General features: G+C 45.3%; 1 protein-coding gene across 2 annotated transcripts; it reads right to left on the minus strand.

The window, feature by feature from the left end:
* Nucleotides 1-8,348: 8,348 nt before the first annotated feature.
* Nucleotides 8,349-90,632, minus strand: LOC137433742 (myosin-7). Of its 2 annotated transcripts, XM_068126016.2 has the most exons (44): nt 90,506-90,632; nt 90,259-90,388; nt 90,036-90,139; nt 87,964-88,107; nt 83,154-83,310; nt 81,567-81,594; nt 71,266-71,359; nt 71,089-71,106; nt 70,890-70,982; nt 63,145-63,208; nt 62,918-63,016; nt 57,868-57,971; nt 56,245-56,383; nt 53,286-53,404; nt 52,954-53,103; nt 48,549-48,719; nt 48,238-48,417; nt 47,762-47,894; nt 43,751-43,818; nt 43,518-43,605; nt 43,272-43,389; nt 42,297-42,420; nt 42,052-42,188; nt 36,217-36,472; nt 35,867-36,109; nt 33,317-33,493; nt 30,989-31,134; nt 30,616-30,706; nt 30,130-30,519; nt 29,791-29,917; nt 28,680-28,798; nt 28,343-28,539; nt 27,862-28,211; nt 27,645-27,769; nt 27,432-27,547; nt 27,161-27,353; nt 26,693-26,896; nt 25,890-26,015; nt 23,322-23,492; nt 22,957-23,061; nt 22,649-22,744; nt 19,571-19,705; nt 19,370-19,453; nt 8,349-8,620 (listed from the first exon to the last, which is right to left on the minus strand). In XM_068126016.2, exons 2-44 carry the CDS (start codon nt 90,347-90,349, stop codon nt 8,606-8,608), a joined length of 5,889 nt encoding a protein of 1,962 aa, XP_067982117.2. In that variant the 5' UTR covers nt 90,350-90,388; nt 90,506-90,632; the 3' UTR covers nt 8,349-8,605. The 2 variants fall into 2 exon arrangements, with proteins under 2 accessions (XP_067982117.2, XP_067982118.2); XM_068126017.2 differs by lacking the exon at nt 19,370-19,453.
* Between the last annotated feature and the right edge of the window lie 23,303 nt (nt 90,633-113,935).

Raw genomic sequence — 113,935 nt, forward strand, 5'->3', positions numbered from 1 at the left:
CTATGCGATATGGGGGCACAGGTGAGCGTTATCCCTGCCTCTACGTCCGACAAGCACACTGCGGGCTGGGGCCCCGCGTTGCTTGCCGCGAACGGAACACCCATACGCACATTCGGGAAGTGCTGCCTCTCCCTGCGGTTCGGAAGGCAACGCTTCGAGTGGACGTTCGTAACCGCTAGTGTCCCCATGGCACTACTCGGTGCGGACTTCCTCTGTGCACACGGGTTGTTGGTCTATGTGAAGAACAGACGTCTCGTCCAGGCTGAAACGTTCAGCTCGCTTGCTTGTGCGCTGAGCAGCTCGATGAGCGGCTCACTGAGCGGCTCACCGAGCAGCTCGCCAAGCGGCTTGTTGAGCGGTTCGGTCCCGGCGAGGTTAGTTTGTACGCTACCGGCAGCGGACGACTTCACCCGCCTCCTCGCCAGCTTCCTGGCCCTTACGAGGCCCACCTCGGCGGGGGCTGTCAAGCACGGGGTGGAACATCACATCCCCACCGCCGGGCCACCGGTCTACGCCCGGGCATGCCGCCTCGAGCCGACGAAGCTCGTGGTTGCTAAAGCGGATTTCGCTACGCTGGAGCGGCTCGGCATCGTGCGGCGCTCCGAGAGTGCTTGGGTGTCGCCGCTCCACATCGTGCCCAAGCCCGGCGGGGGATGGCGACCGTGCGGGGACTACCGGCGCCTCAACGATGCCACCACCCCCGAACGCTACCCCGTCCCCCACATCCAGGACTTCTCCACCCGGTTGGCGGGCATGTCCTTCTTTTCGAAGGTGGACCTCATACGCGGCTACCATCAGGTCCCCGTCACGCCGTTCGGACTGTTCGAATTTCTTCGGATGCCCTTCGGTTTGAAGAATGTGGCTGAGGCGTTCCAGCGACTCAGGGACAGCGTCTTGCGCGACTTGGATTTTGTGTACGTATACCTGGACGACATCCTCGTGGCCAGTGCATCCCGCGAAGAGCACCTTCACCATCTCCGCACGCTCTTCGAACATCTGGGCCAGCATGGCCTCATCGTGAACCCCGCCAAGTGCCGGTTCGGCGTCGCCGACATCGATTTTTTGGGGCACCGCGTCACCAGGCACGGGGCCGTCCCCCTACCGGCCAAGGTGGACGCGGTGAAGGGGTTTCCGCGCCCCCGCACGATCAAGGGGCTCCAGGAGTTCCTGGGCATGGTAAACTTTTACCATCGGTTCCTGCCCCACATCGCCCAGCTCCTGCGCCCCTTGCACGAGGCCCTCCGGGGGAAGCCGGGCAAAGGTGACGTTACCTGGACCGAGCAGATGGACGCGGCGTTCGCAGGTGCAAAGCTCGCCTTGGCTAACGCCACCATGCTCGCGCACCCGGCGCCCGATGCACCGATCGCCCTCACCACCGACGCCTCGGATTACGTGGTGGGCGCGGTGCACGAGCAATGGGTGCGTGGTGCTTGGCAACCGCTGGCGTTCTTCAGCCGGCAGCTTCGCCCGCCCGAACGCCGCTATAGTACCTTCGACCGCGAGTTGCTCGGGCTTCACCTGGCGGTCAGGCACTTCCGCCATCTGCTCGAGGGCCGTGCGTTCACGGCCTTCGTCGACCACAAGCCACTGGTCTTCACGATGGGCAAGGTCGCCGAGCCGTGGTCGGCCCGGCAGCAGCGTCACCTCTCGGGCGTGTCCGAGTACACGACGGACATCCGGCATGTCGCGGGGAAGGACAACCCGGTGGCGGATTGCCTTTCCCGGTCCGTCGCCCACGCAGTCCACCTAGGCATCGACTATGCCCGGATGGCGGCGGACCAGGCCGCCGACCCCGGCGTCCAGGCCTTGCGGACCGCCGTCACGGGCCTCCGCGTCACCGAGGTGCCGTTCGACGGCGCGGCCCTCTTGTGCGACGTCTCCCTCGGGCGGCCTCACCCCATCGTGCCCGCGGGCTGGCAGCGCCAGGTGTTTGACGCCATCCACGGCCTGTCCCACCCGGGCACGAAGGCCTCCCAGAGGTTGGTCGCCGACAAGTTTGTCTGGCATGGCCTCCGGAAGGCCGTCCGTGGCTGGACCAGGACGTGCCTCGCGTGCCAGCGCGCGAAGGTGCACCGGCACACCCAGGCCCCATTGGCCCCGTTCACGGTGCCGGAACGAAGGTTCGACCACGTACACGTCGACCTGGTGGGACCTCTGCCCCCCTCGCGGGGTTTCACCCATGTCCTGACAATGGTGGACCGCACCACCCGGTGGCCGGAGGCCGTGCCTTTGGCGGCGACGACGGCGGCGGACGTCGCACAGGCGTTCATCGCCACCTGGGTCGCCCGTTTCGGCGCCCCCTCGGACATATCGTCCGACCGCGGCCCCCAGTTCACCTCGGAGCTCTGGGGGGCGGTCGCGTGGGAGCTCGGGGTCCAGCTGCACCGAACCACGGCCTACCACCCCCAGGCCAACGGCCTGTGCGAGCGGTTCTACCGCTCATTGAAGGCCGCACTCCGGGCCACCCTCCGCGACGGCGGCTGGGTCGACAGGCTCCCCTGGGTCCTGCTGGGCCTCCGGACGGCGCCCAAGGACGACCTGCGCGCATCCGCGGCGGAGTTGGTCTTCGGACAAGCGCTGCGGGTGCCGGGCGAGTTCCTCCCCGACCCCACGGCACCATGGTCCGCGGCGCAGGAGCGCTCCGCGCTGCAGGAGACAGCCCGGAGGTTCGCCCCGGTGCCGACGGCGCACCACGGGCACCCGCCTATGCACATCGCCCCGGAGCTTCGCACCGCGGAGTACGTCTTCGTCCGGCACGACGCCCAACGGACACCACTGCGGCCCCCGTACGACGGGCCTTTCCGCGTGCTGGAGCCCGGGATGAAACACTTCACCTTGGACATCGGCGGTACTCCCGACCGCGTCTCGGTGGATCGCCTCAAACCGGCCCACCTCGACGTGGACCACCCACCGCCGGTGGCTCGGCCCCCGCGTCGGGGCCGCCCCCCTGCGGGCGGACCCCCGGCACTGCCCAGGCCCGCCGCCCCCCGGTCCTGCACCCATCCCGGGTGCAGCCGGAAGCATCCCAGCTGGCATCCCTGCACCCCGGACGCCGCCGGTCGCCAGAGGGCGCTTCGGCCGGGTCATCCGTTTGCCCCGCAAACTGGCCCTCCAGGTGCGCGGGAATTCTGGGGGGGCTCGTATGGCGGACACGAAAGCTCACTGGCGTGAGGGCATCATTCCAAGCACCAAGTGGGCGGCGGCCACGTCCGAGGGGTAGGCGTGGCCGCAGGATATACACCGGGCGCGCAGCCTGGAGCGCGCCAGTGCTGCAGTTGAGCTCGTTTAATAAAGACTCTTAAACTCACCGCGTTGTCCGCTTCCTTCTTGTTGTACAAGCAAGCGCGCGTAGCACCGCGCTTCAGTGTACAGTAAAACTTTTAGGGTGCAGTAACAATTATTAAGAACCGGCACGTACATTAACCAGGCCTCATTGGTTTCCCACCAAAACACTCGTACTGTTCCAACCGTGAAACAGACTAAAGGATTAATGGACAAAAGCAAACAATCCTGCAGAGGAAAATGAAAATAACTCCAGCCGATGTTCCAGGTTTTCAGAGATATTAAACACAAACGTCGCACCGACGTGGAATGGCGGCACGTTATCCAAAACACAATTTCTTTTTCGAAAGAGCACTTTTTTGTATAGCTGCTCGAGGCTCGTATAAGAGCCAACAAATATACCAAGTCGAGGCTCGTGTAAGAGCTAACACATATAACATATAATAAGGGGAGTGGGAGACAAGAGGGGGAGAGAGAGGGAAGCACAACAACAGTCGGGAACGGACATCGGGAGATCTGTGGAAGGGAGAAGGCAGGACTCAGTCGGCTCATGGCCGGAGCGTGAAGGACTCGAACCAGTCAAGGTAAAGGTACCGAAACCATAATGGCTTTGATGGGTCCAGACAGGAAAAGGGAGAGCATCATTAACGATGCAGAAGGGGAGAAGTCCTTGGTGTCCTTGTGTTTTATACTTCTCCCACCCCCACCCCCCCCCCCCCCTTCCCACGCCTCCTCCCCCCAAGCCCTCTCCCTCCCACACATCTCCCTGCTCTGAAATGTTGTGTTTGTGTGCTTCCCCTTCTCTCCCCATCTTGTCTTCTGCTCCCTCTTCTTATATATTTTGTTTGTCTGGTTGATTTGTTTGTGAAATAAGTGTTAGGTCTTTCACGAGCCTCGATTCAGTGTACAAAAAAAAAAGAAAAAAAAGTGGCAGCCATTGGCAGAACAAGGCCGAACATAATTGAACGTGTCAGGTGAACAGAAAACCAAGAGTATCTTTAAAGTGGAGAATAGAAATCGATTTTGTTTTGTCCATTTTGGGCACATACCGGCAACAGTCGTTAATACCCAAACGTTCATGCACTGCAAGTGTGTTCATACTGTACACCACCAATCAAGTTGTTGTATCATGGTAAAGTATTTGTAGGTACAACTTTTCAGGTCCTGGAGAGAGGTTACAATTCTACCCAATTGAAACAAATTGACTTCTTAGTGTCTTTCCCTGGTTATTGTCTCCTTCAATTTGATAGGCCTGAACCAGGTCCCAGGGGCAGAGTTACACTTTATATCAATAACTCAATTTCTCACTGTCCTTGTACTGCTTTTACACCTCAACCCCCATGAGTACCTCTGACTGTGACTTCCCCTCCGCTCCCACCTCTTGTTTCTCTGTGTGTGGTACCGTCCTCCTAACAGTGACGACTACATCTCTCCATCTCTCCATCTCTCCATCTCTCCATCTCTCCATCTCTCTCTCTCTCTCTCTCTCTCCTCTCTCTCTCTCTCTCTCTCTCTCTCTCTCTCTCTCTCTCTCTCTCTCTCTCTCTCTCTCTCTCTCTCTCTCTCTCTCTCTCTCTCGACGAATTTTTACAACTCATCCCAACTCTCTCTTCCTCATATGTGGTGATTTCAATTGTCACCATGTAAATTGGCTGGGTGTTGGTTCCTCTCTCAGCAGCCATGGCACTTCAGCAATGGACTTCTGTGATTCCATGGAAATGACTCAATCTGTGAATTTTCCAACCTGGATTTCCCTCAAAGGCAAATCCTCCCTTTTGGACTTGGTGATGACCAACTTTCCCGCAAATGTCCCCTGCTCTTCCTTTACTCCAATTGGTTCATCTGATGACGTGCTTGTAAAAGTCAACATCTCTGGTTGTGAAACCAACGTCCACTTCTCTCCAGGTCTTCAAGACAGTTGCTCACCACCATCTCAGATTGTCCCCAATCCAAAACCATGATCCTTTCTCTCCTCATTACCCTTCAAACGCACCCCCCAAACCCTTCTCCTTCCAAATTTCCCGTTTTCCCTCCCGAGAGTTTCCTTCTGTATCCATCTTGTCCACCCCATTTCTCTCCACACCCATTGCTTGTCCGCCTCCCCCTGTGTTGGCCTTCCGCTTTGGTGACTATGTAAACAAACATAGGGGCAATATCCCTGGTGCCCACCTGGTAGAATAAACAGTACACTGTGCTGACTAAAGATATTTTAAACCAATTTCAATGGTTTCTGGAAGACAGGGCAGCATGTAGAATCATACTAACATAATCATAATACTTTAAACAAACAAACAAAAAAATACCTATTTTGGGGGCAACCCTCTTCCACTCCCCCCCCCCCGCCCCCCCGCCGCCCCAGCCCCATATACCTCCGCAGACCCAAACTTTTCTAATGCCTTGAACAAACATTGTTACATCACAGGTGATGAAGGTTGTGGTAAAGTCTCATCCAAATTACGTGTGTAGTTTCTAAGAAGAAAGCAAATACCTATTTTGGGGGGGTCAACCTCCGCTCCCCCAACCGCACATACCTCCGCAGACCACAATTTTTCTAATGCCTTGAACAAACATTGGTACATCACAGGTGATGAAGGTTGTGGTGAAGTTTCATCGAAAGTGTGTTTTAGTTTGAGGGAAGAAAGCAAATACCTATTTTGGGGGGTCAAACTTGGACCCACTTTGACCCCCAGTAAACCCCCTTAGACATCGCTTTTTTAAAATGTGGTCAACTCTGTGGTCGTAGTCAACGTGTGGCCCTGAATGGGTTTCTCTCATCTCCCCTTCCTGTTCAGGCTGGAGTTCCCCAAGGCAGTGTTCTGGGCCCTGTGCTTTTTCTGGTCTTCATCAATGATCTCTCTGACTCTCTTGAAAATCCTCTCTATCTCTTTGCTGACGACTCTACTCTCTGTCGCTCCATTCCTCATCCCTCAGATCGGCAGTCTGCAGCCTCCTCACTCTCTGCAGACCTGGACAAAATCACAGACTGGGCAAACAAGTGGAACATGTCTTTCAATCCTGACAAATCTCACACTCTTACGATGTCTCTCCGAAAAGACCGACTGGACAACCCTCCCATCTACTTTCTGAATAATCCTCTCCAAGACGTTCTGTCACTCAAGCTTTTGGGTCTCACTATCTGCCATGATCTTCCCTGGGAAAACTACATTTCAAATCTGGCCTCCAAAGCCAGTCGCCGACTGGGCATCCTCCGTCGTGCGAAGTCCTTCCTTGGCACACCTGAGCTCCTCACCACGTACAAGGCTTTCATCCGCAGCTCAATGGAATACTGCTCTCCCCTCTGGGCTGGTGCTCCTGCCTCACACCTAGCTCGTCTTCACGCTGTTGAAACCAAAGCGTTCAGAATCATTGGAATCTCCTGCGATGAAGCTACCTCCGAGGGCCTTTCACTTACTCACCGCAGGCAGGTTGGTGGTCTTTCCGTCTTCTACCGACTCCTCTCTGGCCTTGCCCCCCCCAGCTCTCTCTGGGCTCTGTCCCCCAAATATTCCTACAGGTCACACAAGATCTGCCTGCAACCCTCTAATGGTTAAACTGCCAAAATCAAGACTCTCTGCTCACCTTCACTCCTTCATTCCTCTTTTCTCCTGCCTCTGAAACAAACTCCCTCACTCTCTTCAATCCCACTCCACCCTCCAGGTCTTTAAAACAGCTGTTCACCACCATCTCTTATCTTCCCCCATCCAAAACCTTGATCTTTTCTACCCCCGCTAATTTCACCCCAAATCCTCTTTTTTGAAATACCAACTTATTTCCTGTAAGTCCTTGGTGTCCTTGTGTTTTATACTTCTCCCACCTCCCCCCACCCCCATTCCCACGCCGCCTCCCCCCAATCCCCCTCCCTCCCACACATTCCCGATGTCCCTGCTCTCAAATGTTGTGTTTATGTGCTTCCCCTTCTCTCCCCATCTTGTCTACCGCTCCCTCTTTTTATATATTTTGTTTGTCTGTTTGATTTGTTTGTGTGATAAATGTTAGCTCTTTCACGAGCCTCGATTATGTATACAAAAAAAGGAAAAAAATGCCTTGAACAAACTTCGGTACATCACGGGTGATGAAGGTTGTGGTGAAGTTTCATCGAAATATTGTGTGTAGTTTCAGAGGAAAAAGCAAATTCCTATTTTTGGGGGTCAAACCTGGATCCACTTTGACCCCAATAAACCCCCTCAAACCTCGACTTTTTTTTTAATGCCATGAACAAACTTTAGTCGCAACACAACAAATATAATTTGTGCCAAATTTGGTTGCAATCCCGTCAGCGGTTTTGGAGAAGAAGTTGCAAGTGTTTACGGACGGACGGACGGACGGACGGACTGACGGACGGACAGACTGACGGACGACACGCCATCGCATACGCTCCCCTGAAGTTCGCTCCAGGTGAGCTAAAATGCACTCTGTAAACCTGTCCTAGAGATTGCTTGTTTTACTACTTTGTGCATGTAGGCCAGCTACTTAGTAGGCCTACAGTATACACAATGCAAAAATGTCCGCACCCACCCTTTCCCACAAGTATGTCATACTAGCTGAAGCCCGTGGTAAAATTACCATGATGTAAAAAAAAAAAAAAGGAGGAAGAAGAAGAAGCCCTTTATTCATGTTCTGGTTGGTTGAGAGAACTCAAAAATGGGAGCTTATATATTTCTCCACCATGAAGAATAAAATCCCAGAAGCGGTTGAGGCAGCAGTCTGTTGCCTATACACCACCCGGGTTAAATTTGATGTTTGTTTGATTTTTTTTCCAATTTTCCCATAGGTTTGGATTAATTTGAAACAAATTTTACTTTTACCATATGAAGTACTCTTTTTTTCACCGTGTGAGTATTTTCGTGTTTCAGGGTTGGACAGACAGACAGACAGACAGCATTCTATATATTGTTTTTCTAAAATCTTCTCTTCCCCCAGTTCCTCTCGTCTCCCAGCCTTCCATCCTATCATATTACCTCTCCTTGATTTTTCTTCTTCCTCCGTTGCATTTTGTTACCTCCATGTCCCCGTATATAAATGTTGTCAATGTTTTACATCTAGGATCCGATGAAGTAGCCGTACAATTGACCTGTTGCAGTTTTATTTTTATGATATAACATGCATAAAATTACTAATTACATTGCAACCGAATTATCCGGCTTGCTTGAAATGCTTCTCCCAAAATGGCATTTCAGGATGTGATGGTACGGACATCTTGAGGATGTGATGGTACGGACATCTTGAGGATGTGATGGTACGGACATCTTGAGGATGTGATGGTACGGACATCTTGAGGATGTGATGGTACGGACATCTTGAGGATTTTAGATTATCAGCGCGTTCACTCTTCCAATTTCTGCAACAAAGAAGTGTATTCAGTACATTTTTGTGAACCAGTCAGACAAGTACAAGGGAATGTAATCATTTCTGTGAAAATAAAGAATTATTGTACAGTACAGTACAGTATTTTATTACTATGGGCAGGCAGACATCTTTCCACCTGAAAATCTTGCCAAGAGTTTGGGTCTTGGTTCAGGACGTCCACCTGGTTGAGCACGTATTGAGCCGTTCTTTACCATTTAAAAAATGCTTAATATTGTTCTCAAGAAAGCCGAAGAACATTTCTACTCTTTTATTCCTCGCTTCTCCCATCTGTGGGATCGTCTTCCAGAGGCCGTTCTATCCCACTCTTCCTTTTAGGGCTTCAAGGAAGCAGGGGCACCGCTACCTCATGTCACAACCCATGATCTTCATTACCCCCATTTACACTTCCTAACTCAAGCTTGCTAGTTCCGGTGCTTGCTTCCCTCGCTCACAACTGCTTATTGAGAAACTTGTTACTTTTATACACAAAAAGCTCATTCACACCTGGATGCGATTTTCCACTTTTTGGCAAATATTCAGGGGACGGTTCTCATTGTCCCTGACATTTCCCAGCGATGCAAAATGGACCTACCAGGACTGTTTCTAGTGACTCCAGGAACACTGGGTTAGGTACTTCCTCAAAAGGGACCGACCAGGACTGTTTGTAGTGACTCCAGGAATACTGGGTTAGGTGCTTCCTCAAAAGGGACCTACCAGGACTGTTTCTAGCGACTCCAGGAATACTGGGTTAGGTACTTCCTCAAAAGGGACCTACCAGGACTGTTTCTAGTGACTCCAGGAATACTGGGTTAGGTACTTCCTCAAAAGGGACCACCCAGGACTGTTTCTAGTGACTCCAGGAATACTGGGTTAGGTACTTCCTCAAAAGGGACCTACCAGGACTGTTTCTAGTGACTCCAGGAATACTGGGTTAGGTACTTCCTCAAAAGGGACCGACCAGGACTGTTTGTAGTGACTCCAGGAATACTGGGTTAGGTGCTTCCTCAAAAGGGACCTACCAGGACTGTTTCTAGCGACTCCAGGAATACTGGGTTAGGTACTTCCTCAAAAGGGACCTACCAGGACTGTTTCTAGTGACTCCAGGAATACTGGGTTAGGTACTTCCTCAAAAGGGACCGACCAGGACTGTTTGTAGTGACTCCAGGAATACTGGGTTAGGTGCTTCCTCAAAAGGGACCTACCAGGACTGTTTCTAGCGACTCCAGGAATACTGGGTTAGGTACTTCCTCAAAAGGGACCTACCAGGACTGTTTGTAGTGACTCCAGGAATACTGGGTTAGGTACTTCCTCAAAAGGGACCACCCAGGACTGTTTCTAGTGACTCCAGGAATACTGGGTTAGGTACTTCCTCAAAAGGGACCGACCAGGACTGTTTGTAGTGACTCCAGGAATACTGGGTTAGGTGCTTCCTTAAAAGGGACCTACCAGGACTGTTTCTAGTGACTCCAGGAATACTGGGTTAGGTGCTTCCTCAAAAGGGACCTACTAGGACTGTTTCTAGTGACTCCAGGAATACTGGGTTAGGTGCTTCCTTAAAAGGGACCTACCAGGACTGTTTCTAGTGACTCCAGGAATACTGGGTTAGGTGCTTCCTCAAAAGGGACCTACCAGGACTGTTTCTAGTGACTCCAGGAATACTGGGTTAGGTGCTTCCTCAAAAGGGACCTACCAGGACTGTTTCTAGTGACTCCAGGAATACTGGGTTAGGTGCTTCCTCAAAAGGGACCTACCAGGACTGTTTGTAGTGACTCCAGGAATACTGGGTTAGGTACTTCCTCAAAAGGGACCTACCAGGACTGTTTGTTGTGACTCCAGGAATACTGGGTTAGGTACTTCCTCAAAAGGGACCTACCAGGACTGTTTCTAGTGACTCCAGGAATACTGGGTTAGGTACTTCCTCAAAAGGGACCACCCAGGACTGTTTCTAGTGACTCCAGGAATACTGGGTTAGGTACTTCCTCAAAAGGGACCACCCAGGACTGTTTCTAGTGACTCCAGGAATACTGGGTTAGGTGCTTCCTCAAAAGGGACCGACCAGGACTGTTTGTAGTGACTCCAGGAATACTGGGTTAGGTGCTTCCTTAAAAGGGACCTACCAGGACTGTTTCTAGTGACTCCAGGAATACTGGGTTAGGTGCTTCCTCAAAAGGGACCTACTAGGACTGTTTCTAGTGACTCCAGGAATACTGGGTTAGGTGCTTCCTTAAAAGGGACCTACCAGGACTGTTTCTAGTGACTCCAGGAATACTGGGTTAGGTGCTTCCTCAAAAGGGACCTACCAGGACTGTTTCTAGTGACTCCAGAAATACTGGGTTAGGTGCTTCCTCAAAAGGGACCTACCAGGACTGTTTCTAGTGACTCCAGGAATACTGGGTTAGGTACTTCCTCAAAAGGGACCTACCAGGACTGTTTGTAGTGACTCCAGGAATACTGGGTTAGGTACTTCCTCAAAAGGGACCACCCAGGACTGTTTCTAGTGACTCCAGGAATACTGGGTTAGGTACTTCCTCAAAAGGGACCTACCAGGACTGTTTCTAGTGACTCCAGGAATACTGGGTTAGGTGCTTCCTCAAAAGGGACCTACCAGGACTGTTTCTAGTGACTCCAGGAATATTGGGTTAGGTGCTTCCTTAAAAGGGACCTACTAGGACTGTTTCTAGTGACTCCAGGAATACTGGATTAGGTGCTTCCTTAAAAGGGACCTACCAGGACTGTTTCTAGTGACTCCAGGAATACTGGGTTAGGTGCTTCCTCAAAAGGGACCTACCAGGACTGTTTCTAGTGACTCCAGGAATATTGGGTTAGGTGCTTCCTCAAAAGGGACCTACCAGGACTGTTTCTAGTGACTCCAGGAATACTGGGTTAGGTGCTTCCTCAAAAGGGACCTACCAGGACTGTTTCTATTGACTCCAGGAATACTGGGTTAGGTGCTTCCTCAAAAGGGACCACCCAGGACTGTTTCTAGTGACTCCAGGAATACTGGGTTAGGTACTTCCTCAAAAAGGCTAATTTTCAGCAAGACATACGTCTAATTATTCAGAAAAGCAAAATATTTATCAATAATTTAGGCCTGGAGCTTTATTGCCACAATGCATAAATGGGATTGCGTAAGGACATCTTTTCTTCTACATAGTTCCATGTGACCTCATGTCGCCATAAGCACACCTCACTATGACACGGTGTCGGTGGCATGCTGGGTGTCTCGAGTTCATTTGGGATGGCACGTTTGGTATTCCCATTTGAACCAAAAGGTCGTGATGACTGTGACTTCGGACTCGAACTCCACATTTGTCCAAATTGTCTACTACAGTCCTTGAAATTCCTAATAACCTCGTCCTACCTGTATTAATTATACTCGTGTGTCCAAATGCCTCCTTGAGACTTCAATCACGCAAAGCTCACCTGGTGGCGCTATTCGGTTCATACAAGTTTGACACGGTCTTTCTAGGAAGAGGAGGTTAAACGCATAAGTTCATATTCGCAAAACATTCTATTTTGCAAGCAGCAAGCCCTGCCAGGTATAAGCATTTTGGGGTCAGAAAGTCATATTAAACCCCGAGATCTGCAACCTATTTGTGAATAGTGTTAACAGGCTGCCCCTTAGGGGATGACATCATGTTGATTGGTTACCAAGCAGGATGTGTCTTCTTTGCTTGGTTAACTTTACTTGATTTTTATAAAGTCCAGAATCTGGGGTACAACCCACTCTTGCAATATTTCTCGCAACGGCGGATCCATAAAAACTGCCCTTACACTTTGCTCCTCAAATGAGCCGTTTACGTTGACTTCTGATGTGCCTCAATGATACAAAACACCTCTGCCTCCATCGACTCGGTTCCACATGAGCCGGAAGGACTGTATTTCCATACCTGCCGCTGAACATTGCATCCCTGCCCCCGTTCTCTATCCTAACAAGTCCCACATTTAACAGACATCATGCTTGACACTATCATTTGATCTTCATATCGCTTGACAGTCAACTTCGATTCCTAGACTGCAAATGGACCCTGGTGTTCGTAGACTGCAGATTCCTAGACTGCAAATGGACCCTGGAGTTCGTAGACTGCAGATGGGCCCTGGTGTTTCTAGACTGCAGATGGACCCTGGAGTTCGTAGACTGCAGATGGGCCCTGGTGTTTCTAGACTGCAGATGGACCCTGGAGTTCGTAGACTGCAGATGGGCCCTGGTGTTTCTAGACTGCAGATGGGCCCTGGAGTTCGTAGACTGCAGATTCCTAGACTGCAAATGGACCCTGGAGTTCGTAGACTGCAGATGGGCCCTGGAGTTCGTAGACTGCAGATTCCTAGACTGCAGATGGGCCATGGAGTTCGTAGACTGCAGATGGGCCCTGGAGTTCCTAAACTGCAGATTCATAGACTGCAAATGGGCGCTGGAGTTCGTAGACTGCAGATTCCTAGACTGCAGATGGGCCATGGAGTTCGTAGACTGCACATTCCTAGACTGCAAATGGACCCTGGAGTTCGTAGACTGCAGATTCCTAGACTGCAGAATCCTAGACTGCAGATTCCTAGACTGCAGATTCCAAGACTGCATATTCCTAGACTGCAGATTCCTAGACTGCAGATTCCTAGACTGCAGATTCCTAGACTGCAGATTCCTACACTGCAGATTCCTACACTGCAGATTCCTACACTGCAGATTCCTACACTGCAGATTCCAAGACTGCAGATTCCTAGACTGCAGATTCCTAGACTGCAGATTCCTAGACTGCAGATTCCTAGACTGCAGATTCCTAGACTGCAGATTCCTAGACTGCAGATTCCTAGACTGCAGATTCCTAGACTGCATATTCCAAGACTGCATATTCCTAGACTGCAGATTCCTAGACTGCAGATTCCTAGACTGCAGATTCCAAGACTGCAGATTCCTAGACTGCATATTCCTAGACTGCAGATTCCTAGACTGCAGATTCCTAGACTGCAGATTCCAAGACTGCATATTCCTAGACTGCAGATTCCTAGACTGCAGATTCCTAGACTGCAGATTCCAAGACTGCATATTCCTAGACTGCAGATTCCTAGACTGCAGATTCCTAGACTGCAGATTCCTAGACTGCAGATTCCTAGACTGCAGATTCCTAGACTGCAGATTCCTAGACTGCAGATTCCAAGACTGCAGATTCCTAGACTGCAGATTCCTAGACTGCAGATTCCAAGACTGCAGATTCCTAGACTGCAGATTCCTAGACTGCAGATTCCTAGACTGCAGATTCCTAGACTGCAGATTCCTAGACTGCAGATTCCAAGACTGCAGATTCCTAGACTGCAGATTCCTAGACTGCAGATTCCTAGACTGCAGATTCCTAGACTGCAGATTCCAAGACTGCAGATTCCTAGACTGCGGATTCCTAGACTGCGGATTCCAAGACTGCGGATTCATAGACTGCGGATTCCTAGACTGCAGATTCCTAGACTGCAGATTCCAAGACTGCAGATTCCTAGACTGCAGATTCCTAGACTGCAGATTCCTAGACTGCAGATTCCTAGACTGCAGATTCCTAGACTGCAGATTCCTAGACTGCAGATTCCTAGACTGCAGATTCCTAGACTGCAGATTCCTAGACTGCAGATTCCTAGACTGCAGATTCCTAGACTGCAGATTCCTAGACTGCAGATTCCTAGACTGCAGATTCCTAGACTGCAGATTCCAAGACTGCAGATTCCTAGACTGCAGATTCCTAGACTGCGGATTCCAAGACTGCGGATTCATAGACTGCAGATTCCTAGACTGCAGATTCCTAGACTGCAGATTCCAAGACTGCAGATTCCTAGACTGCAGATTCCTAGACTGTAGATTCCTAGACTGCAGATTCCTAGACTGCAGATTCCTAGACTGCAGATTCCTAGACTGCGGATTCCAAGACTGCGGATTCATAGACTGTGGATTCCTAGACCAGATTCCTAGACTGCAGATTCCAAGACTGCATATTCTTAGACTGCAGATTCCTAGACTGCAGATTCCTAGACTGCAGATTCCTAGACTGCAGATTCCTAGACTGCAGATTCCTAGACTGCAGATTCCTAGACTGCAGATTCCAAGACTGCAGATTCCAAGACTGCAGATTCCTAGACTGCAGATTTCTAGACTGCAGATTCCTAAACTGCAGATTCCTAGACTGCAGATTCCTGGACTACAGTCAACATCGAAATGATCGCTGCCCATCCTATTGAAACCCGATTCGACAAACCAGCTTCACTTCCGTCCTCTCTTACATTTACTGATGCTCAGTTACCATGTAGAATATGTCAAATATCATACGATTCATAAAAAGGATCCATATCTGATTGCCTGATGATTCTTCAATCTACAATCTCTGAACTAATTAGATCAGTAATTACATAGGATTTAATACATCACTTCTTCACCAACTTCCTTATCAGTACTTATCCATTATATTTTTATGCTCGCCAATCCAAGAATGGATGCACACACTTCTGACTCACGTTTTCATCACCCTCACATTGGCTCACGTTTTCATCACCCTCACATTGGCTCACGTTTTCATCACCCTCACATTGGCTCACGTTTTCATCACCCTCACATTGGCTCACGTTTTCATCACCCTCACATTGGCTCACGTTTTCATCACCCTCACATTGGCTCACGTTTTCATCACCCTCACATTGGCTCACGTTTTCATCACCCTCGCATTAGCTCACGTTTTCATCACCCTCACATTGGCTCATGTTTTCATCACCCTCACATTGGCTCACGTTTTCATCATCCTAGCATTGGCTCACGTTTTCATCATCCTAGCATTGGCTCACGTTTTCATTATCCTCGCATTAGCCCACGTTATCACCTTAGCATTGGCTCACGTTTTCATCACCCTAGCATTGGCTCACGTTTTCATCATCCTAGCATTAGCTCACGGTTTCATCATCCTTGCATTAGCTCACGTTATCACCCTCGCATTGGCTCACGTTTGCATCATCCCAGCATTAGCTCACGTTTTCTTCACCCTCACATTGGCTCAAGTTTTCATCACCCAAGCATTGGCTCACATTTTCATCACCCGAGCATTGGCTCACGTTTTTATCACCCTAGCATTGGCTCACGTTTTCATCATCCTTGCCTTGGCTCACGTTTTCATCACCCTTGCCTTGGCTCACGTTTTCATCACCCAAGCATTGGCTCACGTTTTCATCATCCTAGCATTAGCTCACGGTTTCATCATCCTAGCATTAGCTCACGGTTTCATCATCCCAGCATTGACTCACGTTTTCATCATCCTCGCATTAGCTCACGTTTTCATCATACTAGCATTAGCTCACGTTTTCTTCACCCTCACATTGCCTCACGTTTTCATCACCCAAGCATTGGCTCACGTTTTCATCACCCTAGCATTGGCTCACGTTTTTATCACCCTAGCATTGGCTCACGTTTTCATTATCCTTGCCTTGGCTCACGTTTTGATCACCCTTGCCTTGGCTCACGTTTTCATCATCAATGCATTAGCTCACATTTTCATCCCCCTAGCATTGGCTCACGTTTTCATCATCCTATCATTCGTTCACGTTTTCATCACCCTGACATCGGCTCACGTTTTCATCACCCAAGCATTGGCTCACGTTTTCATAATCCTTGCATTGGCTCACGTTTTCATAATCCTTGCCTTGGCTCACGTTTTCATCACCCAAGCATTGGCTCACGTTTTCATAATCCTTGCATTGGCTCACGTTTTCATAATCCTTGCCTTGGCTCACGTTTTCATCACCCTGGCATTGGCTCACGTTTTGATCACCGTAACGTCACCAAATTGTGGAGTTGCTCATAAGCAAGAAGCCTATTGATTTTGAGGTTAAAAGGCCAACATGGATGGGCCAAAGGTGAACAACTAAGGTCAAATTTCTAAAATCCCCCATTTTCATCCGATTGACTTAAAATTTGAAGAGGATTAACATATCACGTCGCTGAATTCAATGACCAATTATTTTTGAGGTCCACATTGGCCAAAATGTCAACAAATGCCAAAGATCAACGACTTAAGTGAAATTTCTAAAATCTTCAATTTTCATCCGATTGACTTGAAATTTTAACAGGATTTGCAAATCAGGTCAATGAATTCAATGACCAATTATTTTTAAAGTCAAATTTGTTTTAGGGATTTGGCAAGTATCCTGCTCTGCATGACGTCTTTCATGTTTGTTTGTATCTCAGTAACGATAAATCTCAAAACGTTGTGGCTGGATCCGGACAAAACTTGGTCGACAGGTTGGGTGTGTCACATGGATGAGTTGATAAAATTTTGGTGAAGATCCGGAATTGGATCCAATGTTTTTTTTTTAAAGTGATTTTTCACAAATTGAGAGATAGGGACAAAAACGGTATGTAACATGAAATTTCAAAATGATATACAGTTGGACCCCGCTATTCGCAGTTTTGCTATTTGCGGGTTCTGCTATTCGCGGGTTCTGCGTATTCACAGGTGTTAAAATGCGACGTGTTTCTCTATTCGCGGAAGTGTCCCGCTAATTTGTGGGTGTTTTTTGTATTTGTGGCCGTGTTCCACTAAATCACGAAGGGGTTTTTTTCCTATTCGCGGCCCTGTTCTGTGAAATCGCGAGTTTTTTTTTCCTATTTGCGGCTGTGTTCCGTGAATTCACAGGTGTTTTTCTATTTGTGGCCGTGTTCCGCGAAATCGCGGTTTTCTTTTTCCTAATCGCGGCTGTGTCCCCCGAATTCACAGGTGTTTTTCTATTTGTGGCCGTGTTCCACGAAATCGCGGTTTTCTTTTTCCTATTCACGGCTGTGTTTCGTGAATTCACAGGTGTTTTTCTATTTGTGGCCGTGTTCCGCGAAATTGCGGGGTTTTTGTCCTATTCGCGTCCGTGTTCCGCAAAATCTCGGTTTTGCTTTCCTATTCGCGGCTGTGTTCCTCAATATTCGCGGGTTTTTTTCTATTTGTGGCCGTGTTCCGTGAAATGCGGTTTTCTTTTTCCTATTCGCGGCTGTGTTACGCGAAATCGCCGTTTTTTTCCTATTCGCGGCTGTGTTACGCGAAATCGCCGTTTTTTTCCTATTCGCGGCTGTGTTCCGCGAATTCGCTGTTTTTCAGGGGCGCAATTTTTTTTTCATGAGTCGACAGCTTGATATACAGTATATATAAAACCCATCTTTCAGCAGTCATGCATAAAGCAGCTGGACATACGCAAAAAAAATCTACGAACCGCGAGCATGACCTGCTCCTGCGTTTGCTGCCGTGTGTTTCACGTTTTCACGGCTTTCGTGGGATATCCCGTCATTCACACTGTGAACAGCTTCACGTGTCCACCGTTCACAGGTAAACATTGCTTCACGGGATATCCCACCAGCTGCATAACACGTCATTCCTGCGAGTTATTGTACAGAATGAAAACACTCCACAGTATCTATAAGTGCAATTAGCTGTCTCCCTTTTCCCCATTTAAACAATGGCACGGCATTCATTCGCGGATTTTCATAGACATTCGTGGATTATTGCCGACATTCACGGGTTTTGTCTCGCCGTTTCCGGGAGGTTCATTGACCTTCGCCGATTATCGTCGACATTCTCGGGATTTGCGTCACCATTCGCGTATTTTGCCTCGCCGTTTGCGGTTTGGTCCTCTCTATTCGTGGCTTTTCGTGACTCGGGAACCTATCCCCCCTTTTTCCATTGAAGCAATGCCCCATATTCGCGGTTTTGCTATTCGCGGATTTTCCAGGAACAGTATCCCCCATGAATATTGGAGTCTGACTGTATAACATGTTCTACTGAGTGCAATTGTAGTTACTAGCGTGACTCGGCGTGCTCCGCGTGCCTCACCATGTGTCGTTTCGGAGGGATAGGCATCTTTGACCATTTCAGTGTCTTTTGGGTCTTCAGGGTCTTTTGGGTCTTCATGGCCATTTGGGTCTTCAGGGCCATTTGGGTCTTCAGGGCCATTTGGGTCTTCAGGGTCTTTTGGATCCTCTGGGCCTTTGAGGGTATTTTGGGTCTTTGGGGTATTTTGGGTCTTTGGGGTGGTTTGGGTCTTCAGGGTCTTTGGGGTCTTCAGTGTCTTTTGGGTCTTTGGGGTCTTTTGGGTTGTTTTGGGTGTTTTGGGTCTTCGGGGTATTTTGGGTCTTCAGGGTGTTTTGGGTCTTTAAGGGTATTTTGGGTCTTCAGGGGTCTTGATGGTCTTATGGGTCTTGGGGGACTTAAAGGGTCGTCAAAGGTCTGAGGGGTCTCAGCAGTCTACACGTAATTAAGGGTTCACGGACTGTGTTTTGGGTGTTAATTTTTTTTTTTTTTGAAGAAGACTATTTGGTCGCATATAAACAAACATAACCTTATACGTTTGCTCTATTATAATAAGATAACTTGTCATAGTGGACACACAGTGTGTTATCCACCCCTCCCCCCAGGTAAACGATATATTATATCGTTTTCCATTGCACACACACCTCAACTTCCCCGCTCCTCTCCCCCCACCACATCAAATCTTTCCCACAATTATTTTGACAAATGACAGCGAGACATGGGTTGATGATTGTAGCCATTTGAGTGCAGGCATAATGAGGTTTTATATTTTGGTTAGAGATTTTGAAAACCATAATGAGCAATGTTCAAATGAGAAAGTGAAAAATGTTTTCATATCCTCGGCCCTTCAACCAGATTTCTTTTACACCGAAACTACCCGATTGGCAGTAATTGTACCGGTACACCTCACCAACGCCATGGCGGTGACAACTTACAAAGCTGGAATGCTCTGCGCTTCTTGTCGACTTGGCTTGATAGTGACTTTCTTGTGCCGAATGGGTGATTTGGTATGAAGAGGCCTAAGGTTGATAGGAAAAGGTGTTTCGTTTTTCCCCCCCCACCCTTACAATTTTCCCAAACACAAAATGCATCTTTCAAGATGCAAACAAAATGAGGCAAAGCTGAGACTTCGTCACCTTCATTCCAAATTCTTTGGACTTGCTGCGCAGTTTGTTGACTTGTGATTCAGCCATGTCCGCCCTCTCGCTCGCGTCGTCCAGCTCGTGCTGCAGCTTCCGGTACTTGGTCAGGTTCATGTTCGCTTGTTCCTCCTGCGAGGCAAAACCACGCAATTCATCTCGAGAATGCTTATCTGAGCCCAATTTCATTTTGAACAGAGGTAAGGTTGTGCTGCCGTTGCAGTGCCCCCATAGGCCTGCTGTTGGCATAACGGTTTACATGGCTGCCTTAAGAATTTAGGGTCTTGAGTTCGAACCCCTGTCGTGCCACTGAATTAACATCAGGTGGGTTGACACAACTTGTCACCCTACCAAGGTCGGCGAAGTGAGTACAAGTTTACTGGTGACAGGGGCACTGCATCAGCGGCACAGATGCTTTCAGAAAATGATGCAATCAGCAGCCATAGGATACATACGAAACAACAACAACAATAACAAAGTGCCCCCCCCCCCCCCCCCTCCGGGCAGGATTTAGGAATTCGGTCTGCGACGTACCAGAACATGATGGCCTAATTTTTGGGAAAGTACTGAGGAGTCGTTAATGTCCGTTATACGTCAGCTGCCGAGTAAGGTGTCCCCTGAAAAAATGGCGTCCGCTAGCAAATGGGTCAGCTGGCGAGTAAGGTACCTTCTGAAAAAATGGCGTCCGCTAGCAAATGGGTCAGCTAGTGAGCAAGGTACCTTCTGAAAAAATGGTGTCCCCTAGCAAATGGGTCAGCTGGCGAGTAAGGTACCTTCTGAAAAAATGGCGTCCGCTAGCAAATGGGTCAGCTGGCGAGTAAGGTACCTTCTGAAAAAATGGCGTCCGCTAGCAAATGGGTCAGCTGGCGAGTAAGGTACCTTCTGAAAAAATGGCGTCCGCTAGCAAATGGGTCAGCTGGCGAGTAAGGTACCTTCTGAAAAAATGGCGTCCGCTAGCAAATGGGTCAGCTCACGAGTAAGGTACCTTCTGAAAAAATGGTGTCCCCTAGCAAATGGGTCAGCTGGCGAGTAAGGTACCTTCTGAAAAAATGGCCTCCGCTAGCAAATGGGTCAGCTGGCGAGTAAGGTAACTTAACTTCTGAAAAAATGGCGTCCGCTAGCAAATGGGTCAGCTGGCGAGTAAGGTAACTTAACTTCTGAAAAAATGGCGTCCGCTAGCAAATGGGTCAGCTGGCGAGTAAGGTACCTTCTGAAAAAATGGCGTCCGCTAGCAAATGGGTCAGCTGGCGAGTAAGGTACCTTCTGAAAAAATGGCGTCCGCTAGCAAATGGGTCAGCTGGCGAGTAAGGTTCCTTATGAAAAAATGGCGTCTGCCAGCAAATGGGTCAGCTGGCGAGTAAGGTTCCTTCTGAAAAAATGGCGTCCGCTAGCAAATGGGTCAGCTGGCGAGTAAGGTTTCTCCTGGAAAAATGGCATCCGCTAGCAAATGGGTCAGCTGGCGAGTAAGGTTCCTTCTGAAAAAATGGCGTCCGCTAGCAAATGGGTCAGCTGGCGAGTAAGGTAACTTCTGAAAAAATGGCGTCCGCTAGCAAATGGGTCAGCTGCCGAGTAAGGTGTCCCCTGAAAAAATGGCGTCCGCTAGCAAATGTGTCAGCTGGCGAGTAAGGTTTCTCCTGGAAAAATGGCATCCGCTAGCAAATGGGTCAGCTGGTGAGCAAGGTACCTTCTGAAAAAATGGCGTCCACTAGCAAATGGGTCAGCTGGCGAGTAAGGTTTCTCCTGGAAAAATGGCATCCGCTAGCAAATGGGTCAGCTGGCGAGTAAGGTTTCTCCTGGAAAAATGGCATCCGCTAGCAGATGGGTCAGCTGGCGAGTAAGGTTCCTTCTGAAAAAATGGCGTCCGCTAGCAAATGGGTCAGCTGGCGAGTAAGGTAACTTCTGAAAAAATGGCGTCCGCTAGCAAATGGGTCAGCTGGCGAGTAAGGTTTCTCCTGGAAAAATGGCATCCGCTAGCAAATGGGTCAGCTGGCGAGTAAGGTTCCTTCTGAAAAAATGGCGTCCGCTAGCAAATGGGTCAGCTGGCGAGTAAGGTAACTTCTGAAAAAATGGCGTCCGCTAGCAAATGGGTCAGCTGGCGAGTAAGGTTTCTCCTGGAAAAATGGCATCCGCTAGCAAATGGGTCAGCTGGCGAGTAAGGTTTCTCCTGGAAAAATGGCATCCGCTAGCAAATGGGTCAGCTAGTGAGCAAGGTTCCTTCTGAAAAAATGGCGTCCGATAGCAAATGGGTCAGCTGGCAAGTAAGGTTCCTTCTGAAAAAATGGCGTCCGCTAGCAAATGGGTCAGCTGGCGAGTAAGGTAACTTCTGAAAAAATGGCGTCCGCTAGCAAATGGGTCAGCTGGCGAGTAAGGTTTCTCCTGGAAAAATGGCATCCGCTAGCAAATGGGTCAGCTGGCGAGTAAGGTTTCTCCTGGAAAAATGGCATCCGCTAGCAAATGGGTCAGCTGGCGAGTAAGGTTTCTCCTGGAAAAATGGCATCCGCTAGCAAATGGGTCAGCTAGTGAGCAAGGTTCCTTCTGAAAAAATGGCGTCCGCTAGCAAATGGGTCAGCTGGCGAGTAAGGTTTCTCCTGGAAAAATGGCATCCGCTAGCAAATGGGTCAGCTAGTGAGCAAGGTTCCTTCTGAAAAAATGGCGTCCGCTAGCAAATGGGTCAGCTAGTGAGCAAGGTTCCTTCTGAAAAAATGGCGTCCGCTAGCAAATGGGTCAGCTGGCGAGTAAGGTTTCTCCTGGAAAAATGGCGCACTCATCGATGCAGTGCACAGCCGATGATACACCGGTCTGGCAGTTTAAGGTTTGATCAAAGGTTGTATTCAGACAAAGCTGAAACGTATGTGTGCACTTGATCTGCAGCATTTCATCTGCAGAACTTGATCTGCAGCACTTGATCTGCAGCACTTGATCTGCAGCATCCTCTGATGCAATGTCTTACATAACATCTACGAATGATGCAACAAGACCTGAAGCGCTGACGGCTTCGGAAGTTCTGCGTTTTCAATCCCAAGTGCTCCTATTAAAGTCGCTATTATTTAATTTCATTCTGTTTGCCCCACTTACAGCTTCCTCTGCTTGCCGCTTGTAACTCTTCACTTTCAGCTGCAGCTTGTCGATCAGTTCCTGCATCCGGGTCAGGTTCTTGCGATCCTCCTCGGCCTGTGAAAAACAGAAAAAACCACCGGCAGGTCAATACGAAAGCATTTTTGTTTTAGAATTTCCGGTCTGTATTCGTCACAAGCAACGGGCTTCCGTGCCCAGCGTTCAGAGATGTCCCTGGGCGTCGGAAGACCCGGGATCTTTCCGAGTGTCCACGGAAGGTGGTTGGTGAGTTAGTCAGGCTCGTTATCTCTGATCATCGTTGGATATACCTGGTAAGTTATCTCCTTGATGTGGCGTTCACACTTGCGAGCTCCTTTCTGGGATTCCGCACTTCGCCTCTGTTCATTCTCCAGCTCGGATTCGAGTTCACGGACCTTGGATGTTTGGAGAGAGTGTTATCGGAAAATATTTTATATAGGATAGTTTTATACACATTTATTCTCAACCGCCAATCCACAGTTCAATACGATAGCATAATCCAATAAAATGTGAGATTTTTATACAGAAAGGTCCAATCAAAAAGAATACATGTGGCAAAGAATGTCCACCGTAAGGTCCACAGAGATACCTGCGCAAGGATTATCGGAAAATGAAAGACAAACGAGTCATTGAAAGCGCTTTTTGTTACACTCACCTTGGCTTCCAGTTTTTGAATTTGTTTCTTTCCACCTTTCAGAGCGATCTGCTCTGCCTCGTCCAAGCGCATCTGCAGGTCCTTCAGGGTCTGTTCCATGTTCTTCTTCATCCTCTCCAGGTGTGAACTTGTGTCCTGTTCCTTCTTCAGCTCCTCCGCCATCATCGCCGCCTAAAAACAATCAGTTTAGAAAGTTACATATTTAAAACCATTGCGAGGGAGGCAACCGAATTTTTCGTCCTTCTACTCGACGAGGTGTATTAACGTCATCATGTACAACATTCTCTTGCTAGGTTTTGCCTGGTTTTGAGCGCTTTAGCTCAGTTCGTATACGCGCGGCCTGTTTGTTTCTGTTTCTCATCAACCAGTTTCTTGCCTTGCTTCTGAGGTCGACTTTATCATCTGAAACTGTCAAGCAAGTCTGGTGTTGACATCAACTTGTGTGTAAATCCACGAGTCCATGATACCAGCGTATACATGTCCACTTACATTCACAGCTACCTTGTAAGTCCCATGAATTCCGATTTTCGGACTTCCCCCACAAAATTATCTCCTGTCAATGCAACATGTGGACCTGAGGTGGTGTACTTAACATCACTGAGACCCACAGGTTTTGGTTCTGGGATTGCTGGAATATCGTACCTTGAGGGTAAGAGAGACATGCTGCACTGACCTATAGGGACTTGTTCTCCTTTTCTTCCCTTTATAATGGATGAGGTCCAAGGGTACCAAGCTCCTGCCCCACCTTGACCACGAGACTCCTTCACTCCCCTCAGTCCTCAGCCAACTGTCTCCACCCTCCAACCACCTCCACCATATTGATATCCCACTTCACATAATCCTCCCATCTCAACCACCTACCTTGTTCCTCCTACCTTGCTCCCTCAACCTATCCGCTCTCTTTACCGTTCTCTCTTCCCCCATCCGCATCAAGTGTCCAGCCCATCTCAACCGCTAATCCACTACCTTGATTAAAGAGGTCTTCATTTCGCTTGATGTGTAAATCTCCGAGGTCCGACATTGAGAAGCCTTACGAAGCCATTGCGAAGGAACGAACAGGGCATTGTTAAGGAATGAGCACCTCACCCATACAAGGTAACCCTTATCGTCGTTATCTCAAACAGCCTCTTACTGCCTGGCCTCTCATGCCGAGCCTGTTTCAACAAATGGTAGAGGTGTGAAAGGTGAGGTTCTGGCGCCTTACAACCAGACTACTCCGGAGATGTGGGCCTCAATAGCCATGATGAAGGCCACCCACATACGAGAAGGAAAACTTGAATTAAAACAACGGTGATGGATTGGTCTTGCCAGCTGATCCAGGGTTGTAGGAGCACACCACCCAACCGGAACCTTCAATGGCGTCGCCATTTTCAGTTGCCTCGGGGTGAAGTGCCAGTCATTGTCTGTGCTTTGGGGAGGTCAATTGTGTGATTATGGACCCTAACCTTCCAAGTGCACTTGGTCCATGACATCTGTGTTGCTTTGACATGTTAGTATATTTATCTATTGACATGCAAAATAGCAAAAATATTGACTTAAGTTATAAAGGACCAGTACGGTAGCATGGAGGTGTGCGCATGCGCCTCTGATCTGTCTGGCATTGGTGAGACTCTCCACCCAGGTATAAAGTGCCACCTTGGTGTGTCGCAAGCATGGCGAGACGTCAATGTGTGAGACATCCGTTGGATGGACAATAAGTTAACATGGTAAATAAGTTGAACATCGAACCGGCCGATTGATGAAAGCCTCAAGCCAAAAACTCTGCCTCAGGCGACCCCACAAGGAAGTGGGACAATTGAGGCCATTTAGGAAGTAGCACTAGTATAGTTATTTAAGTTATAAAACCTAAAGCCTCCCATTAACTAACTAATCCAAAACTTACCAAAGTTAGATTGGTGGTTCATTCACTTAACATATGCATTCACCAGTTTACATTAGGAGTAACAACATCCCTATCCTGTTTAACACAGCATGTTGTTTGATAGGGTATCATGACCCATACTAATATAACTATCTTATGAAAGATACGTCATGGGGCACGCCCATGTGATTATAAATGGCCAATGGGACAGCTGGACGTGCTCCATGATGCAGCACCTTCAGCTCGCACTGCACCGGAAGGGCAGTTTTAATTGAAGTCGCCTTGATTGGAATTGACCTCAGGCCCACATGCAGCCCACAAACATGCCACCTAATGAGTTATTGATTCTTCCCGTGCGTTGTGTTCATCCCAATGTTGTGGAAGCGTATCCTTAGGAAGTACACCATATTGTACTCCGCTTTGATTCTGGGAGGTTGGTGGTTTGAAGCACGGCTGAGTCGTACCATAGACTTTTAAAATAGTGCGCGCTGCTTCCTTGCTTAATGTTTAGCATTTAAACATGACAGAGCACACACAAACAACCATAGGTTGACAACCACTGCACAAGCTTGATGGGGCTAATGGCATCCTGCACTGGAGTTCCTTGTAAGGAAACCTGGATTTATTTATTTATTTATTTATTTATTTGTTTGTTTGTTTGTTTATTTGTTTATTTATTTATAGTGCATGCAGTGTGATCCACTCACATCCGTTATGGCTTTGTGTGCTTTCTCCTCAGCGTTCCTGCATTCCTCGATGGATTCTTCCATCTCGCTCTGCATGTGGGTGATGTCTGTCTCCAGTTTTTTCTTCTGATTTATGAGGCTGGTGTTCTGGGAACAAAGTCAACAGGGATGTAAAGGGAGGTGGTGAACGTTGTGCCAACATTGTGCGATCTCAAGTCGTGGGAACAAAGTCAACAGGGATGTAAAGGAAGGTGGTGAACGTTGTGCCAACATTGTGCGATCTCAAGTCGTGGGAACAAAGTCAACAGGGATGTAAAGGAAGGTGGTGAACGTTGTGCCAACATTGTGCGATCTCAAGTCGTGGGAACAAAGTCAACAGGGATGTAAAGGAAGGTGGTGAACGTTGTGCCAACATTGTGCGATCTCAAGTCGTGGGAACAAAGTCAACAGGGATGTAAAGGAAGGTGGTGAACGTTGTGCCAACATTGTGTGATCTCAAGTCGTGGGAACAAAGTCAACAGGGATGTAAAGGAAGGTGGTGAACGTAACAAACATTGTGCGATCGCAAGTCGTCGGACTGATCGACGTTTCACAACATCGATCTCCTCGGGTTTTTCCCAACAAGTTTCCAGCTAAGGGAATTTTACATCGATCTCCTCGGGTTTTTCCCGACAAGTTTCCAGCTAAGGGAATTTTACATCGATCTCCTCGGGTTTTTCCCGACAAGTTTCCAGCTAAGGGAATTTTACACAGCAGTATCAAAGATTTTCTTCTTTTCAGATTTCTTCCACGTGTGAAAAGCAAAGGTGCTGCTTTATACGTACCTGCGAGTGCAAGAGGCTAACCCTTTCGGTTGCCTCGATGAGCTCCTGCTCGGCGAGTTTGCGGCTTTTCTCGGACTGCTCGAGGCCTACACGAAGCTCTTCCAGCTCGGAGAGCAAGAGGTTGTTTCGACGCTCTGCCACAGCTGCTTGCTCTCTGAGGTCGCTGTTTTGATGCGTCACATCGTCCAACTGCAGTTGTATGTCCTGTAAAAGATAAAATGGGAGACGAGGAATGAAAAGAGCTTATAAAGGCCGTCCTGGGCAACTTGAGGTTGTTGTCATTTCCCGGCATATCATCATTGTTTTTGTTCGTGTGTTTGTTTGTAATCCAGTCAAACATGAGACAAGGAAAAATGTCACTGAGGTCGTATCGGATAACGAACAGGAATATGATACAAAGGATCCTATGAAGGATCATCTAGAAATAGACCAACGAGGGTAAGAAGGTTGCTGGTGTGATGACCGTACCTTGATCTGTGTCTGCAAGGTCCGAACGAGCTTTTGTGATTCCGCAGCCTGCCTATTTGCATGGCTCAGTTGAATCTCCATCTCATTCAGATCTCCTTCCATCTTCTTCTTCAAACGGACGGCTTCATTCCGACTCCTGGCTTCGGCATCGAGCGTCGCCTGCATCGATTCCATTGCTCTCTGGTGGGTCCTCCTGTTTGAGTGCAACAGAATCACCTGGTTTATCAAGACTCAGACACTCATCAAAAAAGACTGAGTTTAAGCAACCCACCTGAGGTTTTCGATTTCTTCATCTTTTTCAGTCAACTTCCTGTCGATGTCACCTTTGATCTGCGTCAGCTCCAGTTGAACTCGCAGCGTCTTGCTCTCTTCATGTTCAAGTGCTCCCTGCGAGGAAGTTGGTATTTAGATTCCTCAATGGCTTCCGTAAGTTTTGTAACAGCCCCTAAAAGTGTTTCATCAAACCTTTGAATGCCATACGCACCTCCGCCTCATCCAGCGCAGCTTGCATCTCCAACTTTTCGTGCTCTAGGGTCTTTTTCATCTTCTCAATTTCATGGATGTTTTTCCCCATTTCAGCGATTTGTTCCGTAAGATCAGATATTTCATCTGCAAACATAAAGTAAGTTCTCAGATTGGCATTCATCACCTGTTATAATATTGTTGTTGTTGCTAGTTTTTAATGATTGATGAATTCTAACCTTGCAGGTTTTTGTTTTCTCGCTTCATGGTTTCCAAGTTATCCAGAGATTCTTCATACGCGTTCTTCAGTTTGAACAGTTCGGTGCTTAGGCTTCGGGATTCTTTCTGCGAGGCTTCTAACTCGACCTGTGTCTCCTCATATTTAAGCCTCCACTCTGAGAGGATTTTGTCAAAGTTTCTCTGCTTCTTATCAAGGGCAGCTGCAGCCGCATTGGATCTCTCCAAATCAATTGCCAGATCTTCCATCTCATTCTGCAGTCGGTGCTTCGTTTTCTCAAGGGATGAACACTTAGCGTTTGCAGCTTCAACTGCTTCCTCTGCCTCTTGTAGATGAGCTGTGAGCTTCTTCCTGTAAAGGAGTATTTGTTTTTGTATAATTTGGGTGTATTTGATGATGTATTTATAAGATATCTTGCTTCAAGTAATGCAGTAAGACTTGGGAAAGGAGTGAGAGTCAGAAAGGGGGGATGTTTGTCTTACTTGGCTTCTTCCAATTCTTCAGTGCGCTGAATGGCGTCCGTCTCGTACTTGCTCCTCCAGTGAGCGACCTCCGCATTGGCTTTGGACAAGGTTCTTTGTAACTCGGACTTGGCTTCAAGCTCTTCCTCAAACTGTTCTCGCAGCAGGTCACAGTCATGTCGAGCTGCCTGGAGGGCATGAGCCAGCGCATTCTTGGCCTGCAGGTGATGGTGGTGGGCATTACAGAGAAAGAAAAGGTAAGAAGGGTGAGGGAGACCAATGAAGACTTGGCTGATTGTAAATGGCCGCCCTGAAGGCCTGACAACGTTTTTCCTAACAAGCGCATGCTCCATGGTACCTTAGTCTCTTCTTCAAGCTGTCGTTTCAGATCCTCCACTTGTTGTGTGAAGGAAGTTTTCCCTCGACTTAGCTGCGTAATAAGAGAATCCCTTTCCTCAAGCCTTCTGGAAAACTCGCCTCAAGGGTGCAAGAAACAAGGTAATGTTTGGGGCTATAAGAAGGAAATGTAAAATACTGCACAATGATAATTGTATGTATAGTAATTAGTAACAAACAAATTTCAGTTGAAAGTGTACCCTAAGTAAGAGAGATAACATTTTGTACCTTTAATAGTAACTAGCCGAAACCCGTGGAACATCCACGGAAGGGAGGATGTGGTGTATGGATAGAGTGTACCATTATGGATGGCCTAGGGGATTTGCTTGTCCGAGTAAGAGTTAGGAAGAAAGATGAGAATGAAGAGTGCGTATATGAACAACGTATTTATTGCAATCTACTTAAATGACAACGCTACGATATACTTTTGAAAAATGAATGGATTCGTAATAGGAATCGGCATAGCACCACTCTGGGATTGTCCACTCAGTGGACGGCTTGCTGTCGCCTTCGCCTGTCCAATCAGCGGACGGCTTGCTTCGCCTTCACCCAGCAGACGCCAATACGATGGTGTCGTAAGATGGCGTTGTATCGGCAGTTAATCGGATGCTTTTGGGCCCCAACGTCGGCTAATTCAGATTTTTCGAGTATGGCTGTACATGATAAACAAAGAGCGCGGTTCGTAGATCGTAAATCCATTAGTGCCGTGGGCATCGGGTCACTGGGTGCGGCGTAAAAGGGATAACAAAGTCGAGTCCTTACGCTATTATTATATAGATTTATCACCATGTGAATCATGCTGGACATTTTCTACCCTTCAAGTGCACTTCCTGCCAAGTTATAACGTCCTGCGAAATCAGCTCCAGTCGAACCTCGGGCCTAGACTGGCAAACTTCCCCCTTGTCCGACCCCAACGGTGAGATTATTCGGGGCCATTAAAGGGATAGTAGTAGTTTAGCCAGATTACCTACCCTGCTTATTTACCCTTACCTTAAGCTAAGTGATAATCCGAGTCAATTGGTAGTTGGTTTATATTATGCCATCGTCAATAAGTGAAAAAAGAAAGGCCTTACCATTCTCTGCAGCTAGCTTGGATTTCTGAGTTGTTAAGTCGGTTAACTGCCGAGTCATTTCATCTACTTTCAACTTTGCTTCATTGAGTTGGTCTTCAAACCCTCGGCAGAGCTTTTCTGTGCCTGCCTGTGTGAATAAACATCATGTTTAGAAATAAACAAGATACAACTTCTTGTATGATAGAAAAAGGGGCAGATGTTTGAAAGTATGTGGATTAGGGAACACATGGGTAAAAAGGAAGAATAATAAGGAGAATAAGTTGATAATAAAGCAACTTCTTGGTGACAATATTGGATTCCTTTATCAAAATTACTTCCTTACAAAGAATCACTATTTACCTTGGACCTTGTTATCTGCTCCATGTTTGATGAAAGATCATCAAGTTCCATCTTGTACTCGCTTTTCTCCTTCTCAAGCTTTTGCTTGACACGCTGCAGGTTGTCCAGCTGTTCTGCAAGCTCCGCCGCGGCGTCCGCGTGCTTCTTGCGAAGCGTGGCAGTCGTCGCCTCGTGGTGCAGCGTGGCCTCCTCCAGGTCTCTTCGCATTTTTATGAACTCGGCCTCACGTTTCTTGTTCATTTCAATCTGGGCTGCGGTCGCTCCACCGGCCTCCTCGAGCCGCTCGCTCAACTCTTCCAGCTCCCGTGTCACGTCTCCTCGCTGCTTCTCAACTTTCGCTCTGGCGGCTCGTTCGGCCTCCAGCTCTTCCTCCAGTTCCTCAATCCGAGCCTAGAGAGAAAGCCTGATGCTGAGCATTTTTCGCTGGACATAATTCAATAATTCCTTAACTTTAAAAGACAAAGAGCAATTTGTTTTTATTTTTACCTGTAATTCTTTAATTTTCTTATGCAGTTGTACCACGAGGACCTGTTCATCTTCTAATTTAGAATTGAGCTGCGACGTATCAAACTCTTTCCTGTGATGACATGGAAGAAACATGCAATATGATGGATGATTGTAATCCCTGAACACCTACTGAGATCATGATATTATCCCATGGACATACACTTGGCTTGGGACATTGTCCCATACACAGTATCTGGCAAATAATTCCTGTTTTCACGCACTAGGACGACCATTGTGTGCATTTGGAACAGATTCTAGTCTGTGGACATCAATCCCATCGAGACAAATGAATGTACAGCAATGTGCCCATATTGCAGCACGTTTCGTCGTTATCTGGATCTATAAACTTTACTTTTTCAGTTTTTCTTCTATTTGTTGTTTGTCATTTTCCAAATCCATGATGGATTCTTGTGCAAGCTTGAGATCGGCTTCTAATTTACGCTTGGCACGTTCCAAGTCCATTCGAATTTTCTTCTCTTGCTCCAAAGAGCCTTCAATCTGCAGGGACACCAAAATTTTCATTACAACAAGAAATATGCCATTTTCGAGCTCAAAATGGAAAATTTCACAAGCACACCGATAGACAATTTCATCTGTTCTTATCACGGTCCTGCATCGTCAACTTGCTTACATTATTGCTTTTTCTTACATTGTCTACTTGCTTACAATATTGCCTTTTTTACATCATCAACTTGCTTACAATATTGCCTTTCTTACATCGTCTACTTGCTTACAATATTGCTTTTCTTACATCATCTACTTGCTTACAATATTGCCTTTCTTACATTGTCAACTTTCTTACAACATTGCCTTTCTTACATCGTCGGCTTGCTTACAGTATTGCTTTTCTTACATCGTCGACTTGCCTGCAATATTGCTTTTTTTACATCGTCAACTTGCTTACAATATTGCTTTTTCTTCATTGTCAACTTTCTTACAATATTGCTTTTCTTACATCATCTACTTGCGTACAATATTGCCTTTCTTACATTGTCAACTTGCTTACAATATTGCCTTTCTTACATCGTCGGCTTGCTTACAGTATTGCTTTTCTTACATCGTCGACTTGCCTGCAATATTTCCTTTCTTAAATCGTCGGCTTGCTTACAGTATTGCTTTTCTTACATCGTCGACTTGCCTGCAATATTGCTTTTTTTACATCGTCAACTTGCTTACAATATTGCTTTTTTTACATCGTCAACTTGCTTACAATATTGCTTTTTCTTACATTGTCAACTTTCTTACAATATTGCTTTTCTTACATCTACTTGCTTACAATATTGCCTTTCTTACATTGTCAACTTGCTTACAATATTGCCTTTCTTACATCGTCGGCTTGCTTACAGTATTGCTTTTCTTACATCGTCGACTTGCCTGCAATATTGCTTTTTTTACATCGTCAAATTGCTTACAATATTGCTTTTTCTTACATTGTCAACTTTCTTACAATATTGCTTTTCTTACATCATCTACTTGCGTACAATATTGCCTTTCTTACATTGTCAACTTGCTTACAATATTGCCTTTCTTACATTGTCGGCTTGCTTACAGTATTACTTTTCTTACATCGTCGACTTGCTTACAGTATTGCTTTTCTTACATCGTCGACTTGCCTGCAATATTGCTTTTTTTTTTTTTACATCGGAAACTTGCTTACAGTATTGCTTTTCTTACATCGTTGACTTGCCTGCAATATTGCTTTTTTTTACATCGGAAACTTGCTTACAGTATTGCTTTTCTTACGTCGTCGACTTGCCTGCAATATTGCTTTTTTTACATCATCAACTTGCTTACAATATTGCTTTTCTTACATTGTCAACTTTCTTACAATATTGCTTTTCTTACATCATCTACTTGCTTACAATATTGCCTTTCTTACATTGTCAACTTTCTTACAACATTGCCTTTCTTACATCGTCAGCTTGCTTACAGTATTGCTTTTCTTACATCGTCGACTTGCCGGCAATATTGCGTTTTTTACATCATCAACTTGCTTACAATATTGCTTTTCTTAAATTGTCAACTTGCTTAGAATGTGGGCTTTTTTTTTACATAGTCAACTTGCTTACAACATTGCTTTTTTTTTTTTACATCGTCAACTTGCTTACAAGATTGCTTTTTTTTTCTTTTTTTTTAACGTCAATTTGCTTACAATATTGCTTTTTTACATCGTCAACTTGCTTACAATATTGCTTTTCTTACATTGTCAACTTGCTTACAATATTGCATTTATTACATTGTCAACTTGCTTACAATATTGCCTTTCTTACATTGTCGAATTGCCTGCAATATTGCTTTTTTTTACATCATCAATTTGCTTACAATATTGCTTTTCTTAAATTGTCAACTTGCTTACAATGTTGGGGTTTTTTTTTTACATCGTCAACTTGCTTACAATATTGTTTTTTCCCGTCAACTTGCTTACAATACTGCTTTTTTCTTACGTCAACTTGCTTACAATATTGCTTTTTAAAACATTGTCAACTTGCTTACAATATTGCTTTTTTTACATTGTCAACTTGCTTACAATATTGCTTTTCTTACATCGTCAACTTGCTTACAAGATTGCTTTTCTTACATCGTATACCTGCTTACAATATTGCTTTTCTTACATCACCTACTTGCTTACAATATTGCTTTTCTTACATCGTCTACTTGCTTACAATATTGCTTTTCTTACATCGTCAACTTGCTGTTCGAGCTTGGCTTTAGCTTTCGTTAACGAGTTCACTTTGTCCTCCTCGGACTGCAGGTCATCCAGAGTTTGCTGATGTGCTTCCTGCAAAGCTTTCTTCTCTTTGAGAAGCTTGGCAATGGTCTCGTCCATGTTGGCCATCTCCTCAGTCAGATTCTTCACCTGTGATTGGAGGAGTGTAACACTGAAATTAAATAACAGCAACCTATTATGTGTGGAGAGAACTGCAAAGGAATTCCAATCTTTTTGTTCCTTACTTGATACTCCGTGTCGAAAAGGAAGTTAGAAAATTCGAAAAGGCCATTTGGCCCATCATACCTGTGCTCCCATTCTTGAATGAGCAATCGCAAATGGGGTAAGTCAGGCTCACAAGATGTGTAAATATGTGATAAAGCTAGTATCCCACTCTTTATTAGGCTCCCAAAATCTATGCTTGCTGCCCATCACTCTTTTACTCTTCTTTTGTCTCATTTCTGGAACCTCCTTCCCGAGGCTCTTCAATCCCACACTCTAACCTCCAAGGCTTCAAGTTGGCGTTGCATGACCATCTTATGTTATCCCCCATCCTTGCTCGTGATGTTGTCTACCCCCCATTAACCCTACCTAACACTACCCTCATACATGCAGGTTTCCTCCCTTTTTCTCCTCTTTCCCTTGCTTGTTACATCCAACTACTTCCTAAATCTTTACGTATCCGGTTGCTCCTTGTTTCTCCCATCCATGTACAGTATACCATACTTTATTCTATTCTTCTATTTCACTTACTAACACCAGCCTCCTCTGAAGGTCTCACTAACACTCAACAGTTCCATGCTCCATGCATCCAACATGTAAGGAACTTGTGCTCTTCTTCTCCTTATTATTCTTCCTTTTTACTCATGTGTTCCATAATCCACATACTTTCAAACATCTGCCCCTTTTTCTCTCATACAATCCTTTGCTGTGTCTTCTTTTCCTTTCACTTGATCCAATCGCAAAGCCACATCACCCCTCCTGACTCACGCATAGACCTCGCCATCACCCATCACCCCTCCTGACTCACACATAGTCCTTGCCATCACCCCCCGTGATGCACACATAGTGCTCACCATCACCAGTCACTCCTCCTGACTCACACATAGTCCTTACCATCACCCCTCCTGACTCACACATAGTCCTTGCCATCACCCCTCCTGACTCACACATAGTCCTTGCCATCACCCGTCACCCCTCCTGACTCACATGTAGTCCTTGCCATCACCTGTCACCTCTCCTGACTCACACATAATCCTCGCCATCACCCCTCCAGATTCACACATAGTCCTTGCCATCACCCGTCACTCCTCCCGACTCACACATAGTCCTCGCCATCACCCCTCCTCTCTCACATGTAGTCCTCGCCATCACCCCTCCTGACTCACACATAGTCCTTGCCATCACCCATCACCCCTCCTGACTCACACAGAGTCCTTGCCATCACCCCTCCTGATGCGTACATAGTCCTTGCAATCACCCCCCCTGATGCACACATAGTCCTCGCCATCACCAGTCACCCCTCCTGACTCACACATAGTCCTTGCCATAACCGCTCCTGACTCACACATAGTCCGTGTCATCACCCGTCACCCCTCCTGACTCACACATAGTCCTTGCCATCACCCGTCATCCCTCCTGACTCACACATAGTCCTCGCCATCACCCCTCCTCTCTCACATGTAGTCCTCGCCATCACCCCTCCTGACTCACACATAGTCCTTGCCATCACCCCTCCTGACGCACACATAGTCCTCACCAACACCAGTCACCCCTCCTGACTCACACATAGTCCTTGCCATCACCCCTCCTGACTCACACATAGTCCTCACCATCACCCCTCCTCTCTCACATGTAGTCCTCGCCATCACCCCTCCTGACTCGCACATAGTCCTCGCCATCACCCATCACCCCTCCTGACTCACACATAGTCCTCGCCATCACCCCTCCTGACTCACACATAGTCCTCGCCATCACCCCTCCTGACTCACACATAGTCCTCGCCATCACCCATCACCCCTCCTGACTCACACACAGTCCTTGCCATCACTCCTCCAGACTCACACATAGTCCCTGCCATCACCTGTCACCCCTCCTGACTCACACATTGTCCTCACCATCACCCGTCACCCCTCCTGACTCACACATAGTCCTCGCCATCACCCCTCCTGACTCACATGTAGTCCTCGTCATCACCCGTCAGCTCTTCTAACTCACACGAAGTCCTCGCCAACTGCATATATTTTGTTGGAGCAAAGGAGGATGAAGGATTAATGATGATTGGATAAAGGACTAACACCTGATCACATCAGTGAGCTTACTTCAATCAACGTTATATTGGTTCCATCCATTGTTCCTTCTCAGATGGGCCACTTCCTCCATTTTGAAAAGTTGCAAATGATCACTCCTATCCATAAGAAAGGTTCCCAAAGTAATCCCCTAAACTAAAGGCCTGCACCAGCCTTCTCCAAATCATAAGCCATCTTTTGTAGATGTCCAAGGAATATCCACCAATAATCTCACCTTGTTCTCTGTGGCATGCTTTTCCTTTTCTACTTTGGCCAAAGTGATTTCCAGATCATCAATGTCCTTCTTTAACTCTGAGCATTCATCCTCAAGCTTTCGTTTCTTTGACATGAGATCAGAGTTCATTTCCTCTTCATCCTCCAAGCGCTCAGTGAACTCCTTGACTTGGGCCTCAAGATGCAGCTTGGCTTTAATCAACAGGTCACATCTCTCTTCTGTATCAGCTATTGTGTCTTGTTCCTGGACGAAAACAGAAAGTGGACATGAAAGACAATGAATGAGTGAAAAGTTCAATGTTGTGGTGTGAATGAGACAGGACATGCTTGAGACAGCTCAGGAAAACTTACAGCCTGAAGTTGCATCTGTAGATCATTCTTTTCTTGAATTAATGTTACTTGCTTTTCTTCCAATTCCTTCCGTGTTTTTTCCGACTTTGCGTACAACACTTTTAGTTTTTCAAACTCTTCCTTCATGTTCTGCATCTCCTTCTCACTCTCCGCACTCTTTAGCAGGGGTTTAATCTTGAAATAGAGCTTCATCCATGACCAGTTTTTAACTCCCATGAATGCTCTGATGTTCCATTGAATCACCAACAAAGCATCCCTGCAAGAAGAGCATCACTGGAATGTTATAGTGTTATGTGTACACACGAGGAGTCAAATAGATCACTATTACATATTGTACAAGTGCATACAAGGGCAATTATAACGCTTAATAACCAATAATTGGGTGAGAATTTAATTAGAAACTTCTAATCAGATCTGAGGTTGTTCATAATTGCAGTTCTGGAAGAGTTTGTGTCAATTCGAGGAAATGGGGCTTAGAAATTTGAACGATGGATGACAACAGATGTATAATGGAAAAGCTGAGCGATCACAACATTCCTTTACAATTACAACATACAAGCAAGGAGGAATGAGGCTTCATGATCAAGAAAGAATCACGTTAGAGAAAAGGAAGTTGATCAGTAAGGTGGGCAGTAAGATGTTCCCACTCTCGTGTGTAACCTCCGTGAGTGGAGTCATCAGAAAAGAGATAGAGAGGATTTTCCAGAGAGTCGGAGAGATCATTGATGAAGACCAGAAAAAGCACAGGGCCCAGAACACTGCCTTGGGGAACTCCAGCCAGAACAGGCAGGGGAGATGAGAGAATTACATTCAGGGCCACACGTTGACTACGACCAGAGAGGAAGTCCGCAAGCCAAGCGTGGAGATTTCCATGGATACCATAGGAGGAGAGTTTGGTGTGCAGAGCGGGATGCCAGACCGTATCAAAGGCACGTGATATGTCAAGGGAGACAGCTCTGATTTCCTGTTTGGCATTGAGGACCTCCATCCATTGTTGAGAAAGCAGAAGGAGCATGTCCAGAGTCGAGTGACCTGGTCTGAAACCAAATTGATGATCGGAGATCAAGCCATTGGAGAAGAGGAATGATTTGATGTCAGAAGCGATGATTTATTCCATGACCTTGCTGCTTATTGGGAGCAGGCTGATTGGTCTGAAGTTGCAAGGATCTGTTTTTGCACATTTTTTGTGTAAAGCGGTAATGTTTGCTGATTTCCAAGCAGATGGCAGATGACCTTGAGCAAAAGAGAGGGTGAATAGAACAGAGAGAGGGTGAGATATAGCGGCAGAGCAGGATTTTCGGACCCGTGGGCTGATGCCGTCTGGTCCAGTTGCAGAATCAGAGTCGAGGTTTGACAGAAACTTTTCCACCTTGTCAGGAGAGAAGGACACAGAGTCCAGGAGCAGCTGGGTATGACTGGGTACGGTGGGTACAGAGAGGGATGGGTTCGGGACACAATATTTTGAGGCAAACACAAACATGAGGCAATCGGCTTTTTCACGTGCAGTGTCAGCTGTGTAGCCGTTTGAGGCAAGGGAGGGAATGGAAGGGGAACAAACACCAGAAACAGATTTGACCAGACACCACCAGGATTTGGAGGAGGGAGACAGGTTTGAGAGTTCAGTCTTGAGAGTAGAGATATATTGTTTCCTGGCTCTCCTGGGGGTGGACATACACTTGTTCCGAGCTTTGTAAAAAGAACTGAGATTGCCTTCAGTTGGATTAGCCTTCCAAGAGGGGAAGGCAAGTTGCTTCATGGCAACTGCCTCACCACAAGCTTCAGTGTACCATGGACCGGAGGAAGGGTATGACAGCTGACGACGAGATGGGATAAATCTGTGCATGAGAGAGAGCGGTTTACTTTGGAAGAATTCCCAGGAAGAGTTGATGTCAGAGGCAGTAGAGATGGGACACCAGTCCAGATGATTGATGGCTGCTTGAAGACCGTGCCAGTCGGCCTGAGTGAAATGCCAGACTCGTCGACGCTGAGGAGGCTCTCTGAGAATGGCCAGAGAGATGTCCACTTTAACAAGCAAATTATCAGAAGAACCGATTGGAGCAGAAGAAGAGCAGCAGACATTTCCAGGGAAGTTCATCATCACCAAGTCGAGAAGGGAAGATACTCCGTTGACTGAAATCCGGGTCGAGGAATTGACAGATTGTGTCAGTCCTAGTGAGTCGCAGAAGTCCTTTGCTGAGATGCCATTGTTGGTGTGAGAGGTACCCACACCCAGCCAGCTGGCACGATGACAGTTGAAGTCACCACATATGAGGAAGAGAGAGTTGGGATGAGTGGATAGAAGTTGATCCATGTTGTCAGACAGCGAGATGTAAATGGAGTCATCACTGTTTGGTGGACGGTACAACACACATATGAACAAAAGGTGGGAGCGGAGAGGAAGCCGTAGCCAGAGGTACTCCTGAGGGTGTGGTGGAGAGAGGGCAGTGCAAGGAGAGTGCGGAAGAGAGTTTTTGATAAAGATAGCCACCCCACCACCAGGACGAGGCTCAGGTCTATCATACCGGAGGAGGGAGTAACCAGAAAGAGATATTAAGGAATCAGAGACATCTTGAAGGAGGAAAGTTTCTGTTAAGCTGATTACGTCTGATTTGTCTGATGCAACCTGAATGGAGAGATCAATCAGGTTTGAGCGAAGGTCCTGGATGTTTGAAGTCCATACCGTTAAGGAAGAGGGAGGTGGAGCATCGGCTGCTCTGCTGAAAAAAATTCTGCTGCATTGAAGGTTCCCAAGAGCACAGTGGCCTCCATAGTTCTTAAATGGAAGAAGTTTGGAACAACGAGGACTCTTCCTAGAGCTGGCCGCCCGGCCAAACTGAGCAATCGAGGGAGAAGGGCCTTGGTAAGAGAGGTGACCAAGAACCCGATGGTCACTCTGGCTGAGCTCCAGAGATCCTGTGTGGAGATGGGAGAAACTTCCAGAAGGGCAACCATCACTGCAACAGTGCAACACTCCACCGGTCTGGGCTTTATGGCAGAGTGGCCAGACGGAAGCCTCTCCTCAGTGAAAGACACATGAAAGCCCACAGAATCTTGTTTCTCACAGTCTGAGAGTCCTTTAGGTACTTTTTTGCAAACTCCAAGCGGGTCTCGACACAATCCTGTCTCTGAGCTCTGCAGGCAGTTCCTTCGACCTCATGGCTTGGTTTTTGCTCTGATATGAATTGTCAGCTGTGAGACCTTATATAGACAGGTGTGTGCCTTTCCAAATCATGTCCAATCAATTGAATTTACCACAGGTGGACTCCAATCAAGGTGTAGGAACATCTCAAAGATGATCAAGAGAAATGGGAGGCACCTGAGCTAAATTTCAAGTGTCACAGCAAAGGGTATGAATACTTATGTAAATGTGATATTTCAGTTTTTTCTTTTTAATAAATTTACAAAACTTTCTAAAATCCTGTTTTCTCTTTGTCATTATGGGGTATTGAGTGTAGATTGATGAGGGAAAAATGAATTTAAACGATTTCAGCATAAGGCTGCAACATAACAAAATGTGAAAAAAGTGAAGGGGTCTGAATACTTTCTGAATGCACTGTATGTGATGGAGAGAAGAGGAAGTGGGGAGGAGGCAGCTTTGAGGAGGAGGGGGGAGGGGGAGAATTGGAGAAAGATAGTAGGGGGGGGGGAGATTAGAAGGGGAGGGTGGGGGGGGGGAGTTTTGAAGGGAGGGGTAAGGAGGGACTTTTTAAGGGGAGGGGCGAGTGGGGAGATTTAGAGGGGAGGGGCGAGGGGGGAGTTTAGGAGGGGAGGTGTGACGGGGGAGTTTAGAAAGTGGATGATTAATGACAAATGAACATTTATTACAAACTGGGTTTATTGTGATGTTCAAGACAGAGATCCGTTTGAAAACGATAGAGGAGGGGTGGAATGAAGGTGAGTTTAGAGAATGTAGAAAGGAATGACTATAAGAGATTGCTTTTTTTTTTTTTTTAATGGAATGATTTGATGAGGAAATAGAAAAAAGCCTTTTAAATCGGAAGAAAAACAGCATGTTGTAATAAACCACTGAATAAAACACTGCAGGGGAAAGTTTAAACATATTTAAACAAAACCGTGAAAAACAATCTGGGAAAAGTCCCTGAAGTGAGGGCGTGGATCAGAGAAAGGAGAAAAGGTTAAATGAGGTGGAGGAAACTAGAATTGGAAAGATGAGTTTCGGCTGGAGATGGAAGGAAGAGGTGGGAGAAAAGGAGATAAAGGGGGCGGGGCGAGACAACAAGCATGTGTCCGCGAGGAGAGAAGGAAATAATATAAAACGTTAGACAAAGGGTGGATGTTCGGGGAAGTTAGGGGGAGAAGAGAAAATCTAAGAAATAAGCAATACAGCGAAGGAAAGAACTTAAATTCACAAAACACCGATGGGGGGAGGGAAGCCTCAAGTTACCAGGCCGCACATGCAGTGCGAACAGAAAACGATTAATTATACACAAGTTTGCACGAATTACAAACCAACACTAACTGGAAACACACAGTAACACATACACAATAAAATAATGAGTGGAAATTTGACAAAGACGTGAATGGGAAAATACGAAAACTTTGATGCCGTGCAGAGGTCGAAGTCGCTTCCTCGCTCGAGGGACCGGAAGCAGAAGTCAAAATATATGTAAGTATAATATATATAAGCGGAAGTGGAAGTATATATAAAATATATATAAGTGCAAGTATATATATATATATATATATATATATATATATATATATATATATATATATATATATATATATATATATATATATATATATATATATATATATATATATATATATATATATATATATATATATATATATATATACATATATATATATATATCATATATATATATATATATATATATATATACATATATATATATATATACATATATATATATATATATATATATATATATATATATATATATATATATATATATATATATATATATATATATATATATATATATATATATATATATATATCAAGTTAACAATATCCATCATATGAACGAACCCTTCTGAAAGAAAATGTTAGGAAAATGTTATTATGACAACACCTTGAAGACGTTTAAAATTTTGGTTTACAAGATCTATCGGCTTCCAGAAGAGTGAGTAGACAGCGTAAAACTGGAAGGAATGGCAGTTCCCCCACCCCCTCTTCCCCTGCCCTCTCCCTCCCACAGATCTCCCAATGTCCCTGTTCTCTACCGTTGTGCCTGTGTGCTTCCCTCTCTCTCCCCATCTTGTCTCCCGCTCCCTTTATTACATGTTTTATGTGTCCGTTTATGTTTTTTGTGATTAATGTTAGCTCTTACAGGAGCCTCGATCTTGTATACAAAAAAAATTAAAATAAAAGTAGGGCCACATTGGACATAAGCGAGGGAATGAAGTAATGGGATAAGAGGAGAGGACAGGAGGGAGGAAAAAGCAGCCTGCAATTAGAGAGTGTTGTTAGGAGCGGTTAATGGGGGTATAAAGCATGGGTAGGGATAGGGAATGACATGAGTTGGTGATCCATTGTCTGCTTGAGGTTCTAGAGGGAAGATTGGACCATATTAGGAAGGTGGTTCCACAGACAGGTGAAAAGAGGAACAAAAGAGTTGAGGTGAGCATTAATCCAGAATTTTGTGATTTCAACTCGGTAGGGGTTACTGAAAAAGCACGTGCATCGTTCCCAAACTAACTGGGAGAGGGTTGGAGGGCCGATAGAGAAGAAGATGGTAGGAAATTCGAGGACAACCAACATATGGAGACATTTGTAGCCATTTATATCACAATAATTACTACATGATAGATAGGATAAATTGAAATAGCTTTAATGTTATTTCTTACTTCCTCTCAATGATCTTCTGAAATTCCACCCTCATCAGCTTTCCCCGGGCCTGGGACTGAATCAAGGTAAGGATCTTTGACAAGCGCATATCTCTCATCTCCTCTAGGTGCCCCAACAAACCAGCCTTGAAGAACACCTGTGTGTGATAACAACACCAAGGTGGCATTAAGATTTCCAGGTGAACAACAGAAATCATTATTTTCATCACAGAGATGTTATCCTCCAAGAACAACAATAAAAAGACCTTGGTATGTCCAAACTTGTACTGAGAGTGATCGACATCCAGGGAGCCGAGAAGTTTCTCTGAGGCCTTCCTGCTGTCCACAAACTTGTCCTCGGGAATGGCTCCTGGGTTCAAGATGCGGTATCTGTACAAAATGCAATTCCCAAAAAGGCCTCAAATACCAGGCAACTCACGATCAATCGCTACACACGTATTGATCGAACATTATTGCGCGATGACCAATGGAGTGCGTGTTGAGTTCGGTACTTTAGGCCTTACACTGAGATATTTTGGGGTAGACCTCACATTTTTCAGCACATTTGGGTTGTTCTTCTCAGAACATTTCCCCAACCATTGAAGCCATTGTTGTACAATCGCACCACGTTTACTTGTCTACAGTTAGAAATCCAGTTAGGCCGGCTGTTTCCAGTGGTTCCCTACAATTTTTATTTCATCTTTCCTCCTGAAAAGAATGAATCATGTTTTGTTTTTTGTGAAACTAAAATGAACATTTCTTTCAACTCCTTAAGGCACATTTTGCTTTCTCCAAGATGTCCCATTCCCCCATTGTATCCGCCACTGAAAGTGGACGGAGGTTATGTTTCACCCCTGTCTGCTTGTGTCTTGGTTTGTCTGCCTGTGAAGAGGATATCTCAAAAAGTTACAGACAGATCCGGACGAAACTTGGTGGACGAGTTGGATTGATGCCAAGAACAAGGCAATTACATTTTGGTTCAGGTCGGGATGCAGATCCGGCCTTATCAGTGGGATTCAAAAGCTAAATTGTTCAGCTCATGCTCTCTACCGAGTATGGATCTAGTTTTGTGATGTTATTAGTTTACGGTTTCTTGGTGTTTTCCGCTTTTCATGTTGGTGTTTTCCGTTCTAAGTCTGGTCAGTTCAAACAGTTACTGCGCCTTTCCATTTAGTTCCGTTCCATTCTGCTCTAGCTCTTCCTCAATTATGTATACAAAAAAGAAGCAAGTTATCTCAAACCTCTGTTTGAAATCCGCGTAGAATATACGGTTGGGGAAACCTTTTCTGCAGATGCGGATTCCCTCCAGGACGCCATTGCAACGGAGCTGGTGTAGAACGAGAAAAGCATCCATGGCACCTGTTGCAATTCGCAGAAGAGGTGTTTTGGAGTGAAATGACGTTCGATGAGATCGCATCCTCAACTGATGAGCTGCTGCTAAATGTGGTCGGTGTTGCACAATTGAGTGTTTTTGTTTTGTGACTGACCTGGGGTTTTGGTTTCATTCGGAATGATGCAGCGAACGAAGTGAGGAGAAGTCGATCTCAAGGTTGACATCAGCTTGTTCAGGTTTTCCTGCGGTAGGTGTAAAGTGCAGGATGATTGGCAAAAGGAAGAGTTAGAATGCGTGTACGAGCCAGCTCAGAAGTTTCGGTGATTTCGGAATATGAGTTTCAGGAATGTTCTGTGCTTTGTAAAAGTGTTCGGAGTCTTCATTTACCCTGTGCATTGAAGATACCGTCTGGAAGGAAGCACCCTTCTTTTTCCTCTTCTCTCCGGCTTTTGGTTCTGCACAAATAGGAGCCATTAGGAATTGTACAACTTCTTTCAAATCAAAGTCATTTGTAGCCTTGATAGCTCTGAGAAATTGATATAAAGAGGCTGGTAATGCAGTAAATATAAGAACTTGTGAGAGTATTATCAAAGGAAATGTGGCAATTTCTGTTTCGCTACAAGAGTGAGGCTCGTGGAAGAGCGAGGACACCATTACGGATCGCCGAGAGGAAGCTCTTGCATAGACAGTCAACCCTCGTTAATCCGACCCCGTTTAATCCGGAAATCTCGCTATCCGACCAAAACATCCAGGAACAGATTTCCGCCATTCATTTTATCCCTCGAATCCGCAAAATCGTTTATCCGACATTGGGTGCTGGGAACAAAGTAGTGCGGATTAACGGGGGGTTGACTGTATATATATATATATATATATATATATATCTATATATATATCTATCTATATATATAAAACACAGTTTGTGTGTGTGTGTGTGTGTGTGTGTGTGTGTGTGTAATGTTACCGATAGACTCCTAAACGGAGAGGCTTACGTGCTTGATATTTGGCATAGACATGGCCATTGAGCGTGGGACGAACATGGCCGAACTCAAAATATTTGACGATCCATATTTTTTATTCATATTTACCTCAGCGCATTTCAGCGCACGGAATCAACGGAATCAGAGCAGGTGGGCGCTGATTCGCTCAGAGCGATCACGTGATGACGCTATGACGCTATGACGCTATGACGCTATGAACGATATGACGCTATGACGCTATGAAAAAAAATATCGCTCGCTTTGCCAAGGGGCTCGCTCCCCCCCCCCCCCGTTCCCCTCCCCTCCCCCTCCCCTCCCCCGCCCGGCAATGCCGGGTACTTCTGCTAGTATATATATACTGTATATATATATTCCATGATTCTATGAGAGCGAGGTAAGGATTTTCTTCTTAGTAGAAGTTGCTTCATTAAAATGTATTGCAATGTATTCCTTGTATCATGTCGATTAATGTTATGCTTATGGTGTTATGTTTTAGATGCACCAGGTCGATTGCATTAAAGCCTCCCTTCTTCCTTGAGAGGTTTTCTGGCTCCGTTTTTACAACAGTTGGGATTACAGATAGAGATGCATTGTGGGAGTTCTCTTGGTTATGGTAATGGTCTGGTACACAGCAGATTGCTTTAGGCATGTTTTCAAAGAGTAACTGTAAACCAAGATGGTGGATCAACCCCCTCACCCCTAGAATTTCTTGTTATAAACATTTCGTTACATCATTGAAGAATCAATGGCATCCATTCATCCACGTAAGATGGTGGATCTGCAGCAAAGTAAGGATGAAGTGTCCTCTCCATTTGATTTTGGCTTTGTACTGGTGTGTGTCTGTATGTACGTATGTACGTAGGTATGTAGGTATGTAGGTATGTATGTATGTATGTATGTATGTAGGTATGTATGTACGTATGTGTGTATGTACGTGTGTATGTATGTACGTGTGTATGTATGTGCGTATGTATGTATGTATGTATGTTGTATGTGTGTATGTATGTATGTGTGCATGTATGTGCGTATGTATGTATGTATGTATGTTGTATGTGTGTATGTATGTATGTATGTATGTATGACTGTATGTATGTATGTATGGTATGTACATATGTATGTATGTATGTATGTATGTTGTATGTATGTATGTATGTACATATTTATGTGTGCATGTGTGTATGTATGTTGTATGTGTGTATGTATGTATGTATGTATGTACGTGTGTATGTATGTGCGTATGTATGTATGTATGTATGTATGTTGTATGTGTGTATGTATGTATGTATGTTGTATGTGTGTATGTATGTATGTATGTATGTACATATTTATGTGTGCATGTGTGTATGTATGTTGTATGTGTGTATGTATGTATGTATGTATGTACGTGTGTATGTATGTGCGTATGTATGTATGTATGTTGTATGTGTGTATGTATGTATGTACGTGTGTATGTATGTGCGTATGTATGTATGTATGTATGTTGTATGTGTGTATGTATGTATGTATGTTGTATGTGTGTATGTATGTATGTATGTATGTATGTACATATTTATGTGTGCATGTGTGTATGTATGTTGTATGTGTGTATGTATGTATGTATGTATGTACGTGTGTATGTATGTGCGTATGTATGTATGTATGTTGTATGTGTGGATGTATGTATGTATGTATGTATGTGTGGATGTATGTATGTATGTATGTATGTGTGCATATATGTATGTACATATGTATGTGTGCATGTATGTATGTATGTTGTATGTGTGTATGTATGTACGTGTGTCTGTATGTGCGTATGTATGTATGTATGTATGTACGTGTGTCTGTATGTGCATATGTATGTTGTATGTGTGTATGTATGTATGTATGTATGCATGTATGTATGTGTGCATGTATGTATGTATGTATGTATGTACGTGTGTCTGTATGTGTGTATGTATGTATGTATGTACGTGTGTCTATGTATGTATGTATGTTGTATGTGTGTATGTATGTATGCATGTATGTATGTGTGCATGTATGTATGTATGTATGTACGTGTGTCTGTATGTGTGTATGTATGTATGTATGTATGTACGTGTGTCTGTATGTATGTCTGTATGTATGTATGTTGTATGTGTGTATGTATGTATGTATGTATGTATGTGTGCATGTATGTATGTGTGTCTGTATGTGCGTATGTATGTATGTATGTGTGTTGTATGTATGTTGTATGTATGTATGTATGTATGTGTGCATGTATGTATGGACATGTGCATGTATGAGTGCATGTGTGTATTGGCTGCATAGTCTGGGCGTGTTTTGGGGGCTCACTTTTGCCCAATATCTGAGCCCCCCTCTCGACCCTGTAGGCTCAATCTATAGGAAAGATGGATGTCCCTACATCTGGAGCCTTTCTGGGTGTAGGAGCTGCCGGAAGGTGCTTGTTTAAAGGGATCACCATCTGACTAATAGAGCTCCACTCCACCATAACTTTTCTGTCGGGGTTTGGCTCCCTTAGCCTAGGACTCACCAGAGCCTGACTCCCTTAGCCTCAGATGACTCACCAGAGCCTGACTCCCTTAGCCTCAGATGACTCACCAGAGCCTGACTCCCTTAGCCTCAGATGACTCACCAGAGCCTGACTCCCTTAGCCTTGGACTCACCAGAGCCTGACTCTCTTAGCCTTGGACTCACCAGAGCCTGACTCCCTTAGCCTCAGATGACTCACCATAGCCTGACTCCCTTAGCCTCAGATGACTCACCAGAGCCTGACTCACAAGGCAGTGAGTGCTATTTAACCCATAGCTGGGACCTGGATGATGCGACGCCAGGACATATCCATACGCTGGTGGGCCTGCACGTCACATCTCTGGGGGCCGAGGCTCCTCCGAGGTCCCCTGTAGATTAGTCTAGGTCTGCAAGGTGCCTTGTTACCGTTTGCCACCACGAGGAGGCACTACAGGAGTCTTGGTGATACAGAGGCTGCGTGTACTGGCAGGAGAGACTTATGCACTGGGCCCTCTCTTCGCTGTATGCTATCCAGCGGCAATGGATCGAGACCATTGCGCTAGACGCATGTCATCACCCTGTGGCAAACCACCATTGAGGAATAGGTCCATTATTTCAGGTATTTCAGATCTTTCCTTGAGTAATATGATATTTACGAACAAATGCCTAACCTTCTAATTCTCTTTGAGATTATGGATGAACAAAGAGAGGTCTAAACATCATAATCCAGTAGAATAAAACTGCAATAATAACCGGGGTCATTTTCCTATTTTTGCGACAACCGTAGAATGCGAGCTCCATGAGGATGTACAAATTCACAACGTAGAAAAAAGGGAGTAGACAAATAGGAAATGCATGAGCACAAAGAACTTGATGCTGCAGCTACCAGAGTATTAAAAAAGCCACTTCCTGCATCGTTGGCATCACTCACCCATGTCCGCACTAATATACGATTCAAAGATAGCACCCAAGATTTTTACGGAGGCCTTCTGGAAGAGACCCACGACCGTCTCGTTCAGAGGGTCTTTATTCTTCGTGAGCCAGCCGCCAATGTTGTAGGGCACCTGCTCGAGGAGGTACAGGAATTTAAAAAACACGCACAACCATGTTAGACCAGGTATGTTTCCCAACACAACCGAACACAACACCTTAAGCGTTGGGTGCGGTTATTGTGCATAGTCTGTGTTGCACCACCTTCCGTCAAGGTGTGTATTATTTTGTCAGAGGTGAATTTAGACATTTTTAAAGGGGGCACGGGATGGAAAAAGGTACCACAACGCTCCTCTGTCCCTCATGCCTGATTACCGATAATATTTGGAGGGTTTGGTGGAATGTCTGCTACTCCATAATAGAAAATCTTCCCTTTTATGGTGTCATGGCTCATAATGTTATGAAGGAATAGCTTACGGCTCCCGCGTAGTGCAAAAGCTCGAAGTGTGCCTCGTATTTCTTCTTCTTGTCAATCTTTGGTTTCTGGAAGTTTTGAGACTTCCCAAGGTGGTTATCATACAGTTTGGTTTTGAAGCTCATGTCTGAGGCCTTTGGAAACATACATTCCTCCTCCAAGATGGACATTATGCCCATTGGCTGAAAAACAAGACAAAGGTGGTTTGGGTTATCTAGACATTTACCTGTATTGTTTAAATAAAGTATATAACCTCCAAAGACATCTGCAACAAGCACCTAAAATGACACTGTCGTGGTAACAAATTGCTCACCTTCTCAATGAGGTCGATGCAGGCCTGCAAGTCCAGGCCAAAGTCAATGAACACCCAATCGATTCCCTCCTTCTTGTACTCTTCTTGCTCCAGCACAAACATGTGATGGTTGAAAAACTGTTGCAGTTTCTCGTTGGTGAAGTTGATGCAGAGCTGTTCAAAGCTGTTGTACTGAGGAAGAGAATTTCAGGATAGTTCCCCAAAATGGAAAACACAAGGCAAAGGCATTTTGGAAGGTTTGTGGCAACGCTCGACAATGACTCTTCAACTGGACCGGACAACATCGGCTCACGTGTGTTAAAAACCTGCGCTGCTGCTCTTGCACTCGCTCTCTCTGCCCTTTTCACCCTGCCATTTCCCGAGGTCATCTTCCATTTGCTTGGAAATCAGACAACTTCACAGCATTAGATAAAAGGTGCACAACTGAATCCCTCAACTACAGACCAATTAGCTTATTTCAATCATTAGCAAGGTCATGAAATCCATCATGCAGATTATAGGAAGTCATTCATTTTCTCCAACAACCAAATCTCAGATCATCAATTCGGATTCAGACATGTTCACTCCACCTTGGATGTGCTTCTTCTACTCTTCCAACAATGTATGGAGACCCTCGATGTCAGACATGGGATCAGGGTCATCTTTCTGGACATACAGTGTCTTCAGAAGGTGGGGGGGGGGGGGGGGGGGGCGACGACAACAATGTCAACACCCCTTAACTTTTTCACATTTTGTTAGGTTACAGCCTGAATTTGAAATTGATTAAATTGAGGTTTTTTGTCACTGATCTACGCATAACAGCCCATAATGTCAGTGGATTTTTTGTTTTTAGAATTTTTTTACACACAAATTTTACACAAGTATTCAACCCCCTGAGGTAATACTCCGTAGAAGCGCCTTTGGCAGCAATTGCAGCTCCGAGCCTTCTTGGGTTTTTCTGTATGAGCTTTGCACATCTTGATTTGGGGAGTTTCTCCCATTCTTCCTTGCAGATTTGCTCAAGCTCTGTCAAGTTGGACGTGGAGCTTCCGTGAACAGTAATCTTCAAGTCTTTCCACAGATTCTCCATGGGATTCAAGTCTGGGCTTTGGCTGGGCCTCTCAAGGACTTTCACTTTCTTGGTCTGAAGCCATTCCAGTGTTGCTTTGACTGTATGCTTGGGGTCATTGTCCTGCTTGAACGTAAATAAATCTTTGCCACAGTCTCAGGTCTTTTGTACTCTGAAGCAGGTTCTCTTCAAGGATTTGCCTGTATTTGGCTCAATTCATTGTTCCCTCTATTCTTACAAGTCTCCCAGTCCTTGCTGCTGAAAAGCATTCCCATAGAATGATGCTGCCACCACCATGCTTCATGGAAGGGATGGTGTTAGACTGGCGATAAGCTATGCTTGGTTTCCTCCAGACACCGCTTTGCTTTCTGGCCAATTAGTTCAATCTTCGTCTCTTCAGACCACATAATATTTCCCTCATGCTCTCAGAGTCTTTCACATGACTTTTGCAAACTCCAGGTGTGCCATCATGTGCCTTTTACTGAGGAGTGGCTTCCGTTTGACCACTCTCCCATAAATCAAAGATTTGTGAAATGCTGCAGAGACTGTTGTCCTTCTGCAACAAGTTCTCCGATCTCAGCCAAGGAACTTTGTAGTTCTGTCAGAGTGGTGTTTGGGTTTTTGGTCACCTCCCTGAACAAGGTCCTTCTTTCCCAGTTACTCAGTTCGATCGGATGGCCAGCTCTACAAGGAGTCTGTGTAGTTCCATATCCTTTCCATTTCCTAATTATGGAGCTCACTGTGCTCTTGGGAACTTTCAACATTCTTGAAATTTTTTTATACCCTTCCCCAAATCTATACCTCACAATTATATCTTCGAGTTTTAGGAACAGTTCCTTGGACTTCATGGAAGAGTTTCTGCTCTGACATGAACTGTCAACTGTGGGACCTTGTATAGAAAGGTGCGTTTCTTTCTAAATTATGTCCAATCAAATAAATTGGCCACAGGTGGACTCCAATCAAGTTGTAGACACATCTCAAGGATGATCAAATGAAATTGGATGCACCTGAGCTCAATTTGGAGTGTCATAGCAAAGGGGTTGAACACTTATTGACTTCAGCTTTTTCTTTTAAAGTAATTTGTAAAACTGTCTTTAAAAACACACTTTGACATTATGGAGTATTATGTGTAGATCAGTGTTAAAAAATTCAATTTAAACAATTTGAAATTCAGGCTACAGCAACAAAATGTGAAAAAAATCAAGGGGTGTGAATTCTTTCTGAACGCACTGTACCTCGAGCTTTTGATACAGTTTGGCATCCACGCCTTGCTCTCCAAACTGTCTGCCTGTGTAATCCAAGGCCAACTCCACTCTTGGATTACTGACTTCCTCTACTCTCGCAGCCAACATGTGGCTCTCAAGGAACCCTTTCTTCTCCTCTCCCTGTCAAGGCTGGAGTGCCCTAAGGCAGGGTTCTCGGCCCCATCTTATTCCTAATATTAATCAATGAGCTCTCTGACTCTCTGGAAAATGCCCTTTATCACTTTGCTGATGACTCCACTCTCTGCTGTGTCACCCCTCATCATTCCGACAGACAGGCAGCCGCCTCTTCCCTCTCCTCAGATCTTCACAAAATCACAAACCTGTAAAACATCTACTCAAACTCAAAGAGCTTCAGTCACTCAAACTCCCGGGTCTCACGCTCAGCCATGATCTTTTTTGGGAAAACCACATTTCCAAGCTGGCCTCCAAAGCCAGTCGCTGACTGGGCATCCTCGGTCGTGCAAAGTCCTTTCTTGGCACACCTGAGCTCCTCACCACATACAAGGCTTTCATCCGCAGCTCAATGGAATACTGCTCTCCGCTCGGGGCTGGTGCTCCTGCCTCACACCTAGCTCGGCTTCACCCTGTCGAAACCAAAGCTTTCAGAATCATTGGAATCTCCCGCGATGAAGTTAACTCCGAAGGCCTTTCACTTACTCACCGCAGGTAGGTTGGTGGTCTTTCTGTCTTCTACCGACTCCTCTCCGGCCTTGCTCCCCCAACTCTGTCTGTGCTATGTCCCCCAAATATTCCTACAGGATGCACAAGATGTGCCAGCAACCCTCTTCTGGTGAAATTGCCAAAATCAAGACTCTCTGCTCACCTTCACTCTTTCATTCGTCTTTTCTCCCGCCTCTGGAACAAACTCCCTCACTCTCTTCTATCCCACTCCTCCCTGCAGGTCTTTAAAACAGCTGTTCACCACCATCTCTTATCTTCCCCCATCCAAAACCTTGATCTTTTCTACCCCCACTAATTCACCCCAGATCCACTTTTTTGAAATACCATCTTCTTTCCTGGAAGTCCTAGCAGTGTCCTTGTGTTTTTTTTTACCTCTCCCACCCCCTCCCCACTTCCCATGCCTCCTCCCCCCAAGCCCTCTCCCTCTCACAGATCTCCCCTTGTCCCTGTTCTCTACTGTTGTACTTGTGTGCTTCCCTCTCTCTCCCCATCTTGTCTCCCGCTCCCTGTATTACATGTTTTATGTGTCCAGTTGTTTTTTTGTGATTAATGTTCGCTCTTACACGAGCCTCGATCTTGTATCCAAAAAAAGAAAGAAAAAGAAGCCACACGCTGACTGGGCAAAGTCCTTTCTTGGCACACCTCAGGTCTGATCCACCTACAAGGCTTTCATCCACAGCTTGATGGAGTACTGTTCCCCTCTCCGTCTGGTGCCCCTGCCTCACATCTTGCTCAACCCGACGCCTTGAAAACCAAGACCTTCAAGATCATTGAAATCTCTCGCGATGAAGCTGAGTCTATGGGCCAATCGCTTTGCCATAGCCCACAGGTCACTGGTCTCCCTGTCTTCTTCCAACTAATTTCTGGTCTTGCACTCTCTGCCCTCTCCATGTTCCCCCCACCCCACACCAGGTGTTTGCGGGGTGCACGCGGCCCACCAGCAACCCTCTGCTAGTGAAACTGTCTAAATCAAGAACCACTGCTCACCTCCACTCATTTATTCCTCTCTTTTCCCACCTGTGGAACCACCTGCCACACTCTCTTCAATCTCATTCTTCCCTCCAGGTCTTCAAGACAGCTGATTACCACCATCTCATTCTCAGGTCATCCCCCAACTGAAGCCATGATGTTTTCTACACATGTTAAACCATCCCACCCCTCCAAAAATGTTGCTTATGCATCAAATCCATCTTGTCCAACCCTTACGTAGTCTCTCCTAACCCCCATCGTTAACTGCATCCCTTGTTTGTCGGTCTACCTTTCCCTCTGCCCTGCTATTGGCATTTCCCCTTTCTCCTGCCGTTCCCTTTGTTATGTTGTATCCTGATCTGTCGTCGCTCTTCCACGTGTCTATTAAAAAGAAAAAGAAAAAACAGGAATATCGAACTGCAGAGGAAGCAAACGCACTCACATCGAAAATCTCAAACCCAGCGATGTCCAAGACGCCGATGAAGAACTGTCTGGGCAGTTTGGTGTCCAACGTCTTGTTGATGCGAACGACGAGCCACTTGAACATACGATCGTACACCGCCTTCCCCAAAGCACCCACGGAATCGGTGACCTGCAACACAAACTGCAGTTATACCTTTGCAAAGATCTCTGATGATGTTGCATAACATGTGCTGCACCTCGGATGAGGTATTTTTGCAGGAGCAACATCGACATTGCTTAATGTCAAACAAAATACTGGACTGAGATCACGGATCGTCCAATTAAAACCAAAATGGACATTCGGAGATGTACCTGTTGAACAGTCTGCCCCTTCGTGACGTATTCGTTTCCAACTTTTACCCTGGGATGAAGGAGCCCCTTAACAAGGTCAGAAGAGTTCACGCCCATCAGGTATGCCACTTTGTCAGCGTCTGTGGCACACGGACACATGAACATCAAATGGAAATGTGGTTGCTCTGTGAAATAGTTTGTCAGAAACAAAAGTTGCACAAAACGTGGGGCTATTAGTGAACAAGTTAAATTAATTGTACATGCAGAGGGAATGTACTGTACGCGCACTGATGTGTGGCGAGGACGTGATGAGGGTTACTACCTGCAATGATTAAAGGTACACTGGATGATTCGGTTCACTTGTTTTCAATGAGGACCTCCACCTTAAATATTCCACATGCACAAATTTGTCTTGTTGACCATTCCACGAGGTGAGACCATGTGCTCCACGAGGTGAGACCATGTGCTCCACGAGGTGAGACCATGTGCTCCACCAGGTGAGACCATGTGCTCCACCAGGTGAGACCATGTGCTCCACGAGGTGAGACCATGTGCTCCACGAGGTGAGACAATGTGCTCCACGAGGTGAGACCATGTGCTCCACGAGGTGAGACCATGTGCTCCACGAGGTGAGACCATGTGCTCCACGAGTGATGTTCCCGTTACTAATATATTCATTTCATATAAATAAAAGGCATTTTAACTACTTGTAACTCTTGTAAATATGATGGGCAGTGATGAGTGAGTGATTGTAAATATGATGGGTAGTGATGAGTGAGTGATTGTAAATATGATGGGTAGTGATGAGTGAGTGATTGTGAATATGATGGGTAGTGATGAGTGAGTGATTGTAAATATGATGGGCAGTGATGAGTGAGTGATTGTAAATATGATGGGTAGTGATGAGTGAGTGATTGTAAATATGATGGGTAGTGATGAGTGAGTGATTGTGAATATGATGGGTAGTGATGAGTGAGTGATTGTAAATATGATGGGCAGTGATGAGTGAGTGATTGTAAATATGATGGGTAGTGATGAGTGAGTGATTGTAAATATGATGGGTAGTGATGAGTGAGTGATTGTAAATATGATGGGTAGTGATGAGTGAGTGATTGTAAATATGATGGGTAGTGATGAGTGAGTGATTGTAAATATGATGGGTAGTGATGAGTGAGTGATTGTAAATATGATGGGTAGTGATGAGTGAGTGATTGTAAATATGATGGGTAGTGATGAGTGAGTGATTGTAAATATCATGGGTAGTGATGAGTGAGTGATTGTGAATATGATGGGTAGTGATGAGTGAGTGATTGTGAATATGATGGGTAGTGATGAGTGTGATTGTGAATATGATGGGTAGTGATGAGTGAGTGATTGTAAATATGATGGGTAGTGATGAGTGTGATTGTGAATATGATGGGTAGTGATGAGTGAGTGATTGTGAATATGATGGGTAGTGATGAGTGAGTGATTGTGAATATGATGGGTAGTGATGAGTGAGTGATTGTAAATATGATGGGTAGTGATGAGTGAGTGATTGTAAATATGATGGGTAGTGATGAGTGTGTGATTGTGAATATGATGGGTAGTGATGAGTGAGTGATTGTAAATATGATGGGTAGTGATGAGTGAGTGATTGTAAATATGATGGGTAGTGATGAGAGTGATTGTAAATATGATGGGTAGTGATGAGTGTGTGATTGTAAATATGATGGGTAGTGATGAGTGAGTGATTGTAAATATGATCGGTCGTGATGAGTGAGTGATTGTAAATATGATGGGTAGTGATGAGTGAGTGATTGTGAATATGATGGGTAGTGATGAGTGTGTGATTGTGAATATGATGGGTAGTGATGAGTGAGTGATTGTAAATATGATGGGTAGGGTAGTGATGAGTGTGTGATTGTGAATATGATGGGTAGTGATGAGTGAGTGATTGTGAATATGATGGGTAGTGATGAGTGTGATTGTGAATATGATGGGTAGTGATGAGTGAGTGATTGTGAATATGATGGGTAGTGATGAGTGAGTGATTGTGAATATGATGGGTAGTGATGAGTGTGTGATTGTGAATATGATGGGTAGTGATGAGTGTGTGATTGTGAATATGATGGGTAGTGATGAGTGAGTGATTGTGAATATGATGGGTAGTGATGAGTGTGTGATTGTGAATATGATGGGTAGTGATGAGTGAGTGATTGTAAATATGATGGGTAGGGTAGTGATGAGTGTGTGATTGTGAATATGATGGGTAGTGATGAGTGAGTGATTGTGAATATGATGGGTAGTGATGAGTGTGTGATTGTGAATATGATGGGTAGTGATGAGTGAGTGATTGTGAATATGATGGGTAGTGATGAGTGTGTGATTGTGAATATGATGGGTAGTGATGAGTGAGTGATTGTAAATATGATGGGTAGTGATGAGTGAGTGATTGTGAATATGATGGGTAGGGTAGTGATGAGTGTGTGATTGTGAATATGATGGGTAGGGTAGTGATGAGTGTGTGATTGTGAATATGATGGGTAGGGTAGTGATGAGTGTGTGATTGTGAATATGATGGGTAGTGATGAGTGAGTGATTGTGAATATGATGGGTAGTGATGAGTGTGTGATTGTGAATATGATGGGTAGTGATGAGTGAGTGATTGTGAATATGATGGGTAGTGATGAGTGTGTGATTGTGAATATGATGGGTAGTGATGAGTGTGTGATTGTGAATATGATGGGTAGTGATGAGTGAGTGATTGTGAATATGATGGGTAGTGATGAGTGTGTGATTGTGAATATGATGGGTAGTGATGAGTGTGTGATTGTGAATATGATGGGTAGTGATGAGTGAGTGATTGTGAATATGATGGGTAGTGATGAGTGTGTGATTGTGAATATGATGGGTAGTGATGAGCGAGTGATTGTAACTATAATGGGTAGTGATGAGTGAGTGATTGTAAATATTATAAAACACAGCTGGTTTGACTCACTCTCGGTGCCATCGGCCTCGGCTTGCTCCTCTCTGGGCCTCTGCTTGAACTTCATGTTCCCAAAGTGCATGATGGCTCCGGTGAGCTTGTACGTTCCATACTTCTCTTCCGGTAAGAAGCCAAGCACGTCCATGGCTTGCTGGGAATGGGAAAATGAAATGAGTTATTGCAGATGTTATAAGAGAATGCAATGGAAGTACTGTAATCGTTTTTACGGTGTCGGCCATAGGGCGATACCATCTGGAACAGCGTTTGTCTGTCCGTCCTTTCCCCCAGCATTTTGCATTTAAAATTCGTTTGCTCTGCAACCATTGGTCCGATTGACACGAAATATTTCTCCACAGCAGCGCCTCCTCCTGTATAAATGTGACGTCGTAGGTCACGTGGTACGGGCGCCATCTTGGAAAAACCGAAAAACTTTGCACCTCGAGCCTATATCTCCGAAAAAAATGAAAGTTGGATCTTTGTAATGTACTCTCATGGGGAATAACATATGTTAATGATGATGTTATAGGTGCCTTCGTTATGATGTCTTAAATCGACAAGTAAAAGCTTCATCCGATCAGTACGACATTTATTGAGTGTGATCTCAGGATAAATTTGTTGACGTCATCGGTCACGTGTTTCGGCAGCCATATTTTACGGCGGTAGCCCGTAGAGTGATGCCGTCTGGAACAGCGTTTGTCTATTCGTCCGGTGTATGTATGTATGTATGTATGTATTATGTACGTATGTATGTATGTATGTATGTATGTATGTATGCATGTATGTATTATGTATGTATGTATGTATGTATGTATGCATGTATGCATGTATGTATGTATGTATGCATGTATGTATGTATGTATGCATGTATGTATGTATGCATGTATGTATGCATGCATGTATGTATGTATGCATGTATGTATGTATGCATGTATGTATGTATGCATGTATGTATGTATGCATGTATGTATGTATGTATGTATGCATGTATGTATGTATGTATGTATGTATGCATGTATGTATGTATGCATGTATGTATGCATGCATGTATGTATGCATGCATGTATGCAGGTATGTATGTATGCATGTATGTATGTATGTATGTATGCATGTATGTATGTATGTATGCATGTATGTATGTATGTATGTATGCATGTATGTATGTATGCATGTATGTATGCATGTATGCATGTATGTATGTGTGCATGTATGTATGCATGTATGTATGTATGCATATATGTATGTATGCATGTATGTATGTATGTATGCATGTATGTATGCATGCATGCATGCATGCATGCATGTATGTATGTATGTATGTATGCATGTATGCATGTATGCATGTATGTATGTATGTATGTATGTCTGCATGTATGTATGCATGTATGTATGCATGTATGTATGTATGCATGTATGTATGTCCTTCACAAAAGTACACCAATCAGAGCTGGGGATCTAGTCACATGACAGGGGGACAGCTGATCCTCCACTCAGAGCTTATCCAAGGCCGGCTACGCCATTGTTAGACTATCTGTCTTGTTTTTAAAAGATAGAACATAATGAGTGGCAAAGTAACTTTTACTGTGCAAAGTATTTTAAAAGCAATTGCTGCCAAGCTCTTGTGACAACACTACTGACATCTGTTGCCAGGAGTTCTTCTCCATCATCCAGGTTGTCCACTGTGACTGCTCCTTGGGAGCAGAATTGGAAATCGTAGGGGTTGGTCGACACCAGCAGCATGTCTGTTCGAAAGAAGGCAAAAATATTTGTATAATGAGCACCATTTTTACATTTGGACTTTTGATACCGGGCCTGGCATCATCGATCATTTACACTAATATTTGAAAATGTGTTTATTCTGTCGGTAACCAACACCAGCTTTACTGCACATGTTGAAAATCAAGATGGTAGCAAGGAAAATAACAAAGATGGTGGAGCAGAGGATAACTATGAAACGTCTGGTCAATTTGAAATTTATAGATTATTGGTGATGGTGCATTTTATATCATTGACATCTGTATTAAGGAGATCCTTTGGGGAGCAGGGGTGTGGAATCGAGTGCAGGTGATTTGGGCAGGAATTTGTAATTTGGTCAGGATGCTGGTGATAACTCGCGTACTCTCCGCTAAAGACATCGTGGGATATTTCACATCCACCAGCTAATCCTCCTGTTTCTCACGGTCGCTATTCCAAAGATACTTTTCAGCATTTCTGTCCATTATGCGAAGCTAATGCTACAGGTGATGAATTCCACGATCTACAGGTGATGAATCCTGAATTCCAGTTCAGGATTCAATGAAACTCCTAAGAAGTGTATGAAACGTCATTATTGGGGAAATCCCTCGGTGTATAAAATGAATGAGCTATTAAATGTTGGTAAAGATGTTCAGCTTGTTATTATGGTGAAGTTTGTTGGGAGCACATTATCCTGGTTCTAATGATTTGTTAATTTCTTTGCTGTCATGGAGGAATTTCGTATGCTGAGTTTTGCTTTAAAATAAATGATATCTGATCATCTGTATCCAGACGTCACTCGATTTGTAGACGTTTGTATTCTCATGGTCTCTTCACCCTCAGACCCTGAAAGGGGTCGAAGGGTTAATAACAAAATTCGTACAGAAAAATTACGAAAACCACGTGGGCTATGACATTTTATGTCTTTTTCTCCTTGTTTATTCATAATTTTAGCTTTCTAATCTTTGTCCTTGTGGAGCATGTTGCATCGTTGATTCTCAACAGTTTCTGGCACATAAACCTGACCTGAAAGGCTTTGGCAACTTTAATGCAGAACATCTCCAAGTGATCAAGTCCCAAAGACTCACTGATATGGCTATTTTTGGATGATTTCTATTTTTCCTGTAAATTGCATGAAATCATACAACTTCCAATTCTCCAATGTGAAAGGGTGATGCCACATAATGGTGTGATGGTCAGACTTATAGCCAAGGTATTGTAATGAGAACGGAGGAGATAGAGTCTTCTTTGAAGAGATGTACTGTTAGACCCCGTTATTAATGGGGGATACGTTCCAGGAAAGTGCCATGAATTGAAAAACCGCGAATGGCGAGGCATTGTTTCAAAAAAAGGGGAAATTGTCTCACGAATAGCGAACATCCGTGAATATCGAGGCAAAATCCGCGAATGGCGAGGAAAAATCTGTGAATAAAAATGAAAGTCCACAAATGGCGAGGCAAAAATCAATGAAAGTCGATGAAAATCCGCGAATGGCGAGGCAAAATCAGCGAATGACGAGGCAAAATCCATGAATGTCGACAAAAATCCGCGAATGGCGAGGCAAAATCAGCGAATGACGAGGCAAAATCGACGAATGGCGAGGCAAAATCGACGAATGGCAATGCAAATTCGACAAATGTCGATGAAAATCCGCAAATGGCGATGGAAAGTTTGTGAATGGCGAGGCAAAATCTGCGAATGGCGAGGCAAAAATCGACGAATGGCGAAGCAAAATCAACGAATGGCGAGGCAAAATCGACGAATGTCGATGAAAATCTGCGAATGGCAAGGAAAAATTCATGAATGGCGAGGCAAAATCCGTGAATGGCGATGATAATCCGCGAATGGGGAGGCAAAATCCATGAATGTCGATGAAAATCCACGAATGGCGAGGCAATAATCGACAAATGGCGATGCAAATTCGACAAATGTCGATGAAAATCCGCAAATGGCGATGGAAAGTTTGTGAATGGCGAGGCAAAATCTGCGAATGGCGAGGCAAAAATCGACGAATGGCTAAGCAAAATCAACGAATGGCGAGGCAAAATCGACGAATGGCAAGGCAAAATTCATGAATGGCAAGGCAAAATCGATGAATGGCAAGGCAAAATCAACAAATGGTGAGGGAAAATTCAGGAATGGCAAGACAAAATCCACGAATGTTGAGGAAAAATCGACGAATGGTGAGGCAAAATAGACGAATGACGAGGCAAAAATTGACGAATTGCGAGGCAAAATCCATGAATGTCGATGAAAATCCACGAATTGGGAGGCAAAATCCATGAATGTCGATGAAAATCCACAAATGGCGAGGCAAAATCGACCAATGGTGAGGCAAAATCCACGAATGTCGATGAAAATCCGCGAATGGGGAGGCAAAATCCATGATTGTCGATGAAAATCCGCAAATGGTGAGGGAAAATTCGCATATGGCGAGGCAAAATCGACGAATGGCGAGGCAAAATTCGTGAATGGCAAGGCAAAATCGGTGAATGGCAAGGCAAAATCAGGAAATGGCGAGGCAAAAATTGACGAATGGCGAGGCAAAATCCAGGAATGTCGATGAAAATCCACGAATTGGGAGGCAAAATCCATGAATGTCGATGGAAATCCACAAATGGCGAGGCAAAATCGACCAATGGCGAGGCAAAATCCACGAATGTCGATGAAAATCCACAGATTGGGAGGCAAAATCCATGATTGTCGATGAAAATCCACAAATGGTGAGGGAAAATTTGTGAATGGCGAGGCAAAATTCATGAATGGCGAGGCAAAATTCGCATATGGCGAGGCAAAATCGATGAATGGCAAGGCAAAATCAACAAATGATGAGGGAAAATTCAGGAATGGCAAGACAAAATCCACAAATGGTGAGGGAAAATTTGTGAATGGCGAGGCAAAATTCATGAATGGCGAGGCAAAATTCGCATATGGCGAGGCAAAATCGACGAATGGCGAGGCAAAATCCACGAATGTCGATGAAAACCCGGGAATGGGAAGGCAAAATTGATGAATGGCAAGGAAAAAAATCGACAAATGTCGATGAAAATCCACGAATGGTGAGGTAAAATTAGACGAATGTAGATGAAAATCCGCGAATGGTGAGGGAAAATTCGTGAATGGTGAGGCAAAATCCGCGAATGGTGAGGCAAAATCCGCGAATGGCGAGGCAAAATCGGCGAATGGCGAGGCAAAATCAGCGAATGGTGTGGCAAAATCAACGAATGGTGAGGCAAAATCCACGAATGTCAATGAAAATCCGCGAATGTCGATGAAAATCCGCGAATGGGGAGGCACAATCCATGAATGTAGATGAAAATCCACAAATGGCGAAGCAAAATTGACGAATGTCGATGAAAATCCGTGAATGGCAAGGGAAAATTTGTGAATGGCGAGACAAAATCCACGAATGGCGAGGCAAAATCTGCGAATGGCGAGGCAAAATCGACGAATGGCGAGGCAAAATCGACGAATCGCGAGGCAAAATCGACGAATGGTGAGGCAAAATAGATGAATGGTGAGGGAAAATCGACGAATGGCGAGGTAAAATAGACAAATGGTTAGGAAAAATCGATGAATGGCGAGGCAAAATCCACGAATGGCGAGGTAAAATCCACGAATGGCGAGGGAAAATTCGTGAATGGCAAGGCAAAATCTGCGAATGGCAAGGCAAAATCGACGAATGTCCATGAAAATCTGTGAATGCATGCTGTGCCGTCGTTTCAATGGGGAAAATGGAGACAGCTAATTGTACTAAATACGGTGGAGTGTTTTCATTCTGGACAGTAACTCGCGGAGATGACGTGTTATGTAGCTGTTGGAATATCCTGCGAAACTGTTCACAGTGTGAATGGTGGGATATCCCACAGAGCGATGTTTACTGTCTGGGATATCTCACGAAACATGCCACAAAGCAATGTTTATCGTGTGAATGGCGGGATATCCCGCAAAGCTATGTTTATCGTCTGGACGGTGGTATACCACGTGAAGCTATTCACCGTGTGAATCACGGATATCCCGTGAAGCAATGTTTACTGTGTGAAAGGCGGGATATCCCGCGAAGCAATGTTTACTGTGTGAAAGGTGGGATATCCCGCAGAGCAATGTTTACTGTCTGGGGTATCTCACGAAACATGCCACAAAGCAATGTTTATCGTGTGAATGGCGGGATATCCCGCAAAGCTATGTTTATCGTCTGTTGGGATATCCCACGAAGCCTGCCGCAAAACATTGCTTACCATGTGAATGGCGCGATATCATGTGACGCTATTCACTGTGAATGGCAGGATATCACGCGAAGCTCACTTGGCTGCAAAAGTCGTAAAAACGCGACGCACAGCACTGCGAATGTAGAGGCAGGTCATGCTTGCTGCTCATAGCAGATGTTTTTGCGTATATCCAGCTGCTTTGTGCATAACTGGTGAAAGATGGGTTTGTTTGTTTGTTTTTTTGTTTTTTTTTGTATACTGAATCGAGGCTCGTGAAAGAGCTAACATTTATTTCACAAACAAATCAACCAGACAAACAAAATATACAAAAAGAGGGAGCGGAAGACAAGATGGGGAGAGAAGGGGAAGCACACAACCACAACATTTGAGAGCAGGGAGAAGTGTGGGAAGGAGAGGGCTTGGGGGCAGGAGGCGTGGGAAGGGGGGGGGGGGGGGGGTGTCATGCTAGCGGCTCGCAAAATTTTTTTTTGTGCGCCTGAAAAAAACCGTGACTACACGGGGCATAGGGCCACCAATAGAGAAGCAGGTTGCAATTTATCAGCTGTGAATACGCGAAACCCTTGAATGGCGGGGTCCGACTGTACTATAGTTTACAGGGCGATGCCGTTTCTGTATTATATTCATAATTGTCCAGCTTGAACTTGCTTAATTACTTATTTGATCCCATCTCCTTTGTTGTATTGTGAATTTAAACTACTGATGCATTAAAAAAAAAAAACACTCACCCTGCAGCTCCGGTTTTTTCCCTGATAAAATCTGATAGTACATGTGGTAACTTCTCTCTCCTGGTTGCTGAAAAATCACTCTCGATTTCTCCAGTAAATCTGAAATTGGACAAAAATCATCAGTGTTCAAATGAACAGTTTAAATGACTTGATTCTTGTCGAATTAGCATCCATGTATATTTGCAACTTTGAAACAAAATATGTTTGAAATGATGCGTTTTACATACATATATCGACATCTGCCGATGACAGCTTGCCCGTGGTTCCAAAGTGAATTCTTATGAATTTACCCTAAACGAAGAAGAAGAAGAAGAAGAAGAAGAAGAAGAGGTATTTGTTATTTTAGCTTGCAATTTCCATGAACTTTACATGTGAGCACATTTTTGGCCCAAGTTAGAAAAATTGATGCATCCACTTGTGAAGTTTATATTCCAGGGAAGTAAATCAGGCTATCCCACATCCAGGGACAAATTGACTTCAGTGCATCAAAGCAACCTGCCAAGGCCAGTATAACTTTGGTTGTTAATGACAATTCGGAGGCAAATGATCAAGGTCAATAATGATCTTTATTTAACTGGCTGCTTATCTATATAATAATACCGTAAGGACTCGACTTTGTTATCCCTTTTACGCCGCACCCAGCGACCCCATGCCCACGGCACTAATGCATTTACCATCTACGAACCGCGCTCTTTGTTTATCACGTACAGCCATACTCGAAAAATCTGAATTCGCCGACTTTGGGACCCAAAAGCATCCGATTATCGGCCGATACGACGCCATCTTACGACACCATCGTATTGGCGTCTGCTGGGCGAAGGCGATGGTCAAATGGTCTTTATCGTCATTTTAATAAAGTTAAATGGAGTGACGTTTTGGAAACGTTTTTTGAAGTTTGAAGTTTTTTCGAATCGAAGTGAAGAAGTTTTTGAAGTTTTGATTTTGGAAACGTTAAATGGAGAAACAGTTTCACAGGAAGAGAATGCGATGCGATGAAGAAGAATCCATCTTTATTTTATTTTTTTGAACCACAAAAGATTGAAGCTCCACGAAGTCAAGAAGGTGAAACTACGTGAATGTAATAAAATAACAAGTACAAAAAGTTTTAATTAAAACAAAAGCCACGTCGATGTTACACAATGCCGAGATGCAGCTGTGCCTATAACGTCGATGTTATAGGCACAGGACATTCCTATTGATTCGATTACTTGATGTTATTTTTGTGCAAAGTGAAAATATATCTCGGCAATTTCCCGTGTGTGGCGACGAATTTTTAATATATCTCGGCATTTTCCCGTCTGTTATTTCAGGCGGTGTATGACTGACCATGCCGCGATTTAAAAAAATATATATCTCGGCAATTTCCCGTGTGTGGCGACACGTGAACGAAGCTATGCTCCTCTCTCCACATTATTGTGACGACGTATAAATTAAATATTTCATCGTGACGATTGTCATCAAATGGACGAATTTTTAATATATCTCGGCATTTTCCTGTCTGTTATTTCAGGCGGTGTATGACTGACCATGCCGCGATGTAAAAAAAAAAAAATCTCGGCAATTTCCCGTATGTGGCGACACGTGAACAAAGCTATGCTCATCTCTCCACATTATTGTGACGACGTATAAATTAAATATTTCATCGTGACGATTGTCATCAAATGAACGAATTTTTAATACATCTCGGCATTTTCCCGTCTGTTATTTCGGGCGGTGTATGACTGAGCATGCCGCGATTTAAACAAAATATATATATCTCGGCATTTTCCCGTCTCTTATTTCGGGCGGTGTATGACTGAGCATGCCGCGTTTTAAAAAAAATATATGTCAATGGACTTGAAGTTACAGGCCTTTGAGAATTCATTTCGTTCTATAAAGGGCAACTTTCATCGCATTTTCTTCCCGTTTTTTTTCAACCGAGTCTAAAACTATGTTGGCGACTGTGAAAAATGAAATGATATATCGAATTTGATTTGAAAGAAAACTGTGTGAGAGGAAGACACCACGGGCCTACAAAACAGGCCTCAAAGCTATGCGAGTTAATAAAATGGTGGATATTTGTTTATATGAAGGCTCTCCCAGAATGGGTGGAGCTATGGTTCCCAGAATGGGTGGAGCTTTGAGGTTTTGTCTTCTCTGCAAGAACAACAAGAAGAAGAAGAAGAAGAAGACGTGGTAACAACAACAACAGCAGAGTGCACTCTATGAGCAGCGTCTGCGACGCGGCTAAAAATGTACATAAACGACACAGTTCTATGAAACAGTTTCACAGGAAGAGAATGCGATGCAATGCGATGAAGAAGAATCCATCTGTTCCGCCATTTGTGCCGGTGTCATCGATGGCAGTGTACGCTAACCTCATCAGGTGGGTTTACCATAATTTCTTCCATATACTGTGATAACAACGAAATGAAACCGATCAGCAGCCCATCAGTATCTGCTCTATTCACGGTGCTTAAGTTAATCCTTCAAATCATTTAAAAACAACCCAACGTTGACGAAGCATGGCATACGAGGCCCGTTCAAAAGGTTCACGGAACGACGTACTCTCAAAGGTCTGAGGCCAAAATGTTTGTTTTTTTCCCCCCTTACACAACGGAAACAACAACTGGATAGGTAGGGCCGAGGCCTACGCTTACGTTTCGCTCCTGCATCTGCCACCGTTCATGATTATCAAAGTAGGCTTTACCCTGTTCACGATAAGGTAGAAATCAGTGAGGTGTATACGAAGAGATAAAAGGATGGCATTGACTTCGAGACGGTACGTGATAGTTGGCTGCGGCTGGCTGATGCCACGTTTTTTTTTTTTTCCTAAGTGCCATGGATGCTGATGGACATAATAAAGGTATCGGCTGATCTCTCATCGTAATATTACCCGATGGAAATGAACTGTTTCTTTGTTTGTCATTTCCTGTGCAATAATGTCAAATTGATAAGTCAGACATCCTTTTCTATTGACAGCTGCGCTCCTTTTCAATGGCATCGTCTATTGATATGCATGTTCTTCTTTCATATAATTTTACACATGCACAATCAGTATTTCAACTCTTGCAGACATTGGAAAGGAAGTTGACTCACAGGCCAACTCTCTGGCTCAATCACAGGCCGACGCACAGGCGATGTAATTGTGAGTAGCATTTTTGCACAAGTGAAAATTGAAAATACACGTTTTTGGTATGTGGCTATGTTATTTAGTGTTTGTTTTGTCTCTAACAATATAAAATACAAAGTCAGGAGGTGACACTTTATACACAGTGTAAGTTGGATTCTACAAAGTGTCACCTTTTTCTTGATTTTGTTCACACAAATCCAACCCACACCATATAGTCTCATAAAAAATGGCCAGAGTGGTGCTATGCCGATTCCTATTACGAATCCATTCATTTTTCAAAAGTATATCGTAGCGTTGTCATTTAAGTAGATTGCAATAAATACGTTGTTCATATACGCACTCTTCATTCTCATCTTTCTTCCTAACTCTTACTCGGACAAGCAAATCCCCTATGCCATCCATAATGGTACACTCTATCCATACACCACATCCTCCCTTCCGTGGATGTTCCACGGGTTTCGGCTAGTCTATATAATAATAGCGTAAGGACTCGACTTTGTTATCCCTTTTACGCCGCACCCAGTGACCCGATGCCCACGGCACTAATGGATTTACGATCTACAAACCGCGCTCTTTGTTTATCACGTACAGCCATACTCGAAAAATCTGAATTAACCAACGTTGGGGCCCAAAATCATCCGATTAACTGCCCATACGACGCCATCTTACGACGCCATCTTATTGGCGTCTGCTGGGTGAAGGCGAAGCAAGCCGTCCGCTGATTGGACAGGCGAAGGCGACAGCAAGCCGTCCACTGAGTGGACAATCCCAGAGTGGTGCTATGCCGATTCCTATTACGAATCCATTCATTTTTCAAAAGTATATCGTAGCGTTGTCATTTAAGTAGATTGCAATAAATACGTTGTTCATATACGCACTCTTCATTCTCATCTTTCTTCCTAACTCTTACTCGGGCAAGGAAATCCCCTTTGCCATCCATAATGGTACACTCTATCCATACACCACATCCTCCCTGCCGTGGATGTTCCACGGGTTTCGGCTAGTAGTAACTAAACACACCGTGGGTTTTCTCCATTTCAGTTTAGTGTTAAACAGCAGGAGCGACTGTTTCAAAAGGTAATCAAATGTGTTTGTGGTTTATAATTTTTTTTACTTCTCGTAGGGAGTGCTCCCACCAAAACGGCTCGATAAGACGTTTATAAACGTCAACACGGCGTTTGTTCAATGAGGAAAAACCCCTTGGGGAGATGGGATATTATACGTAAGTATGAATATTGTTTTGTAATAACATCAATATTATGCTATTATATTTAGTGTTGTTGTTACATTTATTATTAGAAGCAGCCTTGGAAAACGCCACGATAAAGCTATCTTAACAGGGATATACACCTCAATACGCAACCCCCTTTGTGGGGCAGACCCCTTAGGGTGGTGGGATGGGGGTGGGGGAGGGGAGTTAAATCGCTACAATTTCCATCGTATGACCCTTAATCTCCCTGTCAAGTTTGGTTGCGATTGGATAAGTAACGACCGACAATCGCAGTCAAAAATCGTCAGACAGACAGACACTAAATTGTGTATTTTAGTATAATGGGATTCTATATGGTATGCAGAACTTGTGATTCTGTGGTGTAGCCCATTTTACTTCTCAGCGGCTCAGTGAGTGTGTGTTTGTGTAAGTGTGTATATATGTATACATGTATATGTGCGTGTGTGTGTGTCTCTCTGTATCTCTATGTTTCTCTTTCTTTCTCTCTTTCTTTCTCTGTCTTTCTTTCTCTCTTTTTCTCTCTCTTTTTCTCTCTTTTTCTCTCTTTTTCTCTCTTTTTCTAGCTTTTCCTCTCTTTTTCTCTCTATTTCTCTCTTTATCTCTCTTTTTCTCTCTTTCTTTCTCTCTATTTCTCTCTCTTTCTCTCTATTTCTCTCTTTATCTCTCTTTTTCTCTCTTTCTTTCTCTCTATTTCTCTCTCTTTCTCTCTTTTTCTCTCTTTCTTTCTCTCTATTTCTCTCTCTTTCTCTCTTTCTCTCTTTTTCTCTCTTTCTTTCTCTCTATTTCTCTCTTTATCTCTCTTTTTCTCTCTTTTTCTCTCTTTCTTTCTCTCTATTTCTCTCTTTATCTCTCTTTTTCTCTCTTTCTTTCTCTCTATTTCTCTCTTTTTCTCTCTTTCTCTCTCTTTCTTTCTCTCTATTTCTCTCTATTTCTCTCTTTTTCTCTCTTTTTCTCTCTTTCTCTCTCTTTCTTTCTCTCTTTTTCTCTCTTTTTCTCTCTTTCTCTCTTTCTCTCTCTTGCTTTCTCTCTTTTTCTCTCTTTCTATCTCTTTTTCTCTTTCTCTCTTTCTCTCTTTCTCTCTTTATCTCTCTTTTTCTCTCTTTCTTTCTCTCTGTTTCTCTCTTTTTCTCTCTTTCTATCTCTTTTTCTCTTTCTCTCTATTTCTCTCTTTCTTTCTCTCTGTTTCTCTCTTTCTCTCTCTTTCTCTCTTTTTCTCTCTTTCTTTCTCTCTATTTCTCTCTTTATCTCTCTTTTTCTCTCTCTCTTTCTCTCTCTTTCTCTCTTTTTCTCTCTTTCTATCTCTTTCTCTCTTTCTCTCTCTTGCTTTCTCTCTTTTTCTCTCTTTCTATCTCTTTTTCTCTTTCTCTCTTTCTCTCTTTCTCTCTTTATCTCTCTTTTTCTCTCTTTCTTTCTCTCTGTTTCTCTCTTTCTCTCTTTTTCTCTCTTTCTTTCTCTCTATTTCTCTCTTTCTTTCTCTCTGTTTCTCTCTGTTTCTCTCTTTTTCTCTCTTTCTTTCTATTTCTCTCTTTATCTCTCTTTTTCTCTCTCTCTTTCTCTCTTTTTCTCTCTTTCTTTCTCTCTTTTTCTCTCTTTCTTTCTCTCTTTTTCTCTCTTTTTCTCTCTTTTTCTCTCTTTCTTTCTCTCTATTTCTCTCTTTATCTCTCTTTCTTTCTCTCTCTTTCTCTCTTTCTCTCTCTTTCTTTCTCTCTATTTCTCTCTCTATTTCTCTCTTTCTCTCTCTTTCTTTCTCTCCTTTTCTCTCTTTATCTCTCTTTTTCTCTCTCTCTTTCTCTCTATTTCTCTCTCTTTTTCTCTTTTTCTCTCTTTCTTTCTCTCTATTTCTCTCTTTCTCTCTCTTTCTTTCTCTCTATTTCTCTCTTTTTCTCTCTTTTTCTCTGCTTTTCTCTCTTTTTCTCTCTTTTTCTCTCTTTCTATCTCTGTCTATCTCTTTCTATCTCTTTCTATCTCTGTCTATCTCTGTCTATCTCTTTCTATATCTCTCTCTCTCTCTCTCTCACACACACACACACACACACACACACACACACACAGCCGCTGAGAAATAAATTAAGAGATGTCGTTGACGTATTGATCAAGTGAGAGCTGATTGGTTACTCCTTCCAATGAATGAATGAATCAATGAAAATGGTTTATAGGAAGCATGCCTGGCAGCGAATGGCTGAATCGCACATGCATGGGTAAGAGACGTGAAATGGGTCTTGATATCTATCTATAATTCCAGTAATCTCTGTCTGTCTGTCTGTACGTTTGTTTGTTTGTCTGTGACCGCTGTTTCTCGACAACCACGGGTCCGATATACTTTTAACTTGCCAGGTATATTGCTGGGGACCCGAGGATGTGCCTTTTCAAGGTTTCATATTAATCGGACAATTACTTACCGAGCTATGTCCAAAAAACGATTCAACCAATCAGAGAGCAGCGAACGATCGCGTGTGCCGAACGTGGCGGACACACTCTGCCTCGGATGGCACATTTGAGAGCGTATTCATTTATTTCACGTTTGCAAACTATGTTGGCGTTAAACTATGTTTTACAACTAATAAAAACGAATTTGCGATTCATTCGCTTTCCTGCGCGTTTGTGTACGCGATGGCGATTTCTTTACCAAACTCCGGAAGCCGTTCGCTTTGGACCGAACCATTGCATGTAAATAGAGGGGGGGGATTGTCACCACTCGCAAGCCGTTCGCTTTGGACCAAACCATTTCATGTAAATAGAGGGGGGGGGGGATATAATTTTAGATATAGATATAGTACGGGCATGCCCTAGTATGTATAAAGGTGGGCGCGATTCGGAAAATTTTAAGTCCGCTTACCGCTTATCCGCTCCGCCAGCCCGTGTAGTCCGATTCGCTTATCCGCTTCAGCGGCCGAAAATCTTAGTCCGCTTATCCGCTTATCCGCTTATCCGCTTCGATTCGATTTTTTAAAAGCGCTTCGACGTTTTTAAAGCGATTTTTGACGTTTCTAAAGGGAATTTAATGCTTTTTAAGCCTAAATAGCCATTTCTAACTACTACAAAGACAAACAAAGCTTTTAAGATCAAAAATATACATTTTTATTGAAATAAAATTTATTCAAAATGTTGTTGTTGTTGTTGACCGCCGGGTTGTGGATGTCGCTGTGCTGGGACTGCTGGTTTGCGTCGCTCGTGTGCCTGTCCCTGGCACTGCCGCTGGGCTGGAGAGTCAGAAATCTCTCCAACCTGACGTTATTGCCGCTCTAGCGTCCAATAAAATATTCAGTTTTCACTTATTATTCACTTAAATAAATATTCACAATTCTAGAGTAACGGCTCAGGCTAACAGCTGATTTGGCGAATCGCGATGCGCTTTAATTTTTCGGTAGTCCGCTTACGCTTATCCGCTTCGGTTTCCGGGGGTTGTTCCGATTCGCTTATCCGCTTCGAAAACGTTAGTCCGCTGCAGCGGATAAGCGGATAAGCGGACTTTCGAAGCGGACCGCCCACCTTTGAATTATTTATGTGAACAATTTATATACATATTTATTAAATATGTATATAAATTGTTCACATTGCACGTTAATTTCCCAGGATGCTATTCGATGACTGGTGAAGGCGAAACTGTTTGCTTTCACTTTAACACTCACAAAGCGAGAAGAGTTGTCATTACGGAGCGTCTTGGCATTCCCAAAAGCCTCCAATGCTGGATTTGCCTGGATGATTTGATCCTCCAGAGATCCCTGTGAAACACATTGAATGAGATTAAAGCATTGGTAACTTAACAAATGATAACTCACCGGTAGGAAGTGAATTGTGTTACGACAGAGCACAGGTGTGTTAACTCACCCCTGCTTTTTGCAATTGCTGTAAAAACAAACAAAAGGCAAAACATTTTTGTTAAACGTTTCAATACAGGGTGGTGTATTCCGTGTCCGAGTACCGTCATCGTGTCCGTAAACGGTGAATATTGTGTGTGATACCATTTGAGCCGTGTCCTGTACACCGAACGCTCGAGGAACTCACCTTGGATTTGGGGTAGTCACCAAGAGCTGCCACCGTCGCAAAGTACTGAATGACACGTTTCGTGTTCACCGTTTTACCGGCACCGGATTCTCCACTACGATGGGATTTCAAACGGTAAATGGAATAAAGATTTGTACTGACCATCTGATCTTACAAATGGAAGCACCTTCAGGTATCCGTGCTAACCCGTGCCGTTTATCGGTCGGTCGTGTCGACAATGATTTTGGAAGGCGCATAACAGAATGCAATAATATTCTTGGCATAAATGATCAATGAGTAAAACATTCATGTGATTATAAATATATATAACTGGAGGGATGCGATCGGAGATCGTTCAAGGTTCCTGGTATCGTGGTATAGGAAACTTGTTGCACTTGAAATTCAAACATAAATAATGAAAACGAACATATTTTTTCCAAAGGGTTCATTATACCATTTAAATTCAATAATTGAAAATTGAAAAATATATAAATAATAAAAAATTGTAAAAAAATTAAACAATTGAAAATTAATAAAATTAAAAATTAAATAATTGAAAATTAGGGGGAAAATGTAAACTGAAAAATGAAATTTTTTTTTGCAATAATTAGAATTTTAGATCATTGAAAAATTAAACAATTGAAAAAATAAAATAATTGTAAATTGGAAAAAATTAAACAATTGAAATTTGGAAAAAAAAGGAAATAATTGAAAAAATAAGTACTTTTTAAATTAAATAATGGAAAAAGTATTCTCCAAAAGAAAGACACCACGGACACCAAGAAAAACACTTTTGGGCTCCCTTCAGGAACCACAATCCTTACTATAATTCACGGCTAGTGTGTGTGTGGGGGTATGCGTATGTTTGTCATGCCACTCCTCCGATAGTTATTGGCAGATTACATCGAGACTTGCTACATAGCATCAACGTGACCCCAATTTGGGGGGGGGGGGGGGGTGGGAGATGCGGGGGATGGAAATTGTCAATGTAAATATGTATCGTGTAGTGCCGCTCCAGGTGGGAGAGGGTATTACAAGTCCTACACCTTTACAGTACAGTATTCCTTTCTCCACGTTTTCCAGTGCAGAGGTGTTTTGAATTATTCAGTCAGAGGTGTTGTGAATTATGCAGCCAGAGGTGTTGTGAATTATGCAGCCAGGGGTATTTTGAATAATGCGGCCAGAGGTATTTTGAATTATGCGGCCAGAGGTATTTTGAATTATGCGGCCAGAGGTATTTTGAATTATGCAGCCAGGGGTATTTTGAATAATGCGGCCAGAGGTATTTTGAATTATGCGGCCAGAGGTATTTTGAATTATGCGGCCAGAGGTATTTTGAATTATGCAGCCAGAGGTGTTTTGAATTATGCGGCCAGAGGTATTTTGAATTATGCAGCCAGAGGTATTTTTAATTATGCAGCCAGGGGTATTTTGAATTACGCAGCCAGGGGTATTTTGAATTATGCAGCCAGAGGTATTTTGAATTATGCAGCCAGAGGTGTTTTGAATTTTTCAGTCAGAGGTGTTGTGAATTATGCAGCCAGAGGTGTTGTGAATTATGCAGCCAGAGGTGTTTTGAATTATGCAGCCAGAGGTATTTTGAATTATGCGGCCAGAGGTATTTTGAATTATGCAGCCAGAGCTATTTTGAATTATGCAGCCAGAGGTATTTTGAATTATGCAGCCAGATGTATTTTTAATTACGCAGCCAGAGGTATTTTGAATTACGCAGCCAGGGGTATTTTGAATTATGCAGCCAGAGGTATTTTTAATTATGCAGCCAGAGGTATTTTGAATTATGCGGCCAGAGGTATTTTGAATTATGCAGCCAGAGGTGTTTTGAATTATGCAGCCAGAGGTATTTTGAATTACGCAGCCAGAGGTATTTTGAATTACGCAGCCAGAGGTATTTTGAATTATGCAGCCAGAGGTATTTTGAATTATGCGGCCAGAGGTATTTTGAATTATGCAGCCAGAGGTATTTTGAATTACGCAGCCAGAGGTATTTTGAATTACGCAGCCAGGGGTATTTTGAATTATGCAGCCAGAGGTATTTTGAATTATGCAGCCAGAGGTATTTTGAATTATGCGGCCAGAGGTATTTTGAATTATGTGGCCAGAGGTATTTTGAATTATGCAGCCAGAGGTATTTTTAATTATGCAGCCAGAGGTATTTTGAATTACGCAGCCAGGGGTATTTTGAATTATGCAGCAAGAGGTATTTTGAATTATGCAGCCAGAGGTGTTTTGAATTTTTCAGTCAGAGGTGTTGTGAATTATGCAGCCAGAGGTGTTGTGAATTATGCAGCCAGAGGTGTTTTGAATTATGCAGCCAGAGGTATTTTGAATTATGCGGCCAGAGGTATTTTGAATTATGCAGCCAGAGGTATTTTGAATTATGCAGCGAGAGGTATTTTTAATTATGCAGCCAGAGGTATTTTGAATTACGCAGCCAGAGGTATTTTGAATTACGCAGCCAGGGGTATTTTGAATTATGCAGCCAGAGGTATTTTGAATTATGCAGCCAGAGGTATTTTGAATTATGCGGCCAGAGGTATTTTGAATTATGTGGCCAGAGGTATTTTGAATTATGCAGCCAGAGGTATTTTTAATTATGCAGCCAGAGGTATTTTGAATTACGCAGCCAGGGGTATTTTGAATTATGCAGCCAGAGGTATTTTGAATTATGCAGCCAGGGGTGTTGTGAATTATGCAGCCAGAGGTGTTTTGAATTATGCAGCCAGAGGTATTTTGAATTATGCGGCCAGAGGTATTTTGAATTATGCAGCCAGAGGTATTTTGAATTATGCAGCCAGAGGTATTTTTAATTATGCAGCCAGAGGTATTTTGAATTACGCAGCCAGAGGTATTTTGAATTACGCAGCCAGCGGTATTTTGAATTACGCAGCCAGAGGTATTTTTAATTATGCAGCCAGAGGTATTTTGAATTATGCGGCCAGAGGTATTTTGAATTATGCAGCCAGAGGTGTTTTGAATTATGCAGCCAGAGGTATTTTGAATTACGCAGCCAGAGGTATTTTGAATTACGCAGCCAGAGGTATTTTGAATTATGCAGCCAGAGGTATTTTGAATTATGCAGCCAGATTATAGTAGATCAGATTTGAATTATGCGGCCAGTAGATTATAGTAGAATTATGCGGCCAATCTATAATTGAGATTATAGTAGATCTCAGAACTAGTACGAACGAACTCACGCTCTGTTGAGGTATATGGATTATAGTATAATCAGCATTTGAACGAACGAACTCTCACCTTGCTGGGGTATATAGATTATAGTAGATCTGAACATTTGAACAAACTTCAAACTGAACATTTGAACATTTGACTTCCGTTTCCGGTCTTGCTGGCGAGGGTTCGTTTATTCGCAGCTCTACACGCTCTCCATCGAAATCGAAGTTAAGTAATTGTTCCCATTTGTATTTTCGTTATAACTGTATTTATTTTATGGTGTATGTACGTATATTGTCCCGACGAAGATTTTCGGTGCAAATCTTTCATACCTGTATTGAAAATCGTGTTAATTCGTGTCGTGTCTTGAGGCCTTGTACAGTGTACACTGTACACTGTACAACCTTGAGGCTTTGTTTTTCTCTCAGCGGTCCGTCGTTTGTGATCCAATAAACTCGTTCTCTGTTTTCCCAGTCTTTTCACCCCATAGCCTACTTCCTTATGTAAATCTCAACTCAAAAAAACAAAAAAAAAAAGACATTACCTTCTCTGTGCTCATTCGTTTATTCATTCTTATTCGTTCGTTCGTTCTTCGACCACGTGTTTCTCCCCCATTTCCCCAGATAGATTGTCAAATTTCAACTCGTTATTTTATCGTTCATGCGACATTGTTTGATTATAGTTAGTTTTGGTTTGAATTTCCTGTAACTCGTAATTAATTAATCGTGTTCTGCTCCTCGTGTGCGGCCTTGTAGTTGTACCCCCGTCGGTGTTTTGTTAACTTAAGCGTGTTTTGCTTGGCTCTTAGTTTTTTCCCTTCTACCCCGAACATAATACTCTGTCTAACGTTCTAAATCCCCCCCCCCCCCCCCAAAAAACAAACAAAAAAAACATTTATTTTCCTTTCTCCACATGTACTGTTGTCTCATCCCGTATTTTCTGTCCAGGTGTGCTGTTCGCCCCGCCCCCATTATCTCCCTGCCATCCACCGTTTGCCCTGTTCACGTGACTCGTGGTGGTCCCCCTAGGCTCTCCCCCCGTTGGTATTTTGTGCATATAAGATTGTTCACAGTTCTGTTTAAATATTATTTAAATATGTTTAACCTTTCCCCTTCTGTGTTTTATTCAGTGGTATATTACAACACGCTGTTTTTCTTCCTATTTAAAAGGCTTTTCTCAATTTCCTCTCCAACTCATTCCACTTCAAAAAAAAGAAATTCAATATCTCATACGTCTCCCTCACTACATGGTCTAAATTCACATTCATTCCATCCCTCCTCCATCGTTCTGAATCGGATTGCTAACTTGAAAATCACAACAAACCCAATTTGTTATCAATGTTCGTCTTTCATCAATCATCCACTTTCTAAACTCCCCTCTTGCCCCTCCCATCCAAATCCCCCCCTTGCACCTACACTCCTAAACTCCCCCCTTGCCCCTCCACTCTTAAACTCCCCCCTTGCCCCTCCACTCCTGAACTCCCCCCTTGCCCTTCCCCTCCTATACTCCCCCCTTGCCCCTCCCCTCCAAATCCCCCCCCTTGCCCCTCCACTCCTGAACTCCCCCCTTGCCCTTCCCCTCCTAAACTCCCCCCTTGCCCCCCCTCCAAATCCCCCCCCTTGCCCCTACACTCCTAAACTCCCCCCTTGCCCCTCCACTTCTAAACTTCCCCTTTGCCCCTCCCCTCCTAAACTCCCCCCTCACTCCTCCCCTTCAAAACACCCCCCCAACCCCTCCCATTCAATTCTCCCCCCATACCATTCCTCTCCAATTCTCCCTCCTCCCCCCTCCTCCTCCAAGCTGCCTCCTCCCCACTTCGTCTCCCTTCTATCTCATACCTCCACCCCCCCAAACCTTCTACTTTCCTCTGCCCCCCCTCAAACAACCCCTAACTGTGCCTCATCCCTTCACCATCAAACCTTTCATCCTCCTCATCCTTCCCTTTCTTGGAACTCTTCTGCAATATCTGACACACTATCAACTGCTCTCCCTACCTCCCCCTCTCATCCTTCACCTTACCCTACTCCTCCCCTCCCCTGTCCTGTACCCGATGCTCCCCCTCTCTCTTCATTAACGGTATGGACCTCAAACATCTGGGGCCTTCGCTCAAACCTGACTGATCTCTCCATACAGGTTGCTTCTGACAATCCAGACTTGATCTGCTTAACAGAGACTTTCCTCCTTCAAGATGTCTCTGATTCCTTAATATCTCTTCCTGGTTACTCCCTCCTCCGGTATGATAGACCTGAGCCTCGGCCTGGTGGTGGGGTGGCTATCTTTATCAAAAACTCTCTTCCTCACTCTCCTTGCACTGCCCTCTTTCCTCCTCACCCCCAGGAGTACCTCTGGCTACGGCTTCCTCTCCGCTCCCACCTTTTGTTCATATGTGTTCTGTACTGTCCCCCAAACAGTGATGACTCCATCTACATTTCACTGTCTGACAACATGGACCAACTTCTATCCACTCATCCCAACTCTCTCTTCCTCATATGTGGTGACTTCAACTGTCATCGTGCCACCTGGTTGGGTGTGGGTTCCTCTCTCACCAGTCATGGCACCTCAGCAAAGGACTTCTGTGACTCACTGGGATTGACACAATCTGTCAATTTCCCGACCCAGATCTCAGCCAATGGAGTACCTTCTCTTCTAGACTTGGTTATGACAAACTTCCCTGCTAATGTCTGCTGCTCTTCTTCTGCTCCAATCGGTTCTTCTGATCATGTGCTTGTCAAAGTGGACATCTCTCTGGCCATTCTCAGAGAGCCTCCTCAGCATCGACGAGTCTGGCATTTCACTCAGGCCGACTGGGACGGTCTTCAAGCAGCCATCAATCGTCTGGATTGGTCTCCCATCTCCACTGCCTCTGACATAAATTCTTCCTGGGAATACTTCCAAAGCAAACTGATCTCTCTCATGCACAGATTTATCCCATCTCGCCTTCAGTTGTCTTACCCTTCCTCCCATCCATGGTACACTGAATCTTGTGGTGAGGCAGTTGCCCTGAAACAACTTGCCTTTGCCTCTTGGAAGGTTAATCCAACTGAAGGAAATCTCAGTTCCTTCCACCAAGCTCGGAACAAGTGTGTGTCTACCCTCAGGAGTGCCAGGAAGCACTATCTCTCCTCACTCAAGAATGAACTCTCAAACCTGTCTCCTTCCTCCAAATCCTGGTGGCGTCTGGTAAAATCCGTTTCTGGTGTTTGTTCCCCCTCCATCCCCTCCCTTACCTCAAATGGCCACACAGTTGACATCGCACGTGACAATGCCGAATGCCTCAACTCTGTGTTTGCCTCAAAATCCTTAGTCCCAAACCCATCTCTCTCTGTTCCCACCTTTCCCAGTCGAACCCAACTGCTCCTGGACTCTGTGTCCTTCTCTCCTGACAAGGTGGAGGAGGTTTTGTCAAACCTCGACTCTGATTCTGCAACTGGACCAGACGGCATCAGCCCACGGGTCCTAAAATCCTGCTCTGCCGCTCTATCTCACCCTCTCTCTGTTCTTTTCACCCTATCTTTTGCTCAAGGTCATCTGCCAGCATCCTGGAAATCAGCTAACATTACCGCTTTACACAAAAAAGGTGCAAAAACAGATACTTGCAACTACAGACCAATCAGCCTGCTCCCAATTATCAGCAAAGTCATGGAATCAATCATTGCTTCGGATATGAAATCTTTCCTCTTCTCCAATGGCTTGATCTCTGATCATCAATTTGGTTTCAGACCAGGTCACTCTACTCTGGACATGCTGCTTCTGCTGTCTCAACAATGGATGGAGGTCCTCAATGCCAAACAGGAAATCAGAGCTGTCTCCCTTGACATATCACGTGCCTTCGATACGGTCTGGCACCCAGCTCTGCTCACCAAACTCTCCTCCTTTGGTATCCATGGAAATCTCCATGCATGGCTTGCGGACTTCCTCTCTGGTCGTAGTCAACGTGTGGCCCTGAATGGATTTCTCTCATCTCCCCTTCCTGTTCAGGTTGGAGTTCCCCAAGGCAGTGTGCTGGGCCCTGTGCTTTTTCTGGTCTTTATCAATGATCTCTCCGACTCTCTGGAAAATCCTCTCTATCTCTTTGCTGATGACTCCACTCTCTGCCGCTCCATTCCTCTTCCCTCAGATCGGCAGTCTGCAGCCTCCTCACTCTCTGAAGACCTGGACACAATCACAGACTGGTCAAACAAGTGGAACATGTCTTTCAATCCTGACAAATCTCACTCTCTTACTATGTCTCTCTGAAAAGATCGACTGGACAACCCTCCCATCTACTTTCTCAACAATCCTCTCCAAGAAGTTCTGTCGCTCAAGCTTTTGGGTCTCACTATCTGCCATGATCTTTCTTGGGAAAACCACATTTCCAAGCTGGCCTCCAAAGCCAGTCGCCGACTGGGCATCCTCCGTCGTGCGAAGTCCTTCCTCGGCACACCTGAGCTCCTCACCACATACAAGGCTTTCATCCGCAGCTCAATGGAATACAGTTCTCCCCTATGGGCTGGTGCTCCTGCCTCACACCTGGCTCGGCTTCACGCTGTTGAATCCAAAGCTTTCAAAATCATTGGAATCTCCCGCGATGAAGCTATCTCTGAGGGCCTTTCACTCACTCACCGCAGGCAGGTAGGTGGTCTTTCTGTCTTCTACCGACTCCTCTCCGGCCTTGCTCCCCCAGCTCTCTCTGTGCTCTGTCCCCCAAATATTCCTACAGGTCGCATAAGATCTGCCAGCAACCCTCTGATGGTTAAACTGCCGAAATCTCGGCTCTCTGCTCACCTTCACTCTTTCATTCCTCTTTTCTCCCGCCTCTGGAACAAACTCCCACACTCCCTTCAATCCCACTCCTCCCTCCAGGTCTTTAAAACAGCTGTTCACCACCATCTCTTATCTTCCCCCATCCAAAACCTTGATCTTTTCTACCCCCACTAATTCACCCCAGATCCACCTTGTTTGAAATTCCAACTTCTTTCCTGGAAGTCCTGGCAGTGTCCATATGTTTATACCTCTCCCACCTCCCCCCCCCCCCCCTTCACATGCCTCCCCCCAAAGCCCTCTCCCTCCCACAGATCTCTCGATGTCTCCATGTCTCTCGGTCCCTGCTCTCAAATGTTGTGTTTGTGTCCTTCCCCCTCTCTCCCCATCTTGTCTACCGCTCCCGATGTTATTTGTTTTATGTGTCTGTTTGTCTTTCTGTGTGATTAATGTTCTCTCTTTCACGAGCCTCGATCTTGTATACAAAAAAAAGAAAAAAAAAAGAAGAGGTATTTTGAATTATGCAGCCAGAGGTGTTTTGAATTATGCAGCCAGAGGTATTTTGAATTATGCAGCGAGAGGTGTTGTGAATTATGCAGCCAGGGGTGTTGTGAATTATGCAGCCAGAGGTGTTGTGAATTATGCAGCCAGAGGTGTTGTGAATTATGCAGCCAGAGGAGTTGTGAATTATGCAGCCAGAGGAGTTGTGAATTATGCAGCCAGAGGTGTTGTGAATTATGCAGCCAGAGGTGTTGTGAATTATGCAGCCAGAGGTGTTGTGAATTATGCAGCCAGAGGAGTTGTGAATTATGCAGCCAGAGGTGTTTTGAATTACGCAGCCAGAGGTATTTTGAATTATGCAGCCAGAGGTATTTTGAATTATGCAGCCAGAGGTATTTTGAATTATGCAGCCAGAGGTATTTTTAATTATGCAGCCAGGGGTATTTTGAATTATGCAGCCAGAGGTATTTTGAAATAATGCAGCCAGAGGTGTTTTGAATTACACGTTTGAACTAGAACGCCACTGAGTAGAGCGCATACTCCCGACGTGGGTTTAGTTGGAATAATACGTTTTGTTTAACATCCCCTCTCCCCAAAACAATAAATGAAAAAGAAAGTAGGCCCTAACTGTCAGAGAATTTATTTTGATATATCTCGGAATTAGAGGAGAAAAACATCATTTAAGAATAAGAATAAAAGCTTTAATGCAGTAAAACAGAAAAAATCTTTCCCAAAAAAATCTCCAAAAAAAATTCCTGGATCCGGAATAATATCCTGAGCTTCACCAAAAACTAATCAATTCTTCCTTATCCCAAGGGCAATCATCCCACCAACTTTCATCCAAATCCGTTCAGAACTTTTCCAGATATCTTGTTCACAAACACATGAACACACGAACATATGAACACACGAGCATACACACACACGGACGGACACGATCGAATGCGTTATTCTCTGGCGGGAGTAATAAACCTGATAATCGCAGAGCCAGAACCAGAATTATTTATTTGCTCTGGGAAGCCCATGCGAGGTTTCTTCTTCTTCAGCCTCTCACAATGCTGGGTGAATATGCGATCTTTCAAAAAAAAAAGTCGGAATTTTGCCAAATCTGTTTTATTCGTTTGTTAATATACCTCAGCCATTGACAAATCTGGAACTAAGTCTTTATAAGTTCATCAAATACTGACACTGCGAATGACATTCGCTGAGCTAAATGTTGATATCTCTTCTGAGGTAAAAAAAAAAAAAAAAAAAAAAAACTTTTAAAGCATTATACGTATCAAACGATGCATTTTATGAAACGGAGAAACCTACTACACACTTTGGTGGTTTTAAAATGACAGAATATGTCTTTATTAGAAAAAAAAATGAACATTGAAGACGATGCTGCTAAAAAAATACACCGCTCTAACCCATAACCACGAGTTTAAAATACATTTACAACAAATGTGAAAACTTTTCATATCACAATGTTAAATATAGAATATATAGAAGATAATGTTAAAAAAAAATGAGCCCCATCTTCCAATGGTAAAAAAATCCTTCAAAAAATTCCTGGATCGGGAATAATATCCTGAGCTTCACCAAAAACGAATCAATTCTTCCTTATCCCAAGGGCAATCATCCCACAAACTTTCATCCAAATCCGTTCAGAACTTTTCCAGATATCTTGTTCACAAACACACGAACACACACACACACACACACACACACGGACACGAGTGAATGCATTACTCCCTGGCGGGAGTAATAACAAAGCACCCAGGCTGCTCCCATCAGGAACTTGGTGCTTCTAATATTATATATTCATTCAGGGAAAGGAAAATTGTAAATAACTGTTGCTTGCTGATGGTGAGATGAGACATGTAAAGCTTTCAAGAAAGAGAACTCACGTGATCAGCATTGATTGGTTATCCCGATCTGCAAGAAACACAATGGTTTGGTCAAGATAACAGTGGCGAAGGTGTGTCGTGAAGACCTTTTATTTACCGGTCGTTCTTTTCGGTGCTTTCTTGGTGTAAACCATTTTTCAATCGAAGGGAACTGATTTCTTTAAAACTTCAATCGTACAATGTCATTATTCTCAATATGTCACATTGCACTCAACGATTCCTTTCAATTGTTCCTGTCATTGTGAAAGGAAACCGAAGGCACATTGCAAAATACTCCATGATTCTTCAAATTAGGCCATGTTCTTTCAAAAAATGATGCAGCCATTTCACTTGACTCTTCGCTCTCTCTCTCCTCTGTATGGTTAGTAGGTCACTTCTCTATCCGTTTGATTTTAGGTGTCAGATGGATGTATGCATGAAGTGATTGAAGTGTGATCACTCACTGTGCACAGCATGTCGTGGTGTGGATGTCCACATGTCATGGTGTGGGTGTCCACATGTCGTGGTGTGGATCTCCATATGTCAAGGTGTGGATGTCCACATGTCATGGTGTGGATGTCCACATGTTGTGCTGTGGATGTCCACATGTCGTGGTGTGGATGTCCACAAGGAGTCAATTACTGCACAACATGTCGTGGTGTGGATGTCCACAAGGAGTCACTCACTGCACAACATGTCGTGGTGTCGATGTCCACAAGGAGTCACTCACTGCACAACATGTCGTCGTGTGGATGTCCACAAGGAGTCACTCACTGCACAACATGTCATGACATGGATGTCCACATGTCATGGTGTGGATGTCCATATGTCATGGTGTGGATGTCCACATGTCATGGTGTGGATGTCCACATGTCGTGGTGTGGATGTCCACAAGGAGTCACTCACTGCACAACATGTCGTGGTGTGGATGTCCACATGTCATGGTGTGGATGCCCACATGTCGTGGTGTGGATGTCCACAAGGAGTCACTCACTGCACAACATGTCGTGGTGTGGATGTCCACATGTCATGGTGTGGATGTCCACATGTTGTGCTGTGGATGTCCATATGTCATGGTGTCGATGTCCACATGTTGTGCTGTGGATGTCCATATGTCATGGTGTGGATGTCCATATGTCATGGTGTTGATGTCCACATTTCGTGGTGTGGATGTCCACAAGGAGTCACTCACTGCACAACATGTCGTGGCGTGGATGTCCACATGTTGTGGTGTGGATGTCCACATCTTGTGGTGTGGATGTCCATATGTCACGGCGTGGATGTCCATATGTCGTGGTGTGGATGTCCACATCTTGTGGTGTGGATGTCCATATGTCACGGCATGGATGTCCATATGTCATGGTGTCGATGTCCACATGTCGTGGTTTGGATGTCCATATGTCACGGCGTTGATGTCCATATGTCATGGTGTCGATGTCCACATGTCGTGGTGTGGATGTTCATATGTCATGGTGTGGATATCCATATGTGATGGAGTGGATGTCCATATGTCATGTGTGGATGTCCATATGTCGTGGTGTGGATGTCCACATGTCGTGGTGTGGATGTCCATATGTCTGGTGTGGATGTCCACGAGGAGTCACTCACTGCGCAGCATGTCGTGGTACGCATTGTCACTGATGGAGAAGACATGAGGAGGAGCCTCAGAGCGCCTCTTGCCCTTGTATGCAGCAATCACCTCCGTATTGTACACGGGAAGCCACTTGTACGGGTTCACAGTCACACAGAATAGCCCAGAGTATGTCTGCAAGGAAAGAGTGTTGCGAAAACTACTTTAAACAAGAACAAGTCAGGAGACGACGATGGTTCACGAGCGAGCGGTATTCAATGACAAAGGACGGACTACTTTGAAATGGCTGTCCTTTGTGACCTTTAAAAGTCAAAACCGACATTGAAAATATATACATAGGAATGTATTATCTGTCATGAGACTAGTTAGCTACACAATACCGAAAATTCGGTTCGATTCGGACAACTTTGAAAATTTGACCTTTGTGACCTTGTAATGTCAAAACGAAGGTTACTGACCTTGAAATGAGATAGAAAATAATGAATAATCAGTTATGAGGTTAGTTAGCTACACAATACCAAAAATTCGGTTCGATTCCGACAACTTTGAAACTTTGACCTTTGTGACCTTCAAAGGTCAAAGGGTCGAGGATTCTGAAATTTGTCGGAAAACTTGTATTTCATGATGTCTGTGATAATATAAGATCATGTACGACATTTCACCCTATCAGGAAGCGAACAATGTAATAAAACCATCAAAAATCGCCTTTTCTAAATTTTGTGACCTTGTGACCTTGACCTTGGGGTGAAAATGAAAAATCGAGCTCCGTGGGGCTAGACACACGACATTGGCCTAACCAAATATCGAAACCCCTGTCAGATTCCACCAAACCCCTCGGAGAAGATGTAGCTTGAACTCGATTACCCCCTAAAAAGACATCTTTTTCGTGCGTGGCTCCGCCCACAATGGGCGCAATACGCCCACTCTCGGCAGGACACAACTAGATCATGATATCAACCTCCCACCCAAGTTTCATCAATATCGGATGATATCATCGGGTAGTTATGCTGCGGACAGACAGACAGACAGACAGAGACAGACACACAACCATGACGAATATAGTGGTCACGATAACTCGTGAACCAAAAACAATCTTTCCCAGAACCGCTGAACAGAATGATGTGGAACGTCACACATATGATCGACTAGCCATGTGCAATGTAGTTTGAATTTTTTTTGGATATTCACCTTTAATGCAACTTGGCCTTAATGTGTACAAGAGTGGTTGTTCCACGAGCCTCAACTATGCACACAAATTTTTGGTTCACGAGTTATTAAGTGACCACTATATTCGTCATGGTTGTGTGTCTGTCTCTGTCTGTCTGTCTGTCTGTCTGTCCGCAGCATAACTACCCGATGATATCATCCGATCTTGATGAAACTTGGGTGGGAGGTTGATATCATGATCTAGTTGTGTCCTGCCTAGAGTGGGCGTATTGCGCCCATTGTGGGCGGAGCCACGCCCGAAAAAGATGTCTTTTTAGGGGGTAATCAAGTTCAAGCTACATCTTCTCCTGAGGGGGTTGGGGGAATCTGACAGGGGTTTCTGTATTTGGTTAGGCCAATGTCACGTGTTTAGCCCCACGGAGCTCGATTTTTCATTTTCGCCCCAAGGTCAAGGTCACAAGGTCACGAAATTTAGAAAAGTCGATTTTTGATGGTTTTATTACATTGTTCGCTTCCTGATCGGGTGAAATGTCGTACATGATCTTATATTATCACATAGATCATGAAATACAAGTTTTCCAACAACTTTCAGAATCTTCGACCTTTGACCTTTGAAGGTCACAAATGTCAAAGTTTCAAAGTTGTCGGAATCGAACCGAATTTTCAGTATTGTGTCGCTGACTAACCTCATAACATTGCTCATTGAGCATTGTCATTGAATACCGCTCGCTCGTGAACCATCGTCGTCTCCTGACTTGTTTTCATTTTCAATCCAATATGGCTGCCAGACCACATGACTGATCACATCATAAATGTAATTATTCCCTCATATGGGGTATATTTAGTTTGATCAGATATATTTAGCTTCAGATTTTTTGGATAAGGATTTTGATTCGACCACTTATGGCTGGAATACTACTTCATTGATTATGTCATCATTATCACCACATATACCCCATGTGCAGTTGATGATATATGCCAAGTTTCAATTTTTTTGTTTTGGCGGTTTCAGCGAAGATGTCCAATTTTTTTTTCCTTAAATCCAATATGACTGCCATACCATGTGACCTATGATGTCAGAGTTAGCAATAAAATAGTCTCCATGGGGAGTCCCTCCCATGTTTAAAGTTTTGCATTGATCAGTCAAGCAGTTGCAGACATAATTTTTTTTAAAGCAAAACATATATAGACACGGCACACACACACACACACACACACACACACACACACACACACACACACACACACACACACACACACACACACACACACACACACACACACTGCAATAGTCTCACAACCCTTTCAGGGCGGTACTTATGATGCAATACTCCAGAGTCCACATTGTGAAAAGTCCATTTGCATCAAAAATCATCACAAAACTTCGCTAAACATTGAGCATCTTCACGACTTTTATAATGTGATACAAAAGTGGTTTTCCATTTCATCAAAGTTGTAATAAGACTCCTGAAAGATTTCCTAATGCAGTAAGTAGTGTGCGTGCATGCAAGTACAAGTGCCACAGTATCATGTCTGAAGTTTTCACCCTGTCTATCTGTCTGTCTGATTGTCATGATAAAAAGTTGTGGTCAGCATGACCTTGTCATGTCACTTGTCAAGTCCACATATGGTCACTATGGTCACTGGTCACTGGTCACCAAGTGACATATGGTCACTTGTCAAGTCAGCATGATAAAAAAAAGTTGTGGACGGATTCAGACAAAATGCTGTGGAAAGGTTGGGTGTCTGACAAGGATGAAATTGATTAGATTTTATTGAATATCCGGACCCGGATGCGAATACGAGAATTATTTAAGTGATTCCTCACCATTGAGAGATCGGCCAAAAACGATGTGTCGCATGATTCAAAAATGTTGTGGACAAGCTATGACAAAACTAGGTGGATGAGTTGGTCGGTGACAAGAACAAGCTGATTAGATTTTGGTTCTGGTCCGGATCCAGATCGGTCCTATTCGTTGGATACATGTGTGTTTCATGTGTGTTTCTGTTTTTATGTGTTAGCTCTTACACGAGCCTCGACTTTGTTTACAAAAAAACCTCCGTTAATCCACCCCAATTCCACCTTTTTCAAATTCTGTTCTTTCCTGAAATCCCCTGTAGCGTCCATCTTGTTTATCCCGTGTGCCCCGCCCCAGCCCTCTCCCTTCTACAGATCTCCCGATGCTATGTACTCTACTGTTGTTGTGCTTCCCTCTCTCTCTACCTCTTGTCTCCCGCTCCCTTTATTATATGTTTTTATGTGTTTCTGTTTATGTTTTTATGTGTTTTATGTGTTAGCTCTTACACGAGCCTCGACTTTGTATGCACACAAAAGAAAATGGCGGAGGTATGCGCTCCACCGAGTGCCATTCTAATTTAACCTGGAATGAAAGTGCTTTCAAAAATGTTTGTGGTTCTATATTTCCACAATGCTTCACTACTGATACTATACATTGCACGTGGTCTCGTAAATATCCCTGAGATTGTCAACTGATGGAAAACTGGAGTTTCGCCAATTCTTGAAAAAATATCAACATATTATGATCTAAATTCACCTTGCTGTCGAAGATTTGAGCTTGTATTGAGATGTATTTTTCACATGTACCGTAGGTTTTAAGAAATATCTTCATCAGTCTTCAAGCTGAGGTTAATTAAACAAATTATACGAGTCGAGAACGAGAAACACCCGCTCTCGACCAAAGAGTAATACTTCCTTGTTTCTGGCAGGGGTCAGTGAAGGACTTGCACTCCGCCAGATGTATAATGCAAAATTGCAAGTCGTCTCCACAGCTGATCCAGTACCAGCACCATCGGGTGCACATTTATGGAGGGAATTTGCGTCGTATCCCAACGTCGTACCCCAATTCTCAACGTCTAAAACCTTGTGGGCCACACCCCAAGTACAACCACCAAATCTCAACTCGTTCCGCCCAGAGGTTTAGGAGTGCGTACAAGTCACGCAAACAAACTTATTGAGTATTATGTATATACCAGTAAAACTCCCGTCAAAAATGACGGCTTGGAACAGCTTATTCAACGGTGCAGCCTCGTGAACGTGCCAAAGTCTGAAGCCTCGGCCTAGTGCCACGTGTGCTTATATCTACCTTCTTTATTTATTATTGTAATACATTTGTGTTTGCAACACAGTATACGGTGAATTGGAGGGTTGGACACTCGCCAGGACTCACCTCGGAGTTGTCTAGCCTGGGTTTGAATCCTGAACAAGATATAAACTGTCATCCTGGGGTTTCGCGTGCGGGTGCGATTCATCAACGTGTCCCAGAAGACACGTCAGTCGGACAGACATTCAACTGGCTGTCCCGTAGGCTGCCATTGTTTGGTGCACCTTAAAGATGCCACGGTGTTCTTTGCGAACAGAAGGCAAGCTATCTCCAGGATCCTGAACAAATTACAAATTCCTGCCCAAATCACATTCTGTTGAGTATCCTCCGTCGGAGTAGCGACCCACGTCCCGGATTGGTTCTAGTCTAGAAACATTTCTGAATTACCTGTGATATTACCTGTGATAAGCCCCAGAGCTTTGTAAAGAGCCTGGGTATCTACGTATTAATTATTATTATAAAGTTAACTGGATTCTCAAGGTTAGTCGTAAAAAAAACATAAGAAAAGGATTTTTTGATACTTCGCGTTTGTACTCACGTAAATCATCCAGGAGCTGTAGCGTGTCCGCAGGTTGGACAACACGGACGCCTCGTTCAGGTGCGTCAACATGGCCATGTCCTCGATCTTGTCGAACTTCGGGGGATTCATCTGTTGGATGTCATCCTCCTTGACGACCTTCGTCTGTGTGGGTGCAGACAGAGAACGGTTAAGATTCAGACCTGGAGTCGTCTCTCGAATGGCCACAAGTGTTTGGAAGTGCAGAGAAGTCCACATTGGGATTCCCAATGACCTGCCCTAAGTGCAAGACAAGTCCACATTTGGATTCCCAATGACCTGCTCTAAGTGCAAGACAAGTCCACATTTGGATTCCCAATGACCTGCCCTAAGTGCAAGACAAGTCCACATTTGGATTCCCAATGACCTGCCCTAAGTGCAAGACAAGTCCACATTTGGATTCCCAATGACCTGCTCTGAGTGCAAGACAAGTCCACATTTGGATTCCCAATGACCTGATCTAAATGCAAGACAAGTCCACATTTGGATTCCCAAAGACCTGCTCTAAGTGCAAGAGAACCCACATTTGGATTTCCATTGACCTGCTATAAGTGCAAGACAAGTCCACATTTGGATTCCCAATGACCTGCTCTGAGTGCAAGACAAGTCCACATTTGGATTCCAAATGACCTGCTCTAAGTGCAAGACAGGTCCACATTTGGATTCCCAATGACCTGCTCTAAGTGCAAGACAAGTCCACATTTGGATTCCCAATGACCTGCTCTGAGTGCAAGACAAGTCCACATTTGGATTCCCAATGACCTGCTCTAAGTGCAAGACAAGTCCACATTTGGATTCCCAATGACCTGCTCTAAGTGCAAGACAAGTCCACATTTGGATTCCCAATGACCTGCTCTAAGTGCAAGACAAGTCCACATTTGGATTCCCAATGACCTGCTCTAAGTGCAAGACAAGTCCACATTTGGATTCCCAATGACCTGCTATAAGTGCAAGACAAGTCCACATTTGGATTCCCAATGACCTGCTATAAGTGCAAGACAAGTCCACATTTGGATTCCCAATGACCTGCTCTAAGTGCAAGACAAGTCCACATTTGGATTCCCAATGACCTGCTCTGAGTGCAAGACAAGTCCACATTTGGATTCCCAATGACCTGCTCTAAGTGCAAGACAAGTCCACATTTGGATTCCCAATGACCTGCTCTAAGTGCAAGACAAGTCCACATTTGGATTCCCAATGACCTGCTATAAGTGCAAGACAAGTCCACATTTGGATTCCCAATGACCTGCTATAAGTGCAAGACAAGTCCACATTTGGATTCCCAATGACCTGCTCTAAGTGCAAGACAAGTCCACATTTGGATTCCCAATGACCTGCTCTAAGTGCAAGACAAGTCCACATTTGGATTCCCAATGACCTGCTCTAAGTGCAAGACAAGTCCACATTTGGATTCCCAATGACCTGCTATAAGTGCAAGACAAGTCCACATTTGGATTCCCAATGACCTGCTATAAGTGCAAGACAAGTCCACATTTGGATTCCCAATGACCTGCTCTAAGTGCAAGACAAGTCCACATTTGGATTCCCAATGACCTGCTCTAAGTGCAAGACAAGTCCACATTTGGATTCCCAATGACCTGCTCTAAGTGCAAGACAAGTCCACATTTGGATTCCCATTGACCTGCTCAAAAAACGTTTGAAGAACATTTACTCAATTTTCAATTCTTCATTCGCAATACTAAAGACTTCAAAATACAAAACGAGTTTCTTGAAGAAAGGAAAAAGTGTTGTTGTCATTTTCCCCCAGTGTTGTCATTGATGTCTCGTCAATAATGAAATGAACAATATTTCAAATGATTAAATTTACAATAATTAATAATGGCAGAACAACTTTACAGGAGAAGGGAATTCTTCATAATGGAATTCCAAGGAAAATTGACGTTTGGTGACAAAAAAATGAACGAAAAACAGGTGTCGGGACGGAACGCGAAGAGCAACATGAAAAGCATTCAGGGAATAAAGGAATTCTGTTGATTGTGGAATGACCGTGTTTGTGTCGGCGTTGGTTGGGTACACCTGTGTGAGGATCTCACGTTTCCATCTGCGGTTTCCACGGTAACGTTGGTACCAGATACCTCCTTGATCTCCACCGGTAAATAAGCTTCCTTATCGTCAGGGATCCAACAGCGCTTCTTACCTGCACAGGTCGGGATCATACCGTTTACAATATTGTCCTGATTTGCAGAATTCGCCAACACGACGTCACGTGCTCGACGTGACGTGAGGGGTTTGCACCTGCCAACAGGTAGGACCTACCATCAAAAGCAGTGGTCTGGGCGATCATGAGCTCCTGCTCACTCTTGCGCAGGAACGGGGCCGCCTCGCCGAACTCGGACATGTCCAGCATCTTGATCGGTGTTCGTTAGTCCAACTCTGGGAGAGAATCCTACAAAACAAACAGGAGAACATCGACTAAATGAGCAGAAGGTTTAAAAATGGCTCCAGGTAACAACAATCTGCTCGTGTACGTGATGCCGTAATCTGCAGGTGCAGGTGCACCAACCTGAAGCTGCAACAAGCACAATGAGGTGCTCCAGGGATTCCTTCCTTTAAATGGTCCAACAATACCGACAACAATGTCAACTATTCCCTGCGAACAGAAATAGCGTTTACAGAGCCCGATCTCCATTACAATAGATTGGTTCATGTAACACGATCGAGGCCGGGATAGCGGCACCTGTAAATGCGCGGCGGGACCTGTAAATGCGCGGCGGGACCTGTAAATGCGCGGCGGGACCTGTAAATGCGTGGCGGGACCTGTAAATGTGCGGCGCGACCTGTAAATGCGCGGCGGGACCTGTAAATGTGCGGCAGGACCTGTAAATGTGCGGCGGGACCTGTAAATGCGCGGCGGGACCTGTAAATGCGCGGCGGGACCTGTAAATGCGCGGCGGGACCTGTAAATGCGCGGCGGGACCTGTAAATGCGCGGCGGCACCTGTAAATGCGCGGCGGGACCTGTAAATGCGCGGCGGGTCCTGTAAATGCGCGGCGGGACCTGTAAATGCGCAGCGGGACCTGTAAATGCGCGGCGGCACCTGTAAATGCGCGGCGGGACCTGTAAATGCGCGGCGGCACCTGTAAATGCGCGGCGGGACCTGTAAATGCGCGGCGAGACCTGTAAATGCGCGGCGGCACCTGTAAATGCGCGGCGGCACCTGTAAATGCGCGGCGGGACCTGTAAATGCGCGGCGGGACCTGTAAATGCGCGGCGGGACCTGTAAATGCGCGGCGGGACCTGTAAATGCGCGGCGGCACCTGTAAATACGCGGCGGGACCTGTAAATGCGCGGCGGGACCTGTAAATGCGCGGCGGGACCTGTAAATGCGCGGCGGGACCTGTAAATGCGCGGCGGGACCTGTAAATGCGCGGCGGGACCTGTAAATGCGCGGCGGGACCTGTAAATGCGCGGCGGCACCTGTAAATACGCGGCGGGACCTGTAAATGCGCGGCGGGACCTGTAAATGCGCGGCGGGACCTGGAAATGTGCGGCGGGACCTGGAAATGTGCGGCGGGACCTGTAAATACGCGGCGGGACCTGGAAATGTGCGGCGGGACCTGGAAATGTGCGGCGGGACCTGTAAATACGCGGCGGGACCTGGAAATGTGCGGCGGGACCTGGAAATGTGCGGCGGGACCTGGAAATGTGCGGCGGGACCTGTAAATGCGCGGCGGACCTGGAAATGCGCGGCGGGACCTGTAAATGCGCGGCGGGACCTGGAAATGTGCGGCGGGACATGTAAATGCGCGGCGGGACCTGTAAATGCGCGGCGGGACCTGTAAATGCGCGGCGGGACCTGTAAATGCGCGGCGGCACCTGTAAATACGCGGCGGGACCTGTAAATGCGCGGCGGGACCTGTAAATGCGCGGCGGGACCTGGAAATGTGCGGCGGGACCTGGAAATGTGCGGCGGGACCTGTAAATACGCGGCGGGACCTGGAAATGTGCGGCGGGACCTGGAAATGTGCGGCGGAACCTGTAAATACGCGGCGGGACCTGGAAATGTGCGGCGGGATCTGGAAATGTGCGGCGGGACCTGGAAATGTGCGGCGGGACCTGGAAATGTGCGGCGGGACCCTGGAAATGTGCGGCGGGACCTGGAAATGTGCGGCGGGACCTGGAAATGCGCGGCGGGACCTGTAAATGCGCGGCGGGACCTGGAAATGTGCGGCGGGACCTGGAAATGTGCGGCGGGACCTGGAAATGTGCGGCGGGACCTGTAAATGCGTGGCGGACCTGGAAATGCGCGGCGGGACCTGTAAAAGCGCGGCGGGACCTGGAAATGCGCGGCGGGACCTGTAATGGCGCGGCGGGACCTGGAAATGTGCGGCGGGACCTGGAAATGTGCGGCGGGACCTGGAAATGTGCGGCGGGACCTGTAAATACGCGGCGGGACCTGGAAATGTGCGGCGGGACCTGGAAAAGTGCGGCGGGGCCTGTAAATGTGCGGCGGGACCTGGAAATGTGCGGCGGGACCTGTAAATGCGCGGCGGGACCTGGAAATGTGCGGCGGGACCTGGAAATGTGCGGCGGGACCTGGAAATGTGCGGCGGGACCTGGAAATACGCGGCGGGACCTGGAAATGTGCGGCGGGACCTGGAAATGTGCGGCGGGACCTGTAATAGCGCGGCGGGACCTGGAAATGTGCGGCGGGACCTGTAAATGCGCGGCGGGACCTGGAAATGCGCGGCGGGACCTGGAAATGTGCGGTGGGACCTGGAAATGTGCGGCGGGACCTGGAAATGTGCGGCGGGACTTGGAAATGTGCGGCGGGACCTGGAAATGTGCGGCGGGACCTGGAAATGTGCGGCGGGACCTGGAAATGTGCGGCGGGACCTGGAAATGTGCGGCGGGACCTGTAAATGCACGGCGGGACCTGGAAATGTGCGGCGGGACCTGGAAATGTGCGGCGGGACCTGTAAATGCGCGGCGGGACCTGGAAATGTGCGGCGGGACCTGGAAATGTGCGGCGGGACCTGTAAATGCGCGGCGGGACCTGTAAATGCGCGGCGGGACCTGTAAATGCACGGCCATCCTTCATTTATCTGTAAAAAATAAAATGCCAAACGTAATATTAGTTTTCTATTCTATTGCAGAAGTAGGTGTACATATACAATTCATCCATCGTCTCTAATTATCATCAGTATTCCTCATGTACATATCACGTTTGTCCAATATGTCTGCAATGCGTCAACACTTACAAGTTCATGTAATGTCCAATTATGGTCCAAAAGGGACTGGTGAAATAGGCCGCACTGCACAGGTGTACAATTCTTTCATCGAATTATTCCAATCTAATTGTTGCCTATAATGTGTAGACACATTGTGCTTGTCCAACGCTTGTCCAGAAGAATACATCACACCCAACATGTCTGCAATTGGTTGGTCCATAGTACATAGAAGCTTTATTAATTTTTTTTGACCAATTACATTTCACACACATGCACATTATCCTATGTGTTTTCGTTTTCAAGGTACACACAAAACTTTACGTACTGATGGGTTTTAACTTTTAACCGATATATGTAGGGCGCTCCTTTATATGAACTTTTCTAGAGCATTACTTGGTTCCTCCTAAGAACACAAGGGTAGTTCAGCATGCACACGAGATTTTTTTTGGAATGTCCCTTATTTTCTATACTTTGCCACATGGCACATCCCATATATAAAGGGGCTTTTTTATGCTCCTGGCATTTTACCCAAGAATTGTTGTGAAGATCACGCTCAATAAATTTCAAACTGTTGGACTTAGCGTTGTACTTGTGAAATTATGACGTCATAATTAAGGCACCAATGACGTCATCATTAACAACACTTATTCCCCATGTGGAGTTCTTTACAATGAGCCATTGTACCAGGATACCAATTAATACACAGAAAGTATTACACACACACACACACACACACACACACACACACACACACACACACACACACACACACACACAATGCATAAAAAACCATCATACAATATGGTCATCAATGACGTCATCACACACATCAATTAGCAGGGCATTCCTCGTTTATTGGAAATTGTACTTCTGTCGCGATGTAATTTTCCTAATAAGGTATTTCAAAGTAGATGAAAAGCCTGAAAATTTAGGCCGCCCAACTAAAGAGAAACATTAATGCAAATGAAACACCTTGTGGCTCGTACAAGGTTTGGGTCATGTTCCGATAGATCACGTGAAAACTTGTATTTTTATACCAAGTACGTGTTTGTGCATCTCCAAGGTGTGCAAAGTTGTACAATCAGCGCTGGCAGATAGAACACCCAGCTTAACACCCTCAGTTTCCACTAGTGAGTCACCAGGTAGGCAGTTTCTTGCTGGGTCGGGATTCAAAGCCAGGTGAGATGGTGCGTACCACGAGGGCCTATAGTCCACCCTACCACTACCAGGTTACAAACACATTTGGTTCGTGGAAAGAGGTTTTGACGGAATTGGCCTCGACACATCGGGCTCGCTGATGACTACAACATGTTGCGTAACCATCATCGCAGGTGGGAAACATTGCCATTCACAGGAGCAGCTGATGCAAGGCACAGATGGTAGAAGCTGTTGATCCTGATGGGAATAAAACATTCCAAGCAACCTGTGTTTTAGCTGCAGATGCACAATGAATTAATTTGCTGTGTTTTTTTATAGCGAGCGGTAAACAGATATTGGGACACACTACCCTATTATTACCAGTACCCGACTGCAAAGCCACAATGAGCCGGCGAAGCCAAAGCCTCTTGCCACTAATTTACCCATCACTATGGCATCAGTAGGTTAGGTAGTTGGTAGGTGTAGTAGGTACCGTACCTTGTTCAAAATGACACCATTTGCATTCTGGATGAGATTAAAATTTATAAAATTTCCTTCTTGATTAATTCGGTGAATTCCGTCTCAACTTCGGATATTTCCGGCCGTGAAAAACTATCCCCTACGGCCGCGAGATTTCTAAAAAATAATTCTTCGTCAATTTTAGAATATTTGACGCCGTTTTCAGCCTCCGACACGCGGTAATAAGCTTTTTTGAAGTATTTTTTCAAATGCTCGAATCTCATTGGTTCCGGTGTTTGGTGACGATTTTCGTTGAAGATAACCAGGGCCCGGGGAACGAGGTTGGTCTTAAAGTATTTTAATTACAAATTAGAGGTGCATAGGATTGTGAATCAAACAAAGCCGGGTGAAACAAACTCCTATTGAACTTTTTCTCAATTTTTTATGCATACTTCCGCATCCGCAAGATGGCGGCCTCCATGGAGCGATTTGGTTTTTGAAATATTCTTTCAAATGCTCGAATCTCATTGGTTCCGGTGTTTGGTGACGATTTTCGTTGAAGATAACCAGGGCCCGGGGAACGAGGTTGGTCTTAAAGTATTTTAATTACAAATTAGAGGTGCATAGGATGGTGAATCAAACAAAGACGGGTGAAACAAACTCCTATTGAACTTTTTCGCAATTTTTTATGCATACTTCCGCATACGCAAGATGGCGGCCTCCATTGAGTGATTTGGTGCGTCAAAGCTTGGAATTCTCAAAGGATCCTGCAAAATCTGGTTTTTCAACATAATACGTACGCGTTCATTCACAACACCGGCTTCGCCGGCTACTAGTACCTGACTGCAAAGCCGCAATGAGCCGGCGAAGCCAAAGCCTCTTGCCACTATTTTACCCATCACGATGGCATCAGTAGGTTAGGTAGTTGGTAGGTGTAGTAGGTACCGTACCTTGTTCAAAATGACACCATTTGCATTCTGGATGAGATTAAAATTTATAAAATTTCCTTCTTGATTAATTCGGTGAATTCCGTCTCAACTTCGGATATTTCCGGCCGTGAAAAACTATCCCCTACGGCCGCGAGATTTCTAAAAAATAATTCTTCGTCAATTTTAGAATATTTGACGCCGTTTTCAGTCTCCAAAGCTGAGTTGACGCCGTTTCAGTTTTAAAGCTTTTTTGAAATATTTTTTCAAATGCTCGAATCTCATTGGTTCCGGTGTTTGGTGACGATTTTCGTTGAAGATAACCAGGGCCCGTGTGGGCCCGGGGAACGAGGTTGGTCTTAAAAGTATTTTAATTACAAATTAGAGGTGCATGAGATTGTGAATCAAAAAAAGAGGGGTGAAACAAACTCCTATTGAACTTTTTCGCAATTGTTTATGCATACTTCCGCATCCGCAAGATGGCGGCCTCCATGGAGCGATTTGGTGCGTCAAAGCTTCGAAATTCTCAAGGGATCCAGCAAAATCTAGCTTTTCAACATAATACGTACGCGTTCATTCACAACACCGGCTTCGCCGGCTATTATCCCTTACAATACACATATAATTGGCTCCTTCCTGTCTCGGTAGCTTATATAAACGTAGGCCTGTCATCTTTTTAACAAATGAGAAATAATTTATATTTCAACAAAACTTCAAAAAGAAGACTTCCATAAGTAAGAGGCAACTTGGCTCATCATGGAGGTTTCACAACAACATTCATTTTATACTTAACCGACATGTGCATTTATTTAATTGTTAATTTCACTTTATTTCCAGGGTCTATGACGTCATGATTGCAGCTGTAAAATGCACCTCTTATTCACAAATTATCATTTCATTCGTATTAAGTAGATGGGACTGTCATTCGAGGCCAGGTAAATATCTCCTTACAGGAAGGACAGCTTATTGCAGAGTGAAGGTGTGGGGCATTGCATGTGACGTCACCAACTTTGGTGCTGCATTTAAAATGAGTCGTGCACCCCAATGACGTTTCAGATACGCACATCAGACTCCTACTACTCCTGCTACTCCTATTACTACTACAGCTACTCCTACTACTACTCCAACTCTACTACAGCTACTCCTCCTCCTCCTCCTACTACTACGACTATAGTTACTCCTACTCCTAATACAACTACTCCTACTCCTACTCCTCTGACTACTACTACTACTACAGCTATTCTTAATAATACTACTACCACTACTAATACAGCTATTCCTACTACTACAGTTACTCCTACAGCTACTCCTACTACAGCTACTCCTACTACTACTACAGTTACTCCTACTACAACAGCTACTCCTACTACAGTTACTCCTACTACAGCTACTCCTACTACTACTACAGTTACTCCTACTGCTACTACAGCTATTCCCTCTACTACAGCTACTCCTACTACTACTACAGCTACTCCTACTACTACTACAGCTACTCCTACTACTACTACAGCTACTCCTACTACTACTACAGCTATTCCCTCTACTACAGCTACTCCTACTACTACTACAGCTACTCCTACTACTACTACAGCTACTCCTACTACTACTACAGTTACTCCTACTACAACAGCTACTACTACTACAGTTACTCCTACTACAGCTACTCCTACTACTACTACAGTTACTCCTACTACAACAGCTACTCCTACTACTACTACAGCTACTCCTACTACTACTCCTACAACTACTACAGCTATTCCTATTACTACAGCTACTCCTCCTCCTCCTCCTACTACTACGACTATAGTTACTCCTACTCCTAATACAACTACTCCTACTCCTACTCCTCTGACTACTACTACTACTACAGCTATTCTTAATAATACTACTACCACTACTAATACAGCTATTCCTACTACTACAGTTACTCCTACAGCTACTCCTACTACAGCTACTCCTACTACTACTACAGTTACTCCTACTACAACAGCTACTCCTACTACTACTACAGTTACTCCTACTACAGCTACTCCTACTACTACTACAGTTACTCCTACTACAACAGCTACTCCTACTGCTACTACAGCTATTCCCTCTACTACAGCTACTCCTACTACTACTACAGCTACTCCTACTACTACTACAGCTACTCCTACTACTACTACAGCTACTCCTACTACTACTACAGCTACTCCTACTACTACTACAGCTATTCCCTCTACTACAGCTACTCCTAATACTACTACTACAGCTACTCCTACTACTACTACAGCTATTCCCTCTACTACAGCTACTCCTACTACTACTACAGCTACTCCTACTACTACTACAGCTACTCCTACTACTACTACAGTTACTCCTACTACAGCTACTCCTACTACTACTACAGTTACTCCTACTACAACAGCTACTCCTACTACTACTACAGCTATTCGCTCTACTACAGCTACTCCTACTACTACTACAGTTACTCCTACTACAACAGCTACTCCTACTACTACTACAGCTATTCCCTCTACTACAGCTACTCCTACTACTACTACTACAGTTACTCCTACTACAACAGCTACTCCTACTACTACTACAGCTATTCCCACTACTACAGCTACTCCTACTACTACTACAACTATTCCCTCTACTACAGCTACTCCTACACTACTACTACAGCTATTCCCTCTACTACAGCTACTCCTACTCCTACAACTACTACTACTACAGCTATTCCCTCTACTACAGCTACTCCTACTACAGCTATTCCCACTACTACAGCTACTCCTACTACTACTCCTACAACTACTACTACTACAGCTATTCCCTCTACTACAGCTACTCCTACTACTACTACAGCTATTCCCTCTACTACAGCTACTCCTATTGCTACTTTAATGGGTCTTGGCATTCTCCCATCATTATGGGATCAGTTCGGGGACCGATTTATGGGCCAAGTCTTTCACGAACCGGCTGGCCAGGTGATTTGATTGGTACAGGAATCTCTAATTGCGGAGGGTGTGGGTTGTTGTTGTTTTGTATACAGCATGTGGCTGTTGGTTGCATCATTTTCCGGATGCGCGGCTGTGCTGCTGATGCAGTGCCCCTGTTACCAGTAAGCTGGTACTCATTTTGATAACCTCGGAAGGATAACAGGCTAAGTTAACCGACGTGGTGTCATTTCAACATCACGATGGGGTCTCCAACTCAGGACCCTCGGATCTCAAGACACACCTTAACCTTTAATCCAACGGAGGGTGCCGGTGATAACTCGCCTTCTCTTAACGAAAGACAGTGGGATCTTTAACGCACACCAACCACCTGTGCGACGTCCTTCTGATCGTGCATGCCCAGATGTTTTGAACCCAGGTTGGAACCTGGGCTGCACAGGTGTACATGAGATACCTGTAAGGTAATATAACTGGATTTTAAACCGAAGATGTCACATGTGATCACAGGTAGGTTCATTTTTGTGTGTGAAACATGTACTTTACATCAGGTGTACAGTTTGGTGATCGTGAAACGGATTACCTGTTTCAAGTTGGATTTCAGATTAGTTATAGCCAGGTGATTCCAAAATGAAGCCTTTCCTTCCTCACTCTTGTTGTTCTGCATTATGTAACAATTGTACCTACGACGACGGCCGGAGCCATTGATGCTACACCCATTGTGACTAATTTAGGTGAATGGGCAGCAACAGGTGCTCGTCGACCTCCCGGTGACGTCTCATTACTCGAACGTTTTGGAATTCGGAGACAAAGAACAATGGGGTCGATGCCCCCCCCGAGATCCAGGCCCTAATATGGTCGATGCCCCCAGAGGTCCAGGCCTTAATATGGTCGTGCGAACACAATAGCTCCGTCTAAATATACAAGACCTCATCCCGCCCTTGTGGATCAGGTGACGCCAGGTCCCGTTAATCACCGCTCTGTAAATATACCGTTTGGAACATTGAACCCTTTACTTGGGATAAACCCCACAGTTATACCCCAACAGGTTCACACAATGCACCGCACCATCCCCACAATTATACCCCAACAGGTTCACACAATGCACCGCACCATCCCCACAATTATACCCCACGTTTCCCACAATGCACCGCACAATCCCCACAATTATACCCCAACAGGTTCCCACAATGTAGCTCACAGAATCGTGTTTCTCACAGTCTGAGAGTCCTTTAGGTGCTTTTTTGCAAACTCCAAGCGGGCTTTCATGTGTCTTTCACTGAGGAGAGGCTTCCGTCTGCCCACTCTGCCATAAAGCCCAGATCGGTGGAGTGTTGCAGTGATGGATGTCCTTCTGGAAGTTTCTCCCATCTCCACACAGGATCCCTGGAGCTCAGCCAGAGTGACCATCGGGTTCTTGGTCACCTCTCTTACCAAGGCCCTTCTCCCCCGATTGCTCAGTTTGGCCGGGCGGCCAGCTCTAGGAAGAGTCCTGGTTGTTCCAAACTTCTTCCATTTAAGAATTATGTAGGCCACTGTGCTCTTGGGAACCTTCAATGCAGCAGAGATTTTTTTTTTGTCGGCTTCCCCAGATCTGTGGCTCGACACAATCCTGTCTCTGAGCTCGGCACGCAGTTCCTTCGACCTCATGGCTTGGTTTTTGCTCTGATATGCATTGTCAGCTGTGAGTCCTTATATAGACAGGTGTGTGCCTTTCCAAATCATGTCCAATCAATTGAATTTACCACAGGTCGACTCCAATCAAGGTGTAGAAACATCTCAAAGATGATCAAGAGAAATGGGAGGCACTTGAGCTAAATTTCAAGTGTCACAGCAAAGGGTATGAATACTTATGTAAATGTGATATTTCAGTTTTTTCTTTTTAATAAATTTGCAAAACTTTCTAAAATCCTGTTTTCTCTTTGTCATTATGGGGTATTGAGTGTAGATTGATGAGGGAAAAAATGAATTTAAACGATTTCAGCATAAGGCTGCAAGATAACAAAATGTGAAAAAAGTGAAGGGGTCTGAATACTTCCTGAATAGGGTGTCGGAGTGAAATCCATTCAATGTACAATGTGCGTTGAGTGGGTTCATCAAAAATGTAGTGGTCTGAGAGGGTCATTAACCAGTGTGGCAGCTACATTCAAATGTAAGGTGTGCACAGAGGGAGCTGCAGATGGAGGAAAAGTTGAGTTGGACCTTGGAGACGGCGTGAAGCTGGAAGGTGTGAAAACATTTTGTTACCTAGGAGACATGCTGAATGGAGAAGGTGGATCAGACTCGGCAACGGTTGCTAGAGTGAGATGTGCATGGAAGAAGTTTCGGGAACTGAGTGGCGTGCTGACGAGGAGGGGAGTGTCGTTGAAGTTGAAGGGAAAGGTGTATGCTGCATGTGTGAGAAGTGTTATGATTTATGGGAGCGAGACATGGGTAATGAACGTAGAGCAGCAACGAAGGCTGGAAAGGGTGGAAATGCGAATGGTTCGGTGGATGTCGGAGTATCGTTGAGAGGAAGACAAATGATGAATTGCGAAAGATGATGGGAATAGAGTCTGTGATTGATGCTGTGAAGAGGAACAGGTTGAGATGGTTTGGTCATGTGTTGAGGAAGGATGAAAGTGACTGGTTGAGAAGAGTGATGGAAATGAATGTAGAAGGAAGTACAGGACGGGGAAGACCAACAAAGACTTGGCTGAAGGTGGTGGAAGAAGAAATGCGGGCAAGGTGGTTAAACAAGGGGAGATGTAGAAAATAGGGCAAAATGGAGAAGATTGTCATGGGGCCCGCAAGGCTAACCCCCGCTCTAGCAGGGAAAATGGCCTTAAAATGCCTGTTGTGTTGTTGTACTCAATGGTGAAGAATCACTTCCGTCCACAACTTTTTGAGATATTTTGTTCACAAACGGATAAACAAACAGAGGTGAAAACAACCTCCATCCACCTTTGGTGGCGGAGGTAAATATTGTTATGAATTTTGGGGTAGGGCATATATAGATCCAGGTAGATCTGCGTAGGTATCGTGCTCCGGTTGTCGTGATAGGGAATCTCGATGTAATTTCTGTTTCGGTAGTTTATTCGTGTAAGTGTATATTTGTGGTCATACAAGGATGGCTTTGTGATAATAGTGGGGGGGCCAATGTTTTCCCGTTGAATTCAAATGTTAATTTGTGGACACTGGTTGGGTTGTCTTTAGGGATGATAGAAGTTGTAGAAAAAATATGTCTCCATTTTTTTCAAGTTCTTTATAGCGGCCATTTTGGATTATCAAAATGGCGTTTGTTGAAAACCGAAATTGTCATTATCTTGGCTTCTAAATGACCTAGAGTGTTAATTTTGGTGTCCAAATGTACATATTTGCGGATACTTAATCCAATAAACACACATTTATACACCTAAATATGATCAAAAGGGTTCTTATGGCAGCCATCTTGGATTTTCACGCACTTTCACCCATTGCTTGCACTAATGCCATGCCGTCTATGACAGTCACCTTCTTGGGAGGGGGTGGAGTATGTTCAGGATTGTCGTCGTCTGGCTGCTGACCAGTGCCAGTTGACTTCTTGGGTAGATCTTCTAGGATGCCCATGAGCTTGCTTTTGTCTGTGCATGGTAGTAGTGTCCCAGCCATTGCAAAGAGGGTTCGTGGAAGCGCGGTGAATTCATATTGACCTATGGCATCCTTCAAGTTGATCTCTGGTCGTGAGCGGGCCACGATCAGCATGCGCGCAAACAGTGACCTGTCGTCTTTCAGCTCTACAACCTTGTCTGCCAGTTTGTGCTTCACAGCTTTCCTGGCACTCTTCCACATCTTCAGTTTGACCTTTCCCATTCTGGCCCAAAGGTTGATTTCATTTGTGTTGATGCGCTCTGCAACAAACGTGTTATACGCTTTCTGACCAATCTCATCTTGGTTGCAGACATCCTTCTGTACTTCAGCTGGCATCACCACCTTGGTGATGATAGTCGTCAGGTCTTCACCCTCATGCGTCATGGGATTCATGGACTCTCTGATCACATTCTTCAGTCGACGAATGTTGTCTTCCTGCCGAGCCCAGACTGTGGTTGATAGGTCGTGGTGCTCCTTGCGTGTAGCTGATTGTGAGCCAGCCATCTGACGGGCTTCTTCAGCAAGCCTACTCAGCTCTGGTGCTGTCAGAAAGAACCTTTCGCGGGCACTGGCATTCTGGGTAATGCCCACAATACCCCCTGTCACCTTCATGATCCTGTTGATGTGCTCCAGTGCATGGTCCACACCTACAGCACAGAAGGGGATTTCATTCTTATGGACACTGAAGTTCCCATCCATGAACTCTTGGTAGATCCCTGGATCTGTCATCTTCAGGGCCTTCATCTCTGCAAGGTACCGGGGAGTCAGCCTGGCATATTTCTGTTTGTCATGTGCAAAGAAGTATATGCACATCTCATCCAGTGAAGACAGGTGAAGCTCAAATTGTCCATCACGGGTGGCACGGATGAATGTGTATATCAGCATTATCATCCGCATGTAGCGTCGCGCAAACTTGAACAGTGGACTCTTGGCTTCTTTCCTCTCATCAAACTTTGCCATGGCCTCCAGGACTTCGTTTGACTCGAGGACAGCTAGCATGTTGTTCTGCGCGCTTGTCATCTCCTCTCGGTTGTGTAGATGACAGCTCTGGGCAACCTGTTGTGCTGACTGGGTACATGGGCCCCTCAGATGGGGATGCTCTTGGAAGAATTCGTCCACATAGAGGTCGAAGAGGGCTTGGACAGTGGTGATGTGGGCCTCCAAAGCCCTCTTCATGTGCTTGGCTTCCAGTATTTGTCTGGTCGTTGTTGGGCCATAGATATCAGCCTCAGACCAAGCCTCGTCAAGACCACTGTCCTCTATGGCATTCCCAGCAGCCCTCAGTGCAGCCATCACAGTGTGCATCTCCCCTAGTCGCAGTACCCACTTGCCTTTGCAGTCATCTCTGGTCATCTCCAGCTGTTTGGCTCGCTCATACAGGGCCATGTCTAAGGTGATCACTGTCTTCCTATCGGGACCCATGACCATGCAGTTGATTTGCTGTGTCTGTTTCAAGACTGTTATCAGTGTTTGCCATTCATGGGCTGGTGCTGCTACCAATGGCAGGGCGTTGACCTCTGTCAGAGGCTTCGAAGAGGAGAGCAGTGAGTTGTAGGCTGTCCAAGTTGGGATATCGTGATGCTTGATCCTACTGCCAGGTGGTTGTTTTGGATCGTGGACGAGTGACCCAACAGGGTCAGCATGCTGGGGTTCTGCAGCTTGCAGCTGGTCATCTGGTGGGATGATGTCGTCTTGTACGTCCTCAGCTTCAGCTGTTCGCATGATTGTGCGTGAAAGTAGCCACACTGTGTCCGTCGCAGAGTACGGCTTGGTGACATCTGGGTTTGACCGTGTCTTGAAGCTATACGTGGTACCTGTGGCAGATTGTTTGTTTGGTGCTTGGCAAGGAACAAAGTCTGGAGCAGTCAGAACCTTGAGTGAGCGGTGTCTGGCCTTTCGGTCATGTAGTGTCAGTGTTCTATGTTCATCTGTGGAGGGTGCATGTTCCCGTCGTTGGTAGAGTGCCCAGGCTGTAGCATGGAGTGTCCGCTTCCCATCAGGTGTGTCTTCATTGAAGTCACTGTTGTCCACTGCAAAGAAGACAAACGTCCCTATGCGCATGGTTCTTGGAAAGTATACACCCTGTTCTGTCGTAGACTCTATGACTGAGTTGGCCAGCTGTGTCTCCAACCGCAAGATCCGACTATAATCAACAGACAGACCGAACCCATGCAGGAAATCCAGAAGCTTCTTGTTTCTGGTGGACTGATGGACTACAATGGCAACGGCAAGCTGCTGTGGCCATTCTAAGCGATGGCGGAATGGTGCATCTGGCTCTTTGGGCTTGTACGTGACTTGGCGTTTTGACTTGTAGCCGTACATGATGTTCTGACTGATGGTTATAACATCTCGATGAATAGTGGCTGAGCGCATAGTCTCTGGCTCAATGCTCGTGGCTGGTCCTTCCAGTAGCCAGCGGAGGAAAGCATAGAGTACTTTGGGTACATGCTTTTCAGCATCATCAGTGTTCATTTCTCCTTCAAATTGCCATGGGTGCTTGTTCTGACAAGCAATGGCACTGCGGAGAACAGAGGCACTCTCAAACAGTTGTTCGATGTTTTTTTCATTTGTCTTCGTCATTGCATCTTCGACAGCTGCATCACGCACGGCAGTGGAGAATACACAGTCTGACTCGTTTCGACGTTTTGGTTTCATGAAGTGAACGTCATCAATGTGAGAGTTGATTTTCTCCTTCATGCCTTGGGTAGTAGGTGATGAGACATTGTGCACACCATTATTGTCAAGAATCCTGGAGTAAACCGACTTCAGGTCAGACATGTTGAGAATTTCACCAGCTTGGAGTAGAGAGCGAACAAGGCTGACAAACTCAATGTCTGCGGCTATTTTGATAACATTAGTTTCTTGCAGTATGTGTTCTTTGTCATCACTTGATGTCCCACTCTTGGGAGCACGTTGGACATTCTGCACCCAGCATGGGAGATGATACTTGACGTCGATCGCATGAGCATCATGTGCACTGATGGCAGCACTCAGCTGAACTTTCCACTTGTGGTTGCTGCCTTCTTCAACAGCTTTCTTCAGCTGTTTACCTGCGTTGAACGTGCATACAACATGTACACTTTCCTTAGTGACCTCTTGACAGAAGAAACAAAGGTCTCTGTTGAATGGAGTTGATGATGAACGTGTGAAGCGAAGAGTCTCGTCTTGCGTAGAACCTGAGGTACTTGCAGCGGCAGGTGCAGAAGAAGGACGTCCACACCTCTTATGAAGATGCTGGGTGTCGCCATGTTCGCAGGCTTTCTGGTGGCGAACTCTAGCACGCTCCAGGTGAGCAGTGTTGCATGTAGATCCATAACATGCCCGGTGCCACTTTGCTTTATTGTTCCTCAAGTCAGTGGCAGTGAAACAGCTTAATCGTTCGCTGATCTGTTTGAAGTCGGCATCACCATATCGTGCCCTCTCCTGGATGAACTGGAGAAACTTTGCATATGAGCCCAGTGCTGGCTCAGTCACTAGTGCACCTTGGGGATCCTGGCACTGAATGCAAAGTGTGAAATCAGTTTCTTTCTTGGTTTTCTTGCTTTTTGGCTCCATCATAGCTCAGGGTCACGAATCTGGAACATACAAATAACAAATAACAATTAAGATAGATGTGCATTAAGTTAGATTTTGGACACTGGTTCGGCTGTGCCATAAAAACCTATTTTTATCCCTTGTAGGTTATTAAAGAAGGTTTCATTCAATTCTCTATCCCCAAAAATGTACAACTGGACACCAGAATCGAAACTCTAGGTCATTTAGAAGCCAAGATAATGGAATTTTACGTTTTCGACATCCGCCATTTTGAAAATCCAAAATGGCCGCCATAAAGAACTTGAAACAATTGGAGACATATTTTTTCTAGAACTTATATCATCCCTAAAGACAGCCCAACCAGTGTCCAAAAATTAACAAGCAATTTCACCGGGCATTTCAATCTGCTACATTGGCCCCCCCACTATAAGTAGAATAGGGATTAAGCTCATTCCCCAGTGTGTCAAACCTGTGATCATACCTGTGTCCCATATGGCAACGCACCATAGACATTAGTTAGGCCCATTAGTGCACACTAATTATTTCCCCTCCGCCACAATGACAATAAAACTCACCGGAAGCCAGTTCGGGGCACAACCGATGCAGCCACAGCCAGCCACATCACCAGCTGGCATAGCAACACACATCGAGCAAGCCAAGCAATAGCCATGCCGACCTTGCGCGATTGGTCAAGGCAAAAGCAAGAAGCAGCTAGCTGAGTGGTGAAGCACGAGCAAGGGAAGCGACAGTGATTGGCGACCGACCGATGGGATGAGAGAGAAGTGACGCGGCCATTGGTGGGGAAGAGAGAGAGAGAGAGAGAGATAAAGATAAATAAATAAATAAATAACGTCAGGAGGGCTTGACAAAAAGCAAAGGAGACCGACATTTTCTCTCTCTCGTCATATATATATATTCATTCATTCATTTCATATTCGTCCCTGCTCGTTGCAATAGCCAGTGGTGCCTGGACCTCGTTCGTTCTTGCCCTCACGCTTTCCTTCACCCTCAACCCTCTCTCCTTTGTGACCCGAACGTTGGGTGCATCGCAGTTCTGTGCCGAATCCGGGAGGACGTTGCACGCCACTCGCTCGCTTGGCGCGAGGGGCCTAGTCAAGGTCTAGTGAACGGAGGCGCGTCGAGGCCTTGTTCCCACTGACCGGAGCCGCTTCGGAAGACTGGGCTCGGAGCTTGACGATCCCTGACACACTCCAGATAGAGCTAAACCAGCACCAACACACACCTGGTGCGTTTTCTTTCATATACAGTCACGTGAAAAAGTAAGTACACCCCATGTAAAGTTTTGACTTTTTCAACATATTTCAACATACAGCTATTTGATCTTCATTTCAACAATATTGATAGATAAAGGTGATATAATATAACAAATATCATGAAACATTTACATTTTGTAGCCCATTGTATAATTTAAATAAACATAAATGCAAATTTCGCATGTGGAAAAAGTAAGTACACCCCTACATTTATCACGACTTCAAATACCTAAAATTAGAATCAGGTGCACCAGCTCAGGTGCAAATGATTAGAACATCGTTAGAGAGGATCTTGGAGGAACCTGTCTTATTTAAACCTCAGACATTTAGTTTGGTTTGCTCTTTGTTGTTGAAGTGTGTGGCGTCACCATGCCTAGATCAAAAGATAGATGCCTACGAGTCTGGGAAGGGATTTAAAAAGATCTCCAAACAATTTGAAATCAATCATTCGACTGTCCAGAAGATCATCTACAAGTGGAGAAGATTCCAAACAACTGCCAACTTGTTCAGGCCAGGCCGCCCCAGCAAGTTCAGCCCAAGAGCAGACCGCAAGATGCTGAAAGAAGTCTCTAAGAACCCTAGAATGTCATCTCGTGACCTACAGGTAGCTCTTGCCACTTTTGATGTCAAAGTGCATGGGTCTACCATTAGAAAGAGGCTGCACAAATTAGATCTACATGGGAGGTGTGCCAGGAGGAAACCCTTGCTGTCCAGAAAGAACATCAGGGCAAGACTAAAGTTTGCCAATGAACACCTAGGCAAAGACCAGCACTCTGGACAGATGAGCCAAAGGTAGAGCTATTTGGCCACAGTACCAGAAGACATGTTTGGCGAAAAACAAAGACAGCATTTGACCACAAGAACCTGATACCAACTGTGAAGCATGGTGGTGGAAATATTATGGTTTGGGGCAGCTTTGCTGCATCAGGGCCTGGGCAGCTCACCATCATAGAATCCACAATGAATTCTTCATTGTACCAGAGGGTGCTTGAGGATAATGTGAGGCCATCTGTCGGAAAGTTGAAGCTCAACCGAAGGTGGACCTTGCAACATGACAGTGACCCTAAACATACCAGTAAATCCACCAAGGAATAGCTGAAAAGAAAGAAATGGAGGGTTCTGGAATGGCCAAGTCAAAGCCCGGATCTAAATCCAATCGAGATGTTGTGGGGGGATTTGAAACGAGCTGTGCATGCAAGAAACCCCTCAAACATCGCACAGCTGAAAGAATTCTGCATGGAGGAGTGGGCAAAAATTTCTCCCAGTCGATGTCAGAGACTGGTAGACAGTTATAAGAAACGCCTACTTGAGGTTGTTTCTGCCAAAGGGGGCATTACCACCTATTAGAGCCAAGGGTGTACTTACTTTTTCCACATGTGAAATTTGCATTTATGTTTATTTAAATTATACAATGGACTACAAAATGTAAATGTTTCGTGATATTTGTTATATTATATCACCGTTATCTATCAATATTGTTGAAATGAAGATCAAATAGCTGTATGTTGAAATATGTTGAAAAAGTCAAAACTTTACATGGGGTGTACTTACTTTTTCACGTGACTGTATATCCATTTGTCCGTGTTCGAAGTTTGTGTGTCGGAGTGCTCATTAGGGGATTTTATTTTCCGGCGTGTTTCATTGTTCTCGGGGTCCGGCAATAAAGCCGTGTTCATTTTGTACATAAAATCCACCTCGGTTCGAGTTACTTTTTGCAGGGTGAAGACACCTGCGCGGGGCCCGTACAGGTGAGTCGGCATTCTTCATTCCTTCTCGCATATCATCCGCCATCGATTGAAGTGAACACCTTCATTAATGTTCGTTTCCATCCGTGGCTTACTCTCGGTGTTAACTGAGAGCCAGCCACACGACATTTGGTGTCAGGAAGTTGGGATTCGGGCTCGTCGGACAATTTTTTTGTCCGCGGGCTGAGATCGATTCAGCCGCGTGTACATTGCGCTCGGCATTCGGAAGTAAAAAAATTTTAGTCAGAGGCGACAAAAATTATAAGTCAATTGGGGGTACGAAGTTCGACATCGCGGTTCGAAAATTTGAAATCTTTTTAATTTTCTGAGGTAAAATACACAAGCGGGAACCGCTTTAGTGAACAGCGTAATGTCGGACGCTGAATTTGGCGCGCGGAATGTAGATGCCGAAGGGATCCGAATGGAAGTGGGCCGAATATAGGGGTGGAGCATAGTAGTGGAACTTCCCCCGCTGTAGAGACGTCCCGATAGATTACCAGGCCGTAACGCAATTTATGAGGGAATTAATGAAGGATCAAATTGAAGAAATGAATGCCCATTATGAACGAATGAATAACAAAATGGACGTCCGGATTGAACAATTGAAGGAATGGACGAGTGAATTGAAGGAAGGACGGAAGAATGGTGCCGATGTGGCCCAGGAGCCGGGAATGGCAACAGAGTTGGAATCAAAGTGGGAAGGAAACTTGGAAGAAAATGGGGAGTATCTACAGAGGAATGGGGAGTGTCAAGATGTAAATAGGGGCGAATCAAATTTAAATGGGGAATGTTTGTCAAATGAAGGCCTGGAAGGTTATCGGGGCCGAGTGGATGCCGCAACACATCAACAGGGGGATGAATTTGGAATGGTGCAGCACAAGGGCAGGTGTGCAGACCAACAAGGGGTAACAACATTGGGGGTCCGGGTAATGTAGCCGGAACGGGTATTTAGTGATGATGGCCTGTGGGGGGCAGAAATGATTGGTGATGATGATGTACAGGAATTGACACAGCGGCTGGAGACCTGGGACAGTCCCATGGAGGAAAAGGTTATTCAGGTCCAAGGGAGCTTGCGGGTTGAGGTGAGTCGGTCCGAGGATGAGGTCAAGGTGACCGAGGGGACCCTCACCACAAACCACGATTGGGCACAAGAGGCTCCGAAACTGGATACCCAGCAGGGGGAGTGTTTTGGCTCCGAGCTGGATTTGGACAGAGAGGAATTGGGAGATAGAGCCCAGGCGAAACTGGTCCCCATCGGAAATGTGGAGCAGCTGCAGAGAGGGGCAGAGCAACCTGAGGGAGGGGTTGTTACCTGCAGCTGTGGTTATTGGACACTTGAGGCCAAAATTTTCAAAAGAAAATCGAAAATTAAATTGCAATGGGAAATAGATTAGGAGCAGCCTTGGTGGAAGTTTGCCCCCGGGCTGCGGATTTTGGACCGGGAGAGGTCATTGGGGATGGCCTCGGGGAAAGGTTGCGCCTTTGGAAATTTTGTTATGCCAGCCAGCTGGGGGGCTGTGCTGGTGAGATTTGGACGTGGGGTCTGACCATGGGCGTCATGGTACGACCTGGGCCCCACGGGGGGTCTGGTGGAGTGTGGCATCCCTTGTCCATCGGGGCGCCGCCCGAGCGGGTGACTCAGACCAGCAGGCTCACCGGACCCTAGTGGGGGTTAAGACCTCCAGGGGGGGTCCGAGGTGGTTTCTCACAGGCCTAGGATGGTGTACAATGAGTACCACTAGGGGGAGGTGTTGTGGGTCGCGCTTTGGTGGTGGCATCGCGGACGGCCAACTTGGGCCTGATGTAGTGACCGCCCGGGCTTGCGGCCTGACAGCCTCTCCCTGAGACTCTAGGACAGCCAGCATGTGGTGACCTGCCATGCTGTGCTGGTCTATGGACGTGAGTCAAACCACATGGACAGGAATGATTATAGCCCACCGGACAACCATTAGACAGAACGTGATGGTGTGAGAATGATCTTCCACAGATGTTCCGTTATGATTTGTGGACTCTCGGCTTGGAAAGAGAGCCATGGGATTGTTGAATCGGGAGATTGTAACAAGCTGAGCATGTGGGCCACAAAGCATCTTTCTTTGGCGAGATTAGTAAAATGTGAAAAATATTTGGCATGGTAATCTGAGGGTTAGATGTAAATTTAAGGGTGAATTTTGTGATGCTCTGGTGGACACTGCACAGTGGCACCATTATTGATCCAGGTGTGTTAGACCAAAGTGTTGGAGGCTGGGATAAAAATTGATAGGTTAGCAGGACACAGCCTTCAACTGGTTATGGGGGCGACTGTACCAATATTTGTGACGCGGAGTTGTGGTGATGTAGTTGGGTAGTCTGGGGGTCAACGTGGTGCTATGGTTGTCCGAGGTGTGTGGACCAGGTCTTCTGGAGGAGTCTCCTGGTGGAGCATGGCTGTCTGCTAGACTTTGGTGTGGTCAAGTGTGGGTGGGCTCTGTGGGCTGCAGTTGTGTGGACTGGGGGATGAGGGCGGCGCAGGTGACGTGATGTGGATGCCACGCACTGTGACCGCCTCCCCCAGGGCTGAGGTTGTGGGTGTGGTAGTGCTGGCAGCTGGGGCTAGAGCAGGTGTGTTCCTCGCAGGGGAGCCGAAAGATGGATGGTGGGTCGCACCCTTATGGACACTCATGGGCCATGTTGGCGTTTCGGCTGCTCAGCTTGTCCCGATGACCCTTGCACGGTGGAGGTGCAGAGCTGTCGTAGCCAAATATAGTAGTGTAGTGATAGCCACCGTTGGAGGCGGATCCACATACCTGCCAGTACCATGGTAGAAAAGTGCAATTTGGTGAGTTTGATTGGTCCAATGGGAGAAATTTTGGGAAATTAGGTGTGGTGGATGGCACTATTGGACCCGACCAACCTGCTCCTACCTGCACTTGAGGTAAGTGCTTGGATGCGTACTGTCCCAGGCTTCAGGACTTGCTTAATTAAATTGGGGACATGTAATTTGGAGTAGGGGGCGGGTGAGAGTGATGGCATGGCCGGTGAGGAGGGGTGGAATGTGTGCCACAGTGTCTTGTGGGTGGCGTTTGTTTATCTGTTGAGGTTTCGTGTTTTTATGTGGTTGTGAGGGTGGAAATTGAGTAAGAGTGGAAGTGATGATTATTGACTATGGTGTTTGGAAATGGTTAAAACGTGAACGGGGATTTCACATGATGATAAGCAGGCCATGACAACATCTTTTTGTACCATCTATGGAAATGTGTTGAGAATTGAATGGCAGCGGGGGAGGAAATGTTTTTGTGGATTTTGTGGGTGGGGAAGGTGCGTGTGTCCGCAGGTACAGATCAAGCTCTAGAGGAGCTATGACTGCGGCTCCCCTCTGCGGCAATTACCCCTGGCAGCCAGTGGTATCTGGAAATTGGAGCCCGTCGGTGGAGGGTCTGTTTGGCGCCCTGTGGTGAGAGACTCCCGGCGACCTGTGAGGCTACAAGGAAGCTGAGGCAACGGAGCCCGGTGTGTGGAGACCCCCACCGGTGGGGTAACAGTGCAAGGAGCTGTTTGGCTGTCACGGGGTCAAGAGGTAAGGAGGGTTCGGGGGGCGATGAAGTTGTAAGTCGAGTGACTTGTTATTGGGACTGCGGGCACCACAGCCTGAAGCGCCCACCATCTTACTTGTGCAGTACCTCCCCGCTGCCTAGTAGAAATGAACGCACACACGAATGACAACTGTGCCATGGTCCTGCAGGGGGGTGAAATAAGTGTATAATGATTTTTGTGCCTTGATGACTTTTGGAATGTGTATGAGTGGTTAAGGGGTTTGTGTTGAATGAATGTGGGTGAAATCCACCGAGCCATGTCACTCACCTGTAACACCAGGACAGGGCCTGCGGAAATTTGGGGTGCATTGGGATGGCCCCGCAGGTAACATTGCGTCTTGTGGCATCCACCGGGGGACGTGGTCTGTAGGCAGGGGTTGTATAAATGTTAATTAGAATTTACGAATTTTACAAGTTTAAGGTTAAGTTTGTGGTTAAGTTAATTTTGTGTGTTGTTTGTTTCTTCCCTCCGCAGGAACAACGAATAATATTTTTTGTAAACATTTGAAATGCATGATTGGTGGGCAGACAGCTTATACCACCGCGGTTAGGGAGGCCAAGCCGGTAGGTGGGCAGACAGCTTATACCACCGTGGTTAGGGAGGCCGAGTCGGTTGGTGGGCAGACAGCTTATACAAGGTGACCCCAAAAAAACCCCCAAAATTCGAAAGGCTGTAGCACTGGCAGTAGTGAGGCGGGAGGGGCGGGGCTAGGGTCTGTTGGTAGCCCAACCCCAATCGTCCTCAGTCGCCAACATGGCGTGGTCGGGAGCACACCGTGCGTTCGCTGTCGAAGCGTTCTTCACAAACAACCGTTCCGTGATCGCCGTGCAGAGGGCCTTTCGAAGACGTTTCAGTATTCCACGGAACCAAAACGTTCCAGATCGGAAAACCATCTTGCAGTGGGTTGAGAATTTCAGGGCAACAGGCTCAGCTTTAAAAAGAAAATCACCTGGTCGACCTAGGAGCACTCGTATGCCTGAGAATATTGAAGCATTGAGGCGATCTGTTGTGCAGTCTCCGAGACGTTCTGTACGGAAGCATGCTTTAGCTGAAGGGATATCCCGGGAAACTGCAAGGAGAATCTTACACAAAGACCTCCACTTCCATCCATACAAAATGACGGTTGTGCAAGAACTGAATGCGAGAGACTGGATAAGCCGCAGGGAGTTATGCGAGAACATTCTGCAACATGTTCCGGAAGATGCTGTTCTCTTGTGCAGTGACGAAGCTCTTTTTCATTTGAGTGGCTCTGTAAACAAACAACATTTTCGCTATTGGTCTGAAGACGACCCTCGCATGCTACACGAAAGACCATTGCACTCCGATCGAGTGACTGTGTGGTGCGCTGTTGCCGATGTTGGCATCGTGGGTCCTTATTTCTTTGAAGAGGGTGGTGTAACTGTTACCGTAACTTCTGACCGTTACATTGATATGCTCGAAAACTTTCAAAGGCCACAACTCGAACACCTTGAGCTTGAAGAACTCGATGTGTGGTTTCAGCAAGATGGAGCTGCGGCACACACAGCTCGAAGATCATTGCAAGTGCTGAGGGAAATGTTTCCGGATCGGGTG

Source organism: Myxine glutinosa, chromosome 10 (genome assembly GCF_964187855.1).
Source record: "Myxine glutinosa chromosome 10, kmMyxGlut1.1, whole genome shotgun sequence".
Lineage (NCBI taxonomy): Eukaryota > Metazoa > Chordata > Myxini > Myxiniformes > Myxinidae > Myxine > Myxine glutinosa.

Excerpts from the sequence above, each read along its gene's own strand:
- LOC137433742 (XM_068126016.2), bottom strand. The coding sequence starts at position 90,349 with ATGCTGGACATGTCCGAGTTCGGCGAGGCGGCCCCGTTCCTGCGCAAG. Across the intron at positions 90,140-90,258 it reads CCAGACCACTGCTTTTGATG|GTAAGAAGCGCTGTTGGATC; the intron begins GTAGGTCCTACC and ends CGACCTGTGCAG. Across the intron at positions 19,706-22,648 it reads AGCGGCAAGCAGAGGAAGCT|GAGGAACAAGCGAACATGAA; the intron begins GTAAGTGGGGCA and ends TTTGCCTCGCAG.